Source organism: Convolutriloba macropyga, chromosome 6, assembly GCF_964194025.1.
Source record: "Convolutriloba macropyga chromosome 6, txConMacr16.3, whole genome shotgun sequence".
Lineage (NCBI taxonomy): Eukaryota > Metazoa > Xenacoelomorpha > Acoela > Convolutidae > Convolutriloba > Convolutriloba macropyga.
In genome coordinates, this window is record NC_134473.1 from 61,810,066 (window position 1) to 61,954,244 (window position 144,179).

Consider the following 144,179-nt stretch of genomic DNA (forward strand, 5'->3'; position numbering starts at 1 on the left):
TAGGGTCCAGGAACACGAGTTGACCACTGAGTATCAATTTTTGGAAAAAATTCCACGAATTTTTTGAATAGAAACGTTTATCAGAGTCCTTTAGTTGAATATTTGTGCATTTACTAATTATATCTAATACTTTGTTGGATCTCCCTCACAAAATCTCATTGGTTTTTTCCGTGCGGGATCTATCGATTGCTATGAGCTCATTTTGACATGTATTAATTGCATCTTCATTTAATTTAATTGACAATTCGATGTTGTAGTTGCCCTGGAATAAGATTATAAGCGTTAGTAGGTCGTGGATTCGGAAATAGTACAACAACGGCAGTAGCTTGGGTTCTGATAGCTTCTTTCACCTCCCAACTACTTAAAATCTATTCAGTGGCTTTCTTTTGGATACGTTCTATTTCTTTGCGATCAATTTTATTTAGAAACCAAACCTTTGAACCGTAGCTTATAAACGGTATGACATATCCCACATAAGCAACAAATTTTGATCTGAAGTTCGTTAAAACGGAAAAGTTTCATTTAAATAAATAGAAGAAAATTTTTGACAACGTTTTTGGCTATTTGTTATCCAGGAGAGTTTAGTAGACATTATCACGCCCAGATCTTTCTTCTCATTTTTGCTCTCGAGGAATTTTGAAATTAATTCAAAATGATGCTGTTTTGTTGTTTTTTTTACTGCCAAAATATAGCATTTGTTTTGATCCGGCTTCATTTTGTTTTCCTCGCACCAGCATTCTATGTCTTCAAGATGCGATTATATATCTGAGGTTGGTTTGTTACGAACATAAAGTCATCAGCATGTTGATAAGCTTAGCACACTTTCACACACTTTGGCAGATCGTTCGCATATATAATCAAGAAGAGTATCTAATAGTGATCCTAGAGGAACACCACAAGTAACTGGGACGATTTCATTTTTTCATTCATGTTATTTATACACAAGTCCGTCAGCGTTGCCACAATAAAAAGAAAAAAATAATCCTGTTCTTGCTGACTTTTGTCTATAACAATTTGTTTTACACTCGTTTCAATTTGAAGCATCGAAGCTAAAACTGAATCTATATAATTTTTTGGTATAAAAACTATGAACCGGGTGCTTTCGTTAACTTATGGCCTAGTTAACACCTATGTTGTGGCCAGCTAATGAAAGAGAGGGAGAAGGTTTAGGTTTCTTTGTTATTCACAAGAGTTTCCACCCGTCATTGTAGGGTAGAGTGGATCAATTTCAGAACTGTGTTGCAGTTGGCACAATTGAAGAGCAAGGTGCAGGAACACGAGTTGACCAATGAGTAGCAATTTTTGAAAAAATTCCACAACATGTTTGATTAGAAACGTTTGTCAGAGTCCTTTAGTCAAATATTTGTGCGTTTACTTATATTATTTAGTACTTAGTTGGATCTCCCTAACAAAATCTCATCGGTTGTTTCCGTGCGGGATCTATCGATTGCTATGAACTTAATTTGACGTGTATCCATTGCATCTTCGTTTAATTTAATTTGCAATTCGATGCTGTAGTTGCCCTGGAATAAGATTATAAGCGTTAGTAGGTCATGGAGTTGAAAGTAGTACGACAACGGCAGTAGCTTGATTTCTGAGAGCCTTTTTTGTAATTCATTCCCCAACTACTTAAAAATCCATTCAGTGTCTTTTTTTTGGATAAGTTCTATTTCTTTGGATTCAATCTTATTTACAAACCAAATTATTGAAGCTTATAACTGGTTTGACATATCCCACATATGCAAAAAATTTTGATCTGAAGTTAGTTAAAACGGAAACGTTTCGTTTAAGAATATAGAACGCCTTTGAAATTTTTTGATAACGCTTTTGGCTATTATTCGCTTTCCAGGGGAGTTCAGTAGACATTATCACGCCCAGATCTTTTTTTTCGTATTTGCACTCAAGGAATTTTGAAATTAATTCAAAATGATGCTGTTTTGTTGTTTTTTTACTGCCAAAATATAGCATTTGTTTTGATTCGGCTTCATTTTGTTTTCCTCTCACCAGCATTCTATGTCTTCAAGATGCAATTATATATCTGAGGTTGGTTTGTTAGTAACATAAAGTCATCTGCATGTCCATAGGCTGCGCACTCTTTCACCCATTTTGGTAGATCGTTCGCATATATAATAAAAAACGCAGGACTTATTAGTGACCCTAGCGGAACATCACTGATAACTGGGACATTTTCTTGTTTTTCATCCATGTTATTTATACACCAGTCCGTCAGCGTTTCCACATTAAAAATATCAAAATAATCCTGTTTGCGTTGACTTTTGGCTATTAAAATTGGTTTTACGCTCGTTTCCCTTTGAGGTAAAACTGGTTCTAGATGATAATTTTAGTATAAGCCCTATAAACCGAGCGCTTTCATTAATTTATGGCGTAATTAGTACCCATGTTGTGGCCAGCTAATGACAGAGAGGGTGACAATTTAGGCTTCTGTTTCATTCACAAGGGTTTCACCCATCATTCTAGGGTAGATTGGATCATTTTCTGAACCGTGCTGCAGTTGCCACAGTTGCAGAGTAGGGTCCAGGAACACGAGTTGACCACTGAGTATCAATTTTTGGAAAAAATTCCACGAATTTTTTGAATAGAAACGTTTATCAGAGTCCTTTAGTTGAATATTTGTGCATTTACTAATTATATCTAATACTTTGTTGGATCTCCCTCACAAAATCTCATTGGTTTTTTCCGTGCGGGATCTATCGATTGCTATGAGCTCATTTTGACATGTATTAATTGCATCTTTATTTAATTTAATTGACAATTCGATGTTGTAGTTGCCCTGGAATAAGATTATAAGCGTTAGTAGGTCGTGGATTCGGAAATAGTACAACAACGGCAGTAGCTTGGGTTCTGATAGCTTCTTTCACCTCCCAACTACTTAAAATCTATTCAGTGGCTTTCTTTTGGATACGTTCTATTTCTTTGCGATCAATTTTATTTAGAAACCAAACCTTTGAACCATAGCTTATAAACGGTATGACATATCCCACATAAGCAACAAATTTTGATCTGAAGTTCGTTAAAACGGAAAAGTTTCATTTAAATAAATAGAAGAAAATTTTTGACAACGTTTTTGGCTATTTGTTATCCAGGAAAGTTTAGTAGACATTATCACGCCCAGATCTTTCTTCTCATTTTTGCTCTCGAGGAATTTTGAAATTAATTCAAAATGATGCTGTTTTGTTGTTTTTTTTACTGCCAAAATTTAGCATTTGTTTTGATCCGGCTTCATTTTGTTTTCCTCGCACCAGCATTCTATGTCTTCAAGATGCGATTATATATCTGAGGTTGGTTTGTTACGAACATAAAGTCATCAGCATGTTGATAAGCTTAGCACACTTTCACACACTTTGGCAGATCGTTCGCATATATAATCAAGAAGAGTATCTAATAGTGATCCTAGAGGAACACCACAAGTAACTGGGACGATTTCATTTTTTCATTCATGTTATTTATACACAAGTCCGTCAGCGTTGCCACAATAAAAAGAAAACAATAATCCTGTTCTTGCTGACTTTTGTCTATAACAATTTGTTTTACACTCGTTTCAATTTGAAGCATCGAAGCTAAAACTGAATCTATATATTTTTTTGGTATAAAAACTATGAACCGGGTGCTTTCATTAACTTATGGCCTAGTTAACACCTATGTTGTGGCCAGCTAATGAAAGAGAGGGAGAAGGTTTAGGTTTCTTTGTTATTCACAAGAGTTTCCACCCGTCATTGTAGGGTAGAGTGGATCAATTTCAGAACTGTGTTGCAGTTGGCACAATTGAAGAGCAAGGTGCAGGAACACGAGTTGACCACTGAGTAGCAGTTTTTGAAAAAATTCCACAACATGTTTGATTAGAAACGTTTGTCAGAGTCCTTTAGTCAAATATTTGTGCGTTTACTTATATTATTTAGTACTTAGTTGGATCTCCCTAACAAAATCTCATCGGTTGTTTCCGTGCGGGATCTATCGATTGCTATGAACTTAATTTGACGTGTATCCATTGCATCTTCGTTTAATTTAATTTGCAATTCGATGCTGTAGTTGCCCTGGAATAAGATTATAAGCGTTAGTAGGTCATGGAGTTGAAAGTAGTGCGACAACGGCAGTAGCTTGATTTCTGAGAGCCTTTTTTGTAATTCATTCCCCAACTACTTAAAATCCATTCAGTGGCTTTTTTTTGGATAAGTTCTATTTCTTTGGATTCAATCTTATTTACAAACCAAATTATTGAAGCTTATAACTGGTTTGACATATCCCACATATGCAAAAAATTTTGATCTGAAGTTAGTTAAAACGGAAACGTTTCGTTTAAGAATATAGAACGCCTTTGAAATTTTTTGATAACGCTTTTGGCTATTATTCGCTTTCCAGGGGAGTTCAGTAGACATTATTACGCCCAGATCTTTTTTTTCGTATTTGCACTCAAGGAATTTTGAAATTAATTCAAAATGATGCTGTTTTATTGTTTTTTACTGCCAAAATATAGCATTTGTTTTGATTCGGCTTCATTTTGTTTTCCTCGCACCAGCAATCTATGTCGTCAAGATGCAATTAAATATCTGAGGTTGGTTTGTTACTAACATAAAGTCATCCGCATGTCCATAGGCTTCGCACTCTTTCACCCACTTTGGTAGATCGTTCGCATATATAATAAAAAACACAGGACTTATTAGTGACCCTAGCGGAACATCACTGGTAACTGGGACAATTTCTTGTTTTTCATCCATGTTATTTATACACCAGTCCGTCAGCGTTTCCACATTAAAAATATCAAAATAATTCTGTTTGCGTTGACTTTTGGCTATTAAAATTGGTTTTACGCTCGTTTCCCTTTGAGGTAAAACTGGTTCTAGATGATAATTTTAGTATAAGCCCTATAAACCGAGCGCTTTCATTAATTTATGGCGTAATTAGTACCCATGTTGTGGCCAGCTACTGACAGAGAGGGAAACGATTTAGGCTTCTGTTTCATTCACAAGGGTTTCACTCATCATTCTAGGGTAGATTGGATCACTTTCTGAACCGTGCTGCAGTTGCCACAGTTGCAGAGTAGGGTCCAGGAACACGAGTTGACCACTGAGTATCAATTTTTGGAAAAAATTCCACTAATTTTTTGAATAGAAACGTTTATCAGAGTCCTTTAGTTGAATATTTGTGCATTTACTAATTGTATCTATTACTTTGTTGGATCTCCCTCACAAAATCTCATTGGTTTTTTCCGTGCGGGATCTATCGATTGCTATGAGCTCATTTTGACATGTATTAATTGCATCTTCTTTTAATTTAATTGACAATTCGATGTTGTAGTTGCCCTGGAATAAGATTATAAGCGTTAGTAGGTCATGGAGTTGAAAGTAGTACGACAACGGCAGTGGCTTGATTTCTGAGAGCCTTTTTTGTAATTCATTCCCCAACTACTTAAAATCCATTCAGTGGCTTTTTTTTGGATAAGTTCTATTTCTTTGGATTCAATCTTATTTACAAACCAAATTATTGATGCTTATAACACGTTTGACATATCCCACATATGCAATAAATTTTGATCTGAAGTTAGTTAAAACGGAAACGTTTCGTTTAAGAATATAGAACGCCTTTGAAATTTTTTGATAACGCTTTTGGCTATTATTCGCTTTCCAGGGGAGTTCAGTAGACATTATCACGCCCAGATCTTTTTTTTTCGTATTTGCACTCAAGGAATTTTGAAATTAATTCAAAATGATGCTGTTTTGTTGTTTTTTTACTGCCAAAATATAGCATTTGTTTTGATTCGGCTTCATTTTGTTTTCCTCTCACCAGCATTCTATGTCTTCATGATGCAATGATATATCTGAGGTTGGTTTGTTAGTAACATAAAGTCATCTGCATGTCCATAGGCTTCGCACTCTTTCACCCACTTTGTTAGATCGTTCGCATATATAATAAAAAACGCAGGACTTATTAGTGACCCTAGCGGAACATCACTGATAACTGGGACAATTTCTTGTTTTTCATCCATGTTGTTTATACACCAGTCCGTCAGCGTTTCCACATTAAAAATATCAAAATAATTCTGTTTGCGCTGACTTTTGGCTATTAAAATTGGTTTTACGCTCGTTTCCCTTTGAGGTAAAACTGATTCTATATGATAATTTTAGTATAAGCCCTATAAACCGAGCGCTTTCATTAATTTATGGCGTAATTAGTACCCATGTTGTGGCCAGCTAATGACAGAGAGGGTGACAATTTAGGCTTCTGTTTCATTCACAAGGGTTTCACCCATCATTCTAGGGTAGATTGGATCATTTTCTGAACCGTGCTGCAGTTGCCACAGTTGCAGAGTAGGGTCCAGGAACACGAGTTGACCACTGAGTAGCAATTTTCGGAAAAAATTCCACTATTTTTTTTGAATAGAAACGTTTATCAGAGTCCTTTAGTTGAATATTTGTGCATTTACTAATTATATCTATTACTTTGTTGGATCTCCCTCACAAAATCTCATTGGTTTTTTCCGTGCGGGATCTATCGATTGCTATGAGCTCCTTTTGACATGTATTAATTGCATCTTCATTTAATTTAATTGACAATTCGATGTTGTAGTTGCCCTGGAATAAGATTATTAGCGTTAGTAGGTCGTGGAGTCGGAAATAGTACAACAACGGCAGTAGCTTGGGTTCTGATAGCTTCTTTCACCTCCCAACTACTTAAAATCCATTCAGTGGCTTTCTTTTGGATACGTTCTATTTCTTTGCGATCAATTTTATTTACAAACCAAACCTTTGAAGAATAGCATATAAATGGTATTACATATCCCACATAAGCAATAAATTTTGGTCTGAAGTTCGTTAAAACGGAAACGTTTCATTTAAGAAAATAGAAGAAAATTTTTGACAACGCTTTTGGCTATTTGTTTTCCAGGAGAGTTTAGTAGACATTATCACTCCCAGATCTTTCTTCTCATTTTTGCTCTCGGGGGTTTTTGAATTTAATTTAAATTAAGCTGCTCTGTTGTTGTTTTACTGGCAAAATATAGCCTTTGTTTTGTTTCGGCTTCATTTTGTTTTCCTCGCACCAGCATTCTATGTCTTCAAGATCCGATTATATATCTGAGGCTGGGTTGTGGCTAACATAAAGTCATCAGCATATCCAAAAGCTGCGCACATTTTCACCCGCTTTGGTAGATCATTCACATATATAATAAAAAACATAGGACCTAATAGTGATCCTTGCGAAACACCACTATTAACTAGGACAATTTCCGATTTACGTTTAATTTTTTAATATATTGTTTTCTTTCAGCGAGGTAGCTTGACCTTATCTGTGTGTGTTTCTAATTTTGTTTTGGGTGCTTTGCTTGGTGGAATACTTAGAGACAAAGCCAAGATCATTTGACATTCTGGAATTTTTTGTCAACTTACCAAAGAGGAAAGAGCATGAGAACCAGCAAAAATTATTTCTTTTCCCTTAATGAGAGGGCAAACGCACATTGCCGAGACTCCTTGTTTCCATTTAATGCTTACTATGGCAGCAAAATGAATCTTTTTTTTAGTTTAGTCTGAGTAATTTTTCGAATCCCTGGCGACCATTTAGTTAGGGATCCCGTGTCAAAAAGACGCATGCCAGGAGCGGTACACTCAGTCTCAGATAAAATGGGTCCCTAGACAAAATTTAAAATTTGGTGTTATGAGTTAGGAGTTAGAAATGTTAACAGCATTAATATTATCTCCAAAGTTTGACATATTTATACCAGTCGTCGCGCCTTGTTTATCCCCTCCATATGAATTAAAATTACCTTTCCAAATATTTCAAATAACTCAAGTCAGCTTGATTATGTTTAAGCCGTCTCCACCACTTGCGCCTACTTTACATGTAAAGTCATTATACTACATTTTCAAAAACAGTTGCGTGCATTTACGACACGTGGTCACCTGATTTTTGATTTGAGCGAATAAAGTGGGCGGTCAAAATATCTTCGACAGACTACAGACTGAGAAGAACAGAATAAATTCGAGAAGCGCAGCCATAACACTTCGAATGCTACACGATCGTCTCTGACCTCTCAGACAAAAGACGCAAAGTTGACATTTCTCATTCTTTATCGTCTGCATGTAGTTTTCGTTCAGTTTTGGTCATAATTTTCAGCGTGTAGATAATCAGTGGTTAAAAATTGCTCTTCGTAGAGGACCATATTGCGTTTTACGTATTTACGTTATCTCATTTTTGTGTTACAATTATCTTTGATCAAAAGTTTTCGCTGTTATCAATTTTGCCGTAGGTGCATATATAAACTTTATGCATAATTTTGGAAAGCTTTGCCAAATAGACAGTTAATGGTGCGTTAAACCAGATTAGCAAATAATGCTTTCAATTTGATTAAAAAAGACTAAAGTTGTTACTGAAGTATTACCAATATACTAACAATAATTGACAAAAATATTCTTTTATTCAGAATTGTATTCAGAACGCAGCTGACAAGCTTCGAGCCAATTTTGAGCCACTTGTTATTCGGGGGTGTTTTGTGACTTAAAATTAATTAAAATTTACAATCTGAGGTCCTTTCAAAATGGGTAATATTGAGTTTGAACCAATGGAGGTGGCCTGCGCGATCCTCGGTGGTCTCCTGGTAGGACTGGGCTCCATTTTGAATCTGTTCTTTTTCGGACATCTCACCGGGTCAGCTGGATACCTCTCCACATCCCTCATGTTTCGTATAAATTCTGGACTGGTCTGGAAGTTGACCTTCATCTGTGGTCTCATTTCGTCCATTATTATACCATACATTATTTTTGATGGCCGAAAAGCAGAAGTCCAGGACGAAGACTTCGAGGTAATTTTTCCTATCACCGAAAACGTTCTGCAAATCTTTGCTTCTGCAGCCCACCACTCCTGTCCTCTAGCATGTAGAAAAAGGACATGAAAGGAAGCTTGATGGAAAAAGCACTGACATTCAAATGATCAAGTTGATGCTCAGTTGTATGCTTTTGAGGTTTTCAAACGTTCAATTATTTCAAACTTTATGGGGGCAGACTATATATTTATAGTCAGTCCCATAAAGTTGCAACGCTTTCGAAAATTGCAAAGGTCAAATTTCAATTATAAACCGCTCAGATATCAGCCTTTCGTTGTTCATTTGCACTTCGGGAGTTTTTCGAACGTTCGCGTGCGTTGCAACTTTATGAGGCTGACTATATTCCAATAAAGTTGCAATGCTATAGAAATTTTCAAAAGTCAAAGTTCAAGTTTCAAACATGCAGATATCACCATATCGTTGTTTATTTGCATGTTCGCTTACGTTGCTCATTTTTATAGAACTAATATAGCAGACAAACAATGATTTCTGAACTTTAAGAACCGCCAATAAACATGACAGCACTGGGACTCAGAAATTTAGACAGTAATATCTGCATTGGGTGTATACTGAACTGGAGTTTTCTGAATGAATCCAGCAAGAACGGACAAATGAACAACAGTGAAAGTGAAACTTGATATATCCTATCTACGAAACTAAAAAAATGGTGCAAAAAATGTTTGCAGTAAATTACTGTAGTAAATGGTTACATCAAAGATGCAGGAATTTAGCAGCAGCTTCAAACGTTTTCAACACGCGTTTTCGACATCTGAACAGTTAGCAAAACAAATTCCATTATCTCGCTGACATTTTTTTAAATGCGTATTTAGTCTGAAAAAAAACGGTATTTATGGAAACGTTGTCAAAATTGTAGTTTCTTTTCAACCTCAACCTCTAGAAAACATGATCAATGTTTGAACAAAGAACACCTAAGATCACCAAACGCAGATACAAGGTAACAAATGTATATTTTCAAATGCATAACTGTCAAAACCTACAATACAACTTCATTTCTGGCCTATTTGTTCTCAAAACTAGCAGAGATAAGAAATCTCAAAAAACAAAGAGTAATTAATTGTCATTAATTAATATTAATTAAACGAGGCCCTTATCATCTTCTCAGCAGGCTATTACAGCGCTCATATTACTTTTAGTTTTTACAATTCAAAGAAGTTAAATTATACCGGGCGCTCTCCTTTTTAAGTGCACTGTCCCTTTTCTGTTCACATATTTTCATTTTAATTTTGGCGACACGTGTGTTTACTGAAACTATCAAGGAACGAAAACAACAACAAACACGGGCGAATCTCAAAAATCACTTATACCTTTTGAAAACGAATGTTATCACAGTTGTTCAAATTGAAAACGAATGTTGTCAGTGTAAATATATGTAAAACACTATAAAAATCATTTTTGTTATTAGAGGGCGTTGCAAAATTGTTATTAATGAGACCGAGTAACCGGACAACAAAATTAATTCAGAAAACCTGCGCCAGTAGAGTTATCGTCAAACTCTCATGAACACAATTATTACCAATTGGATAAGGAACGAATCATTTGATTAGGTTCGAATAGATGATTTCAGTAGAAAACAACTTCAGCAGGTTGAAGAAATTATGTGGTACCACACAGAAAGATCTACAAAATTATTATATTTCAAGGAGCCATAGGTATAAAATAATTACATCCGAACACAAACAACTGTAAACATTGAAGAGTTTTGTGTATGTATCAAGGGAAAGCTATTGGGAACTGTCATTTTTCAGACTGAGCTAAAAGGAAAACAAATACAACAACAAATAGAGGAAATATGCGAACAATCACCACCATTTTATAAGACCGAATAGTGATAAAATCATTAAAACTAAGAGCAGTAGTATAATAAGCTGACTAGAACCTCAACGGAGGGGGGGGGGAAATATGTATTAAGATATGGAATACAGAAAAAGCCCCCTAGGGGGGACACCTAGGGAGGCATTGACTGGAAATTGCATTAAATGTCCCCCTAAGTGTCCCCCCAGGGGGATATTTTCTGCATTCCCTATCTTAATACACAATGCTTGACCCCCGTTGAGGTTTTCGTCAGCCTTCTTATTTTTTAAAAATTGGTGGTTTGTTTTCTCGGTTAGGTAAGTTCTGATGAACTGTGGAACATTTCTGTGAATTATAAAAAGGTGCTGGAATTAAGTTTTTGAAAATCGAAATTTTTCCCAATAGGGGGATAATAACTTGTAAAACTTTCTGAAATGGGGCTCAAAAACCTTTTTGTCATTTTTTTGTCTCGATTAAATGTGAAGAGGTGTGAATCAAGTTTTGTGATTGATGAAAGACGAAAACTTTTTTCGAAAGCCAAATTTTTTTATAGGTTGACAATAACTTGTAAAATCTTTTGAAAAATGGGGTTTAAAAAATTGTTGTCAATTTTTGTGTCTAATGGATGCAAAAAGAAATGAAACAAGTTTGTGAGTTATGAAACTATTCGGAACCAATTTTTGAAAATCAAATTTTTGGCTTCATAGGAGAGTCGGATAAGTAGCGGAAATGAAAAAAAAAGTAGTATTTATCTTCTAGAATGACAACTTGAACCTGTTTTTTCAAAATTTGGGCTGAGCAATTGTTTGCTGTGACCTCATTCATTGCATGTACAAAAATTACAATGGAGATTGGGATTGATATCTCGTAGTGAAACAAAAACAATAAACTTTACAATGTTTATATTCTAACTTTACAATTTTATTTTTCTATTTTCCTATTTTCCACTCATTAGAATTTTACTTTATTATGCTGAAAAAACAAAAAAGCAGTTTTATACAAGTTGATCCTCAATTAGGTATCTTGATACATTAATATTAGTATCGAGAACTCCTTGAGAACCAGAAAAATGGCAAGCTTTAATCAATCTTACTGCATAAGAGATCTATTTTTATACGTTTTTACCATAATTCAAATTTCAATACACGTAACATCTATTACATATCTTTCTACCTTGCTACCTCAATTCAACTGTTAAAACATGAAAGTTCTATGACCTATCTTTATACGTTACAATCAAAATTCAAATCTTATTACTTGAAAGATCTATCACCTATCTTTATACGTTGCGGTCATAATTCAAATTTTAATACATGTAAGAATTATCACCTATCTTTGAACGTTGCTTCCATAACCAAATCTTAATAAATTTAAGATCTATAAATCTTGAAACATGTGGGTTAACAGCCCGGGCAGCTCCGTGCAGCTATCTACTACTAAGAGCTGCCTACTGGAAATATTAACTAAGTTTGTTAATATGTTACTAAAAACAATGGAATTTTTCGTTTATGAGCTTAATATTGATGACATTGAATCCGTTTCTTTTTGCACTTTTAAATAAATCCCCGCAAAAGGAAATATTGTAGCAGGTAAAAAACGCAAAATGAAACAAACAAACACTTAAATTGGTGGGAAACAAAAGTTTCTGCGTCAATAACGTCAGATAAAAAGGTAACTCAACCAAAAAAGCTTCAAATTGATGCATGAGCGGTTTGACGGGATACTTTTACGAGACAAAAAACATGTTTAAACTTATTTTTTAAATGATATCTTAAATTTTATTTTTCTATTTTTTCAATGAAAATGTCTAACAATTAGAATCAAAATGAAAAACACCGTTCATTTAAAACACTACAAAAACAATTGAGTTCAAAAATCAATGAAAATGTATAAGAGCTGTGATTAAAGCGACTAAGGTACAAGTCAACAAAAAAATCATCAAATAGTCTAAATAAAAAAAATAACACAATTAATATGGCAGATAAAAAAATCATTTGCAAGTTGCAGTCTTTGCAGCTAAAAACCTACTATTTCTAAGAAAGTCAATAAGCTAAAGAGTCTTGGTGATAAAACTACAAAATAGTTAAGAAAATTGGGCTTATTTCAAAAAATTCCTGAAATATAACCAAAAAAAAATGTGAAAACCATTGAAACCATGAGTTATTAATTGACATCTCTTATTGGTTAACTTAGGACTATTTAGAACTTCAATAAACACTAGAAAAATTTCGGAGAAAACTATTCAAAACATTTTTGCCTCCACTTCTCAGAAAAGTGAATCTACCTAATCGTCGGGGGTTATACTTGCAGAATTTGACAGTTTTTATTTCTTTCGTTTTTGCCAAAAAAAACATAATTTGTGCCCGAAAAAGTTTTAATGCATTTCCTGAAACAATGAATTCAGGACAGCCTGGTAAATCTATAGTATAAAACGCTGCAAAATTTTTTCGCTGACTTTGTGAAAGATCTATTGTGAAAAATTCGGTTCTAAGTAGTGTACGAGTGTTGTCATTGTCTCACATTTTATAGGGGATGGAATTGTTTAGTTAGTTTTAACAGGAGAACCGGTGAAAAAAATTCGAATGATGGCAACTTGCATTAGTAGCACCTGTTAATGGGTAGTTGGCGCAATAGTAATAGTATTAGCTGACGGAAAATTGAAGTACAAGAGAGACAGACCTATGATTTGTCTGGTTAACTAAGTTTTACAGACAATACTGACTATGTAAATGTCTAAAGGCAATTTTTGTTCTTCAAAACACTAAAGATGTGTGAAACGAATTGATTGAACGACACCAATATGAAATATTTGAAAAACGTGAGGTGCAACACACCACTGTGGGAGAATGCTTGATATTCATTAAACTTGGTTTCTGTGTTGTCTTGACAGTATTATTTATACATACATTTCCTTTGTCATCTCTCTCGTGCATCTATAACTGAAGATTCGTTTCATTAGCCTGCAAACCACACACTTTGATCCAGTCATTTTACTAAAACTGTTCAACTTTTTCCACAATGAGACCGAAACGAACCAAAACATAATTTTTAAATTATTGATCAATGCGAATGAAGAAGACAAATTGCAAAGTAGCGTATATTGACAGGTATGTCAGCAAAAAATACCCAATGAGAATGTACCCAATGGGACAAAGGCCAAAATGTATTCAAAAAGTTTTATCGTTATGTTGAAACAACCAAAACGATTATTTAGCAGAAATTTTACTTTGTGCATTTGGCCAAGTCTCACTGGCTATAGCTATGCCTAAGCGACCCATGGGACTTGATCTGAAACTGTGACATCCAAACATGAGATTAAATTGTCCGCCGAGAAAAATTACGAGGAAATATGCTTGTAATACCGAGTGCTAATTTGTAATCGGATTAATGAATGAACAGATCAAAGTTAATAAATTGGGTATTTTTCGGAAGTGATTGTGTTGAATGTCATGTAACCATCGATGAGATGGCTCTTGATAAAACTCGGTTTCGAAATTGGATCATGAGTTATTAATTGATTAAGAAATTCTTGCAGTTGGTTCTACTTCTTTTCATTCCGATTTGTTTAATCCCCTGTTATTCAAACCCGTATATAATGACACCTCAGTTATTTAACCCCGCAAATTATTCACCGTGATCTCGGATATACGCAAAATTTTTTCAAATCTTATTCGGCGTCCAAAAGAATAATTAGCAAAGGTAAATCGCGGAGGACTTAATTAACACAAAACTACTGTCCTTCAAGAGTACGGCATTGAACAGCTTGCATTTGATTGAAGGCGACAATTAATGACAAAATGGTTTTTTTAGCGCAGTGCATTTAATAAAAAACACTTAACATTTCTGAGTTCTTTGATGTTCCTTTTTGATTTGAATAAAAAAATCAAAAACTGTCAAATTATAGACGACGGAAGAAATGTTACCTTTCAAATATAATGATGTGAGCTAAGTCATGAAACCTACTTGAAGGCCGGCTTTCTAATAGAAGCCTTATGATTGCACTCGCAATTTAAGCAAACAATTTGGCGATCCTGTGTTAATGCGGAAACGCGTCACTTTTAGCTCTTCGAGCAGTCCCAAGCAGTGGTAAAATTTATTACTCTTTCAACATAAGGTCATGGCCTTCCACAGCCATTTTTTTTTGTTTTTGGAATTCTATCGTAAACCAAAATTCGGTAGTTATCATACTGATTTCAAACTGCAATGAAACAAGAAATGTTCTAGAGTTCTATGCTCTTTTCAATTGCTTTCAATTGCGCCATTGTGGACTAGATGAGATAACTAATTCACTAATTGTTATAACTTTGCTTTTAACTATTGAGTCGTGAGTTTTTTTTCCTGATAATTATGTGCCATTAATTTACAGATTAAAATGGAGTTGAAATGACTGAGTTATCAAAAGTATATTTACACCTCATTCATTTCATCACGATTTTAAACTCTATTAGTTAGACTAACTAGAATTGATTGTGACATAATTATCCTCAATTATAGGAAGCTTAAAGTCAGGGTGAAACAATACAGGGGTGAAATTATTGAGGGTTTAAATGATATCGGAGTTAAAAAACCGTAGTTAAAATCAAGGGGTGAAAAGAATAGGGTTGAAAAAACAGGAGACCTTAGAAATCAATTTTAGGCTAATTGAAGCTGCTGCCAACGTTGTTCACAAAAGTCGGAAACTTTACATTTTGTGGCGTGATGTTTTAGCTATACGACTCTGACTCGGATGCTCCTAATGCGCTGCGACTACTCTTGGGGGGACTTCTGGTGGGGTTCGGAACCCGACTGGGTGGAGGGTGCACTAGTGGGCATGGGCTGTCTGGATTGGGAAGATTGTCTAAGCGATCACTGGTTGCGGTTGGATGTTTCTCTGGATTGGCTCTCGCAACTGCAAATATACTGAGACATACTGGTAAAATCAATACTCTTGTTAAAAATTTGCCCATAAATGTAGCCAATACAGTGCTATGAGGGATTATGAGAGAAGCTGCATCCTATGGCGAAAATAATGAAGGAAAACTGAAACTTGATAAGAAGAACATTTAACAGGTTATCCGTACTTTTTTCGAAGTGCATCTGGAAAAAGAAACAGTACCAGGATTTGATAAACAGTTTGATCAAATTGCAATATCGTTTTTTTTCGGTGCATTTCCTGGCTCGGTCATTTTTTTGAGCCAGGAAACGTCAAGATATGGGATCCAGTTACTTAATCTGTGTGCAAAATTGGTGTCTTCATCAGCCTAGGTGAATAAAATAAATAAAGCTTTCGCTAATGTATTTCATGTTTAGATGATAAAAGGGCAATTATTGTTATGAAATCAATTGAATTGCGGATATGCCATTTCAAACTATAGTAGGGATGTGGGTAAAGATATCAATCAATTTCCATTCTTGGCCCGGGGGTATAAGGTTAATGCGAAAATTATGGATAAATAATCAATAAATTTAACCAGTCAATTAAGTGCTCATATATCTGATGATAAGGAACATCAAGACCCTTTGTCTTTTAGCAAATGATCAAATTTAAACAAAGATAAAATAGAGAAAAATTTACAGATTTGCATAGATAAGAGGCGATGAAACTCATAGAATTAATGTTAATGCCTGGGCCAGAACTTCTCAGAGCAGCTTGCATAACTCTAATCTGATAATGTTCCTCATATGCAAAATGAAAGGAAAATCCGGTAGATTTTGAGATTTGTACAAACAAGAGTTAATTAACAGCCCTTTTGGTAACTATAAACAATATCCTTAAAAAGCCAATTCGTTCATAGCAAGGGTCCTGTGCAATCTAATAAGACTGACCCGTAATGAATTGAAATGAAACTTTGAACAACTAATCAACAGTGTATACCTGCAATCAATTAGTGCAGGTTTTGAAAGTTTGTGACTGGTATACGACACTATTTTGACTGGGAAAATATATGAACACACGAATGGTCTGCCCATGAACACAAATCTTTTCAAGAAGCACAAAAATCACGTAAAATTGAAAATTTATTCGTGGTTATTGCGGGGGGGGGCATTAATCTATAGCGGGCGCTGTTTCTTCAGAGAATGGGAATTTGACCTCGTGCTTTTGTTGCCCTTATAATTCCTAGCTTTTATGTCTATTACTATATCAAACTAGGCTCAAAATGAGGATTCGTTTGTGTGGGTCCATTTACAGCTATTTTCAAGTCGTAATTAATTGAATCCTTTTGCGAGTTCAACTGCTGCAGAGTGACTCCATAAAGTGAATAAATTAGCAAAAAAGACCACGAGTTTCATAACCAAGTAATATGTCATTTCATATGAAAAAAATTATCATTTCATAAATCAAATAATTTGATATTGGCAAATGTTAGACAGTTTTTCTATTTCGACTAATATTTCAGGATTTCTTGAGCTGGATTTCCTCGAAGACGCTATGGAAAAGTTGGAGCGCAGTGTCTCACAAAGGACAGCTGGAATAATGCTCCTTGTCGTCGCCATCGTCATGATTGTCGTATGGGTCGTCAACTTCGTCAAACGAGGTCGCAAATACATCACCTCCGACCTTAAACACTTTGTGATCGAATACCTTCTGGGTGGTATTTTCGGCGTGGGTCTTACGATTGCAGGCATAACCCGACCGAGCAAAGTCGAAAACTTTATGGTTTTTGACAAAAACTGGGATTTCAATCTTCTGATTTTCCTGATAACAGCTGTGGCCTTCAACTTCGTGATGTTCCAGATCATTTTGAAAAGACGAAAGGACAGACCTTTGATGGGGGAGTCATACCAGGTTCCCACGGACGAGTCCCTGGATTGGAGACTGATTTCAGGGTCGATTACGTTTGGAATTGGATGGGGATTCTGCTTTTTGAGTCCAGGACCGGCTATTATAGCCTGCGTGTTCTCGGGTGCTGGATCGTTCTGTTTCGTATTCATTGTAATCGGAATGTATGTATACGAACTTTTCAATCTCATCCTGACGAGAAATGATAAGAAGTCAGTCAAAGAATCGGATATATGAGAGAAAACATTCATCAGTCCTTTATTGTAAATGAATGAACTGTAAAATAGCCAAAAATATTATCAAGAACTTTACGAAAATTTAAACCGCAACCGAAGCATGTGAAAACGAAGAAACAGATTTGCATATAATAAGAACAATTCTTTATTGCTATTCAGGATGCAAAAACTGAAAAATTGATGAATATATAAACATCATTAAGATTTAAGCAACAGAAATTCACAATTGTTTTATACATTTTTCAACCTCTAATTTAAAAACATAAACAAAATTATGAAGAAGTGCTAGGTTTCAAACTTTGACTTTACGATTTCGACAATGATGTTAATCAGAATCAAAAGTGCCATCAGCAACAAAAACCCATTTTTTTCATTCATTTTTCGAAAAAAAGGTGAGGTTTATATGCTAGCCCACTTTTTCTTTTCATTACAGAAGTTTTTGACTTAAATAGGGTTTCCTAGATAATATAAGGGAATTCGCTTTTAAGTTGTATGACACTAGAATTCAACTACAAACAGTTTTATTTCAAATTGCAATTTTTCAAGAAAAAATTAGGAACATATTTTCTTATCTAAACTTTAACTTTTTCCTCACCTTTTTTTGCTGGCACATACATTGGCGCTCTTTCGGCTATTTTCGCAAAAATTTTCTCTTTTTCTAAAGATTGTTGCTGAAAATTTATCGGTTGTCGCAGACTGTTTGATGGCTTATCCCTTTTTCAGATTGAAGAAAAAAAATTGAACCAAGTCGATATCATTTTCGTTACTTGCTCATGTGCTTTGAGACAAACGGCTTGCAATAATTGCACAAAAACTTTGTTGCATCGATTTTCATAGCACATAGGTGAAGTTATTTGAGCACCGACAAAGATTTGTTTTGAATCAGTCGTCTACTCTCAAAATCTTTAGATTTTCGTTAAAAAACAGAAAGTTCTCAAGAAGTTTTTTTTGTAACTTTTAATGTCAATAAGGCCTTTTTATGAAAATAAAAGTAAGGAAAAGTCTTAATATCTTTATCAACCGAAAATAATCAGGGAGTCTTCTCATCAATATATTTTTTTCGTTTTTTTGGGGAAATTTGAAGCAAAAAAATTCCGTCCAATAAAATGATAGGTAAATTATATGGTTTGGTACTTCACCAATCTTAAAAAAACACAGAACGCTTCTCGCCCGCAGTGCTATTCTTTCCTGACTGAGTGCTTTATGGGAATGTTTTCTGAATGTTTACTACGCAAGCGATTGAAATGTGTTGTATGACTAGCACAAGATTATTTTTTTGCTTTCAGTTTTAATAAACTCTAAAAATATTTAAAACCAAATAACAAAAACGTAGTTGTCTTTTAGTCGCGGTGAAATTTGCTTGAGTGAATATTAGTTTGATTAAAAGAGTTCATAACCCATTATTGATCTTCCAGCAAATTTTCCGCTTAAGTCTGCCAAATACAGGTCATGCGGCAGCATTCTTTTTTTAGGCCATAATTTTCAAACTTGGTGAAATTGTCGATTAATCACCTATCATGCACTGGCCACAGCAACAAAAAAGTTTTTTAAAGAAAACAATCAATTTTGCACTTCGCGAACAGTTGCTCAATTTAACTTATTCTCCATTAACTGTCTTACTAATCAAGTAAAGTAGACAAGTAATTAATAAGCGATTCGCTAAGCGGATTCATTTAGAAATTGTGTAAAGCGCACTCGCTGCGCAAGTTAGGATATAAAACATAATCGTCACTCGCGACTCAAGATTAAGTACGCAATCTCATTTGCGTACGACATGGCGCAGTCAGCAACTCAGAAGCGGACCCCACTCGGCGTTGAGCCATTTTGGGATAAACCTAGTGCAGACCCTCCGTTGAACTGGAATGGGAAAAGTGGCAGATGCAGGCCAAGTTAGCTCTTCTTGCGAAGAAAAATATTACACTAGACACTTTGTTGGAACCAAAACCCGAAACAGTACCACTACCACTTGAACCTATCTATGAGGATACGATAACAGGATCATCGGCACAATCGGAGAGGGAAAGATTGGCGAGGAACGCTCAATCAAAAATGAACTGGGAGAATCGGTGTCAGAGACAACTGGAGATAGGAGTAATGTGTGGAGATAAACCGTGGGCACAGGCTGATCGAAAGACTGTGTCAATGCTATATCTCAGTTTGAGCACCGAAGGTTGTCCCTGGCTTACCAAAATACTCCTAAATTGGCTTCAATAATTCATTCTCACTTGTCAATCAAAAATCAGTCTCAAATTCCTACCTTATTTAGTAATCCAAACTCAAATACTTAAAAAAACTCACGTGCTCAATTAACAAACAACAAACAAGTGCTTTTTACCCAAACTCAACCTGAAATTCAGTTGTCTTCCTCTTTGTCAATCAATTTAATTGAAAAAACTCAATTCTCATCAACAATGAGTCAACAAGCTTCATCTCTAAAGGGAAATTCCATCTCATCCCGCACAACAAGAGCTTCGCCCCGCGTATCATTTACGGATAATGCAACAACAAGCACGCCACGCAGATCATCATCCCATTCTAATCTAAGCACCCCACTCACGGATAGCCCTCAAGTGGTGTCTTTTGAGAAATTGGTGGGCAAGGTGTTCAACAAAGGGCTAATTGCATCCCTAACAAGCAAGGATGCAGTTCTGAAGGAGGTTCGGGATTGCATAATCAGGGGAGATGAAGAACGATTAAAGGCCCTCAACCCGTATCTCTATAGCTATTGGCGGGACTTTCATGTGACCGGCGGATGTTTTTGTATGGACGAGAAGGTAGCCATACCGAACGCGCTCAAAGATGCACTCATTGAAGATTTGCATGCGAGTCACCCAGGTAGCTGGGGAATGATATGTATTGCTCAGCACTGCTGGTGGCCATACATGAATCGTGATTTGCTCGTCAAAGCAATAGAGTGCAAATCTTGCACTGCTATTGGTAAAAATTTAAAATCTGTTATTCCCGCAAAACAATTTAAAGCTCATAAACCATGTATAGTTCCGAACCAAGAAATACAAATAGATTTTGCAGGACCTATAAATAACGAAAAAGAACATGAAATATACATTTTAACATGTATTGATAGTTTTTCAAAATATCCTTCTGCAGAATTAGTTGATAATGCAAATGCATCGAATGTAATAAAATTTTTAGATAATTATATACAAATTCATGGCGTTCCTCGTTCCTTAAGGATAGACCAAGCCCGTTGTCTTATAGGTAACCAAGTAAAAAATTTTTGTATGAAAAATAATATCACATTAATAACAGCTCCGGCGAATGACCATCGTGCAATAGGACGAGTTGAAAGACTTATTGGTACTATTAAACAACGCTTAGCATGTATAAAAGAAGCAAATAAAGAATTAAATTCGTTCACCATTAAAGCAGCATTAAAATCAATTATATACCAGCTTCGCATATGTAAACATAAAACAACTAAGCTTTCGCCATTCGAATCTCACTTTGGGCGCAAAGCCAATACACCGCTTAGTAATACAAGTACTCAACCAATGTCATCTGATCTAAGTTATGAAAAAATTTTGAATCAATATTTAGATGAAGAAACAGTAACTCCTAATGAATTGTTGCCGGAGGCCCACTGGGGTAACAGCCGTAGCGACGATGAAATCGAGCGCAACATGTGCAAAGCAACAAAGGAAGCTAACACACGTGAACGTCTAGCAACAGACAATGAATCCCGTTTCCTTCGCACCACAAAAGCGCATCGTCCACTACCTCTGAAAGAACACGCCGTACAGTTGAACATTGCTCGGAAGAAACATCTCCATAAAAGATCCAAGAAAAATCTTGATGGTTTTTATGAGGTGTTGGCTCCAGGATCTGTGGTACAAAAGACCAATCAAAATACTTCTGTCATTCGCGAACCGGGGAAAATGGAAGTAACAGTTCGCAATAGTGATATTGCCAAACTTGGTACTCGGGAAGAACGGAAAACGAAATTAACAGAATATATTAACCGTCGAGGACCCCGCACGCATGAGAAGACAACTGAGGCTAAGGTACTTAGCCACATAAAAGAGTCCACGCGCATACAAAAGGGAGATCGAAAGATGAAGCATCGCAAGCGAGAAACTGGAAGCGGCGTCTCATCAAATAAATCAAACATTGCTCGCGCAATGCGGGTACGTATGCCCAAAATTCCGGAAAATTTCGCTACCCAAGTATTACTCGAAATTCCTGAGGCTGCTCCCGAACAGCACATCATAACTGGAGAAGTATTAATCGCACCCCCTCCTACAAATAACCAACCAGAATTAATCTTGTCATCTACATCGGCTCCAGCGATAGCATTACAACAAATACCGATAAGAGCAACAAAATGGACTAGAAAAAGTCCTAAATACTATGGATACGATAAAGAAGACTCGTCTGGTGAATCTACTAATTCGTGTCCTCCGAACTTTGCTCCACCCCCGCAGGAAACGAAGCGTAGGAGATATTGAATCGATACAACCTTCAGTTGTACAAACAATTGTAGACACAGCATCGCGAGTTGAACCCATAGAAAATGACTTCCCATCGCCTATCATAGGACAGGTATCACCAACAGATCCTCGTATACGACCAGCGGATCACAGTACATCAAATGAGCTCATAATTGATGAAGAAGACTTGTGAAAACTTTGAATAATTAAAACTTGATACATTATTATTTTTGACTAGCTATGATAACCAGTACATATATTGTTGATACTATTTAACCGGTGAATAAGTTTTATTATAATTCATATTGTTATTAAAGTTTTAATTTACTTAATTTTATTTTCAATGAAGCGGGAGAAATGTCACACATCATGAATTAATTCAGTGCAGTAAATTTATTAAACGATGTACTTAATTTAATTTAGTGTAATTATTCCTGAAGGGCATGTGTATAAGTCAATATTATTTCACATGCTAGTCTGTTATTCCCATCTCCCGTAGCGGGAAATTATTGTTCATATTTGTTGTGACTTCTGTAATACCAGTTGCCTTAATACTCACTCTTTTAGTATTGCTTTCGCGAACAGTTGCTCAATTTAACTTATCCATTAACTGTCTTACTAATCAAGTAAAGTAGACAAGTAATTACCAAGCGATTCGCTAAGCGGATTCATTTAGAAATTTTGTAAAGCGCACTCGCCGCGCAAGTTAGGATATAAAACATAATCGTCACTCGCGACTCAAGAATAAGTACGCAATCTCATTTGAGTACGACAAACACAAAACAAAGTCAAAAACGGATTTTGATTACTCTATTTCATTAACTATGGTTGTCTTTGAATTTCTTAAAACGTCATACACACCAATTTGCTCGAAAAACACGTGGACAGAATAGTGGGTTCTAATGAAGAAATGAGTAAGTGTTTCTATGCTGTGATTATGTCTGAAGAACATTGGAAAAAATTTGTTGCTTTCAGGCATCTATCACACATCTGCACAATGAAATAAAATGAATTTGCAAAATCTTAACAGTTGAGAGTTTTTTATTTTAATCTTGTTTATATTTTTTAGTGAGGAGAGGTTGTCGAGTATCATATATATGGTATGAAAATATTTGCTCCGCAAATTTTTGTTTTTGAGAAACACATTAGATTTAACTTCATGTATTGCCGCTATGTCACCTATGCACATGTTGATCTTTTTTGCCGTTGTCATTAGGTAATTGTTTGTGATAGACCTCTCTAATTTCGTCAAGATGCATTATCGATGCTATCGTTTCCACCGTTGACGTTTAAAACTTTGCATCGATCTTTCTCTCGATGTTTTTGTATACCATATTTACGATGAACTCTTGGCTGTCAGTGATGGTTTTAATTCCTTCAATATTTTTTATTCCATCAATGACAAATTCGCTTTTGTTCAGAGAAATTGGAGCATTTAGATGACAAGTGCATAGTTTTTCACAATCTGTGCACCTGAAGACGGCTTGGTTCTTTTTCATAATGAAAACTGAAGTTTAAATTTTTATTGTGAGCATTTCTGACTGCTCGTAAAATCATTATTTACAGTTCGATTTTATCCTTGAATATAGACAAAAAAATGGTTAACCAGAGTATTCAAGGGGAACTCTCAGACAAAAACCAAATAACAGGATTGGTTATTTTCTTGCGATTGTCAGACAGGTCACCGCTTGAACTCAAGTAGGAAATCATGGATCATTGCTTCCAGTTTTCGCCTTTGCACAATACTGTACACGTTACGTGCTCTGGGTGTCCAGGGCAGTCTGTTGTGATGTAGCAAATTTCGTAAAAGGTTTTGTGCAAAATTTTGTTCAAACCGCGGAGGACGTGCTCATTTAAGTGTTACCGGTTGTCGTCTATATTGTGTACGTTGCTCTAGAGTTTGTGTGATGCTCTCAGGTATCACCATTTTGCGTTTCAACTCAACTGTTAGATCCAATTATTCGTAGCAAATAAGCGTTTGATAGATTTGCCGTTTGGTGTTTTCTTCAATATAAAGACTTCTTCTGCTGCAAATGCTGAATTGGTTGCAAATTTTTCACGTTATTTAGCAAAGATGGCTCTTGTGTGGGGAAAATGATCACATAAAAAATCTATACCACGGTTGAATATTTTTATTTTGTGGCATTTACTTTTTTTTGAAGTATATAAAGAGACGCGTTTTTTTCACGTTTGTGCCCGGCGCAGCTTAATGAGTCGTTATATTTGCAACCCCAGAGTGACAGAAAAAGCAGAAAAGAAGCAAAAGGTGCTTTAATATGACTAAATGTATAAAATATACAAGCAATTTCATGTTTAGTCAAACGGCGTAAAAAAATAATCGCACAAAAACAAGTAAGTATTCAAAGGGGAACTCTCAGACAATAATCCAGATAACAGGATTGCCTTTTTTTGCGATTGTCAGACAGGTTACTGCTTGAATTCAAGTAGGAAATCTTGGATCCTTGCTTCCAGTTTTCGCAATTGCACAATAGTGGACATTTTACGTGCTCTGGGTGTCCACTGCAGTCTGTTGTGATGTTGCAACTTTCGTAAAAGGTTTTAAAAGAGAAAGTATAGCATTACACATGTATAGCATTAAAAAGAGAGTAAGGTTTACTGGGATGAGTCCACTGTTCTACAAAAAGCTTTTGCTAAGCTGAAAGGTTTGGTTACAGTAAAGCTTGAATGAAAAAAAAAAACAGTCACGAAAATGTCTTTTTAATCTATCTTTCAGCTTTGTTGTTTTGCAGCTTAGTATTTGCAGGGATGTGGGTAGACTGTTTCATTTTCTATATAGGTTAAAAAAATTGTTGATATAAATTATACACCTGTGATCTTGGAAAATGAGTATTTTGTTCGGCTATGTATGTGACAATTTGCACTTGGATGCTTCAAGTTACTGTTGAATTCTGATTGCTAGCTTTTGATTGGTGACGTAGTCGTAAAAATACAAAAATTAATCGTAAATCAATTCGTTGTTGAACCTTCGAAGCATTTTTGTGGATTCTCATAGCTCTCGGTTTTTAGATCTGAGCAAAGATCTCTTTAATCCCCAGTTTAGTTACCGTTCAAGCAAAGAAATTAATTATTTTTTAACATTGATAAATAACAGAGCCCAGTAATTTAAATGCCATAGGACAATCGAAATGAAAAGGTTTTGAATCCTTGTCAGTTTTATGGTTTTGTTTCCTACGTCCTTGTTCTGTTTTTTTTACTTGAGATTTAAACTTGAATTTATCCTCAATTATTTTTCCAGGGTTTTTGCATTCGCTTTTTTCAGGAACAGTTTTTTTTGCCAATCATTAAAATTTGCATATCTTTGTTTTTAAAACTATCGCTTGCCTGCAATTTGATACATTGTGTTTTCCCTGCTTTCAAATATAGTTCTTGATTTTTAAAGAATGAACTAAATTTGCTAAGTGATTCCAATAAAAACTTTTTAGCTAATTGGTTGATATGAAGAAAATGGATTTATTGAGTTAGGTATGGAGCTTTTAACGTCGACAAATTATCAATTATAGAGTAGTGACCAAGCACAGTTCCCTGGGGTACGCCTTGTTTCACTTAGTACGAACTAGAGTAAAAGTCATTGACGCGTACTCGTTGATGCCAATTGGTTAGATAAATTTCAATAAGATTTTTTGCCGAAAAATAAAATCAGACTTCCTTCAGTTTTTGTTATAGTTTTATTGAGAAATGATGGCTTTTTATGAAAATTGCTGTAGTGACTGATATAGATCTGTACTTAATAACAATTATTAAATCACCTTTTTTCAATGGAGGCAAAACAATAACTACTTTCAACTGTTTGGGTAAAATTTGGTGTTTACTTTGGTTGAATATGTAAATCAAATTTGCATCAATTACAAACATAGCATCTTAAGTTGCCCATGAAGGAACTGTACATGGTCCTAAAGGCTTACTTGAATTCAATTCCCATATTGCAGTTCTTATTTTTACATAAAGATTTACTATGTAATCGAACAAATGTAAAAAGGATTGCATTAGTGGTAGATAATAACCTCTTTTAAATTCGAAAATGTTTCTTAAAACAAGAATTAGTTTACTACACCTTTTATTTTATTAAATTTTTGGATCTTTACTTTGTGCCCCCCCCCCCGCTTAGTTTACAAATTATATTTGAACCCTCCAGGCAAAAATCTCATATCTCGGTTTTTTTTACATAATGATTTACTATGTAACCGCTCTTGATATGTAACTTGGTTTTGCACAACGTGCTCTCCCAAACGGAAAAGATCCAAATTTCATTAGTGGTATAAAATAACCTCATGATGTTATTTGAAGCAGTTGTTATGTAATGGTTTTGACTTGAGATTCAACTCGCATTTATCTCCAATTATTATGCCAAGTTACTTGCGTTCTATTTTTCAACAACAGTTCTTTTGTCAACTATTAAAGTTTTCAAATCTTTGGTTTTAAAACTACCACTTGGCTGCAATTTGATGTTTTGTGTTTTCCCTGCGTTCAGATTTGCTTCTTGATTTTTAAAGTATGAACTAAATTTTTAGCTAATTGGTTGATTTGAAGAAAACAAATGCAATCATCTGCATATGTTGTTTTAGGATTTATTGAGTTATTTTTTGAGCTTTTGAGATCAAAGTATCAATTAGAGAGTAATGACCAAGCACAGTTCCCTGCGGTACGCCTTGTTTCACTTAGTACGAACTAGAGTAAATATCATTGGCTCGTACTCGTTGATGCCAATTGGTTAGATAAATTTCAATAAGATTTTTGCCGAAAGACAAAATCAGATTTCCTTCAGTTTTTGTAATAGCTTCTATTGAGAAATGATTGCTGTTTTTTATGGAAAATGCTTTATTGGCTGATATAGATCTGTACTTAATAACATTTAGCGGATCACCTTTTTTAAATGGAGGCATAACATTAGCTTCTTTCAACTTTTTGGGAAAAATTTGGTGTTTTTTTCCTTGACTTTGTAAATCAAATTTGCAGCAATTACGCACATAGCATCTTAAGTTGCCCATGAGGGAACTGTACATGGTCCTAAAGGCTTACTTGGATTCAACTCTCGTATTGCAGTTCTTATTTTTACAATGATTTGCTATGTAATCGAACAAATGTAAAGAGGGTTGCATTATTGGTAGATAATAACTTCTTTTAACAAGACGACGAAGTTCGAAAACGTTTTTTAAAACCAGAATTAGTTTAGTACATCATTTACTTTATTAAATTTTAGGATCTTTACTTTTGTGCTCCCCCGCCCCCAGCTTAGGGTGTGCATTATATTTGCACCCTCCAGGCAAACATCTCACACCTCGGTTTTTTTTACATAATGATTTACTATGTAATCGCACTTGATATGTAACTTGGGTTTGCATAACGTGCTCTCCCAAACGGAAAAGATCCAAATTTCTTTAGTGGTATAAAATAACCTCTTATGATGTCATTTGAAGCACCTTAGTGTATTTAGTTACTACCCCACAATAGTAGTTCGAGAGCAATTCTTCCCACGTTAGTCGGTTATGTTGATCCTAGTTACAATTTAAAAAAATAATGTGCTATCTTTTTACTGGGATTTAAGGTTAAATGATTTGAGATGTGGACTCGAAGATCCTTCTATATTCTGTCTGGGTGTGCGTTAAGTGCCAGTGCGCCATTCATTAGTGTTGAAGACAAGAGGAAGGAGAGTTCTGTTGCTAGCAAGTTGTCTTCTGCAGTAAATAAGAACAACCCTGTAAAAAAAATTGCTGGGAGAGAATGATTTTCTTGGTGTTAATTTGCTAGTAGTAAAAGAAAAGCTTTGAGAAGTTCATGTACAAGGAAATATGCCCCACGGTTTGAGTCTATTTTGAATTAGTTAAGCGTTACCTTTGTGGCTCAGCACAATTTTTTCGTCCGTTACTGCTGTAGACGCAATTTTCTCGTTTAATGACAAAAAATTGTAAGCTCAGATTCAATTTTTAATGGCCGCAAAGCGATAGCTATTATTGGCCTTTTTGTTTTTTTACTATTCAAAAATTTTGAATTAGGGCACTCCTTTTCCTAAGATCTGTTCACACATTTTCATTTTTGCAGTCAAATTGGAGAAGTGATTTTGGTCACGTCGAAACAGGAAGTGGACCTAAATAACGAGTGGTTTTTGGCGTAATTTTTTTTACTCTAATTTTAAAGTTACAACCATATGACGTCACAATCACTTCAAATATGCTTTTTCTTCATTCGTTTATGCAATTTGAGCTGAATTGCGTTCGTGACGTCATTTTCACTCTAAGTGGAAAGTTTTTTTGTTTATTCGCGTGATAGGTTGCATGACTTCAAATTGATTATCCTTGAACCAATATAAAGTTGAAATCGTTTTTTACTAATGCCGACCGTTTTCAGAAGGATTTTTATTCCAGTTGGTTTTTTGTTTTAAAATTGTAGTAAAGTGGAAAATTTTGTTCTGATTGCTTTCAGCTTTGTTGTTTTCAGTTCTTGAGTTCAATACTTCCTTAATCATAGCTTTTTGCGGGTATCCAGTTTATTTTCTAAATACTTTTTAGTCTTTGCTCTTCTGGTCTTCACCCTAAACATACTCGCGAAATACTTCAGCTGAAACTAAATGCCTGAAAAACAATAAATTTGTATTAGCAAACCAAATGATCCAAGAAGCAGTTCGAAGGATACTGTTTTGGTAGATACTAAGGGATTAGGAAATCTCCAGACTCTAAATATTTGGGATTAATTTTATAGTAATCTAACTTCCCAGTCAATTAAAAAAAAGTAAGATAGCTCAGGGAATAAATTGTAATGACGCAATTGAAATTAGGCAAAAATTGCAAACACATACTCCACTCTTGTTTTGTCTCAATTGAAATATTCAGTCTGGTTTATCCTACATATAAAACTTCATAGTGATGTTTCTCGAAATAGTGATGTTTCTTGATGTTCCAAAGACCATTCTAGGGAATTGCGAATTAAATGGATCATTGGAATTGAATCAAGATTGAACCAATTGTATATCTGATTTAAAAAGCAGCTTTGGGCTTCTTGGAACTCCTTCTTCGGAAGGAGTGGTTGTCGAATAGTTTTGATCCATATACATGTGTATAATAATACTTTTTTAAGCTTCGACGTCCAGTCTTTGCCTTTATTTTTAATTGCTCTGAAACGAAGTTTGTTGCAATTATATAAGTCTTGTCGGTCTTTTTTATGCAATTTTTCGCTTGACCAATCTTTCGTCTGACGCATTTGACTTTTCGTGCTCAAAAATCGGATAACAGGTAGCGCCCAGCAGGCATTAAGAGCTCTTAGAGCCTTTCAGCTCACTAGTCGTCAATTCTGCGATTCACAGAATCTGTTTTGGAGACTCGCGCCCCTTCAATTAAGCTAAAACTAGCCTCAGTAAAACGTGCTACTGACGAAGCCAGGTCGTTTGAGAGCAATTCGCCCGACATTAGCCGGTTATGTTCTTCATTTCTCTGCACATTTATTTATTTATCTTCATTTTATCAATAAATTGGGAAATACAAAATTATTGGGGAGGGTGTTTTTAATTCATTTTGCTTTTACCAAACAAAGTATGTAAGACGGAGAACATACTTTCTGCTCATAACCAAGAGCTCAACCCTAAAATTACTTAACCCAAGAGCTAAGGCTATATCCCTGGAACGCCCCAGCCACTTTGCTTGGTTATAATCGGTCATTTGCATAAAGTAGAATTGTTTGTAGGGGAAGACAACTCGCTGTATTATTTATGAGAAAGGCCGAAGAAAAGCAGATTTTTTAATTGTTGGCGGAGGTACTACTGCATTTGCTGCTGCTAAGTATTTGAAAGATGAGGCAGATCGAAGAACCATTGGCAGTATTCTGATGGTCACAGAGGAGAATCACACACCTTATATGAAACCACCTCTTTCCAAACAACTTTGGGCTTCAACCGATGACAGTGACTTCTCTTTCACAAATTTTAGTGGATCTAAACAGTCCATATTCTACAAAAATCGAGACTTCTTCAACGATCATTTGGATCTTAAATTGGATTGTGGGAAAAGAGTGATAAAGATCGATCCGTACTCGAAAGAGGCACATTTGAGTTCGGGTGAGGTCGTCATATACGATAAATGTCTGTTGGCAACGGGTGGTGTTCCGAAAGACTTGCCTGTGTTCTCCGAGAATCCTAGTCCTGTTGTACAACGCAACCATAGTTTATTCAGAACAGTTGATGACTTTAAAGCTCTGAAAGAAAAACTGAAATCGTGCTCGAAAGTTGCTGTGGTTGGTGGAGGTTATCTTGGTTGTGAATTATCAATTGCGTTGGCTTCTGGTTACGATAAACAAAGCTGCAATGTTGTTCAAATTATACCAGAATCTGGTTATATGGGATTGGTCTTACCTAACCTTTTGAGCTCTTGGATCGGAAATAAAGTGAAAAAGATGGGAGTTGCGTTCAGAGAAAATAGCAGAGTGAAATCGGTGAAACCAGTTGATGGCGAATCAGAACAGTTAGAGCTAGAGCTCTTTGATGGGAGCAAATTGATTGTTGACCATGTAATTGTAGCAGTGGGCATTGAGCCTAATGTCGAACTAGCCGAATCTGCATGTCTGGAGCTGGACCAGAAACTGGGTGGCTATTTTGTAAATAGCGAACTTCAGTCATCGAGTCCCGATATTTGGGTGGGTGGAGATGCTTGCTCATTTTATGACACTAAGATGAATTGCAGAAGAAGGGTGGAACATCATGACCATGCAGTGGTAAGTGGAAGATTAGCCGCTAAGAACATGCTTAGATCTAAAGAGACCGACCTCACAAGAACTGCAATTGACGCCCCGGAACCATTCTATCACCAGTCCATGTTTTGGGGTGATCTCGGCGATGATTACGGTTACGAAGCGATTGGTTTGGTTGACTCAAAGCTTCATGTCAAGGCATATTTCAAGTCTAAGAGGGGACTACGCCTCATTGAGTCAAACACGAATGTAGACCCGAAAATGGATTTGAGCCAAGGTGTTCTTTTCTACATGGAACCCAGTGAATCTGATAAACCTGATTCAGAATCAAAGATTGTTGGAATTCTCTGTTGGAACATATTTGGAAAAATGCCGTATGCCAGAAATATTATCGGAGAGAACTTTTCTTGTAGTGATACTGATAAACTGATTAAAAATTTCATCTAAATGTGTGCTACGCGGAAGAAATTTTACAATTTAGATTTTTATTTGTTTCTGTTGGCAATACTTGAGCGTGGTTAAGAAAGTAAATAAAAGTTTATGCATAATTTTAATTGGAAACTGGGAGACAAAATATAGCTCGGCTCTAAAAATTGCTAGGAAAATAGATTCTAAAAAGGATTATTCGTTTTTTTTAAGAAAATTCTGATAACCTTTGAATCTTAGACGATCACTTTCAATGATACTGCAATCGTGCAGATTTATTTGAGCGGTGTCCCACTTTTCACCCCTATTTAATTAACCCTCTATCATTTAACCCCGATTTATTCACCCCTGTATCATTTCATCCCGATTTTAATCTTTTATATGATAAGGACTATTAAATTAGTTTAAAACACACGTGCATATTTTATTATGCCGAAAGTCTGCAGTGCCAGAAGTCAAAATGCCAGAAGTTTTGCTACTTAGCCAGAAATTGAATTTCGTTGACTTTCGTCCTTTTAAAACGTGCGCGTTTCGTGTTCTAGCACGGTTAAGTGACTCTGCAGAAGTCACTTCGAAATTCTGACTTAATATCTCGAACCGCTTCGTGGTTCTCGATAAACGCCAGAAGTTCTCAGTGACTTCAAGCAGAGCCACTTAACCATTACAAAATAATCACTGGGCCATGCCTCAGGGGCCGGGGGACTTGATATGAAACTATCACAACCAAAAATGGGATTGAATTGTCCACTTACTTATGACAAAACATGCCTGCAATGTCAACTGCTAATTGGCGGTGTGAAATGATAGAGGGGTTGAATGATATTGGGTTAATATATGCGGGGTTAAATAAAATAAATCGGGCTGAAAAGAAGTAGAACCGTAGGATAGGAACTTATAAGTTGAGCCTGGCTTTTTATTTTGATCAATTGTGACCAACGCATAGCTCATAACGAAGACATGAAAAAGTAGCTGAAATCACAAATTATTCTGAAGAACGAAGAAATTGAACCGATTATAAAAGATTTGTTTGCAAAGATTTAGACCCAATGTTACACATTGACATTATTTGCAAAAAATTGGTTTCGAGAAATGATCGAAGCTGACTTTATACTTCGATTCACTGAGTAAACCATGTTTTAAAAGAAAGATCAACAAAAGTGGAGAAATTTGGAAAAGAATTAAAAAAATAACAAGTTTTCTTGATCGCAAATTTGGATTATTAACCGTTGCATGCTAAACAACCTGTGGAATGCGAAATTGCAAATAAATTGACTACGCAATTTCCAAGGTACATAAAAATTTTTTGTCCAGGCAATAAGGATAAAGCTTTTGATTCTTCGCTTGATACTGAGAAGATTTAGCTTGAACTCTTGGAGGAAAAAGAAAAGATCACACTCCTCGAGTAGCTTTTTCTAATGGGCCTGAAAATCTTGCCTTTTTAGTTGTTTTTATTTCTGAGAACATGTTGGCGAAAATTGTAGCAATAAAAATGTCGAGTTTGGGAAAGATGTGATTTTAAATGAGCATTGGTGGTACAAACAAAGGCAGCTTTGAGTTTTAATTTTCAGACTTTTTAATTGCTCTTGAACGAAGTTCATAGCAATTATTGTAACGTTTTCGTCCTTAAGTTTTGAGTAATCTTAATTGTTCTCGTTCCGAAGTAAAGCTTGTTGCTAAAATAAAAACGATTGCAGCATAGCAACAAACAGGAACTGATAGCCGAGTGGGCAGTGCTTCTGGTTAGGAATTGGGGGTCCATAGTTCGAATCCCGGTGTGGTCAACTGTTTTTTCCACCCGACTGTCGTTCGGAAGCAGTTCCTCCTACATTAGTCGGTTTGTTTTTTCATCTTGCAATACCGTCTTAACATAAATGAGCCTTGCCTTGTTTGCGCTTGAGGACTCGTATTGCGAGTAATGCTGACACATTTTTGTGTCGAATTTTTGCTGGACCGTTTTGATTTTTCGATTGCATTTTTCCATTGACATCTTCTCTTTTGCCTGGTCTAAATTGCTCTTTCACAGTTTGAAGCAAAGTGCCCTACGTTGTATTATTTGTTTGCACATTGGAGTCTGATATTCGAGAACTCTTAAGGAACAAAAATTTCTTCAATCTTTTTCTGTAGAAAGTTGTCATAATTTCTAATATTATACTCTAGTTGATTTATAGTTTGCTAGATACCAGAATTATCTTACTAGTTATCTAGATATATTTTTAAAAATCTGTTAGAATATTTTTGAGAGTTGTGAGAATTAATTAGGAGAGTGATTTCTCGAAAAAGTTGATATCTTGTTGAGAACTGCAGCACAGCATAACATCAATCCAACTTGTTAACTGTAGTACTGGGAAATGATTTCACGCGGTGACGTTATCAATTTGACGTAAGCAACATCACTATCTTTTTCACAAAAAACATCAAGATAGCGCTTCAATTTGTAATAATTTAGCCTTTTCTGAAGACTTAGGGGAATTTTGGCAACTCTTATCTAGGTTTATTCAAAAAGAACTGTAAAAAATTTTGTTTCAGGATGAAAGAAACGTTTACATTTTTTTTGTTTTAAAACAGCGTTTACAACACAGCTACGTGTGATTGAATGAGAGTAATGTTCTCAGAAGTCGAGCTTTGGGCTGATTTACTAAATTGTTTAATTTTCTTGGCATTTTCACAATGGAAGTGAATGCTATTGTTCGAAATGGCAATTTCTAACAATTGCTAGCCGACCTATGTTGCCCAGCTCTGCATAAAATGCTTGTTACTTCTCAAGTCTCTCGCAAGTAAATATTTTGGTAGGTCAAAATGAGGGGATCTAATCTAGTATTGTAGATGCTTCCCTTATGGAAACAAAACTTTGTTGCATTGATTGCCGCTTCCAATGGAAAGCTTGACTTGGCATAGGATTAATTTTTAACCTTCATTCGTTTCTCTTAATTAATGTTTCATTGGATATAGACCCTCCAGTGCGTACTTAATAATAGGCGTGTGTCGCTTTTTGTTCGTAAACCTGGAAGAGACCCTAAAATAGCAGAATGGCTCTTTGCAATTGTACAGGAACTTTTTGCGCCCAGATCCAGATCTACTTTGAAGCCGCTTCAATGCAATTTACAGTCGTGACTTAAAACGGTATGTCAAATTTATTACCAATTGTTGAAGCAGTTTTAATTGTAGTCTCCAAAAACTTGCGATACTCTAAAGCAGTCAATTGATAAGGAATAACTCGTTAAAGCATGTGAGTTTTTAATTTGATCCAACGATGACCTTGTTTGCCTCTTTCTTGTTGTTTTTTCCTGTACTTGGTACATGCATCAATTTTAACTTACCTAAGACGTGCTGAAAACGGTTTTCTTTTTGAGAAAGAGAAAATGAGATGCCTGAGAAAACGTAGAGACTTGACAAGTGCGTATCTCATTGCGAAACATAGCCCGGTAAATTTTTTTTCGGTGGGAGTTTATAACAATTCAGATGACTTGAACTGTGTTGAGGCGCTGTCTTGTTCACCCGAAGAAGCGTATTTGTGGCGAGTTTTTCAATTTTGTTGGAGTGTATTTGAAATAGAAAAATACGTTTTTAGATCAAATTGCTGAACATATTTCATTTTTTTTCTTTCCGAAATGGTTCCATTAAATCGCATTGCAAGTTTTCAAAAGCTTTTTGATTCATCTTGACCCCTCTGGGTAGATAGTAGACATTTATGATACCTTTTCTCATTTTTTTTTCTGGTACAGTGATTTTGACGCGTTTTTTAAATCAATCTTGGCCAAATATTTTGTGTATATGGATGGGATTGAGTGGCTAAGCATTTTCCTTCCTCTGGAATTTTTGTCAGTGTTTGCACCTTTAACTTAAGGAAAAAACCGAAGAGGGACAAATCGACGGATTTTTATAGATTTGATGTTTACAATTTTTGAGATGTTTTTATTTGTTGGTTTAGTATGATGACTTACTTTTCTGCTGTCAATCAAAACCATTTAACGTAATTTTTGTTATGTTCAATGTTGAGTGCTTGTTTGCTGATGCGAATTTTGTGGCAAAGCGTTCGTTTTTCCTTAATTCTCTTAAGCGTGTGGGTTTGTTTTTTCTGCGGGTATTGTAGTATGCAGGAAAATTGTGAACAAAATTAATTGATAATATTTGAGATGGAACAGCTCCAAACATCAGCAAATCTGACTTGCATTTAACATATTGTGCGATCGGAATCTTGTTAGCAAAATTTGTTGATGCAATTAAGCTTTTGAAATGATTTGTTTTTTGGATTTTTTTTTGTTTTTAGTTTGTGCTGTTACAAAAATCCGGAACTTTGATTGGCAGATTACAAATCAATATAGTTTATTTTCTTTTGGCATCTTTCCATTTTCTATTAAACATGAAGATTACGATTACTTCTAAATTGTAGAATAATTTAAATAGGTAAAATTAGTGCCAATATTTAAAATTTCATCATTCCTGTATATAAATTTTCTTTAGTTTAATCGCCAAAATCTTTTTCAGTTCCCACCTATAAAAAAATTCGAATGCGTATAGTAGCAGTGATGCTATTAAAACGCCCTTTAAACCCATGACTCTCTTAAAATGGTGAACTGTATTCGAAATTGTTGAGCAAGATTTTGATTAGACTAAAGATTTCCAACCAAATATGTTCAAAAATCTTATAAATCATTAGCTGATCAGAAAATTATTCTTGATAAATTTACTAAAAAGTCATTATGAAACTAATGGCACCTGTCTTTTGGAAGCTCTAGGAACGGACTAAAGAGGCAGAAAAACTCAAAAAATTACAAACAATTTGCGAAAACAAATTATTGAGACCATTAAACTCATTATCTGATATCTGAATATTTTAAATTTTTATTCAATTTTTATTTATACTAATTCAGCAAAATTTATAATGAAAGAATAACTCAGTACAATGATGCCATATTTGAAATACCTTGGCATCTGTTATTACGCGAATGTGCTAAAAGAAGAGAAAAAAAACACAAATACACCACTCACAAAACTTTTATGAAAACACATATTGTTCAACTCAATACATCAGTTACGATTTACTGTCAGTAGAGATGTTAACTTTTGATGTACAACGAATTGGTTGCGATCTCACAGTGATGATAGCAAGTTATAAGTTGACGAAAAGAACAAAAAGGGAAAAAATTGAGAAATCAGTAAAATTGTGTAATATCATAAATTTTAGACTGTTCGCTATAAACTGACTGTTTTGGGTAACATCATTCATTAAATCGTCAATTACAAGCTTATGAGAGCGGTCAGCATTTTACAGCTACCTTAAGAGTTAAAAAAACATGCGAAAACAGCAACTTCAAAAAAAAATTGAGCGAGATAAGTACCGAAGCCATTCAAAAGAGTACTTTTCAGTAAAAACTTTCCTATATTCAATTAATTGTTTAACATTAATGGAAGTCTTCTTTTTTGAACATGATGACTTCAAAAAATCAAATATGAACAAATAAACTAAAACCACGAAATTTTTGATAAAACCCGTAGTATCAACACCATTCAATTCAATAGCTTTCAACAGAAGCCAATAAATACGCTAACTGATGCGTCGATGGGACAGCAAGGATGTTTGTAGTTCATAAGTCATCAATAAGATTTTACATTGAGTCATTAACTATGAAAACAACAACAAATACAGGCAAAATCCAAAAATTCTGTAGAAAAGTGCGAGGAGACAATGTCGAAGCCGTTTAAACAATAAGCTTTTCTCTGAAAACTTTATCTGTCAACCATTGAACATCTTCTCCAAGTCAATGGCAGGTATCAATTTATGGGATAATGTGATAAGATACAAAAGGAACCAATAATTCGAAAATAGCCAAAAATTCAAATTTTTAGAAATCTTGAAATTGAAGCCGTATAACCAAAAGTTAGAAGGTAAAACAGCTAACCATATTAGTTTCGGTTGCAGTAGAAAGGAAGGAGGTCCTGTCACTACTGAGACTGACATAAAACTCACGAAAATTTGTTTATGATTGGCTGATGTTGAAAAAAAAATTTCGAATTTTTTTAAGTCTTAACAGCCATTAGCTCTCCAATCAAAACACAAAATAGGTTCATTTAATGCTCATTACGAAACCTATTGCTCTGATATATAAATTCGACAAGTATACGCCATAGGACTCCAAAAATTTAGTAAAACCTCGAAAAGGAAATCAAAATTTCATTTAAAATTACAAAAACTCAAGAGTCGAAGCCAAAAAAAAACATAAATCGATTCCTTGAAAACGAATTTTCTAATTGAGGTTTGTCATTAACGGAACTTCGATATGAAAAGTGACTAGTTTCTAGGTGAATTAAAAAACAAAAAAATTATGAAAAGTTTTCTAAAAAAGAGCTCTCGAATTTTTTTGATAGTAGACTTTCCTATGAGACCAGAACTAGTCTTTCTTCTATCGCCTTTTGTCTATTAGGAACACAAAATTGATTCATTTTGTGGCGTGAAATGCAATTTTGTATTAAAATTATAGAATGATCCTAATTTAAGGAAAAATTACACTAAAAGAACAAAATTATGTCGTGTTCACACAAAACTTCAATCCTCGATAACTCTTCGATAAGCAAAATTCAAAAAATTTTTTAATTTCATATTCTACGCTGGACAAGCTTTGTAATGATACCAGTCTCAACTCTCCACGATGAATATATTGATCGGCCAAAATTGTCTGAACAAAAAAAACCCATTTGAGTATATAGTTCCTCCCCCCACAAGTGGGGTCGGAACAATAAGGTCAAAACCTTGCAGATGGGTAGATGAATTATTGGTGTCGCCCAATAAGAGGGGGCTTTTATTCAATAATTAGTTCTGTTTCACTAACCCAATGAAAGGGGAAGAGAAGAAATTGTCCAAAACGTCACGGAGGCGATGTCGAAGAAGGTAACCCTGAAATAATTTGAGTGAAAGGACTTTCAAAATATAGTTGATTGATCATGAAATTGAACCAGAATCATGATAGCGATTAACCAGTTAATATATTTGTTGACAAAAAAAGTTTTAATGCTATCAGGCTGAAGTTTTAAAATAATTAGAACGAGAGGTGAAATTTGAATTGATTTGTATCTTGGGCACTGCTGAAACTGTCAATTGTCATCTAAATGATCTACAAAAAGCTAAACTTTTTCAGAGTAGTCATTAGATGGTGTATTGTTGCAGTAGTTGTCAAGATAACTTCACCAGTCGAAGAATTTATGCCAAGCATGTCGCCTCTTGCAACCCAGATACCGTCTCCACACGTTATTCTTCTCAGACTTTTGTTTGTTGTTTATGCAGTCAAAGTTTTGCCATCAAATTTGACTTTGTTCATCATTTGGTAAACCACTTGTCAGAGATTGAGGTAAGTTTCTATGATAACTCCTCTGGTTTCTATTAAATTATGTTAGTATATTCTGATATGTCTAATTTAGATTCTTTTTCGAGTTTGAGTTCTCGGGTTAGTGTTGTTTTAAATTTTGAGGTATTTAAATTTTGTTGTTTTGATATTTTGTGGTGCTGTGGTAGAAGCGTTCCGTTTTTGCTCCAAGATTGAATTCAAATAACCAGCTGTTTTCATGTAGTTAATAAGACTGCTAGCTCGAGGCTGTGCGTCGCATAGAATGTTCCACATACGTCTCAGCTTTGTCAAATTTTTGTGCTGAGATGAAAAGCTCTTGTGACTTTTAATTTTTCGAAGGTCAAATTGAAGCATTTTTTCCGTTGCAAACTTGGACTTTTATTTTGAAAAATGAACAGTTAAGAACTCTCCTGCTGAATTAATTTTACCAGGTGCAAAAAGAATTGTGTTGTCAATTGTTTTGCAATATAAAACAGATTTTCACAGAAAAGAAAGTTCAAAATTATCACAGTTTAAAGACTAGTTAACGAATAAAATGAAATAAAAAATAAGTTGTTTTATGTCAAGTTTTGTCGTTTTGGCAAGAAGTTAATATCAAGTTATTTTAATTCATGTGCGCTATAATCGCACAAGTTTGGCTTTTATTCAATTTTAAACAATCCAAACAGATTTTTTCTGTCTTTCATTGTTAACGTTCTAAATCGAAGAAAGTCTGAATTATATAACGGAAAATATGACGTTTTTGTTTATCATAAAGCACACGCTGGTTGTTTCTGGTGTATGCTGATATCATGCTTCAAACCATTTTGGATCAGTTGGAGAAAGTGAACTAATTTAAATTTGCACTAAAAACTGTTTGTTCAAGCCAGAGATACCAGCGAAAAGATCAACGAAGTGTTTGTTTTTCCTCATTCTCAAGAAAATTTGGTTCCTAAAGCTTTCGTATACATCAGGAATATCACAGTTGTTGAATTGGATTAGGTTTTTGGGCGAGTGAAAACAAAGAAAACAACTACAAGTTGCGGTTTTATAATGAAAATATTATTTTTAGTGTTTAAAGAAAGAAGAAACTAAAAATTGCTTTTCTCTATTTTTTTAATGAATTGTTTACGTCGGTTTAAAATAGTGCGATTTCTATGATTTTACGTTTATACGCTTTGGGTATAACGGAAACCTGATGAACTACAAAGATTATAAACGATCTCAAAACTTATAGTAACTAAAAGAATGAGAAAAATCCCGTAAAAAGTTTTAAAAATGTTTTTTTTTCTGTTTATTTTGTCTTTTGAATGATTTTTTTAACGTTATAATGAAATTTTCTCTTTGTTATGTTTTTAATCAAATTTGTGTAATACAATATAATTTTTTGAGTACAATGTATTGACAATTTTATCTCAAATAAGTTTTGAATTTATAAATTTTTATAACAGCGCCCCTTTTTCAACCTGCGATAAATTTTGTAATTTTTTTCATAAAATTGAAAAGTAGCCTCTAAGGGGTACAAAATGATGTCTTTTGCCGCTGTGAAAATGAAAATTTCACTTCAGAAGAAAAATGCCGGCTCCACCATTTTTTAAAAAATGTTAGAACAATAATTTACTTGTACTTGGGAAAGTACTTGATATATTTATACATTCATAATGCAATTTTCAACGAACCAGATTTTCGCACGAACAGATTTATGATGGTTTACAAAAGAAAAATTGGACCAGAGAAATAATCTTGACACAAGTTGCGGGTATAACGAGAACAGTGTTGCCGCAACCAAAGCGAGATCGAAGAAAGAAACAGAAAGCGTGGACAGTTTTTTGCAATGTTTGTCAACTTAAGTTTGACAGTCCGCAATTGCTTAACTTGCATTGCAAATTGAGTCACTCTGTCAAGAATGGGGATCTATCGACGGGATCCCTGCAGTTTCTAGTAACTGTGTTTGATTGCGACCTTTGTCGGAAGAAGTTCGGATCTCTCGACGATCTTGAAACTCACTGCTGCGATTCCAGCCTGTCGGTCACTGATGCAAAAACAGATCTTGTTCTGCAGTATTTACCAAAAGAGTTCACGCCTTTGCACAGTTAGTCTGTCTTCAAAATAAAATAAGGAAAATAAAGAAAGTGAATCTGAATATCGTTTAGAATGAGTTTGTTTCAGTCCAACTGCCAATGTCTGGGCTTCTACTTAAGGTGCGTTGAGATCCTGTGTTGTGATATCCTCTCAACCGAATTATGATGCTCTTTATATTCAGCTAAATGAGTTTTTTTGCGTCTTGTGCTTTGCTTTTAAGAGTTTGCTGACAAATTTGAACTGATCGTATCGAAAATAGTTTTTTTATTGTTTAGAGATACTTGTGTTCTATTTGCGAAATGCTGGTACTCAGTCCAAGGGTGGCAAACTTCCACCTATTACGTCACAATTCTTACCATCTGGTGCCTGGTGCAACCAACGTCTGTCCAAAATGTGAAGAGGTATATCCATACACCACTGACCTTGCCGCTCATTTGGTAACGCATTCCGTTCAAACACCAGGACCAAAAGTTGCCAAAGAGATAATGAGAAATGGTCGAGCGGGCGATTTTGTGTGCGAGTTGTGCGGGAACTGGTTTTGTCGATACGTGTACTACGAGAACCACATTATGCGTCACAGGTCAGGTGAGATCACGATAATCATTGAAAATTACTGCGTCTAATTGCTGTCGAACGCAGTCTTCATTTTTGAGTGATCTCAATTGCTCTCACTCCGAAATAAAGTTTGTTGCTAAAATAAAAGCTTTATAAGGGCCTGATAGCTGAGTGGTTAATGGCTGAGTGGAGTGGCTAATGGCAAATAGATTATGACCCCTTGTAGATATTGACCCTCTAAACTTCGGTTTTTATGCCTTTACAATGATATACATAAATTGTATTGGTAGCCACATTAGGCTAAACAACAAACCATTTTCTGTACTAAAACAAAAAACCATTTTCTGTACTAAAACAACAATAGTTTGCTCACTTATGATAATCAAAGCAAAATTTTGTTCATGGGGGAGAGGGAGACAGTTCGATACTTGTTTTGAATTGATCGCTCTTAATTAATCAGACGTTTCACAATGATATCACGATAGAGATTCAACCTTTTGTGTACAAAAAAAAATCAATTTAACTTCAGAACAAATTTATTGCTGTCTTTAATCACTGCCGCCTCATTGACCTTAGAGAATTCTTGTTGAAAACACTTGATTCTGAACATTATTAATGCATCTCTAAATTCATAACAGCTCTCACATCACACAGTAAATCAATATTATTATAGCTGCGAAGCTGTAAGCTGAGCGTAGCTATATTGCGGTGCTCTTGGTTTTTTTTTGTTTCGTCGTCTGACGCTTTATTTTCGTTTTACATTTGTTCTAGAACATTCTGTCTCGTCACTGCTTAAATGGCTTTTTCGCGCTTGATTTCACGCTTTCTGCGTGACCTAAATTGCGGTTATTCAGAAACAGAATCTGTTCCTAAAACAAAGTTGATTGTAAGAAAAGATTGTATGGTCCGACAGCCGAGTGGTTAAGGCGACTGGCTGTTAATCCGGAGATCGCCGGTTCGAGACGCGACAGGGAAACTTTTTTTGCACCCAAAAACAACCTCCTTTGAAATAAACTTGTAAGTTTTATAGGCGGCGGCGATAACTATTATCAACTCACTTCTGTATCTTTTTCCATCTGTATTTTACGGCACGCAAGTCTATTTCGCAGCTATTCCGGCAATCTGCCGGCTATGTTTGTTTAGTAGATTGATGATAAATAATATTACTTATCTATCATCAATCATTTTTATAGTGGAGGACAAAAATTATAGTGTAGAGGATACAATTACAAAGTTTACCATGATGATAGAATCTGGTTTGTATATGGCTAATCCCCAACTTGTAGGGAATGAGATGGTAAAGGGTTGGGTTACAATTCAAAAAGAATAGGAACCTAGACAGGCAAATGAATTAGTTCGTGAATTCCCAAATAAGAACTGTGACCAGAATGCGATAATCTTGTGATTGACAATAGCATTATAGGCAACCTTGAAATTGACAAATCCATTCCTATCGACTGCGCACACCATGCGTATCGAGGGTCCAGCAACAACAAGACGATTAGCTTTCTGAATTTGTATGACCCAAAAAATCCAAACGAACCAACAACGTGCTCAAGCGTAGTAGTAAATCTTCCTTTGGAAATTTCTAGGAACAAATAATAAATAGTTAACGAGAAAATCAAGACAATTGACGATTAACTGTGATAGGTTTTTGAATAAAGATTATGAAAGATTTTTTGATCTTAATATCTTCAATATTTCCAATGACAACGTTGTCAACAGATTTCAAAGAAATCTTAAGGAAGCAGCAGAAAATAACAGGAACCATTAGATGCTTATAAATGAAGTAAGAAACTCTGAGAAAATGAAGCCCAAAATTTTTTCTTTGAGAGTTATTGTTGATTACGTAACCGCAACAAAAAAAATTGTTGCCTGTTGATCTATCGTTTCTCTACACTTGGGCAATTCCAAGGTCCCCAGTTTCCAATGCAGATGTCCGGTGCATTCAATTCTGAACCAACAAGTTTTTTATATCACTATGCAACAAAAAAAGGACTGTCATGATGCTATTAGCGCACTGGGGAGAAATTAATTAATCGTCAATCGATCATTCCTGCACGGTCTGTTAAAGAATCAAGCTCTTTCATTGTTCTTGGTTTAAATTTTCGTGTAAACTGTTGCATCAAAATATGTTAACAAATTACAAAAAAAATCAAAATGTTTGTTTGAAAAAATATTCAACCATTGATTCCCTATTATTTTGCACACAATTCACTAGAAACAAATTCAGGACAAGTTGCAGCAGTGGCCATTCTTGGCTTATCAACAAGTTTTGATTCCATCAAATAGAAAATTTGGGAATCAAGTTTGAAAACTAAGTTTTAATGGAAGCTCAAAAAATTAACTAAAATCTTCCCTACGAGCCGCCGACAATCTGTTATCCTCCGAGACTGCATATCACACGAACTTACGCTTCATTGAGTGGTACCACAAAGAAGAGTACTTATCACGATCGTTTTTAATCTATACATTAAAGATATGTCAACAGTTGACAATGAAACTGGACTTTTATAATATGCTGAAGATACGGTTATTTTAGACAAAAAGTTAAATCTATGCAAGATATTAAGACAGTCGGAATATACTCCCGGTTTTTTGCAAACAAAGGATTACAATGCTTCTTGAAAATATAAAAAAATCAATTACGACCTGCTTTTTCAGCGTCATCTGGACGTCCATTGATCATTTGGAGTTTTCAAAATTTTCCTGGAACCTAATTTTTCTTTACAAAAACTCGAAACTCATTTGTGAGATTGGCGCTAATCCATCCGATTAGAATGAATTAACAAGTGCAATTAAAATCAAACCAGACAAAATATTTCCGAGCAACATAGAATTTCTTCTGCGTTTTTAACTTGAACCCTTTTTTGTGTTCAACTTTCTGGTTCAAAATGGCGTGACTTTAAATTTAGGAAAATGTTTTAGACTTACTTTTTGCTGGGTTGATGTATAAAAACGTGTAAAGGCAATGCTTTTTCTTAGAAATTTACGACAAATATTAAATTTAGCTAACTTTTTTTTGTTGAATATTAGTCATAAGTATTTTTTTTATTATTTACACTGTCGGATTAATATCAGTTATATACTCGTTGATATTTAGCTCGGAACTGTGTTGCTTTTTTCAAGTTTTTTTAAAAGAAAATAGCACAAAGCTAAATTGAAAAGTCCTGCTTTTTGTCTGGCCATTTGACTCTGTCCTAGAAAACGATATAAAGAGGCAAGGATCGAAATGCAATCAGTTCCTGAGCAATCTTTTGCAGCCTTAGTATTCTCTAAGTGTGCGGTTCACGGAAACTGTTGCGAAGACATAAATTTATGGTGTGAAGAGTGGTTCGTAAGAGTTTGACCCCACCCACTCTTCCACCCTCCTCCACCTTATTTCACCCGTAACCCTGAACACTCGACCCTACCCCTTCAATTAATATCAATTAAGCTTAAGCTATCCTCACTTAGCCTGCGCTATATACTCTCCCAGCCAACCGCTTGCCAGTCTTTTGAGAGACATTCGCCCAACGTTAGTCGGTTATTTTTATAGTATAATAAAGTCAATCAATTTTTTTCATATAAGGTAATTTTCTTAAATAATTTGAGCTTTTGGTTTGCAGACAGAGGAAGCTGGACTGCCCTGGATGCGAAAAGAGTTTTCTCAATCGACAGCATCTAAAATATCACAAGAGCAAGTGTGAATCAATAAAAGGGATGGTAGAGAAGCAGCCGACTCGAAGCAAGAACGAAGTCAAATGTATATACTGCAGTGAGATGTTTTCTGGTGCGAAGACATTAGGGCTGCACGCAAAGAAGAAGCATAAATGCTACATTTCGGTGATTTTTTTCTGAGTTTAGGCTATCATTTGTTGCACTGGTAAACAAAAGTAACCGTTCAATTAGCAAAGTTACATAGTAAACTGCCCGTGTTTGAAGAGCATTTTCAGTGACAGTTTTATCTCAAATTTTTTATGAATCAACTGTAAATCAATAGAATTTTAGTTTTTATAAATTCTGGAAAAAGGCGATTTGCTTGCGGAGCAAATCCAGAAAGAAATCTGCCCACTTCTCCGTAAAAAGGATCTAGTTGAGTTCCACAAGAAATCTACTGTATTCATCTTTAGATCCACACATTTGAAGCAACGTTATGACTTCAAGAATTTAATCATTTCGTTAGACAGATTTCATATGCCATTTTCCAGAATTTGGCACATAAAGTTCTTTTGATTAATATAAAATCTAGGGAGAACTGAAATAGGAATTTTACTGAAAATGATTTTCAACAACAGGAGCTTGACTTTTGCTATTTTATCGTTTTCTTTTAAAAATGTTTTTACACTAACAGCAGGGATGAAAATGTTATTCTTGTTACTTGAACAGAAGTAAAGAAATTATGTCCGAAACTGAGAATTAAAATCTTTGAAATCGTTTTTAATTTTCTTAAATGCTGCTTATATGAACAATGGAATGTTTGCTCAATAAAGTAAGAAATTTCTAAAGAAGTCAGTGACAGTGGAAATTTAAAATCAGGATTATAATTCTTGTTTGATTTTAATAGCCCCCTCCCCCTCATACGAGCCGGATATTATAGCGATCCTATTTCCAGGACTCATAGACGAGGACTCATAAAACTCTCAATTTAGCAATATCGTAGAAAATTTTCAATAACTTATGGTTTGAATGTCTGCGACACTATCTTCCGACTCTTTTCATTTGAGTTCTTTTTGATTTAGAAATGATCGTTCATGCTCATTGCTGACAAGTAATGATTCTAATGGCTTTGACACAACGAGTTTTCATAATGTTACTCTATTGGTATTTCTTCATGGTTTCGATTCTTTTTGAAGTCTTGTCATATTACCACATCAGTGACGTATCCAGTTGGTGTTGAAAAGAGGCTCAATTGAACATATGCAGATTTTTTGAATGATTTGTTTTTTAATGGCATCGATGGTTTCATCGAATTTTTAATTGAATTTCTGGTTTTTGCCGGTACATGTAGCTCTTGTTTTGTTCATAAGATATATTCCTATTAATGACAGGTTTCATTAGCATTAGCTTCGTTTTGACGTATAATTGAAATTTTTTATGCCGTCAAATGACAGCTAATGGTTTTTAATTGTTTGAATTTTGTTCCTTTTCAGTAAATTCAAATTTTTTGTGAACTATACACCTTTCTGTTCGTTTTGCCTACCTGAGTATTAACCCCATCAATGGAAGGTCCCATTCAGTATTCAGGGATCAAAGCTTCAACTTCTCTGTGACTTTCATTTTATAACCGATGTTTGATTACTTTGACACCCGGGGGTTTTCTTAAAAGTTGTAGATGGTCAAAATGCTTTCAATTCTTTTAACGTATACCCTTTAAGAAAAGGTTCGATTGAATCCTAAGTTTTTTACTAACCAAAATTAAATACATCAAACAATAAACTGAATCATTTAAAAATTCAGTTGATATCTAAGATTTTAACAGCTTCAATACTTAGAGTTTTCTTAAGTTGCTTGTAATTTTTTAAGTGTTTCTGTTTCTGCAGTTATTGTGCAGTCCTGTCCCATTATTTCTTTTCCAGCAAGGATGGGTGCAATTGTTTTCCCAAGGAAATATATGCAAATCCGTCAAGAATTTGTTAGTGTAAAAATGATTTGTATGACTTATATTTTTTTTTAATTCAGAAATTTATGGTTTTTTGAGGTTGGCCCCTTTTTTTCTTATTTTTGTCAACTTGTTGTCCAATCAGGGACCAGTGACATCTGCGTTGCTGTTAGGAACGAGTGATTTTGTTTTCTTGGAGGTTTTATCTGATGGCATTTTGACTTCGTTACTAAGCGATCTTAAAATTAGATTTTGAGTTTCCGGCTTAAAAATGTTTTTTTTTAATTTTTGTTCTCTTGTAGTCTTCCTATTGGCAGGTTTCGGACTGTTCAAACCTTTTTTCAATAGGTAGATAGTTAAGTAGAAATATTGATGAGTGGAGTGGGAACATTTTGTGCAAACGCACATTACCGAGCCTCCTTGTTATATCTGTATTCCAAGCTGAAAAGCGTAATGGTAGTTCTGTCTGGCAGTTTTTTTTTGAAATTTTGTTGAATAATTGGTTTTAATTTTAAGTGGTTTTTGCGAAACAAAATAATTGAATTAGGACAAAATCTGGCACGTTTTTGTCCATTTTTTGAAGTTTGACCTTTCTGTTCCTATGGTTTCAGGACAATTTTTTCGTTTAATCTTTATTTTAGACTTTTTTATGGGTGATTTTTTTAAGATCATACTTAAGTGGTAAGAAGACCAAATTTTACAGAATAAAGGATACATTTTTTGTATTCTTTGGTCAGGTTTTTCATTCTTTGTTCCAATCGGCTTCAAACCATTAGTGAACGTTTAAGGAAACAGTATTCCAAGAAGCAAAATTTTTTTCGGACAAACATCTTTAAGTGCCTTGGTTGATCTCTACCTGTCCTCGGAGGAAAATTGCTGTCAATCGCGTTTTTCTACTGTCTTGTTTTGTCATGGAGTCTATTTTTTTTTCAAATTAAAGGGATATAAGGTTTTTGAAAAGATCTGCTTGAAATATTTATCTTCCAACCTCTATACAATTTTGCAGCTCAATTCCATCTCTGGAATCAGTTTGCCGTTGAAAATTTAAACCGGTTTTGCTAATAGTGAATTTTCATCATGGCGTAACAATTATTCGTTTTGACGTTTTACTTTTTGCTGTTGTTTTACTTTCAATATTATAATATAATGTTTATCCTGGCTTCTTTGTCATTTTAACTTCTCAAGTACCACAGCAAAGCTGATCACTATCGGATACAATTGCAAGCCTTATTCAATTAAATTTGTTTACTATCGACATACTGCTAATTGAACGTTGGCCTCCCCCATCTGTGGTGTCTTTTTAATACCTTTGAAGTTTCTTTAAAACGACCATTTTTTTCTGAAACAAAGTGACTGAAGTGACTTATTTAATCTGAATAAGCGTACTTAAAGAAACAATATCATAGCTTTTGCCCTTAACTGGAGGCAGTTTAAAGGGACCAGTTGACCTAATAGAGTCCTCGCTTGTGCTATATATGATATTTGAAAAAACAAACATTTTTATTTTTTGTACTCTACTGTAACAATAAACCAGCAATCGTCATTTTTTTTTATTAGTTTGCATTTTTAGAGCAAGTAGTGGCGCTGCCCTGGAGAGGGTTTTAGTTTGATGTACAAAATTTACTCAAATGTAGCGCGTCATTGATGTCTTACTTTTTAATTGATTTTAATTTGAGCTGTTTTTACGAAGGAAGATAATTGAATTGAGTCAAACTTTGGCACGTCTTTGTCCTTTTTTGAAGTTTGACTTTTCTGTTCCTTTGGTTTCAGGACAATTTTTTTGTTTAATCTTTAATTTAGACTGTTTTTTGGGTGATTGTTCTAAGATCATAATTAAGTGGTAAGAAGACCAACTTTCACAGAATGAATGATACAATTCTTTTAATCAGGTTTTTCATTTTTTGTTCCAATCGGCTTTAAACCATTAGTGAACGTTTGATGAAACAGTATTTCAAGAAGCAATTTTTTTTAGGACAAACATCTTCAATAAGTGCCTTGGTTGATCTCTACCTGTCCTCGGAGGAATATTGCTGTCAATCGCGTTTTTCTAATGTCTTGTATTGTCTTGGAGTCTATTGTTTTTTTTTCAAATTAAAGGGATATAAGGTTTTTGAAATGATCTGCTTGAGATATTTATCTGGCAACCTCTATAAAATTTTGCAACTCGATACCATCTCTGGAAACAATTTGCCGTTGAATTTTAAACCGGTTTTGGTAATGGTGAATCTTCATCATGGCGTAACAATTATTCGTTTTGACGTTTTACTTTTTTGCTGTTGTTTTACTTTCAATATTATAAAATAATGTGTATCCTGGCTTCTTTGTCATTTTAACTTCTCAAGTACGACAGCAAAGCTGATCACTATCGGGTACAATTGCATGCCCTATTCCATTGAATTCGTTTACCATCGACATACTGCTAATTGAACTTTGGCCTCCCCCCATCTGTGGTGTCTTTTCAATACCTTTGAAGTTTCCCTAATACGACCATGTTCTTTTTTTCTGAAACAAAGTGACTGAAGCGACTTATTTAATCTGAGTATGCGTACTTAAAGAAACAATATCATAGCTTTTGCCCTTAACTGGAGGCAGTTTAAAGGGACCAGTTGACCTAATAGAGTCCTCGCTTGTGCTATATATATGTGAAAAAACAAACATTTTTACATTTTGTACTCGACTGTAACAATAAACCAGCAATCGTCATTTTTTATTAGTTTGCATGTTTAGAGCAAGTAGTGGCGCTGCCCTGGAGAGGGTTTTAATTTGATGTACAAAATTTACTCAAATGTAGCGCGTCATTGATGTCTTACTTTTTAATTGATTTTAATTTGAGCTGTTTTTACGAAGGAAGATAATTGAATTGAGTCAAACTTTGGCTCGTCTTTGTCCTTTTTTGAAGTTTGACTTTTCTGTTCCTTTGGTTTCAGGACAATTTTTTTGTTTAATCTTTAATTTAGACTTTTTAGTCGTGATTGCTTTAAGATCATAATTGAGTGGTAGGAAGACCAACTTTCACAGAATAAATGATAAAATTTTTTTAATCAGGTTTTTCATTTTTTGTTCCAATCGGCTTTAAACCATTAGTGAACGTTTGATGAAACAGTATTTCAAGAAGCAAGAGTTTTTGCACAAACATCTTTAATAAGTGCCATGGTTGATCTCTACCTGTCCTGGGAGGAATATTGCTTTCAAGCGCTTTTTCCTACTGCCTTGTGTTGTCTTAGAGTCTAATGTGTTTTTGCAAAATGAAAGTCATTGAAGATTTTTGAAATGATCTGTTTCAATTTTTTATATGGCAACCTCTATAAAATTTTGCAACTCAATTCTATCGCTGGAAACATTTTGTTAAAATTTTAACCCGTTTTGGTAACGGTGAATCTTCATCAAGGCGCAACAACTATCCGTTTTTAAATTCTAATTTTTGCTGTTGTTTTACTTTCAATAATATCATAAAATGTGTATCCTGGCTTCTTTGTCATTTAAACTTCTCAAGTACGACAGCAAAGCTGATCACTATCGGGTACAATTGCATGCCTATTTCCATTGAATTCGTTTACTCTCGACATACTGCTAATTGAACTTTGGCCTCCCCCATCTGTGGTGTCTTTTTAATACCTTTGAAGTTTCTTTAATACGACCAAGTTCTTTATTTTTCTGCAACAAAGTGACTGAAGTGACTTATTTAATCTGAATAAGCGTATTTAAAGAAACAATATCATAGCTTTTGCCCTTAACTGGAGGCAGTTTAAAGGGACCAGTTGACCTAATAGAGTCCTCGCTTGTGCTATATATGATATGTGAAAAACAAACATTTTAACATTTTGTACTCAACTGTAACAATTAACTAGCAATCGTCGTTTTTTATTAGTTTGCATGTTTAAAGCATGTAGTGGCGCTGCCCCGGAAAGGGTTTTAATTTGATGTACAAAATTTACTCAAATTTAGCGCGTCATTGATGTCTTACTTTTTAATTGATTTTAGTTTGAGCTGTTTTTACGAAGGAAGATAATTGAATTAAGTCAATTTTTGTCCTTTTTTGAAGTTTGACCTTTCTGTTCCTATGGTTTCAGGACAAATTTTTTGTTTAATTTTTAATTTTGACTTTTTAGTCGTGATTGCTCTAAGATCATAATTAAGTGGTAAGAAGACCAACTTTCACAGAATAAATGATATATTTTTTTAATCAGGTTTTTCATTGTTTGTTCCAATCGGCTTTAAACCATTAGTGAACGTTTGATGAAACAGTATTTCAAGAAGCAAAAGTTTTTGCACAAACATCTTTAATAAGTGCCATGGTTGATCTCTACCTGTCCTGGGAGGAATATTGCTGTCCAGTGCTTTTTTCTACTGTCTTGTGTTGTCTTAGAGTCTAATGTGTTTTTGCAAAATTAAAGTCATTGAAGATTTTTGAAATGATCTGTCTCAATTTTTTATATGGCAACCTCTATAAAATTTTGCAACTCATTTCTATCGCTGGAAACATTTTGTTGAAATTTTAACCCGTTTTGGTAATGGTGAATCTTCATCAAGGCGCAACAACTATCCGTTTTTAAGTTCAAATTTTTGCTGTTGTTTTACTTTCAATAATATCATAAAATGTGTATCCTGGCTTTTTTGTCATTTAAACTTCTCCAGTACGACAGCAAAGCTGATCACTATCGGGTACAATTGCATGCCCTATTCCATCGTTTACTATCGACATACTGCTAATTGAACTTTGGCCTCCCCCATCTGTGGTGGCTTTTTAATACCTTTGAAGTTTCTTTAATACGATCATGTTATTTATTTTTCTGCAACAAAGTGACTGAAGTGACTTATTTAATCTGAATAAGCGTACTTAAAGAAACAATGTCATAGCTTTTGCCCTTCACTGGAGGCAGTTTAAAGGGACCAGTTGACCTAATAGAGTCCTCGCTTGTGCTATATATGATATGTGAAAAATTAAACATTTTAACATTTTGTACTCAACAGTAGCAATAAACTAGCAATCGTCATTTTTTTTTAGTTTGCATGTTTAGAGCAATTAGTGGCGCTGCCCTTGAGAGGGTTTTAGTTTGGTGTACAAAATTTACTCAAATGTAGCGCGTCATTGATGTCTTACTTTTTAATTGATTTCAATTTGAGCTGTTTTTACGACGGAAGATAATTGAATTAAGTCAAACTTTGTCCTTTTTTGAAGTTTGACATTACTGTTCCGATGGGTTCTGGACAATTTTTTTGTTTAATTTTTAATTTAGACTTTTTAGGGGTGATTGCTCTAAGATCATAATTAAGTGGTAAGAAGACCAACTTTCACAGAATAATTGATACAGTTTTTTTAATCCGATTTTTCATTTTTTGTTCCAATCGGCTTGAAACCATTATCGAACGTTTGATGAAACAGTATTTCAAGAAGCAAAAGTTTTTGCACAAACATCTTTAATAAGTGCCATGGTTGATCTCTACCTGTCCTGGGAGGAATATTGCTGTCAAGAGATTTTTTCTACTGTCTTCTGTTGTCTTAGAGTCTGATGTGTTTCTGCAAAATTAAAGTCATTGAAGATTTTTGAAATGATCTGTCTGAAGTTTTTATACGGCAACCTCTATAAATTTTTGCAACTCAATTCTATCGCTGGAAACAATTTGTGTTGTTGAAATTTTAGCCCGTTTTGGTAATGGTGAATCTTCATCCAGGCGCAACAACTATCCGTTTTTAAGTTCTAATTTTTGCTGTTGTTTTACTTTCAATAATATCATAAAATGTGTATCCTGGCTGTTTTGTCATTTAAACGTCTCAAGTACGACAGCAAAGCTGATCCTTATCTGGTACAATTGCATGCCCTATTCCATTGAATTCGTTTACTATCGACATACTGCTGATTGAACTTTGGCCTCCCCCATCTGTCGTGTCTTTTTAATACCTTTGAAGTTTCTTTAATACGACAGTGTTCTTTTATTTTTCTGCAACAAAGTGACTGGAGTGACTTATTTTATCTGAATAAGCGTACTTAAGGAAACAATATCATAGCTTTTCACCTTAACTGGAGGCAGTTTAAAGGGACCAGTTGACCTAATGGAGTCCTCGCTTGTGCTATATATGATATGTGAAAAAACAAACATTTTAACATTTTGTACTCAACAGTAACAATAAACTAGCAATCGTCATTTTTTCTTAGTTTGCATATTTAGAGCAAGTAGTGGCGCTGCCCTGGAGAGGGTTTTAGTTTGGTGTACAAAATTTACTCAAATGTAGCGCGTCATTGATGTCTTACTTTTTATTTGATTTTAATTTGAGCTGTTTTTACGAAGGAAGATAATTGAATTAAGTCAAACTTTGTCCTTTTTTGAAGTTTGACTTTTCTGTTCCTATGGTTTCAGGACAATTTTTTTGTTTAATTTTTAATTTAGACTTTTTAGGGGTGATTGCTCTAAGATCATAATTAAGTGGTAAGAAGACCAACTTTCACAGAATAAATGATGTATTTTTTTAATCAGGTTTTTCATTGTTTGTTCCAATCGGCTTTAAACCATTAGTGAACGTTTGATGAAACAGTATTTCAAGAAGCAAAAGTTTTTGCACAAACATCTTTAATAAGTGCCATGGTTGATCTCTACCTGTCCTGGGAGGAATATTGCTGTCCAGTGCTTTTTTCTACTGTCTTGTGTTGTCTTAGAGTCTAATGTGTTTTTGCAAAATTAAAGTCATTGAAGATTTTTGAAATGATCTGTCTCAATTTTTTATATGGCAACCTCTATAAAATTTTGCAACTCATTTCTATCGCTGGAAACATTTTGTTGAAATTTTAACCCGTTTTGGTAATGGTGAATCTTCATCAAGGCGCAACAACTATCCGTTTTTAAGTTCAAATTTTTGCTGTTGTTTTACTTTCAATAATATCATAAAATGTGTATCCTGGCTTCTTTGTCATTTAAACTTCTCCAGTACGACAGCAAAGCTGATCACTATCGGGTACAATTGCATGCCCTATTCCATCGTTTACTATCGACATACTGCTAATTGAACTTTGGCCTCCCCCATCTGTGGTGGCTTTTTAATACCTTTGAAGTTTCTTTAATACGATCATGTTATTTATTTTTCTGCAACAACGTGACTGAAGTGACTTATTTAATCTGAATAAGCGTACTTAAAGAAACAATGTCATAGCTTTTGCCCTTAACTGGAGGCAGTTTAAAGGGACCAGTTGACCTAATAGAGTCCTCGCTTGTGCTATATATGATATGTGAAAAATTAAACATTTTAACATTTTGTACTCAACAGTAGCAATAAACTAGCAATCGTCATTTTTTTTTAGTTTGCATGTTTAGAGCAATTAGTGGCGCTGCCCTTGAGAGGGTTTTAGTTTGGTGTACAAAATTTACTCAAATGTAGCGCGTCATTGATGTCTTACTTTTTAATTGATTTCAATTTGAGCTGTTTTTACGACGGAAGATAATTGAATTAAGTCAAACTTTGTCCTTTTTTGAAGTTTGACATTACTGTTCCGATGGGTTCTGGACAATTTTTTTGTTTAATTTTTAATTTAGACTTTTTAGGGGTGATTGCTCTAAGATCATAATTAAGTGGTAAGAAGACCAACTTTCACAGAATAATTGATACAGTTTTTTTAATCCGATTTTTCATTTTTTGTTCCAATCGGCTTGAAACCATTATCGAACGTTTGATGAAACAGTATTTCAAGAAGCAAAAGTTTTTGCACAAACATCTTTAATAAGTGCCATGGTTGATCTCTACCTGTCCTGGGAGGAATATTGCTGTCAAGAGATTTTTTCTACTGTCTTCTGTTGTCTTAGAGTCTGATGTGTTTCTGCAAAATTAAAGTCATTGAAGATTTTTGAAATGATCTGTCTGAAGTTTTTATACGGCATCCTCTATAAAATTTTGCAACTCAATTCTATTGCTGGAAACAATTTGTTGAAATTTTAACCCGTTTTGGTAATGGTGAATATTCATCAAGGCGCAACAATTATCCGTTTTTAAGTTCTAATTTTTGCTGTTGTTTTTTTTCCATAATATCATATAATGTGTATCCTGGCTTCTTTGTCATTTAAACTTCTCAAGTACGACAGCAAAGCTGATCACTATCGGGTAAAATTGCATGTCCTATTCCATTGAATTCGATTACTATCGACATACTGCTAATTGAACTTTGGCCTCCCCCATCTGTGGTGTCTTTTTAATACCTTTAAAGTTCCTTTAATACGACCATGTTCTTTATTTTTCTGCAACAAAGTGACTGAACTGACTTATTTTTATCTAAATAAGCGTGCTCAAAGAAACAATATCATAACTTTTGCCCTTAACTGGAGGCAGTTTAAAAGGGAACTGTTGACCTTATAGAGTCCTCGCTTGTGCTGTATTTGATATTTGAAAAAACAAACATTTTAACATTTTGTACTCAACTGAAACAGTAAACCAGCAATCGTCATTTTTTATTAGTTTGTATGTTTAGAGCAAGTAATTGCGCTGCACTGGAGAGGGTTTTAGTTAGGTGTACAAGATTTACTCAATGTAGCGCGTCATTAATGTCTTACTTTTTAATTGATTTTAGTTTGAGCTGTTTTTACGAAAGAAGATAATTGAATTCAGTCAAACTTTGGCACGTCTTTGTCCTTTTTTGATGTTGGACCTTTCTGTTCCTATGGCTTCAGGAAATTTTTTTCATTTAATCTTTAATTAAGACTTTTTATGGGTGATTGTTCTAAGATCATAATTAAGTGGTAAGAAGACCAACTTTCACAGAATAAATGATACAATTTTTTTAAATCAGGTTTTTCATTTCTTGTTCCAATCGGCTTTAAACCATTAGTGAACGTTTGATGAAACAGTTTTTCAAGAAGCAAAATTTTTTTGGGATAAACATCTTTAATAAGTGCCTTGGTTGATCTCTACCTGTCCTCGGAGGAATTTAGCTGTCAATCGCGTTTTTCTAATATCATGTTTTGTCTTGGAGTCTATTGTTTTTGCCAAAATAAAGTGATATAAGGTTTTTGAAATGATCTGCTTGAAATTTTTATCTTCCAACCTCCATACAATTTTGCAACTCAATTGCATCTCTGGAATCAGTTTGCCGTTGAATTTTCAACCGGTTTTGGTAATAGTGAATCTTCATCATGGCGCAACAATTATTCGTTTTGAAAGTTTAACTATTGCTGATATTTTACTTTCAATAATATCGTATAATGTGTATCCTGGCTTCTTTGTCATTCGAACTTCTCAAGTACGTCAACAAAGCTGATCACTATCGGGTACAATTGCATACCATATTCCATTGAATGTGGTAACTATCAACATACTGCTAATTGAACTTTGGCCTACTTCATCTGTGGTGTCTTTTTAATACCTTTGAAGTTCCTTTAATACGGCCATGTTCTATATTTTTCTGCAACAAAGTGACTGAACTGACTGATTTAATCTAAATAAGCGTACTTAAGGAAACAATATCATGACTTTTGCCCTTAACTGGAGGCAGTTTCAAAGGGAACAGTTGACCTTATAGAGTCCTCGCTTGTGCTATATATGATATGTGAAAAAACAAACATTTTGTACTCAACTGTAAAAATAAACCAGCAATCGTCATTTTTTATTAGTTTGCATGTTTAGAGCAAGTAGTGGCGCTGCCCTGGAGAGGGTTTTAGTTGGGTGTACAATATTTACTCAATGTAGCGCGTCATTAATGTCTTACTTTTTAATTGATTTTGTTTGAGCTGTTTTTACGAAAGAAGATAATTGAATTCAGTCAAATTTAGGCACGTCTTTGTCCATTTTTTGAAGTTGGACCTTTCTGTTCCTATGGTTTCAGGACATTTTTTTCATTTAATCTTTAATTAGACTTTTTTATGGGTGATTGTTCTAAGATCATAATTAAGTGGTAAGAAGACCAACTTTCACAGAATAAATGATACAATTTGTTTAAATCAGGTTTTTCATTTTTTGTTCCAATCGGTTTTAAACCATTAGTGAACGTTTGATGAAACAGTATTTCAAGAAGCAACATTTTTTTGGGACAAATATCTTTAATAAGTGCCTTGGTTGATCTCTACCTGTCCTCGGAGGAATTTTGCTGTCAATCGCGTTCTAATGTCATGTTTTGTCTTGGAGTCTATTGTATATGAGGTTTTTGAAATGATCTGCTCGAAATTTTTATCTTCCAACCTCTATAAAGTTTTGCAACTCAATTGCATCTCTGGAATCAGTTTGCCGTTGAATTTTTAACCGGTTTTGGTAATAGTGAATCTTCATCATGGCGCAACAATTATTCGTTTTGAAAGTTTAGCTATTGCTGTTATTTTTCAATAATATCGTATAATGTGTATCCTGGCTTCTTTGTCATTCGAACTTCTCAAGTACGTCAACAAAGCTGATCACTATCGGGTAGAATTGCATACCATATTCCATTGAATATGGTAACTATCGACATACTGCTAATTGAACTTTGGCCTACTTCATCTGTGGTGTCTTTTTAATACCTTTGAAGTTCCTTTAATACGGCCATGTTCTATATTTTTCTGCAACAAAGTGACTGAACTGACTTATTTAATCTAAATAAGCGTACTTAAGGAAACAATATCATAACTTTTGCCCTTAACTGGAGGCAGTTTAAAAGGGAACAGTTGACCTTATAGAGTCCTCGCTTGTGCTATATATGATATGTGAAAAAACAAACATTTTGTACTCATCTGTAACAATAAACCAGCAATCGTAATTTTTTATTAGTTTGCATGTTTAGAGCAAGCAGTTGCGCTGCCCTGGAGAGGGTTTTAGTTTGGTGTACAAAGTTTACTCAAGTGTAGCGCGTCATTGATGTCTTACTTTTTAATTGATTTTAAATTGAGCTGTTTTTACGAAAGAAGATAATTGAATTAAGTCAAACTTTGGCACGTCTTTGTCCTTTTTTGAAGTTTGACTTTTCTGTTCCTTTGGTTTCAGGACAATTTTTTTCATTTAATCTTTAATTAAGACTTTTTTTTGGGTGATTGTTCTAAGATCATAATTAAGTGGTAAGAAGACCAACTTTCACAGAATAAATGATACAATTTTTTTAAATCAGGGTTTTCATTTTTTGTTCCAATCGGCTTTAAACCATTAGTGAACGTTTGATGAAACAGTATTTCAAGCAAATTTTTTTGGGACGAACATCTTTAATAAGTGCCTTGGTTGATCTCTACCTGTCCTCGGAGGAAAATTGCTGTCAATCGCGTTTTTCTACTGTCTTGTTTTGTCATGGAGTCTATTGTTTTTTTTTCAAATTAAAGGGTTATAAGTTTTTTGAAATGATCTGCTTGAAATATTTATCTTCCAACCTCTATAAAATTTTGCAACTCAATTCCATCTCTGGAATCAATTTGCCGTTGAATTTTAAACTGGTTTTGGTAATAATGAATCTTCATCATGGCGCAACAATTATTCGTTTTGAAAGTTTAATTATTGCTGTTATTTTACTTTCAATAATATCATATAATCTCTCTCTCTGTCGGGTAGCGAGTCATTGATGTCTTACTTTTTAATTGATTTTAAATTGAGCTGTTTTTACGAAAGAAGATAATTGAATTAAGTCAAACTTTGGCACGTCTTTGTCTTTTTTTGAAGTTTGACCTTTCTGTTCCTATGGTCTCAGGACAATTTTTTCGTTTAATCTTTAATTTAGACTTTTTATGGATGATTGTTCTAAGATCATACTTAAGTGGTAAGAAGACCAACTTTCACAGAATAAATGATACATTTTTTTTAAATCAGGCTTTTCATTTTTTGTTCCAATCGGTTTTAAACCATTAGTGAACGTTTGATGAAATAGTATTTCAAGAAGCAAAATTTAGAACAAATATCTTTAATAAGTGCTACGGTTGATCTCTATTTTTCCTCGGAGGAATATTGCTGTCAAGCGCGTTTTTCTACTGTCTGGATCTGTCTTGGAGTCTGTTGTGTTCTTACTAAATTAAAGTCATTCAAGATTTTTGAATTCATCTGCCTGAATTTTTTATATGGCAACCTCTATAAAATTTTGCAACTCAATTCTATCGCTGGAAACAATTTGTTGTTGAAATTTAAACCGGTTTTGGTATTGGTGAATCTTCATCATGGCGTAACAATTATTCGTTTTGAAGTTCTAATTTTTTCTGTTGTTTTACTTTCAATTATATCATATAATGTGTATCCTGGCTTCTTTGTCATTTAAACTTTTCAAGTACGACAACAAAGCTGATCACTATCGGGTACAATTGCATGCCCTATTCCATTGAATGTGGTAACTATCGACACACTGCTAATTGAACTTTGGCCTCCTCCACCTGTGGTGTCTTTTTAATACCTCTGAAGTTCCTTTAATACGGCCATGTTCTATATTTTTCTGCAACAAAGTGACTGAAGTGACTTATTTAATCTGAATAACCGTTCTTAAAGAAACAATATCATAGCTTTTGCCCTTAACTGGAGGCAGTTTAAAGGGACCAGTTGACCTAATCGAGTCCTCGCTTGTGCTATAAATGATATGTGAAAAACAAACATTTTTAAATTTTGTACTTAAATGTAACAATAAACCAGCAATCGTCATTTTTTATAAGTTTGCATTCTTGAAGCAATTATTGGCGCTGCCATGGAGAGGGTTTTAGTTTGGTGTACCAAGTTTACTCAAATGTAGCGCGTCATGAATTTCTTACTTTTAAATTGATTTTAATTTGAGCTGTTTATACGAAAGAAGATAATTGAAATTAGTTAAACTTTGGCACGTCTGAGTCCGTTTTTTGAAGCTAGACTTTTCTGTTCCTATGGTCTCCGGACAATTTTTTCGTTTAATCTTTTATTTAGACTTTTTATAGGTGATTGTTCTAAGATCATACTTAAGTGGTAAGAAGCCCAACTTTCACAGAATAAATGATAATTTTTTCAAATCAGGTTTTTCTTTTTTTGTTCCAATCGGTTTCAAACCATTAGTGAACGTTTGATGAAACAGTATTTCAAGAAGCAAAATTTTTTTGGGACTTAAAGAAACAATATCATAACTTTTCCCCTTAACTGGAGGCAGTTTAAAGGGACCAGTTGACCTAATAGAGTCTTCGTTTGTGCTATATATGATATGTGAAAATTTAAACATTTTAACATTTTGTACTCAACAGTAACAATAAACTAGCAATCGTCTTTTTTTTTTAGTTTGCATGTTTAGAGCAATTAGTGGCGCTGCCCTTGAGAGGGTTTTAGTTTGGTGTACAAAATTTACTCAAATGTAGCGCGTCATTAATGTCTTACTTTTTAATTGATTTTAATTTGAGATGTTTTTACGAAAGAATATAATTGTATTAAGTCAAGCTTTGGTACGTCTTTGTCCATTTTTGAAGTTTGACCTTTCTGTTCCTGTGGTTTCAGGACAATTTTTTTGTTTAATCTTCAATTTAGACTTTTAATTGTGTGATTATTCTAGGATCATACTTAAGTGGTAAGAAGACCAACTTTCACAGAATAAATGATACAATTTTTTTTCAATCAGGTTTTCCATTTTTCGTTCCCATTTTTTAAACCATTAGTGAACGTTTAATGAAACAGTAGTTCAAGAAGCAGACTTTTTTGGGACAAACATCTCTAATAAGTGCCATGGTTGATCTCTACATGTCCTCGGAGGAATATTGCTGTCAAGCGCGTTTTTCTACTGTCTTCTTTTGTCTTGGAGTCTGTTGTGTTTTTGCTAAATTAAAGTTATTTAAGATTTTTAAATTGATCTGCCTGAATTTTTATATCGCAACCTCTATAAAATTTTGCAACTCAATTCTATCGCTGGAATCAATTTGTTGTTGAAATTTAAACCATTTTGGTAATGGTGAATTTTCATCATGGCGCAACAATTATTCGTTTTGAATTTTTAATTTTTGCTGTTTTTGCTGTTGTTATACTTTCAATAATATCATAAGGTGTATCCTGTCTTCTTTGTCATTTAAACTTCTCAAGTACGACAACAAAGTTGATCACTATGGGGTACAATTGCATGCCCTATTCCATTGAATTTGGTTACTATCGACATACTGCTAATTGAATTTTGGCCTCCCCATATGTGGTGTTTTTTTAATACCTTTGAAGTTCCTTTAATACGGCCATGTGCTATATTTTTCTGCAACAAAGTGACTGAACTGACTTATTTAATCTGAATAAGCGTACTTTAAGAATCAATATCATAACTTTTGCCCTTAACTGGAGGCAGTTTAAAGGGACCAGTTGACCTAATGGAATCTTCGCTTGTGCTATATATGATATGTGAAAAAAAACAAACATCTCTACATTTTGTACTCAACTGAAACAAAAAAAACCGGCAATCGTCATTTTTTATTAGGTTGCATGTTTAGAGAAAGTAGTGGCGCTGGCCTGGAGAGGTTTTAGTTTGGTGTTCAAAATTTACTCAAAATTAGCGCGTCATTAATGTCTTACTTTTAATTGAATTTAATTTGAGCTGTTTTTACGAAAGCAGATAATTGAATTAAGTCAAACTTTGGCACGTCTTTGTCCCTTTTTTGAGGTTTGACCTTTCTGTTCCTGTGGTTTCAGGACAATTTTTTCGTTTAATCTTTAATTTAGACTTTTTTATGGGTGGTTGTTCTCAAATTATACTGAGGTGATAAGAAGACCAACTTTCACAGAATAAATGATACATTTTCTTTAAATCAGGTTTTTCATTTTTTCCAATCGTCTTTAAACTATTATTGAACGTTTGATGAAACAGTATTTCAAGAAGCAAAATTTTTTGTGGGACAAACATCTTTAATAAGTGCCATGGTTGATCTCTACTTGTCCTCGGAGGAATATTGCTGTCAATCGCGTTTTTCTAATGTCTTGTTTTGTCTTGGAGTCTATTGTTTTTGCCATAATAAAGTGATATAAGGTTTTTGAAATGATCTGCTTGAAATATTTATCTTCCAACCTCTATAAAATTTTGCAACTCAATTCCATCGGGAACAATTTGCCGTTGAATTTTAAACCGGTTTTGTTAATAGTGAATCTTCATCATGGCGCAACAATTATTCGTTTTGAAAGTTTAATTATTGCTGTTGTTTTACTTTCAATAATATCATATAATCTCTATCTCTCTGTCGGGTACAATTGCATGCCGTATTGCATTGAAGTTGGTTACTATTGACATACTGCTAATTGAACTTTGGCCTCCCCATCTGTAATGTCTTTTTAACCCCTTAAAAGTTTCTTTAATACGACCAGGTTCTTTATTTTTCTGCAACAAAGTGACTGATGTGACTCATTTAATCTGAATAAGCGTACTTAAAGAAACAATATCATAGCTTTTGCCCTTAACTGGAGGCAGTTTAAACGGGACCAGTTGACCTAATAAAGTCCTCGCTTGTGCTATATATGATATGTGAAAAAACAAACATTTTTACATTTTGTACTCAACTGTAACAATAAACCAGCAATTGTCATTTTTTAGTATTATTTGCTTGTTTAGAGCAAGAAGTGGCGCTGCCCTGGAGAGAGTTGCCCTTTGGTGTACAAGAGTTACTCAAATGTAGCCCGACATTATCGTCTTCATCACTGGGCACAGAAGTGTCCCATTTGCAAGAAGAGTGTTCGTCATCTAAGTGAGAGGCTATCCCAACTTCACAGAATTAGGTTTGCATCTCTGTTTGGACTTCTTTCTAAACGTATTTGCACCTGTAGTTGAGTTATAAATTATGTATGTTTTATAGACCAATTATCCGTCCTCACAGTTACTATTTTTGCTGACGACCTTTACTTGTTAATGGCTTTTACGTCATCAATCATTTTTGCCGCCATAATTTTGAGATGAACTTTTGCATTTTCTCTTCTTCAGTTACGGAATCGTGATTAGTTTTATAATTTGCTGCTGGCAATTATGAATTTGTGATCTATTTTATTAATCTCTTCAATTCTCAACAACTTTATTCTTTTTTAATGAAAGACAAGAATATTCTTGGCAATAGATAGTAAGTATGGCCGCCGTGATAGTATTTAAATTTGTGATGCTCCAGCCAATGACAGACAGTACTGTTCTCACTGAATTCTAAAGGCTGCTCAATTAACTTAATTTCGTAAATGTTGCCATCTACCAATGCTTCAATGCTGCACTTTATCAGCCATGAAACGATAGCTAATAATGAAAGCCAACTGCTCTTATTGCAGTAATTGATACCTGTGGGGCACGTAATGTCCAAAGTAAATAGCATTTGGCAATGTAGAAAGAAGCATAATTGTAATCACATTGACAACACGGTGACCTGTTTTTAACCCCTTATATTTTAACCCCTGTATCATTTAACCCCTCAATAATTTAACCCCTATATTGTTTCAGCCCGATTTTAAACGTCCTATAATTGAGGATAATTAGATCTCAAATCAATTCTATCTAGTTTAATATATACTTTTCACACCTCAGTCATTTCACCCACATTTTAATCTGTAAACTTATGGCTCATAATTGTCAGGGAAATAAAGCTAACGACTCCAGAGTTAAAAACAAAACTATTACAGTTAGCGATTTAATTATCTCATCTAGTCTCTAATGGGTCAATTAAAAGTAATTGAAAAGTGGATGGAACTCAAGAACATTTCTTGTTTCATTGCATCGTGAAATCAGCATAATGACTGCCAACTTTGAGTTTACCCTTTCTGCCAAAAGAGATATTGGTTGTAGAAGGCCATGAGTTTTACGGTAAAGGATGGTAAAGTGGATGGAACTCTAGAACAATTCTTGTTTCATTGCATCGTGAAATCAGCATAATGACTGCCGACTTTGAGTTTACCCTTTCTGCCAAAAACGATTTTGGTTGTTTATCACTGCCGGCATTGGTTGTATGTAAGTTTATCACTGCCGGGAATTGCTCAAAATATCAAAGCTACAAGTGCCGCGTTTCCGCATTTACACCATGTGACCAACTTTTTCGCGTTAATGGTGAGCACAATCATAATGCTTCTATTGGAAAGCCGGCCACACGAAAAGTTATGAAAGAGATCAGAGCCCTAAGGGAAAACCTAACGACCGAAGCACCCGTAGCTTCCACAATTCTACCATTAACCGGCGCTCTCTCGACAGTATTAACCGGAGCTCTCTCGTCAAAACCCAATTTAATTCAAACATCGCAGCGTTTAAAATGTATCAAAGTTTGAAAGGAAATGTGCGGAACTTAATGGAGATACACAGGGAAGGAACTCATTCATTTTTTTGGGGATTTTTTCAGTTTGGCTTAGTTGTGTATTCGAACTATCTTTGTGTTTAATTGTTTTCGTGTCAAATAAATTTGAAATCAATCTGAATATATTTGAGTTGGCGCCCTCCTTGTGTCCTCACGGAGTTACATCGAAGCTTCATATCGGGACTTATTGGGGATTTTGCTTCCTGGCGTTAATCCTATGATGGGACCCCTGTTTGGGAACACAGTTTTGCAACATTTAGATATAAAACTTGCATAGCATAGCTGCTAGCAAAAATATCAATCTGGGTTTCCTTGAAAATTCTATTGAACACACGGTTAAATTTTGTTTTCATTTGCTAATTTATGCCTGCTCAGAAAAGAGGTTTTAAAGTTTATCTTACATTCTTTCCCTTGAAAAGTACCGTTTCTTCCGTCTTCTAGACTAGGAAAATCTTTGTACTTTTTTGATTCAAACCAAAGTGCAACAAAAAGAAGGCGGAATTGTCAAGTACTCTAAAAAGCCGCTTCGTCATTATTCTTCGATTTAAAACGAGCGCAAATTGTACAATGCCGCAATCTTGAAGGACAGTAGTTTTGTGTTGTTTAAGTCCTTTGAATTTTAGCTTTACTTGTTGTTCTTTTGGACGCCGAATTAGATGAAAGATTTCGGTGTTAAACCGATTTCGGGGTGAATAAATTGCGGGCTTAAATGACTGAGGGGGGATTGTATACGGGCTTTAATTATAGGGGTGAAAATAGGTGGAACCATCTAAATGAATAAGTTAGAAATGAAACAAGAAATAAATGATGCAACAAAATGATTCATGGCTTCATTGAAGTACCCATAACCCGCCGGTTATGGGTTGTAGCCCCCCATTCCCCATAACCCCGCTTTCAAGTACCCATATAACACAATAGGTTTGTCGGGTGCAATTTGTTGACTGAGTTGTGCAGGGGTCAGTTTTATTCTTATTGGAATTTTACTCTTCGTTCATTCGAGTAAGTTTTGGTCACACATGTCATGTGGCCTCAGTCTCAATATGGCTTTCACTTACTTTAATGGGAGTTGTTTAGGTCAGCTGAGGATAGCTCACTTTAATGGACAGTTATTTGAGGACAGTTCAGACTAATTCTTTTAAATGGAGTTAAGATATCAGCACAACTTACCAAAAGACTAATTTTATGTTTTTTGTTTACAGATATTTTTGTAAGCAATTTGCCCTCAATTTTATTCGGCACAACAATTTCTGATGACCCGAGGAACATAGGGGGGTATACGTTACAAGTCCACTCAGATTGGACTCTAATGGGAAAGACCCCAGAGTCCATCTATTTTGTTCAGAATTTTTCCGAGTCTGTTCGTGTTCCATTGTCTTTCGAATTATATACATCGTGTTGTTGAGCAGTTTTGCCGACGTTTGGGTTTACTTGTTTTTTTTCAAGCAAGTGTTTTTGCAAAATTACATCCAGGATTTCCAAATCATGTATTTCCATGATTTGCGACTAGTTTTAATTGCCTTTTTACCTAAAGTTTTCACTCACGCTTTTTTTCACTTTTCTTTTTACTGTAAGTTAGTTTTTAATTGGTCATGTTGATAAAACATGAGAAGCACAATAGATGTCGAAAGACTTGAACGCAAATTTAATCTGCATTTGTACTGGAAAATTTTTTGTTCCTGTGATATTTAATTTTGCGATTTTTAAGCAGTTAGTAAAAAAAGACTGTTCATATTCAAAAACTTTTAAGTTTGTGATACAACTTTGTTTAGTTTCTCTAAACAATATGGCGACGATCATTATAGCTCATATGATAGCTGTATTCGACCGCTAAGTATAAAAAATACGTAATTGTTTCAAATTTAAGTTTGAGTTTCACGCCAAAAGATTTCACGCGTATGCAGCTATTTTGTCCCTGAGATGACGACCCTTTCTGATACACAAATTTTGAATGAGCTGTCCAGGAAACAGGATCTGATTACTAGGTTGTTAGAACTGTTTCCTTACCCCCTCAAAAAAATTGGCAGTTAATTGCTCACAAACGAAGTTTATAGCAGTTATATTAGTCCTGTTGTCTTTTTTATGCAATTTTTCGCTTTTGGAGACGTGAATTCATGGTGTGAAGGGCGGTTCTTAGAAATTGACACCGCACGCATGCCCACTATAGCTTTTTTTCGCACTATTTTTGTATAGTCTATAAAGATGTACGTTGTGAAGTTTGAATTAAATTTTTTGATCCCATTATAAAGGAGAAGTATCAATTGTGGATGACCATTGTCAACTGGGGGAAAGGAAGCAGCTCCAGAGTCTTTGCAGATGATTTGAGGTGAGGATAAATTGCGTAGGATACGAGATAAATCAAATCCGAATGGAAAAGTTGAGTCTATCTGAACAATGAAGTAAAGTGGGTCTGTTGCTTGTAAGTTGACATATCCCGATGTCTGTCGTCTTCCCACCTGTCGAAATAAAACAAGATGGATCGTGTGCGTCTGTGCGTAGCACATTATGTTTCAGCATGAGTCTCAGTGTTGCAAACACAATCATTAATTTCTGTCAGAGAAACAGTTGGAATTATCCGAAAGCAACTTTCTTGAACCAAAAATATGCCGTGTTTTTCCGACAGACAATAACGAAAACTTTTTAACACATTCTAGAAAGAAAAGTTGTACATTTTGAAAGACGCAGACACAGACAAAACTCACAAAAGCTTACATCACACACACACACACACACTACACACACACAAATACAAACCTTAACACCAAGAGACAATTTGAAAATTTTCTTTTTGGCAACTGATCTTTACTCAAGGCTCGTCACCGTCCAATTTAAGTCTTCTTAGTTTTTTTTCCAAATAATTAGGTGTGGTCTATTTCAAGCAATTGCATCAGTAATCGTAGTTCTGACACTAAACCTTGAAATGAAGTTTTTCGGAAACTTTTGTCGTTTTCGGTGTCCATGAGATGAGCATAACGAAACAATTTTTTTAAATTTTTTTTTGTGGAAATGTGTAACCAGCGAGATCTAAAAAACATAATTTTGGATTTTGGTCGTGGACGGACTTAAAGCCAAAATTCGTAATTTTCAGAATTTTTATGGTTTCTGATAGTTTTTGCACTCTGCTTCTACTTGTGAAAGAAAAACGCTAGTCTTGCATTGTTCCTCCATTTCGCAGAAATGTTAGATCAATTAGTTAGCACAATTGACTGTGTAGTGGTTGCATTTGTTCATTGGTCAGTTTGAGCTTGATTTTTAAACAAGATTAATCCTGCCCTCTCCAGTTTAGTATTCCACATTTTTCTTCAGATTATTTCTTTCCCCAACCGACTTTGGATCGCGGAAAAAAACCCCACGGAAAAAAACCAGTTAACTTTAGATAGGAAATAAACCGCCACGGAAAATAACCCCCACGGAAATAACCCACCATTTTAAAACTGAATTTCGGTCGTGATCATTTGTTCGGTTGTGATAGTTTCGTATCAAGTCCCACGGGCCGCTGAGGCATGGCCATAGCCCGCGAGGCATAGCTAGATGCGCAGCTCTTTAATAGTAAAGTGGAGGTTTATTTCCGAGGGGGTTTATTTTTTTTTGTTTGGGGTCCATTAGTTATTTTGCTTTTTTGGGGGTTTATTGGGTTTATTTTGAGGTATATTGTGGTTTATTTTTTAGGGATGAGTTTTTTTTTGGTTTGAAAATGAGAGTTGTTATTACTGTGTTGTTATTCGAGACTAAAATACTCATTTTTTAGGGAAAATTTGGTAATGTGTTCCGCTACTTTCGTGTAAAAAACAGAAGCTGAGCGCAATGTTTTAAACAATTTAAAAAAGTAATTATTTAAACAATTTAAAAAAGCCGCGTTTAAAAAATAAGTAATTATTAGCCGCCCTCAGCCTCTCAAACGGTTACATTTAGGCGCACACCATTTTTTACAATTCAAATATTTTTAATTGCTTTGGGGTGCTGTCTTTTTTAAGATCTGTGCACACATGATTTTTGAAGTCAAATTGGAGTAGTGATTTTGGTCACGCCGAAACAGGAAGTGGGGTGAAAAAGCGATTGGTTTTGAGGCGTGAAATTTTTCGCTCTAATTTTAAAGTAAAGTAGTGAGAAAATGGTGTTTGAACAAAAATTCGCTTTCTCGCTAGTGGTTTTTTGTTCACATTCGGCAATTTCACTTTGATGTTTACTGGTTTTTTTCGATTTTTTGATCGGATTTTTTTCTAATTGGTTTTCTCAGTCAATTCATTGTCCATTCTAGGCCTATTTTTTGTTTGAGCCATGTTTTCTTTTCTAGCTAGGGTGTTTTGTTCACATGTGGCATTTTGAGGTTGATTTTCTGTTCTTTTTTGTTATTAATTGCTCTTGAACGCAGTTCATAGCAATTATAGTAAACGTGTGTGTCTTTTTTTTATGCAAATTTTTCGCTTGACAGTTTTGCGTTTTTCTTCTAGAACATTCTTTGACTTCTCAAGTGACTTTTTCACGCTTTCGTTCTTCATTTTTGAGTGATCTCTATTGCTCTGAAGTAAAGCTAATATAAATTCGGTTGCAGAATAAGTGAGGTATGTGCTCTGTAGCGCAGTGGTTAGTAGTTGTGGCTGTGGATCGGGAGGGCAGTGGTTCGAATCCCGGCGGAGGAAAATTTTTTTGCACCCATAATTTGATTTAGGCTACAGCCCCTGAATTAAATTGCCTCGCCTGTCGTTCAAGAGCAATTCTTCCGACATTTGTCGGTTTATGTTTAAAAATGGTTTCACAATTCACTCATAGTCTGTTCTAGGTCTGGTTATTTGTTTAGTCACTGAAAATTCTTTAGGTTGTTTGTCAGGACTTGTCCTGTTTTTTTTTTAAATTCGCTTTACGTTTTTATCACATTTTTCGTTTTACATTGGTCACGACTTTTACGTTTGACTTCTGACTTACCTAACTCACTGTTTCAACTGAATGGTTTTTAAATCCGCACACTCAATGACTTGCGCAAGATAGTGATTACAGTCAAGGTCAAAAGAGCAAAATCAAAAGAGAAGGGATAAACCGATAAAGCCCGGTCATTAAGTCATTGAGAATTAGGTTATCAAAGTTCATTAGAATGTTTGCTAGCTGACATTGGTATTATGCTTTTCTGCTTTCAGTTTAGAAGCTGAATTAAGTATATATTGGTCAATTCTTTTTCTGTTTGAATCCTGATGTGCATCAAGCGCGTCAACGGCGGCTATTTTACCGGCAATCTGCCGTCTATGTTCTTACCTGTAGAATATCTTGGCGCCATCTACGCACATAGTATGTCCTGAGTCCTTGGTGAGTTCATACAGCTCATTTACGTACTTGGTCTGGAAATCTATGTCGTCGTAGCAGTCCTTCAAACCCTCCTCCTCTTTATCCAATTCCTCGATTTCACCTCTCATTTCTTCAATAGGGGGTACTTTGATTCCACCTATAAACAAAAATCAGTTAGAATTTCAAACCATATACAACGATTTTCTGAGAAATTTCTGGTTTCTACAGGAAATAAAACCTTTGGACAATTATGCCTTAAAAGTATTGAAAACTGTTTAAATCGAGAGGACTCAGGACTTTCTCAACTCTCATACTAAATTGATATTCGTAATGCAAGTTTTTCTTTTGTTTATTTTCATTTTTCAGTTAGAATTTCAAACCATATGCAACTGCAATTTTCCGGAATTCTGGTTTCTGTATGAATTAACATCTGGGCTATTTTGCCTGAAAATAAGTAGTACCGAAAACTCTGTTTTAAACAGTGCTGTATAAATCGAGAGGACTCAGTACTTTCCCAGCTCTCTTTCTAAATTGATCTCAATATTCTAGATGCTCTTTTTCTCATTGTATTTTTTCATCATGTTACCTAAAATACGGATCCAAAAGAGCAAATAACGTATTAGTTGGATTTTTTCGAGTCGAGAGTTCAGTCTAAAAAAGTTGAGACACACAGAAAAAATTTTCAATAGCTAGAAGAAGACCCCTATGTTGCCTTTGGGATCTATCAGTCCTTTCGATTACAGTAAGAGATCCCAGAGAAACCAGCTACTGAATCATGAAACGATTCTTCTATCCAAGTTTTCAGAATTTCAACTACAACAGATCATCTGAGTAGAAAGGCAAGGTAACGTACATTGCTCTGCTGTTCGATAGCTGCTAGTAAAAAAAAGTTATGATAAAAAAATGACTTCGTTTACCTGTGATGAATTTGGCACACATATGTCCTTGTAGCCAGAACATAGTGAACGTGTAGTACTGGTCCTGCATTCCAATGTACATTGTTTGAGGGTTGTCTGGAAAAAGGACTCCTTTGTAGAGGGGCACTGATAGTGTGTTCCTGCACTTGAGGTGCAAACTGTCCTCTAGGAAGGGGAACTTGTGTAGGTAGCCGGTGCAGTAGATTATGACGTCAAAGTCGCGCTGTGAACCGTCTTTGAAACTACAAATATTAATTGCTGTCTTTTCAGTTTACCTTTTTCAAAAATAACTATTAAAAGTCAAATCGAGTATTTAATTAGTGGGCAAAATACGAAAACGAATTTTCCGAATCGAAAATTTAAATATCTTTTTAAGATGTTAACAAGGTTCTTGGCGACCGAATGACAGTAATGATTTTTCAGATTAATGTTTATTTTTTTCCAAAAAAAAATTTATATGCCTAACTTTATTTTGTGCTTTTTAGGGGAGGTTTATGGAACACACTTTTAGACAGATCAAACTCCTCTTCTGTATGGTTTTCTCACAGTATATTAGACAGAACTTTAATTTAGAACTTGTTCAATCCCAACGCAAATTTTCATGAAATGGCCTATCAGGGGATCATTTCTTTACAGTGACCTCAATAATAGCATTGGTTATTAACTAACTTCTGTGAACTGAACGGCGTGGTCACACATTTGACGCTATTTAAATTAAACTCCGGTCAGTGAAACTATTCTTTGAACTTCAAAAATTGTTTGAGGCGCCGCCCCCTTTGGGTCGAATATTAGATATGACAATCTATAAATGATTAAAAATGTTTTTAGCCGTATATAACATTTAGAATGGTTATACAATTTATATTAGGTTTTGCAAACCACAATAAGAGCAGAAATGCTCATCAATTTGTCCACACAATCTTATTCAATAAATTTTGTTCACTTGTGAAAGTGAACATTTCTTAAATTTCCTAGAGCCTAGCATGTTGCTGTAACTTTAAAATACAATGTATTTTTGCCGTAAATATATACCCTGCTGTGATCTTTAATTGCTCTTGAACGAAGTTCATAGCAATTATTGTAAACGTGTATGTCTTTTTTATGCAAAATTTTCGCTTTTCAGTTTTGACTTTTTGAGTGACTTTTACGCCCTTGAATTTTTGCGTTTAGCATGATCTAAAATTCTCGCTCAATCACAATTTCAAGCAGCTGAACTCAATTGGCGGCAATTAAATACTAAAAGTCAAATAAAAAGTGCGCCGAACTGGTGTCATTTTTTTACTGTAAATCTTAATAGTGGTATATGTTAACCTCAATGTGGTTATTTGAAGCCCACTATAGAACTTCTTAGTCCCATTTTGCCCCCCCCCCCCCCCCCCCCCGACTGAAGCAGGCTGCAATTGATCAGAGCTCCCACTAGTCGTTCGAGAGCAATTCTTCCGACGTTTAGTCCGTTATGTTTCATATGGGGGGCTCACTGTTCTGTCCATTGGGTAAATCATACCCCTTTTTTTCTTAAAAACGTCTTATAATAACAGCAAAGTGGGTTGGATATGATGAGAGTTGGATATGTGCATATGGGTTTCACCTGACAGTGTTCCCCTCTATTTTCTGCAACAGTGGTCTCTGGTCTATTCCTATTGGCCAGTTGCTCTCAAGTGGACTACTTCTGTATGTTATTGTCACATACTCTGCTCCCGCTCTCATACACTGGATCGCTATGTCCTCAGCAGAGTAGGAGGCCCCAACTACTAGTAGACGCTTTCCTGAAATATTAAGTATTGTACGTACTCCTTGTTTTATGGTCTTGCTCTTATTGGTTTTATTGGCGAGTATTCGGTATACTAGGTTGAGTTTGTTCAGGTGTTAGACTTTTTTCACCTTCCACGTTGACCAACTTCAGGCCACAAGGCTAGTGATATTCAAGGTAGAAAACGTTTTTAGTCCTTTCCATTATAGCCACCATTAAATTATAGCACCCATTATGGTATATTTACGATAACTGGGGGATAACTGTATAATTGGAGGATTATTTGTTTTTAATAGCCGCTCAGCGACAGCTGGGGGCTCTTATTAGCCTTCTCTTGGCTTTTTTACAATCCAAAGAATTTGTATTGTATTCGTCTGTATTTTTACAATTCAAAGCATTTCAGCAAGAATTTGAATTGTGTTGGGGCGCTGGCTTTTTTCAGACTCGAAGAGGCTGATGGTTTTCTGTTTTTATTTTTTTGGTAAGTGGGCGAGCAAGAAAACCGGAAGCAAGGGAGTGAATAAAGTTTTTTCAATGAACAATTTCGAAGAGCAGAGAAAAGAGAATATTTCTTTTGTTAATACTTCCGTTTAAAACAGAGCGAGAAATGTAGGTGTGAAAAAATTTTAGCTAAGCGAGCAAAATGTTTTGTTCACGTGCTGCTTATTCAAGCTATTTTTTGTTTTTGAAATTTCTATGTCTAAAGAGGTATCTTAGACTAAAGTTTTTTTTCAGGTTGTTTTGATAGCTTGCCGAAGGTTTTCGGTAATTAAAGGTATATGATAATTTTATTTTTCAACTAATTCTCCGGTAGTAAGGCTATTTTGGCGATACTCCTTTGATATTTATACTTGTACAAATCCAAAACGTAGTCAACTTTTGTTTTTTTTTTGTTTAAATTTCTTTTTATTTAAATTTTATTTCATTTCAATTAGGATAGTCTTTTCTGTTTTTTGAAGCTCTTTGTTATCAGAAACTATTTATCGGCTGCTTTTTGGGGAGGTATGTTAAAGTCGTTTCGGAATTCTTCCGGCTATGTTTTTTTCAGATGTGTTCACACGTTTTCATGATTTTTGAAATCAAATTCGAGTAGTGATTCTGGTTACGCCGGAACAGGAAATGGAGCGAAGAAGCAATTGGTTTTGTGGCGTGAATTCCTTCTAATTTAAAAGTAAAGTGAGAGAACTGTTTTTGAAGAAAAATTCGCTTTCTCGGTTGTGATTTTTTGTTCACATGAGGAATTTTGTCTTTGGTTTTCACTGTTTTCTCAAATTTTTACTGCATTTTTCTCTAAATGGTTTACCTAATCAGTTCATTCTCCATTCTAGGTCTAGTTTTTTGTTTAGTCAATGTGAAGTCGTGAGTTGTAGGTCAGGACTTGTTCTGCTTTTTTGAAAGAGGTGTTCAATTTTTTCTATGATTTTGAGCTTTCAAAATGGGATCAACAGGAGACGATTAGAGGGCATTAAATTTCGGTAGAAGCCCTAACCTGGCTCCAGTAGTCTTTCGAGTGCTTATTGTGTTGAATCTACTCGGAAGGCCTAAATTCGAGATAAGTGTTTTTTGTAATATTTGCGCCCCAAATGGTTCAATTTTTCACGTTCACGGTTTTTTCGGCATTTTTATGAATTATTTGTTAGCATGGTACTGAAATAATGCTTTTCAAAGCTCATAAAGTTTACGTAAAAGCCACAAGTCTTTTTTTTTCTTTTTTGCGATACGTTTTGGTAATAGAAATTTAAACACCCAGCTCATGGCTTGAGTGGTTATTGAATATTTTTTAAAGACCTTAAAATGGTTTTGAGGATACTTGTATCAGCAAATTATAACTTGACAATTTTTGATTTTTTTTTGAAAATCGGTGTTTTTGAGTTTTTGATCTCTAGGGGTCCCTTAAACTTTTTATTACATTGAAATAGGTAATTCAGCAGTCTGTGGAGAGGACTATTCGGTTATGAATATAGTGTATCACGATTTTTTGCAACTTTTGAATAACATTTTTAGTTTTTTACTTTTTTTAAAATGTTTGCTTTTTAAAAATGTTTGAAACTTAATGGACAATTAAGTTTTTTACAGCATAAAAATGGTTGACTGGATAATGTGCAGAGGCAACTAATTGGCTATTAAGATGATATTTTTACGATTTTAAGTAATTTTAATAAAATCTGCGGTTTTTCCGTTTTTTATGAATCTCATTTCTTGCATATTTTGTCCTATAGGGAGCAATGAAACTCTTTAGAGCTTTGAAATGGGTAATTTGGTAGTTCCCTGAGGCTTTGTGATGCTTTGTTTGGTTGGCGTTGTTCAATTGGTCTGCCGGTCAGATAAAGAAATTTTTTACTCTGTAAATCAATTCTTTGGACTTTATTTCAGGACTTGTCCTGTTTTTCTTTTCTTTTCGTTCAAAACATTTTATTACGATCATATGACTTTACAACCACTTCGAATCTGCTATTTGTTCATTCCAGTAGTCTTTCAAGTGCTTATTGTGTTGAATCTACTCGGAAGGCCTAAATTCGAGATAAGTGTTTTTTGTAATTTTTGCGCCCCAAATGGTTCTATTTTTCACGTTCACGTTTTTTCCGGCATTTTAATGAATTGTTTGTTAGCATGGTACAGAAATAATGCTTTTCAAAGTTCATAAAGTTTACGTAAAAGCCACAAGTCTTTTTTTGCCTTTTTTGCGATACGTTTTGGTAATAGAAATTTTACCACCCAAAGTGATTGTTGTTTTTGCAATTTTTTTCCTGTTTTTAGTTCTTCTTTTTTGGGGGGACAATAAAGTATTTTTATTGCTTAAGTGGTTATTGAATATTTTTAAAGACCTTAAAGTGGTTTTGAGGATACTTGTATCAGCAAATTATAACTTGACAATTTTTGATTTTTTTTGAAATTCGTTGTTTTTGAGTTTTTGATCTCTAGGGGTCCCTTGAACTTTTTATTACCTTGAAATAGGTAATTCAACAATTTGTGGAGAGAACTATTTGGTTATGAATATAGTGCATCACAATTTTTTGCTACTTTTGAATAAAACTTTCAGTTTTTTACTTTTTTAAAATGTTTGCTTCTTAAAAATGTTTGAAACTTAATTGACAATTAAGTTTTTTACATCAGAAAAATGGGCGACTGGATAGTGTGCAGAGGCAACTAATTGGCTATTAAGATAATGTTTTTACGATTTTAAGTAATTTAGATAAAATCTGCGGTTTTTCCGTTTTTTATGAATCTCATTTCTTGCATATTTTGTCCTATAGGGAGCAATGAAACTCTTTAGAGCTTTAAAATGGGTAATTTGGTAGTTCCCTGAGTTTTTGTGATGCTTTGTTTGGTTGGCGTTGTTCACTTGGTCTGCCGGTCAGATGTAGTAATTTTTTACTTTGGAAGTCAATTCTTTGGACTTTGTTTCAGGACTTGTCCTGTTTTTCTTTTCTTTTCGTCCAAAAGATTTTATTACGATCATATGACTTCACAACCACTTCGAATCTGCTATTTGTTCATTCCAGTAGTCTTTCAAGTGCTTATTGTGTTGAATCTACTCGGAAGGCCTAAATTCGAGATGAGTGTTTTTTGTTATTTTTGCGCCCCAAATGGTTCTATTTTTCACGTTTACGTTTTTTCCGGCTTTTTTATGAATTGTTTGTTAGCATGGTACAGAAATAATGCTTTTAAAAGTTCATAAAGTTTACGTAAAAGCCACAAGTCTTTTTTTCTTTTTTGCGATACGTTTTAGTAATAGAAATTTAAACACCCAAAGTGATTGTGATTTTTGCAATTTTTTTCGTGTTTTTTCAGTTTTTCTATATTTGGGGGTCAATAAAGTCTTTTTATGGCTTGAGTGGCTATTGAAATTTTGTTTGAAAGTTCTTAAATTTGTTTTGAGGATACTTGTATCAGCAAATTATAACTTGACAATTTTTGATTTTTTTTATGAAAATCGTTGTTTTTGAGTTTTTGATCTCTAGGGTTCACTTGAACTTTTTATTACCTTGAAATAGGTAATTCAGCAGTTTGTGGAGAGAACTATTTGGTTATGAATATAGTGTATCACATTTTTTTGCAACTTTTGAATAAAATTTTCAGTTTTTTACTTTTTTAAAATGTTTGCTTTTTAAAAATGTTTGAAACTTAATTGACAATTAAGTTTTTTACAGCATAAAAATGGTTTTCTGGATATTTTGCAGAGGCAACTAATTGGCTATTAGGATAATGTTTTTACGATTTTAAGTAATTTTAATAAAATCTGCGGTTTTTCCGTTTTTTTTGAATCTCATTTCTTGCATATTTTGTCCTATAGGGAGCAATGAAACTCTTTAGAGCTTTAAAATGGGTAATTTGGTAGTTCCCTGAGGCTTTGTGATGCTTTGTTTGGTTGGCGTTGTTCACTTGGTCTGCCGGTCAGATGTAGTAATTTTTTACTTTGTAAATCAATTCTTTGGACTTTATTTCAGGACTTGTCCTGTTTTTCTTGTCTTTTCGTCCAAAACATTTTATTACGATCATATGACTTCACAACCACATCGAGTCTGCTTTTTGTTCATTCCTTCATACAACTGAATTGCCTACGTGATATCATTTTTCACTCTGTGTGGAGCGACTTTTTTGTTCATAAGCGAGATGAAGTTTTTGGTCACACGACCTATCTCACTCTCAAAAAAGATTTCCTGACTCTGAAACTGACTTTTCTTAACTTTATTCGAAATTAATGAGGTCAAGGGAATATTTGTCACTCTAAATAAAGGTTTTTTGCGAGCACCTAATAGAAGCAGCAATATAGATTCTTGATGAAAATATAACATCTGCAATTAATAAATTTTTTGGTCTGTTTGTTTTACCATCTTTTTGAGACTGCAGATGTACGAAGCTATTACTGCTGTTTTCTGGCAATCTGCCAGCTATTTTATAGCTTTGGCGATCATTGTGTAAGTCGTTCATGTATATAATTAACAGTAAGGGCCCAAGGTTTGATCCTTGTGGAACTCCCCAATTCACTTTCTGCCAATCAGGAGAGTTCTGTCAACCCTGTGTTGTCTCTTACTAAGATATGATCTGAACAAGTTTAAAATCAGACCTCGTACATTGTTGAGCTCTAATGTCTACGGCCAAATCTGATCATTGATTGTCGAAAGCTTTCTTATGATGTAGGGACAAACTGTTGATAGCAGTGGACAGGAAAAACTGGGATATAGAAGTAGTTTGTTTATCCGAAGGGGTGTTCAGTTAATTGTACGAATGCATCGATAGTACTGTTTATTTCTAAAACCAAATTGGTTATGGTATGGAAGTTCAAAGTGCTGAAAAGAAACACACAACCGGTTATACATTACTCTTTCAAAAATCTTGCTCGGATGAAGCGAGCATAAAATTTTTTGCGCTATATCCAATTAATTTGTAGAATGATTTGAATCTTCGAATTTACTTATCGTTAGGAATTTAAAGCGTTAACTTAGTAGGCGACAGTTGAGTTTTAATTCGCCCTGATCGCAGACTAACTGAGAGCAATTGTTTTCACGTTTTTCGGCTATGTTGACTTTTCTTCTATTTTATGCCTTTGAAGTGAGTTTACGGAAATCTGTACTAAAAAAACGGTAAATTGGGCTTATAAAACGTAACGCGGTTTAATTCTCTCGAGCTTTACCACTTTTATCTCACCAAAACATCTCCTCGTCAAAAAACATTGAAACAAACCAAAGTCGCTTATTGTAGCTGATATGGATGATGTTGATTCAGTGCGAACACAAGAGTCGCTCGTTTTATTTTCAAGTGGAACAGGAACAGAAACCGGACCCAGTCTTTATTCACCGACGAAATCATTTCTGCTCAATTCTGCACAGGGAATTAAGTAACAAATTGATACAGTAAACAGCTTTACAGTAAACAGAAGACCACTAACCAGTCCAAAGGACAATTTTATTTAAAGAAAAGTTAAAAACCAGTCTAACGAAAAACTATTTAAAGGCCATCATTGATCAACTCTCTAGAAAGCCGCATATAATTGCTGTAACTGAGATTCGGTTAAACAAATTTGGCAATGATTTCATTCTGCTCAGAGAAAATTCATAGATTTTTTTCATTCTGTGCAGAATTAATGCAGAATGTTGTTCTGAATTTACCATGATCAGTCCGAAAAGTGACATGATCAGAATACTTGGCAGAAAAAAATTCAGAATGAAAAGATTCTGAATCATTGCTGAAGTTGTCTGCTACGAACGTCCGGGATGTTTCTGATTTCCGAATAACAATTCTTCTCGAGGGCGCTGGAGCGGAGGCATTTATACGAGTTCGAAGTTTCAAGACACATTCAGAAGCGGAAGCTTTAATTGCTAAAACGGCAACAATTTACGTTTGCAGTTATATTTCGATTGCCATCCGGTTCATTATTTAGTCTCTTGTAATTGACGTTAAAAATTTCCAAATGAACAAAAGTTTTCAAAAATCATGTTATCATGCGGATTTTAATATAAATCTTTGAAAAAGTCACAGATTTTTCGAGTTATCTCAAGTTTCTAGTTGTCGTTGGGCTTCCTGTTACTAAAAAATTTATTGTGAAAGTAGAGAAACTTTATATTCAGCAAGTTGCCTAGTCATAAATCGGACCATGTCTGGAGCAATTTCTCTGTACATCACATCTTGTTACCAGCTGATCCGTATACTTGAATGTGACTGAATGCTCCCGAAAATGCAGGAGAAAACTTCACTAAAAGAGTTGTTATTTTGGGGTTTCAATGTGTTAATAATCAACTGAGTGAAAATGATTTAGAGTGTTAACCCTGAAACTGCGAAAAAAAAACGTTCAAGTTATAGAATTGTCTATCGCTTTTTGCTGTATTTAGCCTTCCAAGAAAAATAAACAAGGGTAGCAAAAATTGCATGACCCATCAAAATTATTCCTGCAGCAAGACAAAAAAATGAATTGTGTAAGGTATACGTTTCAGATCCAACAATTTCGAAGAAATGAAGATCTCGAATAATAATGGCAACGTTCTAACGCGTAAAACTTTTATGTTTATGGAAGAATAATTTAGGTAAAACCGATTTGAAGCATTACTGCAGTTAGGACTTTTGGTCTCCAAATCAAAGGCATATTTGGCTGAAATTTATGAATATAATTCCTCAAAATGTGTCCTCATGTCGCAAATATAGGTGCACGTTTTAGTGCTAGAACAGTGAAAACCGACATTTTTCTTAGGGGACAAAAAAAATTTTCTAAATTCAGCGATTAGATTTTAAAAGCATAATTTGCAACTTGCAAATTTAAAGTACTGCTGTTCATTATACTTGGAATCTGCTGTTCGGGAATTAGTAGTACACTAGGTATGATCATTAATAGTTTTTATCAAATACCGGGTTTATCCAGCGCTGTTTAAGATTGCAAGTGTAACTCCAATACAAAAAGATGGTGAGAAATGAATTTTGAACTTTTAGACCAACAAGAATCCAAATTGCAGTAACGATGAGTTGCAGAAAATTTTGATCGAGTTGATCAATGAATGAGATACAATATGGTTGCAGCAAAATCTTCGTTTTTGAGATTAAGCACTAAAATTTACAATGCTTTCCAGATTTTGTCTTAAGAAAACCTAAAAACTCGACTCCTGAGGATGAGAGTACTCACAAGTTTTTTTGATTCAATTATATTAATTGTGTACGAAACTTAGAAAGCGGGTTTTCTGAATAGTTTTCCAAAAACGATATGGCGACAAAATGTCTGAGAATTTTGGAATAATTGAAGGTTTCATCAATATATGAGTGTCATTGTATTTACTTGTTAAATCGAATTGTTTATTCAAAGCTAGACTTGTACCATAGAAGGCTATTATCAAACAAGAGGAAAGGTATGCAGAGTGATTTCCTTGACCATGTTGAAATGTAAAGCTAAAATACTCTCGGTTGAAATTAGGACCATCTGGCCAGTGCTCTCTGGAAAGCCTGATTGTCAATCTCAAAATTTTTACAAATAAAAGTTTGAAAGTTTCATTTTCGCTGGACTTCAAGGGCATTTTCTTAATTGGAAACCTATAGCTGGTAATGTTGTTTTCAAATAATGCTTAAAAATGAGATTTGGTATGCCTCCTCATTCTTTTGTATTGTACCTTTGGACAGCTTCTGGCTTGTGCGGGATGGGCTGTCTTTCAGAGATCAAGGTGCGGAGCTATTTGCTGCCTTTAATTCGTTCTCGATTTCGTTCGCAATCGAAATCCGTTCTGATCAGTAAAGAACTGTACTGAAGCTACTGGTCCTACTGGTGCAACTGAGAAATGACTCTCTTGGGCTTAGGGCTGCTTTCTGTTGCAGATCACAATGACATGCATGCCTTTTTATGCATTATATATGACGTTTTTACTGCATATCCTTAATTGTTGTCGTTTTTATGCTTATTTGTGCTGAATAGTGATTTTTCTAATTCAATTGCGTTATCATGACTTGCCCTCAATAAGAATATTGCCCTGCTGGCTTTCTGGTTGGTCCAGTTTTGTATAAGTTTATACACTTTCTGATTTTGTATTTTAGTTTTTTTCTTCCTGAGTTCGTGGTTTTTAGTTGTTTATTCGTCGCTGCTACGAGAAATTTGATCCAAAAGCTGACGCAATATTCTGGATAAATCTGACTTCATTTTCATCTCTTGCTTTTTTGAGAGATCGAACACTGTATTGTAATAAATAGCAATATTGTAATAACTCAATAATTGTAGTATTGTAATAACTCATTGACTTATACAAGCGAACGAAAGGTAATAAACAAAAATTTGTCAATTATCACATGCATTATTGATGGTCCGTAGCTTCCTTCGTTGAGTTATTAGATGTGTTTATGCCTTTCTAATAATTTCAGTTTGTCTAATGAAAAGTGCTTCAAATTTAAATTCATATTCATTTTTAAGTTTGGTAATTGATACTCGCAGCTAAATTTTGTCAGCTTTTGATTTCTGAAGAATACAATCAACCACCCTGTCTTTCGACAGCTATTCTTTATTAATAGTTTTGCTTACCTTTGTAACGCGACGCATCCATGAACTGCTTTGAGTGAATAACCAGACCTGGAAATGTCTCTTGGCCAGGGTAGGAGACATAGTTGGGGAAGTTGAAATGCCCAGTGGCTACTATCAAGTAGTCAAACAATTCTTCTGTTTCTTCTCCTGTGGGTAAACTCCTACTTCTGACCGAAAACTTCTTGGAGTCCTTGTCATACGTCACGTGTTCAACCCATATTGAGAATTTGATGTATTTCTTGAGATCGAATTTATCTGCAAATGTTTGCAGATAATTTACTATGTATGGTCTGTCAGGGAAACAAGGGTACCCAGTGAGGTCTGGGTCTTTAAGGGGAAAGAGGTGCTCTGGTAGTTCCAGCAGCTCTTTGGGTCCATTGCTGATGAGATTGTAGTACATTCCAGAATGGACCTCTATTCCGTCCTCCTCCAAACCCTCTTTGCCCCTAAATGTTGCATCGTGCTTATAAAGACCCATTTGCATTTTAGAGCTAATTAAAATTTTTTAGCTACTTATGACGATGCTGATTTTGATGATTGGTTGAAAAAGACTTTTGTAAATTTATACAGCACACATTTATTATCCTGAAAATCACTCAGACGATTCTACTCACTACAGTTCAGTTGCTTACTAGAATGCTTGATTAAAAAACTTGTAGCAGAAAAAAGCGTTTTTACCGAACCCCCGCTCCGAATAGCACTTAGCAAAAACCCGCAATTAAAAGCCAAGTGCCAAGTGCTATATTGTATGAAGATAGAGTTATCGTTACAATTTCCTTTTTATCTTCATACAATATAGCACTTGGCACTAGCACTTACATAGCCGCTTCTAAAAGATAGAAAAAGGTATGAGCAAACTAAGAAGAGAGTTATCATATGGCGACAGAGATGTTGAACGCTTACTTCTGTTAAAAAAGAGGAAAAATTTGCAACTCATGGAATTAGCCATTAACGGAAAAACTTGCAATCTTCGAACCATTAGAAAAACAGACACTGGAATTAGCCTTTTTATCGCACAAGAAGACAACAAAACTGACATCAAACGGATCCGTAGTACAAAAAACTCAGGAAGTTTACAATATCTTTCAAAATTATCGAATTCGAGAAATTAACCACACTACAAGCACAAACCGACTCAACCCATTCAAAATTATATGAGCAATCAAACCATTTGCTTTGCTAGTAAAGAACAAATACAAAGCTAGCCACAACAATACTTCTTTGACGCTGTTGGAAGGCTATCAACCTAGAAACCCATTCGTATTCTTCAACGACAAAACAATTGACAGAAAAGTAAGTCAAAAACTCGAAGAGAAGAACCAGAAAAGACCAAAAAAACAGCCTTAACTGGAAGTTCTTTGACATAGCTAAATTGGGGAAGCGCACGAATTGCTCGTTCCACAAAAAACACTTCATTAAGAAACTGATTAAAACAAAATGGCAGATCCAAATCCTCCTCACATACAACTGAAAAGATTCTCAGGACTACCAAACAAAAACTAGCCTGAATTTGAAGGACTATTGAGAACAAGCACTGCCTTATCTAGAATTCCTAAAGCGAATCACCAACGTGCACGACATCGTCCCCTACACATAGCCGGTAATGCACTCAACTATTACCTTCGACTCGCCGAAAACACAAGAAACTATTTAGATGATTCGCTTCACAACTATGCAACCGATATGCTGGAGCAGACCAAAGAAGAAATTTTGTGCTTAATCTGCAATCGAGAAAGTTTTATCCGGTGAAAGAACAACCAGATGACTTCCTCACAGATCTTCAACGCCTCGCCAACCTCACAATTGTGGAGGACCCTGCAGCTCACATAGACCGCACTGACGAAAGAACAAGACGAATAAGAGAATAAGTCATTCAAGGCATGCCCTTCAAGTACAAGAAAGTGTTGCTGAAAGAAAATGACAACATCACAGTAAACGAACTATGCGCTATCATCAAAAGACGAGTCCGAATTTATCAGATAAAACCCGAACCACAATACCCCACGGAATTCTTTACATTTAACCCATCAGGAAACCCTGCAGTGGCCCGAGCCATAGAAAGCATAATGGCGGCAGGAATAGCATCAATGCAAGCAGCACAGCCACCGCATCAACGCGTGGAGAGTACTCAGTACCCTAGATACAGACGAGGAAATAACTACAGAGGCTACAACTACAACAGACAAACGTGCCAGTATAATGGAAACAAAAATGGCCGAGGATACAGTTACAACTACAACAGCAGAGGATGTAACCGTGGAAGCTTTCAGAGAGGTCGAGGAAATCATGAGCACACTGCCCGAGATTCTCCAGAACATCAACTAGCATACCGCGATGGACATATATCATCTAATCAGCCATCAACAAAACTAAATACCTGCATTTTTTTCTACAACATAAATCAGATAGCATGACAAACTATAGCGAAAATATGTTTATAATACCTCTGCAGTTCGAAACATTAATATTGAAAGCATAGCAGACACTGGAGCATTCAGCAGCGCCAGGTCAAAGAAACATTTTGATAAAATAAGCAGAAACGTCTACCAAAAAGTTTCATTGATTTTTTAAAAAACCGTCCATATTTTAGAAAAATTTTTGAAAAATAAAAACGAGTCCTTTTATTTAAGTGAAATTTCAAATAACTTGTTTCCTGTTTTGCTTCATCTGATTACATTATGAGATAATAGTTGGAGAAACCGAGTTCTGACTTTGCGACGGAATCTTAAATCTTTTTTAAGAGTTGAATTCTTCTCGAAATTGTGTAAACGATAACTATGCGTATCAATATGTACTAAATCACAAAAAGGCATTCCGCTGAAGTAACCATTTGTTCACGACTGCAAAAGAATTATCAAATGCTATGTCAATTGCCTAGTTAACACTCTATTTATTATCTACATATTTAAATAAATATAGTATGCCAGCTCCAGGTCAACATTACTAAATTTTTTAAACCGAGGAGATGTGCCTTGTCAAACTGAGAACTGTTTTGTTTTGTATTTCATTAACTGAAACTTTATAACGCATAATTTTTCTCTCGTTCGTTAGCTTTTGTTATAAGTGTTTTTTTCGTGCGTTTTTAGGCCACCCAAATAAATACAACTCATAATTAGGTTGATCAAAATTATGTGATATCATGCCCCGATTTTGTACACGAGAGGGAATTCTGCCATAGTTGGGTTTGATTATTGTAAAAAGAAAGAAAGAATTGAATTCTCCTGATTTATATAAATAAGCATCAAATCAAAATAATAATTTCATAATAACTTAATCGAGATACCTAGAGAGGACAGCCCTCGGGACTATATAGCCAACAAGATTCTGCCCTTCTAATTAACCACTTTACAAACTTCCAACAAAAAATGAAAAAAAAATTGTATTCTATTTTTGACACAAAAAAGGGTGCTTAAAGGTCTTTCCCTTGTAGCTATCACCTCCTCAACCTCTTGGTGTATTTGGTGAAACAGTTACTGATTAAAACTTTAAAAAGTTTTGAAAATTTTTTAAAAGTTTTTTTCGGTCTTTTTTAAATTTTTTCAGAAAAGTTTTGCGTTCTATTGATGCTACCGAGGTCATTGGTACAGAAAAGCCGACCCTATTCGGGTACTCTTTTGGCATGTAGGCAAGGGGTATGCAAAAAGGTCCAGCTCTTAGTCGGAAAACATGTTTTACCAATTCTTGGTTAAATAAGTTGCTGTATATCCCTTCATTGTATCAACGAGAGTTTGTCTAGCTAGAATGTTGTTTAGTTTAACAGCTCCATATTTCGCAGAACATCTTTCAAATCTAGTCTTACAGAATGGTTCATTTAAAAGGCGGAAAGAAGGGCTTCTGGTGTTTTTTGGCTTTTGAAAGCTAAAAAAAATTTCAAAAAATTCTGAATGCAAATTGTTCATTGATATCAGAACGATTTTCAAGGGCTCCTAAATATGTAGTTCAAAAACAGTGAGTATTTGATTCTTCACGACTATGTCTTCTTAGTGATCAAAACTCTTACTATTGAATTTTAATTTTTTAAGGATATTTATTTTTTTTGTAAAATAGCAAATGATGTACAGCCGTGTACTAATACTCCATATTGTATGGTGGGATTACCATTGCTCTTATAATATTGTATTTATTGTTGTCTGTGAACAAAATGCTTTAACTTAGAAATTATTCCGCACTGTTTTCCGAGTCTCTTTTAACATATTCAACATGAGAAATAATGGATTGTTTTGAGTCCAATAGAAACTGGACAGTTTTTTTGAGAAATTTTTGTTAGAAGTTTTAGTACAGTTGAACAGTTTTCTCCAGATTTAGAGACAACTTGTTGGCTACCAGACGACTGCTTATAGCTGATAAATTACATTCATTTTTACTTTTTTTCAGGCCCAAAGATGATATATTGGTGTCATCCGCAAATGGAAGGATTTCAGAGGTTTGCAGAAGTTCGGTAATTCCTTGATCTAAATTATGAACAGAAGAGGACCTATTATGGACCATTGTGGAACAACTCATTCGACTTTACATTAATTCGAACATTTACCATTTACTTCAGTTTTTGATATCTATTGGCTAAATATGACTAGAGGCAGCTGTAACATTTGTCAACCACGTAATAAAGTTTACGTTTTTGTTGTAAAATTTTGTTAATTATCGTATCAAATGTTTTATGAAGGTCGAGGAAAAAGCTTAAAAGGTCAACAATTCAACAATTCTATTGTTCTGATTTTTTTCATTGAACACTACCATTGCATCAATGGTGCTATGTTTTGTCTGAAACCAAACTGCTGACTTGTAAATAACGAGAGCTCTTTGAAAAAACAGAGAGCGTGTTAAAAATACGTTCAAATACTTTTACTCCATATTGATAGTAATGAAATGGGCCTATAATTATTTTCATCACTTTTATCTCCTTTGTGCAATGGAGTAACCTTTGCTCTAGCCAACAGTTTGGGAAACACACCATGATCGAGAGAGAGAGAGAGAGAGATTGATCAATTTTGTTAGGAAGCTGTTTCATCAGAAGTTATCTTCACTAGGCTTTTACATATACTGTCAAGTCCTGATGATGATTTTTTATCCATATCTTTTTTAATTTCTTGACTTGTTCATCACTGGCTTTTTTTTGCGATATTTTTGCCAATGTTTGCAAAGTAATTACTGAGAGCGAGTGATATTTTCAGTACTATTTTTTCAGTACTATTTTTTCAGGGTTCTGACCTAGAGAGGATAAAAGAGTACTTTTCTGCTGGATAAATTTTATTACAGGGAGATCATTTAAGAGCTTTTATTTTTGTCCTGAGTCTCGTATGCATGCTTTGAAGTTATTGGCGTAAAAATATTTTTTAGAGCGCCTTACCAGATTTTCAATTTCTTTCTTTAACTTTGAAAATTTTTTAGATGTACCTCTTGCCGAAATTGTTTGAACTAATACTGAGCTGCATCTTTTTTATACCGAAGGTTTTTGATCTTTTTAAAATACAGTTCTTGAGCTATAGGTTCTCATTGGGCAAATTTATCAGTTATCTCAATAAACGGATAATTGAAATTATTAAGGGCTGGATCTGCATCATCGTACTCTAATATATTTGGTTTGTTTTTGCTCGGATAATCTCATAGATTGGATTTGTTGATCATTATTTGAGAGGGGGATTTGAGAAGAGAAGTATCACGATAAGTATCGTTTATTTCTTTGCCATTTCTACCAAACCTACGATTTGTATCACGATAGTGATCAGCAAAGTTTTGATGTTCCAAGAGTGATAAATATGGCTCGGATATGTTCTGCAAAAATCTCTGGTCAATACATGTTGCTGAATTATTAGTGAACCTTGTTGGAGGCGAATTAAAAATTTGGAAACAATTTGAATCAATTATTTTCAGATAGGTGCAGGCTAATAGATTCTCAGAGGAGATATTAATGTTAAAATCACCGCAAATTATAGTAAATAAGCTGGGAGAACTTCCTGTCACCAAATAACATTCAAGCTTTTCAATGAACTTGATTTGATTAGTTCTGGGGGGTTGTAGATAACAATGATTTTAGAGATATCATCATTTTTGCCAATTTCAACAGAGAATGCTTCACCGAATGTTTTATGAAAAATTTTATAAGGTTGAAGTCATTGCAAATTTGTATAGTTACAACGCCGCCTCTGGTGGTACGACTTATTGTTATTTCTTGATTATAACCGTGTATTTAGAAATTTTCGGGTCGTCCTTTTCGTTTAACCATGTTTTTTTAGACAAATAATAGCTGGAAGAGATTCAAGACCTAATACAGGTGCTTCTAAGCTGTCCAGGTTCGTTTTAGATCAAAAAATGTTATTTATCAGTTTTTGATCTCTATGACAAGAGCTTTTACTAGGTTTCATTACTCCGAACATTCTGATCTTTACCATCAGCATAATTTATAACCTCATTGGGTTTATCATTAGCCTGATTATGGTCTTTTAAGGCCTTAACAAACGCACGAACCAAAGCACTTATAAGATTTTAACTAGTGGGGCCGAATAGTCATTTTCATCTAGAGCAGACAATTGTAGTCGCTTCCGTTCAACAATTTGCGATACGTCAGTTGTCGGTTTTCGGAAGAGCAGTGGAATTTTTATTGGTGGTTCAATGGGCGTCACCTTTATAGATTCGTCAATAACTGGTCTTCGCTTGAGACTGTGTGGATGTTGGTTCTGTACGGAAAGCTTCTTAAGCTCATACTAAATGTCAGTTTATAGCATCATTATTAGGCATATTTTGATTCCATCCGTAAACATCTTGTCTTCGCGTGATAGTAGACCTAATTGTTTAGCTTTACTTCGCAGTTCTCGATCTCGTGGCGCCAAACCTTCTTCAACGGTGAACGGTTTGTTAAGCGAATTTGCGACTCCTTTAAGCCAAGATCTTCTCCAAATTATGTCTCGATCAGCATGGTAGATGAACTCTACAATGACCGGAGCGCCAGGATTTTGACTGAAAGGATGACATGCTGCAAATTGCGAGGAGTTGAAATTGATTTGAAAGATCTCGTTGAATAGGTAGATTATGCTTTCAAGGTATCTCCTTAATCAGGCTAGAGAAGTTAAGGCAAAGTTTTCTGGAGTATTTTTTTCTAGCTCAACCACCCGTTCTTCATCTATTTTGTGAAGGACGTTTGTGTTTTTGTGATAATTGTTGTGATAAACTTATTAAATAGTTTCAGAGATGTCAAATGAGACAGAGGCAAATGATCTTCCCAACTTGAGATTTCTAGATCAAACCCCTATTCTGAACAAACAGGACGCGAAGCGGGCCAAACCTGATTCAAGTCCAAGTTCAGATACCTTCGATGAAGATTTATTTTTATCTAAAATTGACAAAATGCTCGAAAGCCGTATCAGCAGCATCATTCCTGCTTGTATTAGTCAAATTATCACTCAAGTTCGAACGGAAATTCAAGTAGCTATTCCAAGTGCAGTGAAGCAAGCAGTAGAACAGGTCAAAGAGGAAATGAAAGCCGAAATTATCAAGCATATTGAGGACGACCTTTACTATCAAGAAGAACGCTGCAATGTAACAGCAATGTCCCAAGCCGAAACTGTTGAAAATTATACAAGAAGGGACAACATCCGTATTAGTAGCGTTCAGGAAGACTTAGATCATACTGGTAATCGAAAGGTACCAGAGAAAGATTCCGTGACCATCAAAAAAGTTATTGAAGTTGCAACATCAATAGGAGTGGAAGTCGACGAAAGGGACATCTCAACGGCACATAGACTCCCAGGCAGGAAAGCGGGTGAACGCTTTATTATTGCCCGTTTTGCTAGACGGTTGGTGAAAACGCAGATACTCCGAAACAAAAAGAAGTTGTCGGAAGTTGGAAGTAATGTAAAAATCTTCGAAGACATATCACCTGCTAGAGCAAAGTTTCTGGCAATGATGAAAAGAGATCCTAGGGTTGAATCAGCCTGGACAAGGGAGGGCACGATTTTTTACCTATGGAAAGAAAACAAAAGAGTGTACAGAGTGTTTGATCTGCTTGAAGCAGCCAGGAACCTGAATTATAATTTTCCAGACTTTGTTAAATGTTTCCAACCATCCAATAGCAATATTTTTCCCACCTCCTCGTGCAGTGACTTCACCTAAATCTAAAACTTCAAATTCTTGTTCACTTACTATTCTAAATTTAAACGTTCGCTCCTTAAAAAAACATATAGAGGACCTGGAAGCACTTGTACATAGTCTTGAGTCTCCACCTGATATTCTTTGCTTGACTGAAACTTGGCTATCTAAAAACGACGACCCAAAATCACTACTGGTAACTGGTTACCAAAATGTAGCTTCAAAAGTTCGTGACTCAAAAGGCGGTGGCATTATGATTCAACTAACAGCTAACTGCTCTATTCAAAAAGAACTGGATTGCGTGATCGAGGAGTCTTTATTTGCGACCATAGAAAAACAAGGATACGAGTTCCGGCTAGTGGTAATATACAACAAACCAAGAGCAAATAAACTTGATTTTGTGGACTTAGTAGAAGAAGTTTTGGGAAATTTAAATTCCAAATTCTTGCCAACTGTAATATGTGGGGATATTAACATTGATACGATGAAACAAAATTTGCTCACGAAAAAATATAAAAACGCCATTCATTCAAATGGTTTTTTTATAACACCCAATAAACCCACCCGTGTTACAGAAAAAGCAGCAACTTGCTTAGACCACTTCATTTTTCAAAATTTGATAGGGGATGTTCACATACTTGAAAATCAAAGCTTTTCAGACCATTTTCCTGTTACGTTGAAGTGGACAGTGAAAGCAAATGACCTGGAAAGCAAAATTGTAAGGGATACATCATTTCTTCGTAACTGCAGTATTGTTGAAAAATACTTATCTGCCTTGAGTCACGAACTTTGTAATGTTTTTTCAGCACACAGTGGTTGTGCAAATTCATGCTTTAGTGCCTTTCATCACATTTTTCTAACCGTTACTGAGCAGTACGCTCCACTAAAACGTATCACCCCGCACAATCGAAATTCTACACCTAAATGGTTCGACAACAAAATAAAAAATATACGTACGCAGCGGAATCTTATTCACAGGAAATGGAAAGCAGACAAGTCAAATGGCTCTCTGCGCAACAAGTTTACAGATATTAGACTTCAATTGGAAAAAAGTATTAAAACGGCGAAAAAGGTTTATTATCGAAACATGTTCGAAAAATGTATCGGAGACTCAAGACAAACATTTAAACTTTTAAATGAGCTGTCAGGAAAACATTTGGTAAATAATGCAGTTCCAAAGCTTTCCTCGTGCATGTCGGATACTGCACCTAACTCATCTAATCTTCAAGTAGCTGAGAAATTTAATGAGTTTTTTGCTAGTATTGGCAAAAATATTCAGCGCAGTATTCCTTCCGAGGCAGTCACACCCCTGACTGATGTTAATATGACATTGAGAGTATATCCAGTTTCTGATACTGAGATAAGTGCAATTATTGATTCACTTCCGGAGAAATCTTCATCCGGTGAAGATGAGATTAGTAATATTGTAGTGAAGACAACAAAATCTGTTGTCACGAAATACCTCACATCGTTAATTAATCAATCATTTCGTGAAGGAGTTTTTCCCACTGAGCTCAAAAAAGCAAAAGTCATTCCATTGCATAAAGAGGGATCAAGACTAGAAGAGAACAGTTATAGGCCAATTTCTCTGTTAAATGTTTGGAGTAAAATATACGAGCGGGCAATGTTCTCTAGAATTTACGAATACCTGGAACATTTTAATCTTCTCTATCGCAAGCAATTTGGTTTTCGCAAAAAGCATTCCGCCATAGATGCATTGGCAGAGTTAACTGAAAGAATAAGAGTAAGCCAATTCAAAGTTGTCAACTTTTTTCTGGATCTACAGAAGGCATTTGATACACTAGATCATCAAATATTGCTCCGTAAGCTCGAAAGTTATGGTATTCGTCATAAGTGCCTAGAATGGTGTAAAAGCTATTTATCTAATAGAACTCAGAGAGTGTTCATGGCCGGTGTGACATCAACTTCGTTAAATATAACTTGTGGTGTCCCTCAGGGCTCCATACTCGGACCACTGTTGTTTTTAATTTATATATACGATTTACCAAGAGTGTGTAATCAACTTAGGGTCCATCTTTTTGCTGACGACACCAACCTTTGCAGTTTAGGTTGCTCAAGAATAGCTATCCAAGATGACTTAGATAGTGTAGCCGCTTGGTTAAATGCAAATAAACTTAAGCTCAATATGCTAAAAACGGTTCAATTAAATTTAAAAACAAGTGCTTCCAGTGAGCGATTCCACATCGCATCAGAAGAAATTAAATTGGAACCATCATGTAAATATTTAGGCATAATAGTTGATTCAAAGTTGTTGTTTAGCTCTCATATAGATCTTGTCATAGGAAAACTTAGTAGGCAATGTGGTATAATATCAAAATTACGACACTTCGCTCCAAGGTACCAGTTAATAGAATATTACAAGAGTATCATATGTCCTATCATACAATATGGAATTTTGGTGTATGGATGCTCTAGCTCCACGTCTTTAGCTCCAATCCATCTGCTACAGAAGAAAATTCTTAAATTAATTTACTTTAAGAGTCGGTTCGATCAAAGCGAAGATCTATTCTGTGCAAACAAAATTCTAACAGTTTTTGAATTACATGTATATGAGCTGCTTAAGTTTGTTTTAAAATCGATTAACAGTTTCCATGCCGAAGACTATCTAAACAGTATGTTTCAGTTTGAAAGACATTTTTTAACGACAAGACGAGCAAAACACATGTTACTAAAAGTGCCGTTATGCAGATCTAAATTGGAGCAAAATTCGATAAGTCGTCGGGCTTCAACATTATTCAATGTTTTGAAAATTCAAGGACTCTTGCATGACTCTATCGGGAGCTCAACCTATAGCCAAATATCAATGACCTATCATAATTTAAAAGAATCTTATATTCTTAGAAATGAGGAACTCATTCGAAAAGTGTTTTTCTGCTAAATTTCCAGAACCCTGTAATTCTAGATGCTTTCTTTACAAAATAACCAAAAATCTACGCAAAAATTGTGGCGGTGCCTTCGTAGAAGGCACCGGGATTCGTTTTTTGCTGTCAAAATTTGATTTTTCTAAATTCTAAAGATAGTTCTTAACAATGTTTCTTCAATTCGAGTCTTTTTTATTTAAAGAACTTATTTTTCTCTTCTTTTTTTCAAAGTCGGCGAAGTCTGGATGTTCGCTTGTGCATGCAAAAATATGCCATAGAAGAGGGCATCCAGTAGTGAATTGTTCAAAGTTACCTTTTAAGTTCTGTGTTACGTTTTTGAATCATTGTTAAGAAATGAAAAAGAAAAAAAATTTTTTTGAAAAATGTTAATAAGTTTATCATCTATGTTGTATACATCTGGGCACGCTGTGAAGTAAGTCAAACGACCTCGTTGCGTGTCCTTTCCTTGCTTGAAGATAAATAATACTATGCTGATCGTTCTGCTGTACTTTGCTATTCTATTGTAAACTTCGTTGTTTTTTTTTCTACTAAATCTATGCTGTTCTGTATTTATACTATACAAGCAAGGATAAATTAACTCTCTCTCTTTTGCTATTTTGTTAACGGTTATAGTGCTGACCATTGCGCAATTTCTTTAACTCTTCGTGTTTTCTCTGATTTAGTCCCTTTTAATCCTTCATTGTTTTCCGCATAAGTGGTTTGATATGAGTGCGATTGTCTACTGCTTTCACTTTCTCCGTTAGTGATTCAACATCAATACATTCCATGTCGGAGTCTTCGTTATATGAATCAAACTTCATTTGTCTTCTCTGAAACTGTTTATTCGGTTTACCACAACAATTAGGCTTTTGCGATTTTGTTTTCCTTTTTTAATTACTATTACCCAATAAACTTCGGGGCTAAGAAGATGTTTTTATTTTCATTTCCTGTACAAATTGTTTGCTTCACAAGTGTCGCTTGTAATTCTGGAATCATCCTTGTTGAATTTGAGCCATATGGTAAGTTAAACCACCCCATTTGCCACTTAGCTACATTCTCAGCAATTTAAGGACGTTGTCAGCAATTTAAGGTCTTCAATTCTAGACGAAACTAGTGGATTCCGTTATAGGTTTTGTGCTTTTGAGCTCTGTTGTGTATGCATTTCAGATTTCTGATTGTTTTGCGTGGCTTTTCTTAATTAAATTGGTTTTGCGGCTTGACTTTTTGATACTCTCATTGTAGCATAAATTGTTCAAGAACCGGTTTATTATTTATTGCTTTTGTTTCCCGCGGAAGCTTAACTCTTTTTTTGTTTGTTTGTTTCATGTTGCATTTCTTTTTTGTTGCATTCCTAGTCCATCTAACGTATCGATTTTTGTTTGAAATGAAAATTTTTGGAATGTAAATCGTTAATTCTATGTTTTTCTCACTTCATCAAACACATTTATCTCGCCGTGCCTATTCCAATATTTTGAGTGCCTTCTCACGCTGATGTGTACTGCTCAAAGAGTCTCAAGTTAATGGAGTCGATCTCGGAGGAGGAAATCGCATCGATCAATTCCTTCATGGAAACTTTTAGAAGAGGTAAAGTCGAAAATGCGAAAAAAAGCTTGCGATCAACAATAACTTCTTGGATAAATTCTCAGTTAAGTTACGCGGCCGCGTTTTTTCAACGTAGTGCCTGTATTCCCTGTATTCTTTTTGATGCACTTGTGAATGAGCGTCATCGTTATGAGATTTTGCTGACAACAGAAAATAATTTTATGGTTAGTATTCAAAGAGTAACGGGACAAACCCATAAAGCCCAGTTTTAGATAACCGTTCTGCAAATTTTGTTTTAATTAGTCTTAGATACCAGTTCTCATTGACACAATCTCATTAAAAAGCAAGAGTAAACCCAACTGCCAAATCAATCAAAACAACACGCAATCGATGTCCTGTTATAAGAATGCAATCAATTTAAATTCATTTTTATTTTTTGTTTCGACCCCAAAAGTGGTAATGATAATCAATCACGGCGTTTTTTCATCCATGTGCTGGGTATGTTTGTAACGGCAAGTCCCGCGACTTTGCAAGCCATGGTTTGTGCAATAAGAGATCAGTTTTGCAAGTATGACTAACATGAAATTCCAGATTCCTCCAATAGAGTCGTATCTCTCGTAACATACCACCTCATACGTATGTTCGTCCAAATTACTCTGCAGGGCTCTCAAAGTAGTCAGACCTGATGGCCCAGCCCCAATCACGCACACGCGCACACGTTTCCTCATCCTACGCAATCGCAGCTTATTTCTGCTGAAAAATGGTGCTTAAGTATAGTAAAGTGGTGCTGTCAATGTTTAGCCTAGTTACCTTTGGTGTAAAATATGGGTGCAAACATTTTTTATCCAACGATTTATTTTCACGGTTCTACTTCTTTTCAACCCGATTCATTGACCTCCGTACCCTCCATATTTAGCATCATATCTTTTCACCCTGCAAATTTAACCCCAAAACTCTTTCTCAAAACCCCGAAATCAAATCCTAATACCAATCTAATCAAATACCAAACGAAGTACTTATCAAAACCCTACGCATCCCTTAGTTTGAATGTAATTGCACTTATGTATATGAAGAATCGAAATAGGGATCGGTGGAACCTTCCGAGTCAAATGATAGGGGATGAAACTAATAGCAGTGAAAAACAAGACAGTTTTGAACTTCGCTCAATGCTTCCCTTTAATTTATTTCGGATAAAAATAACGTCCAACGGGTTAACAGTTTATTTAGCATCCAAATTGTTAATGATCCGATCATGGGCGAGGAATGGATTTCCTCCTGGTAAATCAGATTTTCTAAATTGTGATAACCAGTACTGGCAATTACAAGCATCCGTTTCACTTTGAGTTTCTTTTCTGAATTCTGAACAAATGTAAATTAAATATTGAATATTCAAAATTTTGTACTCAAATGGAAATAGTCGGTTTAAGGGTATGCTCTCGTGATAATTCAGCGAAAATGTAATAGCTTTTTAATAGCCTCCGTCAGCATCTCAACGGCTATTATTTTGGCGCTCTCCTTTTTTTTACAATTCTCGCGAAAAAGCGAGTGGTTTTGTGGCGTGAAATTTTTCCGCTCTAATTTTAAAGTAGTGTTAGAAAACGGTGTTTGAACAAAAATTCGTTTTCTCGCCAGTGGTTTTTTGTTCACATGCGGTAATTTCACATTGATTTTAACTGTTTTTTCGGTTTTTGGGATCGGTTTTTTTCTCCTGACTCTTGCCAATCCATTCAGAGTTCATTTTAGGCCTAGTTTCTTTGTTTGAACCAATGTCTATTTCTCGCTAGTGGCTTTTTGTTCACATGCGGCACTTCGACATAGATCTTTTATCTGATTTTGTAGAAATGGTTTTCCCAATTCACTCATAGTTTGTTCTAGGACAAGTTATTTGTTTAGCCAATGAAAATTCTTTGAATTGTACGTCAAGACTGTTTTGATTTGATTTTTTTATGTGTTCAATCAGCAGTGAACTGCTAATAGCGATTTCTCAGGTGGCAATTTACTCTACCGTTCAAAGCGCGCTTTGATTTTGGGTTGCATTTGGTTTTCGCATTTTCGTTGGTTTCTAATGGTTTATATTGAATTCTTGTCCGGAGGATGGAGGCAGTGAGATTGGTTTGGTTGGGATTTTTGGTGGAGGAGTTTTAGTTTGAGATGTTTTTGTATTTGGCGAATGAGCGAAAGAGAGATATAGGGAAAGAAAGGAGAAAAAAGAAAGAGGCACCCTCAGTCCACCTTCGGCAGCCAGACCTCCTTTCAGAGGAAAAGCAATCGGCTTTTGCACTGAGAGTACCTTGACCTGTCGTTGGTTTTGATGCTTATAGCGAATGAAAGATTATAAGTCTTTAGAAAAAGGGAGGCACCCTCAGTGCACAACTGGCAGCCAGTCCCCATTTCAGAGAACAAGCGGTCGGCACTGAGAGCTCGAAGGCTTTGTGTGCGGTTTGGTTATAGTTTGCGCCTTATTTAGGCGGGTATGTTCGCCCTTGCGGGGTTGAGTGATTGTTCCCAAGCGGTAACAGAGTTTTGAGCCAGTATAAAGGCCTCATCATGTTTCCCACGATCATGCTGCCCTCGTTTACTGGTACGCTAGAGTTAGATCAGCTTCAATACGTAGACTGATTCTCATGATCAGTCTAGTCTCCCTTACTGATCATTCTGATGTGGTGTCCATCGCTTCTTTGGTTTGTCGGGTTCTAAAAAGGCATTTACATTCACACATGTTAACACATACACACATCAGGCATCCAAGCATAGATACACACATGCAAACACATATACAATCATACATACGTGCTTAAAAAATGTTTAGCCCGAGCAGTGTATTTTTGGATGGCTTCAGCTAACATCTTGAGTCATACCCCAAGATGTCCGCAGCCACCTTTGCTTTGCTTTAGTTTAGAATTTTTTGGAAAGTTTGCTACTATTTTTTGATGGATTCAGCTAAATTTTCGAGTGATATCCTAAGACGTCCACATCCACATGTTTTAAAATTTTGGCTTAGTGTTTGTGTTTTGTCCTTTCTTCGCTTTTCATTTTCTTTTTCTTTTCGAATGGCTTCAGCTAACATCTCGAGTCATACCTCAAGACGTCCACATCTGCCGTTGTTTGAGTTTTTATAAGATGTTTTGCAAAGGAGTTTGATGCATCTTGATCTGGCTCCATGCTAAATGTTTTACTATGTTTTTTATTTCTTTATTTCCTTTTATAGATCTTGCAAGGTATTCCAATCTTAATTTTTGGATCGTTTTGTATACTGTTTTCAAGTTATTGATTTGATGTAGCTCATCTACGCTTGTCCACATCCGTAGGTTATATGCAAGTCTTATAGCTTTATTTTGTTCTTGTTTGTATCTTGTTTAGATCACTTTTTGGTCCATAGCCCAAACTGCTTTTACATGCATGTATAGTGGTCTTTCCATTGTTTTATATGGGTACATAATATTACAGTTTATGTTTTTTGATTTTAGATGTCTTGGCATGTTGATCCTTTGTTGCATTTTGTGACTATTTTGTTGATATGATTTGTCCAGGTCAATTTGCTAATTTATTGTCTTCTTACTGTAGCCTTAACCTCCTGATTTGTGGTCAGTATTTGTCTAGTGAAGATACTGCATATGGCTGTTCCGTGATAAGGAGCATTTTCAATTCGCGACACCATTTTTCTAGGTGTTTGATTCCGTTTTGTAGATGTATAGTAGCTATTTCTTGTTTTGCATGTTTGTAGTATATAGCGATGTCATCTGCACATTGGGAAATTGATGTATTTTACATTTTGGTTTGCTTACTTACATATTGAACAAGATTGGGCTTAATGCTCCTTTGTGGGACCCCTGCTTTGGGTGCAAAGCTTTTAGAAACTGCTTGGTTGTATTTTATTTTGACTTTTCTGTAACTTAGAAAGCTGCTAGTCCAATTTGTGATCAACCATTTTGTGCTAATTTGATTTTGATTGTTTAAGATACCGTCGTGGCATACAGCGTCAACTGCTTCTTCTGCATCTTAGAAGGCAGCAGTTGTGGCATCTTTCCATTTGAAGCTTGTTGTTGCCTTTTCTGTTAGCATTAGAAGATTGTCTGTTGTGCATCTAACAGATCTGTAGGCGCTTTGTTGATCTCTGAACCGGTTTAGTTGTTCACAGTGATTTACCAAGTGTTCGTTTACAATGCTCTCGAATACTTTTCCAAGTCAGGATGTTAATGATAATGGTCTGTATGCTTTCAGCGTTTTGTGATCTTTTCCTACTTTTGGTATCTTTGTTACAGTTGTAGTTTTCCATTGGGCTGGTACATGTCCTAATTGTATTGATGCTTAAATTGTTTGTGCTAGGTTTTTCTATTGTTTCCAATGGTAATTGTTTTATTATCTGGTAGTCTTTTCCGTCATATCCTGGTGAAGTTTTTACGATTTCTTTATATACTTCTAAGAGTTGCAGGATTTACTATTGTGTGTTTTCTTTCTTCACTTAGCGTGGCTCCCTTGACGTTTGTTTTTCGTATTTTTAGTGAGACGATTCTCTCTTTCTCTTTTGCCTTATCTGTTTTTGTTTCGTTTGTTTTCGTTTGTTTTTTACTTTTTCGGCAAAGACATCTGCAGCTTATTGATTATTCATTGGTAATTTTTCCTTGTTTTTCTGATTTTGATTTTGTAATATTTTTGCAGCTTTCTAAAAGTTATTATCTTTTCTTGCCTGGTTTAGTTTGTAAGTTTTTTTTCGTTTGTTGTCTTGTTGGGTTGTTTTTCGTCGTTTCTTCTCAATTTGTTTCTTTTTCTCTCTAACTTTTGCTTTTCTCTTGTCAGTTTTTTGATTTGGTGGTTTGTAGTTATGTGTTCATTCACATATATGCCTTCTTTGTGTGCAGGATGAAGTTTTGCGCAATTTTATCTATGTTTCTTTCTAAATCTATTTTGCCTGTTATGTTCCTTTTTAGGTCATCTGAACTATGGAAGATGTATTTTATGTTTTTGAATTGTTTGTCATGACTTGTCCTGATATTTTTTAAATTTCGCTATACCGTTTGGTCATATTTTAACGCTTGACTTCTGACTTACCTCACTCACTGTTTCAACTGAATGGATTTTAAGTTCTTTCGAGCATTGAATTACGCAATGTGATGAATACTGTCAAAGTTAAAGGAGCAAATTCAAGGAGACAGGATTAACCGATAAAGCCATGTCATTAAGACATAGTGTATGACGTTATCAAAGTTCATTAGAGCGGTTACTAGCTGACACTGGCATCAAGCTTGATACTTTTCACTTTAGAAGCTGAGTCAAGTATTTAGATTCTAACTGAAATTGCTTATCAAATTTGAGCACTTTTTGAAACCTAGGAAGAATTTCTGTCAGTTTCTATCACTTTCTTTTCTGTTTCAAAATCGATTTGCGTCAACGTCGGCTATTTTCCGGCAAAGTGCCGTCTTTGTTTTATTGTTAAACTGTTTGTCGGTTTTTGCTGATCACGGTTTTTGCTGAGTCGTCTTGCGTTTTTTTAAGTCTGAATTGACTTGAAGGTTGTTCCAAAGCCTGAATCGACTTGAACAAAATTAATCGGGAGATTTGAGGTTTTATGGGCGTTTGCTTCAAATTAAATATCTGGTCTATTAGTTTTTCTATTGCTGAAATATCAGGGCTCACTTTTGTCTAGATTGACCATGACTTTATTTTGGTGGAAATATATTTTTTTTGAATAGTGTGATCTGCATTTTCAATCATTTCAAAGTCACATTGTCTTTATAAGAAAAGTCTTTTTGCATACAAGAAAGAAATCAATGTTTAATTAAAATTTCATCTGAAAACTGTGGGTCCTCTTAGAACTGCTGGTCCTCTTAGAGCCTCGTGACTCATTAGTCTCTTAAGTATGCGATTCACTGAAACTGTTTCAGAGCAGAGACAAACTCGTGGTCTGAAAAGCAGTCGAACTCATCCCTCTGCATTTAAAATCAATTGGCAATTCATCCGACGTTAGTCTATTAAAATTCTACTTCAATCCATCGATTCGGTTTTCTATGAGCTTTTGAATGATAGCACTTTGAATTCTCTACGCAAAAGATAAAAATGTGCCTGAAGCGTCTTATGGACTGGAAGAAAAATCAGAAAATAATTTTATATAGCTTGATTTATGATGGCAGACAAAGCGTAGTTGTGCGACATATCACTTCACAATTTTCTAGGTGTTTGATTCCGTTTTGTAGATGTATAGTAGCTATTTCTTGTTTTGCATGTTTGTAGTATATAGCGATGTCATCTGCACATTGGGAAATTGATGTATTTTACATTTTGGTTTGCTTACTTACATATTGAACAAGATTGGGCTTAATGCTCCTTTGTGGGACCCCTGCTTCGGGTGCAAAGCTTTTAGAAACTGCTTGGTTGTATTTTATTTTGACTTTTCTGTAACTTAGAAAGCTGCTAGTCCAATTTGTGATCAACCATGTTGTGCTAATTTGATTTTGATTGTTTAAGATACCGTCGTGGCATACAGCGTCAACTGCTTCTTCTGCATCTTAGAAGGCAGCAGTTGTGGCATCTTTCCATTTGAAGCTTGTTGTTGCCTTTTCTGTTAGCATTAGAAGATTGTCTGTTGTGCATCTAACAGATGTGTAGTCGCTTTGTTGATCTCTGAACCGGTTTAGTTGTTCACAGTGATTTACCAACTGTTCGTTTACAATGCTCTCGAATACTTTTCCAAGTCAGGATGTTAATGATAATGGTCTGTATGCTTTCAGCGTTTTGTGATCTTTTCCTACTTTTGGTATCTTTGTTACAGTTGTAGTTTTCCATTGGGCTGGTACATGTCCTAATTGTATTGATGCTTAAATTGTTTGTGCTAGGTTTTTCTATTGTTTCCAATGGTAATTGTTTTATTATCTGGTAGTCTTTTCCGTCATATCCTGGTGAAGTTTTTACGTTTTCTTAATATACTTCTAAGAGTTGCAGGATTTTTTATTGTGTGTTTTCTTTCTTCACTTAGCGTGGCTCCCTTGACGTTTGTTTTTCGTATTTTTAGTGAGACGATTCTCTTTCTCTTTTGCCTTATCTGTTTTTGTTTCGTTTGTTTTCGTTTGTTTTTTACTTTTTCGGCAAAGACATCTGCAGCTTATTGATTATTCATTGGTAATTTTTCCTTGTTTTTCTGATTTTGATTTTGTAATATTTTTGCAGCTTTCTAAAAGTTATTATCTTTTCTTGCCTGGTTTAGTTTGTGAGTTTTTTTTCGTTTGTTGTCTTGCTGTGTTTTCTTTACTAGTTTTCTGTATTTCTTTTGTCAGTATATTTATCTTGTCGCATATTATTTGGTGTTGGGTTGTTTTTCGTCGTTTCTCCTCAATTTGTTTCTTTTTCTCTCTGACTTTTGCTTTTCTCTTGTCAGTTTTTTGATTTGGTGGTTTGTAGTTATGTGTTCATTCACATATATGCCTTCTTTGTGTGCAGGTTGAAGTTTTGCGCAATTTTATCTATGTTTCTTTCTAAATCTATTTTGCCTGTTATGTTCCTTTTTAGGTCATCTGAACTATGGAAGATGTATTTTATGTTTTTGAATTGTTTGTCATGACTTGTCCTGATATTTTTTAAATTTCGCTATACCGTTTGGTCATATTTTAACGCTTGACTTCTGACTTACCTCACTCACTGTTTCAACTGAATGGATTTTAAGTTCTTTCGAGCATTGAATTACGCAATGTGATGAATACTGTCAAAGTTAAAGGAGCAAATTCAAGGAGACAGGATTAACCGATAAAGCCATGTCATTAAGACATAGTGTATGACGTTATCAAAGTTCATTAGAGCGGTTACTAGCTGACACTGGCATCAAGCTTGATACTTTTCACTTTAGAAGCTGAGTCAAGTATTTAGATTCTAACTGAAATTGCTTATCAAATTTGAGCACTTTTTGAAACCTAGGAAGAATTTCTGTCAGTTTCTATCACTTTCTTTTCTGTTTCAAAATCGATTTGCGTCAACGTCGGCTATTTTCCGGCAAAGTGCCGTCTTTGTTTTATTGTTAAACTGTTTGTCGGTTTTTGCTGATCACGGTTTTTGCTGAGTCGTCTTGCGTTTTTTTAAGTCTGAATTGACTTGAAGGTTGTTCCAAAGCCTGAATCGACTTGAACAAAATTAATCGGGAGATTTGAGGTTTTATGGGCGTTTGCTTCAAATTAAATATCTGGTCTATTAGTTTTTCTATTGCTGAAATATCAGGGCTCACTTTTGTCTAGATTGACCATGACTTTATTTTGGTGGAAATATATTTTTTTTGAATAGTGTGATCTGCATTTTCAATCATTTCAAAGTCACATTGTCTTTATAAGAAAAGTCTTTTTGCATACAAGAAAGAAATCAATGTTTAATTAAAATTTCATCTGAAAACTGTGGGTCCTCTTAGAACTGCTGGTCCTCTTAGAGCCTCGTGACTCATTAGTCTCTTAAGTATGCGATTCACTGAAACTGTTTCAGAGCAGAGACAAACTCGTGGTCTGAAAAGCAGTCGAACTCATCCCTCTGCATTTAAAATCAATTGGCAATTCATCCGACGTTAGTCTATTAAAATTCTACTTCAATCCATCGATTCGGTTTTCTATGAGCTTTTGAATGATAGCACTTTGAATTCTCTACGCAAAAGATAAAAATGTGCCTGAAGCGTCTTATGGACTGGAAGAAAAATCAGAAAATAATTTTATATAGCTTGATTTATGATGGCAGACAAAGCGTAGTTGTGCGACATATCACTTCACAATTTTCTAGGTGTTTGATTCCGTTTTGTAGATGTATAGTAGCTATTTCTTGTTTTGCATGTTTGTAGTATATAGCGATGTCATCTGCACATTGGGAAATTGATGTATTTTACATTTTGGTTTGCTTACTTACATATTGAACAAGATTGGGCTTAATGCTCCTTTGTGGGACCCCTGCTTCGGGTGCAAAGCTTTTAGAAACTGCTTGGTTGTATTTTATTTTGACTTTTCTGTAACTTAGAAAGCTGCTAGTCCAATTTGTGATCAACCATGTTGTGCTAATTTGATTTTGATTGTTTAAGATACCGTCGTGGCATACAGCGTCAACTGCTTCTTCTGCATCTTAGAAGGCAGCAGTTGTGGCATCTTTCCATTTGAAGCTTGTTGTTGCCTTTTCTGTTAGCATTAGAAGATTGTCTGTTGTGCATCTAACAGATGTGTAGTCGCTTTGTTGATCTCTGAACCGGTTTAGTTGTTCACAGTGATTTACCAACTGTTCGTTTACAATGCTCTCGAATACTTTTCCAAGTCAGGATGTTAATGATAATGGTCTGTATGCTTTCAGCGTTTTGTGATTAAAAGATCCGTTTAATCATACTACGTACTTTTGTTCGAAGTTAATTGTATATAAATCTCAAAGTATCAGTTTTGTTAAATTTTTGGTATGCTCTTGTGACTAAGTCTTGCTGCTTATCAAGACAAGTTCTATTGAACGTTTTAATTTTCTGAAATTCCCAAATTAGAGCATCAATTGTATCTGTATATATAACTAGATGTTTCGCCATATTGAAGAATTGGGTGTGCTTCTCGGGTGTGCTTTGCACAGAAAGTGTTCAAACCTATCTATGATAACTCTCCTCTTTTGCTGATTATTCTATCTTTTGCACTGTGCTATGCCGGTGCTGTGGTTATGCTCTAAGCTCTAATAAGGCTGATTGATCGTCGAATTTGTCTTTCTCATAAAGGTTTTTCAATGCTATTTTCATTACGTACAGTTCCGAGCTCGACTCTTGTTTAAAAAAACCATTGTTTTCTGCTCAAAGATTTTTATGCGATTTTTATTGGAAGCAATTGAGCTGCAGTACAGTACGCTAACCTAACTTAAAATTCTCACCATATTAGATAACTTTTTGGCACTTGTCAATTTTTAGCTTATCGTCTTTTTCTGTTTCAATTTCGATGGGCCTCAAGGGGGTCAACGGTGGCTAGTTTCTGGCAATTTTCAAGTTACATTCAGACTGTCTGTGTAATACTTTCACTCAGGTTTTGTGCTTCAGTTTGTGATGTTAAAACTTTGTGTTTCATCCACATAGTCTACAAATTCTCTAGATCTTTTCAGTCAGGCAGAAATAACAAATCATCATTTTTTATAGGCACAAACTCCCTCTGCTGACGTGTGCTTTGTGTACGAGACATTTCTACTGCAGTAGCAACTTGAGAGCACATCGGAGAGAGAAACACAGTCCACTTCATCTTCATGCGAACAAATATCGTCTCAACTATGCCACTCTAGCCAGAGACAAATGGCAGATAGAACGAACCTTTCTACTGGGAGAGAGTCAAACACCATACCAGTGTACAAAGTGTTCTTTGCAACTGGAATCCAAAGCGGAACTAAATTGTCACCTGGTCGAAAAGCACTCTTTCAGCTCATTCGAGATCCGACGACACCAAAGGTAGTGAAGCTTTATTTTTTTTACCTTACCGGGTAAATGTTCCCCGCGATTGACTATATCACCCTCCTGGTTAATTTTTACACGCCTATTTAATGGTATGTAATAATTGTGAAGAATAGTGTCATCTCCTTTTAGGCTATACAAACCATAATTAGCAAAAACAAGCATAATTTGTTCACACAACAACAATTTTAATCACGTGCGAAAGAAACAGTTCCCCTGAGAGAATAACCAGAACTTTATGTTTCCTATCTTTTTATTGCTACTAAAATATTTCTTACGGTCATGTCAGTTGCGTCGACGGCTACATAATAAATAATGTGTCTTTTCACGACCTGATAGTGTAATTTATTGTCCCAGTTCTAATCTATTGGTATTATTGAATGACCCTCGAATAATAGTTTCTCTGGAGAGAATTTTGAAGCAATTATCGTAGTCATGTGAGTCCTTTGAGGTAAATTCTTGCTTAATCGTTTGACTTATCGAGTGACTTTTACCTCCTTGACTTTTTGAGTTTGACGTGATCCAAACCACAATCTCAAACACTGCTAGCAGTGGAATGAAAGTGCACCATTTTTCAAACTTCAATAGCGGTCTATAATAATTTTTAATCCCAACATAGTAACTTTCAGAGAAAACAATTATGAGCAATAATTGTAATTCTAAGGACGCACTCTAACTCACCTTAGCGTTTTCAAATATTATTTCATTGGGTGGAGATCTGCCTGTAATCTTGCCATAAAATGGATAGCATGTAACCAGTTGGATCTTTACCTCTCCTTACCTCCTGGAGTGGTTTACTTGTGGAATTCTTTTTTTTGGTTATAATTGTGGAATTCTTTTTTTTTCATATAATAAAGCTTGAAGTACAATTTGAGGACCAGGACTTCTTTTCAGGAACTTTCTGAAAACAATCATTCTTTGCAATATGAAACTCGTTGCGAATTGATTTTTCAAGAGTCGTTTCACACAATCCTCTGAACAGCGCTATGTATCCCGGACACTGTTTACATACTGTACAAAATCCAAGCACTTGAAAACTATCAAACTAAAACAGTTTTCAAATTTTTGACGCAGTTTCCAAATTTTCTCTATTTTCAACACATCCTCTGGTTTTACAATTGTGCTACAATGCAGCGAATCATGTGGTCAGCAAGATGATTCCGTGTTTCCTCTACTTTTTTCGTTGTTTTCATGGCCCTTGATTTACAAAACAGGAGAATCTATCCTGTATCATGCGCAACACGTTTGTTAGTTGGATGTTGATCTTATTATGGGCTCAGAAAAACATCTCACGGAGGCGCTTGATATCTCGATCAGAAAAGTCCCAGAAAGAGCCTTTTTCTCTGAAAGGATCTTTTCTGAGTTCTGAAGCCCAAAAAAGAGATGACCGCCATTGATCTTGACGTAAAAAGGGGTTTAGGCCGCTGTTTTGAAGTCTCAGGTGTTGCGGTTTGAACTTCATATATGTGTCTGCGTGCTTAAAGAGACATTCAAAAGACCGCGTTTGTGCTTGAACATTTGATGCAGCTTATCCTCTTCCGTTTTGGGTAGAGTACTTGTTGCAGTTTGAGGGAGCCAGAACTGCTTTATTCTCTCGGCATGAACAAACTGGCAGGTGATTTGTAGTAGCCAAAGAAAGCGTTGGACGAAATGACTAGAAAAGTTACCCCTTAACGATGCATGAAATCAAACCTGTCTGCCAAGAAGCATGTCTCGCTTGGGCATCAGACAATCTCGAGAGCAAGTCTGGGCTGTCTTTGTTTTCTTGGCACTGGCTTTAAATGGTCTCATTTTGAATCTCTTATCAACATCTTTCCGAAAGTCTGGCTTTCACTTTTCTTTTCCTATGTCTTCAGCCCTCCAGCAGATGCAAAGAAAGCATTCAAGGTACTTTGGATCGCAAGAGCTTGTTAGCTGCAACGCTAATTTCTGTCTTGGCACTGAATCTATCTTCAAACGGTTTTCAACTCAGTCTCAATTGCTGACTCTCGTCCTGAAAATTACACTGGCTCGTTGCACTTTATATTACAATGAGTTTTCCTCTGCAACCAACTCTTTATATAATAGCGTTCCGCTGAGAAGTCAGAATACGCCATTGAAGCAGCCGTGGAGTGCAATTTTGCTTTTTGCTTGCGATTTGTTATCACGAGTCATTTTTTGAGCCCATCGCAGCCGAAGAGTTGAGTGTTTTTTTTTACAGATTTTGAAATGCATAGCAGAACTGTACTCTGCCTGTGTAAAACAAACATTAATTACCATTATCAGACATTCACGCATTTATACACGTTATCTCAGTCAGATTCTGCGGTCATAATTGTCCGTGGCTAAGCTACAACGCTTCTTGCGAGAGGATCTCACAGAGCAACTGATTTTGTTGATGAAAATTACAAAGTAGATACCAACATCCAGGGTACAGAGGAGAATGCTAGGAAAACTAAAGTTTCTTCTCTACAGATTCAAAGTTGACGAGCGGTCAATGCTGTAGCCTTTGTTTGAATTGCTCTGGATAATAAAACTGCCGCAAATACATTGAATATTTTACATCTAAATGATCCAATAGCAACATTGTCGCTAGAACTGATTTTCATCAACTGCTTTTTTGAGAAACTATTTGCGCAGCTTTGTTTGATCAGTAGGACCTTCTAAAGTGTATCTCAAACGCCTTACACTCTGTTTATTGTTTTGCTAAAGATTAAACTGAATTTGCACTTAAAGTCAATTTTATGAATTGGTGCCTGTAGGAGAGCTTTAACGAATTTTATCTAACAACTTCTCGGTAGAGGTGTGAGGCCAGTAGCGGTCAGTGAATTAGTGAGGCTACTCATTGTAAATTCCTTCATCAAAAATCGTAAAATGGTGAAACAGAGCTGTTTGACACTATTCGAGTGTGTTGGAGTCAGTGCAAGTGCAGAGACAATTTCTTCACTCTGCAATCATAACGTATCTAAATTTCTTTATAATTGGATCACACCATGTGGTACTTCAAATTGAGTTACGGAATGTGTTCAATTCTGTGAAACATTTGCACCAGCTGGCAGGTGCTAGTCATTTTTTTCGGAAGACGCAGATTCAAATTTTGTTTTTAAACACATCTCTTAGTTTTACAATTCTGCTATAATGCATCGAATCAGGCGTTAAACAAACGCACCTGAAAACTATCAAACGAAAACCAGTTTTCAAATTTTTGACGCAGTTTACAAATTTTTGCTACTTTCAACACGTCCCCTGGTTTTCCAATGGTGCTACAATGCAGCGAATCAGCCGGTCAACAAGATGATTTGGTGTTTCTTTTATTTTTTCTTTGTTTTCATAGCCCTTGATACATAAAACATGAGAATTTATGCTGCATCATGCGCGACACGTTTTTAAGTTGGATGTTGATCTTTTTATGTGCTAGAAAAACATATCACAGAAGCGCTCGATATCTCGATCAGAAAAGTCCCAGAAAGAGCCTTTTTCTCTGAAAGGATCTTTTTTAGTTCTGGGGCCCAAAAGAGAAGACCGCCATTCATGTTGACGTAAAAAGGTTTTAGGCCGCTGTTTTGAAGTCTCGAGTATTGCTGTTTGAACTTCAAATATGTGTCTGCGTGCTTAAAAAGACATTCAAAAGACCCAGTTTGTGCTTTAACGTTTGATGCAGCTTATCCTCTTCCGTTTTGAGCAGTGTGCTTGTTGCAGTTTGAGGGAGCCAGAACTGCTTTATTCTCTCGGCATGAACAAACCGACAGGTGATTTGATAGCAGCCAAAGAAAGCGTTGGACGAAATGTCCAGAAAAGTTACCCCGTAACGATGCATGAAATCAGCCTGTCTGTCAGGAAGCGTGTCTTGCTAGGGCATCAGACAATCTTGCTTTCACTGATCTCTTTCTAAGTCTTGCGCCCTCCAGCAGATGCAAAGAAAGCATTCTAGTTGCTTTGGATCGCAAGAACTTGTTAGCTGCAACGCTAATTTCTCTCTTGGCACTGAATCTATCTCGAAACGGTTTTCAACTCAGTCTCAAATCCTGACTCTCGTCCTGAAAATTACACTGGCTCGTTGCACTTTATATTACAATGAGTTTTCCTCTGCAACCAACTCTTTATATAATACCGTTCCGCTGAGAAGTCTGAAAACGCCATTGAAGCAGCCGTGGAGCACAAATTTGTTCTTTGCGAGCCGAGTTTTTCTTATTACGAGTCATTTTTTGAGCCCCTTGTAGCCGAAGAGTTGAGTGTTTTTTTACAGATTTTGAAACGGCATAGCACTACTTTACCCTGCCTGTGTAAAACAAACATTAATTACCATTATCAGACATTCACGCATTTATACACGTTATCTCAGTCAGATTCTGCGGTCATAATCGTCCGTGGCTAAGCTACAACGCTTCTTGCGAGAATATCTTACAGAGCAACTGATTTTGTTGATGAAGATTACAAAGTAGATACCAACATCCAGGGTACAGAGGAGAATGCTAGGAAAACTAAAGTTTCTTCTCTACAGATTCAAAGTTGACGAGCGGTCAATGCTGTAGCCTTTGTTTGAATTGCTCTGGATAATAAAACTGCCGCAAATACATTGAATATTTTACATCTAAATGATCCAATAGCAACATTGTCGCTAGAATTGATTTTCATCAACTGCTTTTTTGAGAACCTATTTGCGCAACTTTGTATGATCAGTAGGACCCTCTAAAATGTATCCCAAACACCTTACACTCTGTATATGGTTTTGCTAAAAATTAAACTGAATTGGCACTTAATATCATCTTTTGTGAATTGGTGCCTGTAGGAGAACTTTAACTACTGTTGTCTAACAACTTCTCTGTAGTGATGTGAGGCCAATAGCGATCATGGAAGTAGCAAGGCTACTCGTTGTAAATTCCTTCTTCAAAAATCGTAAAATGGTGAAACAGAGCTGTTTGACACTATTCGAGTGTGTTGGAGTCAGTGCAAGTGCAGAGACAATTTCTTCACTCTGCAATCATAACGTATCTAAATTTCTTTATAACTGGATCACACCATGTGGTACTTCAAATTGAGTTACGGAATGTGTTCAATTCTGTGAAACATTTGCACCAGCTGCCAGGTGCTAATCATTTTTTTCGGAAGACGCAGATTCAAATTTTGTTTTTTTAACACATCTCTTAGTTTTGCAATTCTTCTACAATGCACCGAATCAGGCGTTAAACAAACGCACCTGAAATCTATCAAACGAAAACCAGTTTTCAAATTTTTGACGCAGTTTACAAATTTTTGCTACTTTCAACACGTCCCCTGGTTTTACAATGGTGCTACAATGCAGCGAATCAGGCGGTCAACAAGATGATTTGGTGTTTCTTGTACTTTTTTCTTTGTTTTCATGGCCCTTGATACATAAAACATGAGAATTTATGCTGCATCATGCGCGGCACGTTTTTTAGTTGGATGTTGATCTTTTCATGTGCTAGAAAAACATATCACAGAAGCGCTTGATATCTCGATCAGAAAAGTCCCAGAAAGAGCCTTTTTCTCTGAAAGGATCTTTTTTAGTTCTGGGGCCCAAAAGAGAAGACCGCCATTCATGTTGACGTAAAAAGATTTTAGGCCGCTGTTTTGAAGTCTCGAGTATTGCTGTTTGAACTTCAAATATGTGTCTGCGTGCTTAAAAAGACATTCAAAAGACCCAGTTTGTGCTTTAACGTTTGATGCAGCTTATCCTCTTCCGTTTTGAGCAGTGTGCTTGTTGCAGTTTGAGGGAGCCAGAACTGCTTTATTCTCTCGGCATGAACAAACCGACAGGTGATTTGATAGCAGCCAAAGAAAGCGTTGGACGAAATGTCCAGAAAAGTTACCCCGTATCGATGCATGAAATCAGCCTGTCTGTCAGGAAGCGTGTCTTGCTAGGGCATCAGACAATCTTGCTTTCACTGATCTCTTTCTAAGTCTTGCGCCCTCCAGCAGATGCAAAGAAAGCATTCTAGTTGCTTTGGATCGCAAGAACTTGTTAGCTGCAACGCTAATTTCTGTCTTGGCACTGAATCTATCTCGAAACGGTTTTCAACTCAGTCTCAAATCCTGAGTCTCGTCCTGAAAATTACACTGGCTCGTTGCACTTTATATTACAATGAGTTTTCCTCTGCAACCAACTCTTTATATAATACCGTTCCGCTGAGACGTCTGAAAACGCCATTGAAGCAGCCGTGGAGCACAAATTTGTTCTTTACGATTCGAGTTTTTCTTATTACGAGTCATTTTTTGAGCCCCTTGTAGCCGAAGAGTTGAGTGCTTTTTACAGATTTTGAAACGGCATAGCAGTACTTTACTCTGCCTGTGTAAAACAAACATTAGTTACCATTATCAGACATTCACGCATTTATACACGTTATCTCAGTCAGATTCTGCGGTCATAATCTTCCGTGGCTAAGCTACAACGCTTCTTGCGAGAATATCTTACAGAGCAACTGATTTTGTTGATGAAGATTACAAAGTAGATACCAACATCCAGGGTACAGAGGAGAATGCTAGGAAAACTAAAGTTTCTTCTCTACAGATTCAAAGTTGACGAGCGGTTAATGCTGTAGCCTTTGTTTGAGTTGCTCTGGATAATAAAACTGCCGCAAATACATTGAATATTTTACATCTAAATGATCCAATAGCAACATTGTCGCTAAAATTGATTTTCATCAACTGCTTTTTTGAGAAACTATTTGCGCAACTTTGTATGATCAGTAGGACCCTCTAAAATGTATCCCAAACACCTTACACTCTGTATATGGTTTTGCTAAAAATTAAACTGAATTGGCACTTAATATCATCTTTTGTGAATTCGTGCCTGTAGGAGAACTTTAACTACTGTTGTCTAACAACTTCTCTGTAGTGATGTGAGGCCAATAGCGATCATGGAAGTAGCGAGGCTACTCGTTGTAAATTCCTTCTTCAAAAATCGTAAAATGGTGAAACAGAGCTGTTTGACACTATTCGAGTGTGTTGGAGTCAGTGCAAGTGCAGAGACAATTTCTTCACTCTGCAATCATAACGTATCTAAATTTCTTTATAACTGGATCACACCATGTGGTACTTCAAATTGAGTTACGGAATGTGTTCAATTCTGTGAAACATTTGCACCAGCTGGCAGGTGCTAATCATTTTTTTCGGAAGACGCAGATTCAAATTTTGTTTTTTTAACACATCTCTTAGTTTTGCAATTCTTCTACAATGCACCGAATCAGGCGTTAAACAAACGCACCTGAAAACTATCAAACGAAAACCAGTTTTCAAATTTTTGACGCAGTTTACAAATTTTTGCTACTTTCAACACGTCCCTTGGTTTTACAGTGGTGCTACAATGCAGCGAATCAGGCGGTCAACAAGATGGTTTGGTGTTTCTTTTACTTTTTTCGTTGTTTTCACGGCCCTTGATACATAAAACATGAGAATTTATGCTGCATCATGCGCGGCACGTTTTTTATTTGGATGTTGATCTTATTTTGTGCTAGAAAAACATATCACGGAAGCGCTTGATATCTCGATCAGAAAAGTCCCAGAAAGAGCCTTTTTCTCGGAAAGGACCTGCTTTAGCTCTGGGGCCAAAAGAGAAGACCAGCATTGATCGTGAAATAGAACGTAGTTTAGGCCTCTGTTTTGAAGTCACGGGTGTTTTGAAGTCACCGCATGAAGAAACAGGCAGGTGATTTGTTTGATTGTAGTCAAAGAAAAGGGTTGGACGAAATGACTGGAAAAGTTGCCCCATAACGATGCATGAAATCAAAGCTGTCTGCCAAGAAGCATGTCTCGCTTGGGCATCAGACAATCTCAGAGCAAGTCTGGGCTGTCTATGTTTTCTTGACACTGGCATCAAATGGTTTCATTTTGAATCTGTTATCAACATCTTTCCGAAAGTCTGGCTTTCACTTATCTTTTCCTATGTCTTCAGCCCTCCTGCAGATGCAAATGAAGCATTCAAGGAACTTTAGATCGCAAGAAATTGTTAGCTTCACAGCTGATTACTCTCTTAGCGCTACATCTTTCTCTACTATCTCCAAACGATTTTCAATTCAGTCTGAAATGCAGACTCTCGTCCTGAAAATCACGCTGCCCCGTTGTACTTTATTTTACAATGAGTTCTCTGCAACCAACCGTATAAATAATGCGGCTGGGCTAAGAAGAAAGTAGTGAACGCCATTGAAACAGCTCTAATTTGCGTGGAGCTCAAATTTGCGATATCAAATTTGCGCTTGATATCTCGATCAGAAAAGTCCCAGAAAGAGCCTTTTTCTCGGAAAGGACCTGTTTTAGCTCTGGGGCCAAAAGAGAAGACCAGCATTGATCGTAAAATAGAACGTAGTTTAGGCCTCTGTTTTTTTAAGTCACGGGTGTTGCTATTTGAACTTCATAAATGTGTCTGAGTGCTTAAAGAAACATTACAAAATCCTGTTTGTGCTTTATCATTTGATGAAATTTATCCTCTTATGTTGGGGGCAGAGTACTTTTTGCGGTTTGATGGAGCCTGAACTGCTTTTTTTCTCCGCATGAAGAAACAGGCAGGTGATTTGTTTGATTGTAGCCAAAGAAAAGCGTTGGACGAAATGACTGGAAAAGTTGCCCCATAACGATGCATGAAATCAAACCTGTCTGCCAAGAAGCATGTCTCGCTTGGGCATCAGATAATCTCGAGAGCAAGTCTGGTCTGTCTATGTTTTCTTGGCACTGGCATCAAATGGTTTCCTTTTGAATCTCTTATCAACATCTTTCCGAAAGTCTGGCTTTCACTTATCTTTTCCTATGTCTTCAGCCCTCCTGCAGAAGCAAATGAATTATTCAAGGAACTTTAGATCGCAAGAATTTGATAGCTTCACATTTAATTACTCTCTTAGCGCTACATCTTTCTCTACTATCTCCAAACGATTTTCAATTCTTTCTCAAATGCAGACTATCGTCCTGACAATCACGCTGCCACGTTTTACTTTCTTTTACAATGAGTTCTCTGCAACCAACAGTATAAATAATGCGGCTTGGCTAAGAAGAAAGTGTACGCCATTGAAACAGCTCTAATTTGCGTGGAGCTCAAATTTGCGATATCAAATTTGCGCTTGATATCTCGATCAGAAAAGTCCCAGAAAGAGCCTTTTTCTCGGAAAGGACCTGTTTTAGCTCTGGGGCCAAAAGAGAAGACCAGCATTGATCGTGAAATAGAACGTAGTTTAGGCCTCTGTTTTTTTTAAGTCACGGGTGTTGCTATTTGAACTTCATAAATGTGTCTGAGTGCTTAAAGAAACATTCCAAAATCCTGTTTGTGCTTTATCATTTGATGAAATTTATCCTCTTATGTTGGGGGCAGAGTACTTTTTGCGGTTTGATGGAGCCTGAACTGCTTTATTTTCTCCGCATGAAGAAACAGGCAGGTGATTTGTTTGATTGTAGCCAAAGAAAAGCGTTGGACGAAATGACTGGAAAAGTTGCCCCATAACGATGCATGAAATCAAACCTGTCTGCCAAGAAGCATGTCTCGCTTGGGCATCAGACAATCTCGAGAGCAAGTCTGGTCTGTCTATGTTTTCTTGGCACTGGCATCAAATGGTTTCCTTTTGAATCTCTTATCAACATCTTTCCGAAAGTCTGGCTTTCACTTATCTTTTCCTATGTCTTCAGCCCTCCTGCAGAAGCAAATGAAGCATTCAAGGAACTTTAGATCGCAAGAATTTGATAGCTTCACATTTAATTACTCTCTTAGCGCTACATCTTTCTCTACTATCTCCAAACGATTTTCAATTCTTTCTCAAATGCAGACTATCGTCCTGAAAATCACGCTGCCACGTTGTACTTTCTTTTACAATGAGTTCTCTGCAACCAACCGTATAAATAATGCGGCTTGGCTAAGAAGAAAGTGTACGCCATTGAAACAGCTCTAATTTGCGTGGAACTCAAATTTGCGATCTCAAATTTGCGCTTGATATCTCGATCGGAAAAGTCCCAGAAAGAGCCTTTTTCTCGAAAAGGACCTGCTTTAGCTCTGGGGCCAAAAGAGAAGACCAGCATTGATCGTGAAATAGAACGTAGTTTAGGCCTCTGTTTTGAAGTCATGGGTGTTGCTATTTGAACTTCATAAATGTGTCTGAGTGCTTCAAGAAACATTCCAAAATCCTGTTTGTGCTTTATCATTTGATGAAATTTATCCTCTTATGTTGGGGGCAGAGTACTTTTTGCGGTTTGATGGAGCCAGAACTGCTTTATTTTCTCCGCATGAAGAAACAGGCAGGTGATTTGTTTGATTGTAGCCAAAGGAAAGCGTTGGACGAAATGACTGGAAAAGTTGCCCCATAACGATGCATGAAATCAAACCTGTCTGCCAAGAAGCATGTCTCGCTTGGGCATCAGACAATCTCGAGAGCAAGTCTGGTCTGTCTATGTTTTCTTGGCACTGGCATCAAATGGTTTCATTTTGAATCTCTTATCAACATCTTTCCGAAAGTCTGGCTTTCACTTTTCTTTTCCTATGTCTTCAGCCCTCCAGCAGATGCAAAGAAAGCATTCAAGGTGCGTTGGATCGCAAGAGCTTGTTAGCTTCACAGCTAATTACTCTCTTAGCGCTACATCTTTCTCTACTATCTCCAAACTATTTTCAATTCATTCTCAAATGCAGACTATCGTCCTGAAAATTACGCTGCCACGTTGTACTTTCTTTTACAATGAGTTCTCTGCAACCAACCGTATAAATAATGCGGCTTGGCTAAGAAGAAAGTGTACGCCATTGAAACAGCTCTAATTTGCGTGGAGGTCAAATTTGCGATATCAAATTTGCGCTAGATATCTCGATCAGAAAAGTCCCAGAGCCTTTTTCTCGGAAAGGACCTGTTTTAGCTCTGGGGCCAAAAGAGAAGACCAGCATTGATCGTGAAATAGAACGTAGTTTAGGCCTCTGTTTTTTTAAGTCACGGGTGTTGCTATTTGAACTTCATAAATGTGTCTGAGTGCTTAAAGAAACATTCCAAAATCCTGTTTGTGCTTTATCATTTGATGAAATTTATCCTCTTATGTTGGGGGCAGAGTACTTTTTGCGGTTTGATGGAGCCTGAACTGCTTTATTTTCTCCGCATGGAGCTCAAATTTGCGATCTCAAATTTGCGCTTGATATCTCGTTCAGAAAAGTCCCAGAAAGAGCCTTTTTCTCGGAAAGGACCTGTTTTAGCTCTGGGGCCAAAAGAGAAGACCAGAATTGATCGTGAAATAGAACGTAGTTTAGGCCTCTGTTTTGAAGTCACGGGAGTTGCTATTTGAACTTCATAAATTTGTCTGCGTGCTTAAAGAAATATTTCAAAGATCCGGTTTGTGCTTTATCATTTGATGAAATTTATCCTCTTATGTTGGGGGCAGAGTACTTTTTGCGGTTTGACGGATCCAGAACTGCTTTATTTTCTCCGCATGAAGAAACAGGCAGGTGATTTGTTTGATTGTAGCCAAGGAAAAGGGTTGGACGAAATGACTGGAAAAAATGCCCCATAACGATGCATGAAATCAAACCTGTCTGCCAAGAAGCATGTCTCACTTGGGCATCAGACAATCTCGAGAGCAAGTCTGGGCTGTCTATGTTTTCTTGGCACTGGTATCAAGTGGTTTCATTTTGAATCTCTTATCAACATCTTTCCGAAAGTCTGGCTTTCACTTATCTTTTCCTATGTCTTCAGCCCTCCTGCAGATGCAAATGAAGCATTCAAGGAACTTTAGATCGCAAGAAATTGTTAGCTTCACAGCTGATTACTCTCTTAGCGCTACATCTTTCTCTACTATCTCCAAACGATTTTCAATTCAGTCTCAAATGCAGACTCTCGTCCTGAAAATCACGCTGCCCCGTTGTACTTTATTTTACAATGAGTTCTCTGCAACCGACCGTTTAAATAATGCGGTTCGGCTAAGAAGAAAGGGTACGCCATTGAAACAGCTCGAGTATGCGTGGAGCTCAAATTTGCGAATTGCAAGCGGAGTTGTTCTTACCACGGGGCATTTTTTGAGCCCATCGCAATAGAAGAGTTGTGTTTTTATACAGTTTTTGGAACGGTATTGCAGTGCATTGCTCTGTCAGTGTAAAGCAAAAATTAATTACCGTTATCAGATATTCGCGCATTTGGACACGCAATCTCAGTTAGGTTCTGCGGTCATCATCATCCGTGGCTCAACTACAACGCTTCTTGCGAGAGTATCTTACAGAGCAACTGATTTAGTTACTTAAGAGCAAAATAGATCACTCAGTTTGATAACCAAGTAATTTGTTATAATTCGAGGGAATTTTTCGTTCATACGTTCATGAAGAATCCGATAACAACAATTGAAGAATTTTTGCAGAAACAAACAAGTCACATCAATTTTGCTAAAAGTAAGTTTAGAAAGACTGTTCTGACGTCAAATTAGTATATTTCAATTGAGTAACCGTTTACTGTATTGAAAATATTAGTTGGATGTAAGAACCGTCTTTTTTAAAATTTTTAGTGATCTCAAACAGTTTTCATCTTTTTTTTCGGACTGAAGAAATCGCGATCAGTAATTTTCCTATGGGAGTTTACCCATGACCAATGTTAGATTGTTTGCTTCTGCAATAATTATTCTATTGCTGTTATCGTACTCTTCAGGCAAATGCTATATTTCATGATCGTTTATTGTTTCCGTAGCATATTAGAAGTGTTTTGTCTAATTCTACCCAATATCAAAATACCCTGTAGTAAGATACTCAGCCATTTTAAAATACAGAGCAATAGTTAACCATTTGAGCTTAACGATGCGTATGATATTTTTTGTTTAGTAAGTTTGCGTATTTTACTGACTTATGTGGTACACCACAATTATTTCACCCGATCGCCGTTCTCTATAGATATTAATATAATTAAGATTAATGATAAATTGGGTTGGGGGAAAGTGTTTGGAATTAAAAAGTTTGCGGTGTTAAATGATGCGGGTGAAAAGATATGACGAAAGAAATAGAAAAATTTAATATACATATTGTGTTTGAGAGGCGCATGTGTATACTTGAAGCGTGCGTGTTTTTTAGATTTCCATCTAGAACTGGTGAACGTGCGAGCAACCAATTTCTTGAAGGCGGTCAGAATTTAGGCAATGTCAGTTTATCCAATACTGAAGTGATCAGTTCTGCCCTGTCATCGTCAGGTGACGTCAGAGGAAAACGTGAACCGGAAGGTCCTCCCATCTCTGAGGTCATGCAAGATCAAGACCTGAAAACGCCTTCGAGTTCAGATGGGTTAAACTTCTATGGCACTTTACAATTGGGAGATTACGAGCTACCTCTTTATCAGATGAGTGGGGATCAATTGAAACAGTTGCAAATCGATCACGCTTTTAGCTTCCAAGGAACCTCGGCCACTATCTCTAGAAGCAGCAACATTAATGCAGATCCGGATTCACCGGTGAATTGATTGACTATGGCGCTTTTTCCTTTTCTGTTCAGCCCCCCTTATGTCAAGGCATTTCTTGTCTAACTGGGGAAGCATAACGTGGGGGGGGAGGGGGGAGGGGAGGGGAGGGGAGGGGAGGGGAGGGGAGGGGAGGGGAGGGGAGGGGAGGGGGGATGTTGTAACGCAGTTGTAAAATATGAATCGGATATCGAGTCAAGAAAATAACAGAAAAGATCTTACAAAAGACAGATGTTGTTGATCAGTTGTTTTGAATTTGAATCCTTGTTCAATTTGTGGTTATAGCTATTTTAAATTATGCTATTAAAAAAAGCCTGTGTGCAAAATTAGAATTCTGTAACTGTCCGTTTTTCTCGCAACGAGAGGACCGAGCATCGAACAAGAAGAATGTTTCTGAAGTTTTCGCAGATATGTATTTTGTTTTTTTTTTACATAGTAAAACATGAATAAAACTATGTTGTGATTCTAAAATACAGAATTATCAGAGAGCAGAAAAAACATAAATACTAACTTTCGTTTTTTCAACAGCCTACTGTGCCTGAGCTATCATTATTAAACGCTGCTTAGAGGTAGCTTCAATAAATTGCTATTGCGGTCTTTTAGTTTCGTTACTATCGATTTAAATTTGTTTGGTTTGAAGAAAATAGACTGAATTTGAACAGTTTTAATTTTTCCCTTTGAAGTTTTATGCTTTGTTCTGTCTTTTTTTCTGCCTTTTGGGGTATTTTTTATGTTCAATTTGCTTAATTAGGGCTGTTGGTAGAGTTAATGTTGCTAAACTGAAACAAATGAAATTTTTGATGCCACATAATTTCATAAAGTAAATTATTAAGTTCTGCATTTTTGTAGTTTTCACTTTTTGCTCATGTTTTAAGTGTTATTCAGTGCGTTTGGGTCTCATGTGGCCAGGGTGTAAGTTAAGTTTTGCTTCGAGTCAATTCTGGAGTTTTTCAAAATTCGCCTTACCTTTTGGCCAAATTTTTTTGTTTTACATAAGTAAAAATTGACTTGACTCACCTCACTCACTGTTTGCATTGAATGGATTTCAAATTCTTTCAAGCATTGAATTACGTGAATGTAGCAATGTAATGAATGTGGTCAAAGTCAGAAGAGCAAAATCTAAAGAAACGGTATAAAGCCGGGTCATTAAGTCTTAGTGCATTAGGTCATCAAAGTTCATTAGAGTGATCGCTAGCCGACTTTAGTATTATGCTTATTAATTTCCAATTTAGAAGCGAAATTAAGTTTAGTTTTAGAATCTAACTGAAACTACACACCGATTTGTAACACTTTGAAATTTTGCGAAAAAATTCGGTCAATTTCTTTCTCTTCTTTTTTTCTGTTTTGATCACGATGTGCATCAAGAGCATCAACGGTGGCTTTTTTTCCGGCAATTTGCCGGATAAGTTTTTTATTATAGCTGCGAAGCTGTAAGCTGAGCGTAGCTATATTGCGGTGCTCTTGGTTTTTTTTTTCGTCTGACGCTCTTTTTTCGTTTTACATTTGTTCATACAGCAAAGCTGAAAAAGTCAAATTTTCTGAATGACTTCTTCCTCTCACTAACGGAATTTGTGCGCGTGACGTCATTTCTCACTCGCTTTAGCGAAAGTTTTTAGGTTATTTGCGTGATTAGATTTTGATCATACGTGACTTACCTCACTCAATAAAATGACTTTTGCACTTTAAAACTTAGGTTTAATTTGAATTCGTTTAAGGTCAAAGGAACTCATTTGTGTAGTAAAGGTCCCTAATAAGAGGCTTCTGTGGAATGAATTTCAACAACCTTTATTGATTTATCGCTGAATGTTTTTTAGCCTAGTTTTCTGAGTGGCGTCGATTTTTTTTTCAATTTAGATCTGTGTCTGTTTCTATCTCTATTATATGGCACGCAAGTCTATTCTTTCGCAGCTATTCCGGCAATCTGCCGGCTATGTTTACAATTAAAAAAAATTGAATTGTACTGGGGAGGTTCGAAGAGGAGCATAGGAGGATGGACTTTTTAAATCGATAATTTTGTTGGAGTGTTTCAAACAGGAAATGTTGCTCGTGAATACTTAGTTTTTAGGTCAAATTGATGAGCAAATTGAAGTGGCAACAAAAGAGACTACTTTTCTTTTGGTATCGGCATTTTGAAAGGGAGCAAGCAAAGTACGCGTGAAAAGTTTTCGTCAGGTGAGCATAGTTTCACGTGCAGTTTTTACTAATCAATCTTCTTTTCCGCTCATTTTTTAAACTGAAATAACTTGCCTGGTAATCACTACATTAGAGGTTTTTACTAGGTGTATTTTTCTAGCAATTTTGCGTGAATAGCGTACATTTTGTAATCAATTGCCGCATTCTTCAGTATGTTGTATCCAAATGTGTATGATTGGCTAGCATAGTTCTCTTTGTTGCACACTGGTACAGGTTTGCACTGGTTCCAACGTTAATTTTAAAAAGGCCAAATATCAGGAAAGTATCTTTTTGATAAAATTCTGTATAGTTATCTTCCACTCTGCTCATATTTAGCAGTTTTCCAAAAACTAAAAGGATAATTTTCTCCTTTCTATGATCAATCGAAGTTAAATATTTCCATTTTGTTTGGTTGATGATTGCCTGGCTGCTGTAATGAATTTTTTTTGGCGTTATCAGATGGTACTTTGCTTTTCCAGTTTTCTGTGTATGGAACTCATTTTTTAAGCTCGTGGTCTGTTCTTCCGGTATTTTATTGTAAAGGAAAACTGCAGAAATAACTAATTGGTAAATTTGTTTTTTTTCTCAAACATTTTCAAGTTTTCGGGATTTTATTTGTAAAATTTGTAAAATGCACGTCAGATTCTAAAAAAAATTGTGGTGATGTTGCAATTTTGATTTTATCTGCTCAGTATTTCGTTCAGACTTTCTCAAATCGTGAAACAATGAAAGATTGGAATTGTTATCGTTCAGAAAAGACCCATTTTCAGGTTTTATATTATTGAAAAAAATGGCTAAACCTTGTACTGTGCGGTGAACAAAAGGTCATGATCTGAATTGATGATTTCTTAATTATTTTTCAAAGTATTCAAAGAAAAGTTCAACTCCGAGTAAACTTTGATGGATTTTATTAAGTTTTTTTTGTTCTTCCTTGGCACTAGATTGTTAAGGAGCTTATCTTGTGTAAGGAACTTTGCCTGTTAAGCCATTCTGAGCTGCAAGAAATTTTTTTATAATGGATTTTTTTCCGAAAATAGGTTTCTTGATTAGTCTCTCAAAAAATCAAAAGCAAGTTTAGATGTAAAAATTTGATCAAAATTAATTTTAAATAAACGGTATTTCTATTGATGGTGTGATTCTTAAAGAAATACCTTTAATTTGTAAAAAGGTTCACGTGAGCTCACTGTATATATTTTCTCGCAAGCAGGCCAACGTTTACGATAAACGAACATTCATTAACGTCGAGCATCTCAGAATCTCATCATTCAACAAAATTTTATGCAACTAGTGTGAACGTGTGTGTATTTTTTTAATGCAAAATCTTTACTCGTCTGTTGCGTTTTTGTTCTAGAAATTTTTTTGATTTTTGAATGACTTTTTTACGCTTGAGTTCTTCAATTTTGAGTGATTTGAGTTGCTCTTTTTCTGAAAAAAGTTTGCAGCTAAAATAGAAGCAATTGTGAGCAATAAAAAGAATCAGCACCGTTGTAGCTTAGATAGAGAATATGTTAGACTGGTATCATGGTAATCACGGTTACAAACTCCTGTAAGTTCAGTGTTTTTAATAATTTTCAAAAATTTCTAATCTAAAGTTTTGGACGATCCGTTTCAGTCGAATATCTTGTGATTTTAATCAAACGTGTCTTCAAAATGATGTTTACCAACTCTTGTTGCAATAAAAAGTAGTTGCTATACTAGAATACCCCTGCCTGTATTTCGAGAGCCATTAATCCGACGTTAGTCGGTTTATGTTTAACTACCTTTCCCCAAAAATATGGTAGAGTCTAGTAATGTGCACTGAAGACCTGCTCGTCAATTTTCAAATGAAAGTTTTGGACGATCAGTTTCAGCCGCATATCTTCTGATTCTCATCAAATGTGCCTTTAAAATGAAGTTTACCAACTCTTGTTGCAATAACGATAGTTGCTATTTTGCTCGACAAAAAATCTGTTGGCCTCTTCTCAGTATTATATAGACTGACGACAGTGGTGAAATTTCGTTTTGTGATTAGACTACTTTTTCGGCCAAACTTTTCTCGCCTTACTCGGTTACTATAGGAAGCAGGGTGGTAAAAAATAGTCAACGCAGTTATCACGTTAACGTGCGCAATTATTTCAGTCGCAGAAATAATTGATTGAAAACATCTCTAACAGTTTTCAATTGGCCCTTTCGGGGGTATTCAAAACTTGTTGATAACTTTTTGATGGCAAAAGTAACATTGTGGTATTATTCATCCATTGGATGCATTCATTAATAAACTGGTTGCGATAACAGTTTTATTACTTCATGATCAAATAACATATTATCGCCCGCTGAATACCAAAATCTAAAAAGGTGGATAAACGGTGATTCGATAGTTATAGATTAGACTAGTTTACTCCGCTTCCAGAACTCAACACGTGATTGGAATAAACATTAGTTTTAGGTACGTCGATATTTAGGAAACCAGGAATGGTATCCATCTGAGTCATTTTTCTAAAAGATTGAAAAATGATACCCGCTACTTCCGGCTCTTTTCTGTTATTGCCCCCCCCCCCCCCCCCCCCCACGTCCGTTTGCACCCCCCACTTATACATGTTATAGCATATTGGTTTCATTTCATACACTAACATGTACAATTATATACAAACGGCATTTTCAATTCAATTGTGCAGCCAAGTTTTGAAATTAAGACGTATACGGTAATCAAATTTTGCTTATAATGTAAGCAGACAAAGAATAATCGTGTTTTTAATATTTTTTTGCCTTTCTTTTGCAGGAATAGCTCTATGGTACTAATTTTTTTGACAACCGGAAACAAAAATTCATCCATTCGTCTACCGGTACCGGCAATTTATTATGAATAAAATAAAGGATCTCTAAGGACCAAAAAGAACATATTTGGGGGGTGCAAATAGACTGGCTATATAAGGCTGGGGGGGCAATAACAGAAAAGAGCCCTACTTCCATTTTTAAACAGATGTTTCTTAGTTGAGAAGTAGAGTGCAGCAGTTTCGTTTTTCATAGTTTTTCCTGACTTTCGATGGAGAAGATCTGAGCGGAGACTTTCCAAGACATTGTAATTAGCGTCGGGGCAGAAAAAAGACAACACAACCGCTCATCTCTATCAAATTTATTTTTCTCGACCAGCCGCCAATGTCATAGCATGTATTATTTAATTCACAATTAACTTGGTTAACATAACGATGGTTATCAATAAACAGATCAACAGTTTATGAATCTCATTTCATCAGCATTTTTTATTTTTCCGCATGTAAAATTTTTGTTTTCTTTTCTCCCCACTTTGGTCAGTTAAGAATAGAAATAGTAGAACTGCACATTAATAAGGCTCCCGTTTGCTGCAATCGTTTTGGCGGCTCATCATAAAAGGATCAATCTGGACTCTTCATATTCTGAATTGGTTAATAAATATGGCCAAAAAGAGCGAGTCAAAATGATTGAGGCAGACCCCATGATCATATCTATATAAAATGATTACAACAGTAATGGATCAATTATCTCCCCTCCGATCGGTGGAGCACTCAAAAAGCAAAATAGTCAACTAGGGAGCCCGTGCCAACAACATTGCTGCTGATCACCAAATAGCGGTGATTGACATGGATTGCATTAGTCTACAGAAAGCTACAGACAACCCCTGCGCTTGGAACGAACGATTGTCACTTAACACAGCCAACCGCTTGAGTGTTTTCTTGAAGGTTGCCGATATCCCGCCAAGGACTTCAATTGCAAGGGGAACAAATGTGATTCCCATTTTTGCGCAGTTATTGTCGTGGAGGCAACATCTTCTTTCATCTGCCGCATCAAGCGCGTATACTGCCTTTGTAGCCGCATTAGTGAGAGTTGGATTGCAGCGACGAAGTAACAGTTACATCAAATGCAGCAGGTTTCCCCGCTTTCCAAGTCGGGACAAAGATGTCTACGGGGCGCGATTGGTTTTTTGGAATGAGGTTCCTTTTTCCAATACTGGTGAGAGATTCGCAGATGAGCAAGCAAACACTATTTTATCTCGAATCCGGTCATCTCTTGCGATTGCGACTCCCGGACCGTGACACGCAATAGCTTGATCCCCATAGATTTCAAGAACTCCTGCTTTACAAAACGGGCACTTCCTTTCGGCGTAGTAGACAGGGACACCCAACCTGTACTTTGCACTAATTCTAATTCTCATTTGGTGCGTTATGAAGCCCAAGAGCTGGAATGGGGATGCAGACAACTAAGTTCCAGCATGTCGAACAGACAATGAGAGAAATCGGGCGGATTCTCTCTCACACGCTAGATTCTCTTTGAGACCATGAAATTTTTCATTATCAAGAGAATGTTGGATCGTCTTTTAGGAAAGTTTTGAAAATTCTAGTTCTGCTGTACTGGAATAAAGATTCTGAAAAAACTTGGCATATTAAAATAGTGTCTGCTTGCTCATCTACGAATTTTTGGGCTTTCACGGGTTAATTTTGAAACAAGATCTTCAGAGGAGAGAACTGTATCAACGTATGATGCTTTATACTGGTCTTGACATTGGCGAACACCCAACCCTGAAAAGGTTATGGGCAGGGTTGCTTGAGTCCAGGATTCTTCTGGAAGAACAGTTCCAAGGTTATTCTCAAGTTTTTCGCGCCGCTGGGCATCAAATTCTTTTTAGGAATTTAATAACTGGACTTTTGAGCGTTTGACAACGCAAGAAATACACCATTTTGGGGGCCAATGCAGTGGCGAAGGATACCTAGGGCGCACTGAGGGCCGTCAAGGTAGTCCAATTTTTCAAAAAGTACCCTCATTTTCCTTATCCTTTCGTTAAGTTTCATGCAGACAAACTCTGGGGTTCCTAATGCAGCTCCAGGAACCTCAAGGCCCGAATTATCATTTTGTTGTATTCATATATCCAGTCTGTCTATATCTACCGTGGACCACAGTTCGCACTTATCGACACTGACGTGGAGGCCACGATCAGGTGCCAGCTGGCATAGAAGATCCCAAGATCTAATGAGATCGTCCTCTGAGCCCACCAAGACACCATCATCTAGATACCACGAATGTTGTTGAAGCTCTGACAAAGATTCCTGAATTTTCTCTATAATGGGCCAGAGCGTCAGAGAGAAAAGCAGAGGGCCCATTGTTTCGCCTTGTTGTATTCGTTTTCACTGCTAACAACAAATTTGTCATAGAATAATTGGCTGTGTTGTGAATAACAGAAAATGGTAAAAGCGGCAATACCAGGCATTGAACTGGAAACGGTTTTCAGCATTTCACTGCGGTTTACCGAACTGAAGGCCTTGGAAGAAGTCAATTTGCAAAATACCCGAGGAACTGGACGAGGTGAGTATTTTTCATACGAAAGCTTAGTCCGATGTATAATGGCTTCCTCTCTACCCTTCACGCCGACAACAATTGCAGGCTCTGGAAAAGTTCTTCTGCTCCTAAATTTGCTTCTTTGGCTAAACATTTAGCTATTAGCCTCCTCAAGACTTCTCCGTCTGCAATAGGGAGAATACCACTTTTCTTTTTCAACAAGGCTGACAACGATGCACTACAGAGAGCTTGTGAAACAAATTCGGGAAGTTCCCCACGGCAGCTTATGTTTACCAGCTTAGTCAGTACTCTCGAATCAATTTGTGACTGATCTGAAGCGTTACACTGCACACCATGCAAAAGATGTTCGGGAAACATTTTTGAAGAACCAGCTGCTGTAAATCTAGAATTTGAGCGCAGTTGTTCCAAAACATTTTTCTCACTGAATTGATCGGCTTGTGATGAAAAATTGTGGACTACAATAGGCTTTTCTTCAGTGGGACGCGATTTTTTCAAACTATCGAGAGTTGCCTTGTGGATTGGTGCAAAACCATCAGAAGCCAAAACTTTTGCTGCTCTGCCATATTGGCCCTGGAAACACACATTTTTTGCAAGTTTGATAATCCCTTCAGAGTTTGTATCGTTTGATCGTTTTGATTGATTCAAAGAGCAAGCTTCATTCCAAAGCCTTCCAAAGTCTCCGTGGTTCCAGCGATTAGTTCTTTCCAGAATTAACTGATTGTCGTTCCGCCTGTATTTTTGCCCTCCTCTGTTACTGGCAGGTAAAATGCATTTAGATAAGCCAAAGATTTTTCTCCAGTTTAGTTCTGTATTGCGATCTTCAAAACAATCAGTAATGACGTCAGAAAAAAGCTCTGACCATTTGTACCGTAACTTGATAGGGACATAGTGGATAGTCGGGACTTTAGTGTGCAGCAACGTTTTTATATCTGGAAGGTTACTGTCTGTTCTCATTCTTTCGGAGTTCAAACCAGCTAATGCATCGTCTACATAGAGTGCGCACTCGGTATTAATTAGCAGATCGTCGACTTGGTCTGATAGTTCCTTGGATATTCTTTTCAATTTGTTTAAAGGTTTTTTTCAAACACCAGTAGGACCGTATTGATTTTGAGTTGAACCAAGAGTCGTAATCAGGGCCCCATCTTATGTATCTAACTTTTGTTTCTTCCGAAATATGCTCTAATACCTGCATCTTATATAATTTGTCGGCTGTGTCAGGAATAAATAAAAAAGAGCCAGGTGAAATTTAAATTTTGTTTTCTATTGTAGGTTTGGACAAATGTTGAATTAGACCACTGCTTTAGCTGGGATTTACCTCTGTTTAGGAACAAATGTCTGTCTGAGGTGAATTTTCAATTGTCAAAGCTTCTTTTGTTCTTAAATTGTTTTTCTTTTTTGAGCGTTCGAAAAACTGTTTATAAGAAAACAATATATATACCACTTCTCCTCTTTATAGTCTGCCACAGTACTAAAAACTGGAATTATCTCACCGGGGAATCTGCAACTTGAGACTGATAGAGTTGTTCCCCCGGTGGGATTTCGGCCCCCCACAGCAACACACTGCTGAGTCGACTTCTTGTAGAAGACCCCAGTTATAGGATAACAGCCACTGATTTAAAAAAAGTGGGGGTTCATTTTTGGTGCTAAAGATTCAAATTTCAAATGTAAATTTCTTAGTTCTTGTTTTGCTCGTTGATTTTGAGAGATCAACCGGACGCACGTGTAATTTATTATTGGGATTATTTCCGTGTTTGCCCGCCTTACGTCATATACTCGTCACTCAAAACGCACAAGCTATTTCAGCGAACTATGGGGGCTGCAAAATAATATCCACCTGCGAAGTTGTCGGCACAAAATCGTAGAATAGTCAAATGAAACCACGCCTTCAGAAGACAAATTGTTGTCGTGCAGGTTGTATGTATTTTTTATGGTTTGTCTGTGTCTGTGTCTTTCAAATTTTTACACTTATCTTTCTAAAAAGTCATAAATAAGAATTTTCATTTTTCAGATTCATATCCTAGGCTTGACAAGCTTTCTGATGATACCACTCACAACCCTCTACGATGAATGCATCGATAGGCTGAAATTGATTGAACAATATAAACCCTTTTGAGTATATAGTTTCTCCCTACTAAATAGGGTCGGAGCAAATTTGGTTGGAATGTATATGCAAAATTATTTTGACACTTCACAGGTGTCGAATATAAGCATGCAAATAGTGGATAATTATACGCTTGGTTAGAATTAATAAGTTTCAATGGCTAATCCCACTTTTTTACAGGCACAACTGGAGCAAAAACGTGCTTTAGCTTGTTCACATAGATTTAGAAACAAAACAAATTTTTTGTTCACGAGAGACTGAGAAGTATGAAATTCTCGAACGAGAAATTTGCAAACGATGCCAGCTCAAGCGAAACCGCAAAAAAAACAGGCAAATAGCCAAAACCAAGCACGGATTCTTGCCCGCACGAATGAAAAACGCACGTGCTTGTTTTGAGATGTTTAAACGATTAAACTCCGCTGAAAAATTCTCTACAAATAAGTACGTTGATAACATTACAATTCTTCATTTATTCAATTGTATATACCATAGATAAAAGTGCGCTGCCGTGCTTTGCTGGTTATATAATAGTTGTGCTATATAGTATATGTTTGATTGTATAAAGAGAATTTGAGAAAGAGAGATTTTGAAATGACGAAGATAGTGATAGCTGGCAAGAGCGACTGTCCCTATTTTGCCAAAGCAGAGCTTCTAGCTGATGACTTGCAGACCAACTTGCCCAATTTCACTGCCCACAAAATAAGTGTCCACCCAGATCAATGGCAGGTCAGTTAGCTTACTAAACCAATGTAAATAAATAAGTTAACATAAATACTTTACCATTTTTCTACAATCCTAGAGGGACTAGCTTTAGCGTGGTATGTGGGTTTTATTCAAATTAACGACGCTACCGAGTTGAGCACCATAAAAGAAAATTAGTAAAAGTCATATATGATTCTAGGTAATCATACTAAGTCATACGTTTTGGTTTGATGGAATAATAGCAAAAATGCTGAGATCGTACATGATTCTTAGTAAACATAAAAAGATCATGAAAAATTAAGCAGGAACATAAAAATTGTCATGAACTTAAAAAAACAAGAACTTTTTCCTGGGCTTCAATAAAATAGATTAAAATTGATTTCACTTCTGAGTAGTCATTTATATAAAAATGTACACAAACTTTCATCATGTTCTGTAAATTGTATTCGGGTAGTTCAGAAATTTTTTCTGCTCAGAAAACCGCGTAGTTTTTTTTGAAAAATAATTAAGAAAAACTCATTTTCTTTGTTCTACTGTGGATCAATCCCAAGCACATTAATGCGTCTGCACAGCTTAGTTTTTCTACTTTTTGTGAAAAATGACGGTGTAGTGGTATCACCCAACAGCAAAAAAACTAAAATTAAAGACAAAAGTTTTTGCACTTTATACCAAATCAAAGAGATTTTTTCATACCCTTTTCTTCCATGAAGAGTGCTTCTTGACATAGATACGTAGCTCTCTGCATTGGTGATAAAATTGAATAACCTACTATAAAGATTTTTTTTAATTGAAGAAAATTTGTATTTATGAGTCATATAAAAACATCTTATATGGTTCTTACTAATCATAAAAAGATCATGCACAATTCTTTCTTTTTTATTTTATTACTAAGCTTAGAATTATAAGTTTAAATCCGAAACTTTGTATCTTCTCTGCTGCTCTGACATCTCAACTGAAAATTATTGCTTAACTCCTACGTGAAACTATTTTTTGCTGAATCTGAGAAGAGAAATCATAATTTGCATCAACTCAAATTTAAATATAATATCAGTGTTGGAGTGTCATTGAGTGTTAGAGGTAAATTAAACTGCTTTTGAATTTCCGAAAAAAAATTGTTCAAAAGCAAATTGTTTTGGGAATCGTTTTTGCTGCTAAAGTGGTCAGACGAAGAAACATTGGTCGTGAAGTAAGTCCGTAAATATTACACTTTGAAAAACTTTGGTTTCAAGTCAAACAAAATTGCAACAAATTATATGAGAAGGGATTACATATTTGTCCTGCTTCAACTAAATTAGTCAGAGAATTTCGTGTTTTCTCAATTCTCTAAAATTTGAGTGACAATTCTGATGCTTCCGCTCCGTCCAGATGCACACAGTAATCTTGTCTGATTGGCACATTCGATTTGAATCGTTTTTGCAGTCAGTAAGCATCAACAGGATTGCTTTCTAATGGTTTCCACTTTTACAAAAATTACGGCTATTTATTTTGAACTGAAGACTTCTTTTGTTACCTTATTTAGTGGAAAACTTCAGATTGTTTTTTGACAAGACTTTTGTAGCGTTTTTTGGTTAACATTTATGCGTTGCAACATTTGAGCCGACTTGAGAATTAGCCCTGATAAAACAACCAGATAACCTGCAAAATGAATTCGATTTGTTTGCGCATTCTTCGTCAGTGAAAAAAAACATTTATAGATGACATTATAAGGAATATAACTCGGCTGTACATACTGTATTTTGTTGTATTTTTCAATCTTATATAATTTAAGCTCGGAATGTTCCATATACCTGATTTTTTTAGCTTATATGTGCACACCTCTTTCAATGTATTTAAAATTTGTAAAGGAGGGGGCTGCTTTTCATTACGCCAGGCGAATCAATGTCAGTTCAAAACTACATTGATTTGTTTAAGGAAGCAGCTGAACAAAATTTTTTTTGCTGTAAGAAAAAAAGCAATTCCACCTCTGTGGTTTGGTATTTTGGTTGCATGCGTTTATTGAATAATTTTTTGAACAACTTTTTTTTTCGACCAAACCGGATTTTTCAGTAAAAATTTTTCCTTTATTGTTGCAGATGTTTGGTTTATGAATTAAATTTTCTCATAGTTTTTGGTTTTGATTGGTTCCTTTCGTTGTTTTTTTCTAATATTTTTGAGAATTTCTTTGTTATTTTTTTGGTTTAACTTTTACCTATTATCACGAACGATTAATTTCTCTCTATTGTGTTTTTTACACCAATTAGGTGCGGTTCAGATGTCAGTCTTGCAACCTCTTTCCAGAGTTTTGTAAGGTTTTGATGCAGATTTTGATCTTTCCCTATAAGTGTTCGTTGTACAAGATACTTGCTATAATATTATGCGACCATTTTGCGTGATAAGCTTCCAAAGAAGCCGAAAAGAAAAAAGGCCTCAAAAAATTTACTTGAACTAAAAAGGCAAACAATAGCATGATCATCATATGACGCAAATGGTATTAATCATCATTTTTCATATGAACTCTTGTTTTTCCAAAATGAGACTACATAAGTGAAAAAAAAAACGAGGAAAAGTGGAATGAAATCTCATAGGCGTAGATATTACAAATAGTCTCAGTAATGTGCGTTACACAGAATGCTCCGGCCCCAATTACCCACTTAAAAATATTTGGTGCTGAATCTGAGCAGAGATTTTTTCATACTCCTTTCTTCTAGGAAGAGTGCTTCTTGACATAGCTTAGTAGCTCTCTGTATTGGTGATAAAATTGACTAACCTACTATAAAGATTTTTTTTAATTGAAGAAAATTTGTATTTATGAGTCATATAAAAACATCTTATATGGTTCTTACTAATCATAAAAAGATCATGCACAATTCTTTCTTTTTTATTTTATTACTAAGCTTAGAATTATAAGTTTAAATCCGAAACTTTGTATCTTCTCTGCTGCTCCGACATCTCAACTGAAAATTATTGCTTAACTCCTACGTGAAACTATTTTTTGCTGAATCTGAGAAGAGAAATCATAATTTGCATCAACTCAAATTTAAATATAATATCAGTGTTGGAGTGTCATTGAGTGTTAGAGGTAAATTAAACTGCTTCTGAATTTCCGAAAAAAAATTGTTCAATAGCAAATTGTTTTGGGAATCGTTTTTGCTGCTTTAGTGGTCAGACGAAGAAACATTGGTCGTGAAGTAAGTCCGTAAATATTACACTTTGAAAAACTTTGGTTTCAAGTCAAACAAAATTGCAACAAATTATATGAGAAGGGATTTCATGTTTGTCCTGCTTCAACTGAATAAGTCGGAGAATTTCGTATTTTTTTTCTCAATTCTCAAAAATTTGAGTGACAATTCTGATGCTTGCGCTCCGTCCAGATGCACACAGTAATTTTGTCTGATTGGCACATTCGATTTGAATTGTTTTTGAATTTTTGATTTCGTTACAGTAGAACAGTCAGTAAGCATCAACAGGATTGCTTTCTAATGGTTTCCAGTTTTACAAAAATTACGGCTGTTTATTTTGAACTGAAGACTTCTATTGTTACCTTATTTAGTGGGAAACTTCAGATTGTTTTTTGACAAGACTTTTGTAGCGTTTTCTGGTTAAAATTTATGCGTTGCAACATTTGAGCCGACTTGAGAATTAGCCCTGATAAAACAACCAGATAACCTGCAAAATGAATTCGATTTGTTTGCGCATTCTTCGTCAGTGAAAAAAAATATTTATAGATGACATTATAAGGAATATAACTCGGCTGTACATACTGTATTTTGTTGTATTTTTCAATCTTATATAATTTAAGCTCGGAATGTTCCATATAGCTGATTTTTTTAGCTTATATGTGCACACCTCTTTCAATGTATTTAAAATTTGTAAAGGAGGGGGCTGCTTTTCATTACGCCAGGCGAATCAATGTCAGTTCAAAACTACATTGATTTGTTTAAGGAAGCAGCTGAACAAAATTTTTTTTGCTGTAAGAAAAAAAGCAATTCCACCTCTGTGGTTTGGTATTTTGGTTGCATGCGTTTATTGAATAATTTTTTGAACAACTTTATTTTTCGACCAAACCATATTTTTCAGTAAAAATTTTTCCTTTATTGTTGCAGATGTTTGGTTTATGAATTAAATTTTCTCATAGTTCTTGGTTTTGATTGGTTCCTTTCGTTGTTTTTTTCTAATATTTCTGAGGATTTCTTTGTTATTTTTTTGGTTTAACTTTTGCCTATTTAATTTGTATCAACTCAAATTTGAAAAAAATGTCAATCTTCGATTGTCACTGAGTGTTAGAGGTAAATTAAACCACTTTCCAATTTCCGAAAAAAATCTGTTCAATAGTAAATCGTTTTGGGAATCGTTTTTGCTGCTTTAGTGGTCAGACGAAGAAACATTGCTCGTGAAGTAAGTCCGTAAATGTTACACATTTTTTGGTTTCAAGTAGAAAAAAATTTTAAAAAAATTATATGAGAAGGGATTACATAATTGTCCTGCTTCAACTGAATTAGTCAGAGAATTTCGTGTTTTTTTCTCAATTCTCACAAATTTGAGTTGCAATTCTGATGCTTGCGCTCCGGCCAGCTGCACACAGTAATTTTTGTCTGATGGCCAAAATCGATTTGAATTGCTGTTGCAACTTTGATTTCGTTACAGCAGAACAGTCAGTAAGCATCAATAGGATTGATTTCTAATGGCTTCCAGTTTTACAACAGTTACGGCTATTGCTTTTGAACAGAAGACTTTTATTGTTACCTTATTTTAGAGGTGAGTTTCAGATTGTTTTCCGACAAGACTTTTTGTAGTGCTTTCTGGTTAACATTTATGCGTTGCAACATTTGAGCCGACTTGAAAACTAGCAATGTTAAAACAACCAGATAACTTTCAATATGAATTCGGTTTGTTTGCGAATTCTTCCTCAAGGAATAAAAATGATAAAAGACATTATAAGGAATACAACTGGGTTGTACATACAATATTTTTGTTGTCTTTTTCAATCTTATATGATTTCAGTTCAGAGTGTTTCATATGCCTGATTTCTTTAGCTGATATGTGCACACCTCTTTCATTGTGTACAAAATTTCTAATGGTGAGGGCTGCTTTCCATTAAGCCAGGCGAATCGATGTCAGTTCAAAACTGCATTAATTTGTTTATAAAAACAGCTTAACAATTTTTTTTTTAATTTTTTTGCTGTGAGAAAGAAAACAGTTCCACTTCTGTGATTTGGTATTTTGATTGCATGCGTTTAATTGATATTTTCTTTTGAACAACTTTGGTTTTCAACCAAACCGGATGCCTCAGTAAAATTTTTCTTTTATAGTTGCACACGTTTGGTTTAATGAATTAAATTTTCCATAATCTTTGGTTTTGATTGGTTCTTCTCGTTGTTGTTTTTTCGAATTTTTTGAGGATTTTTTTTTGTTATTTTTACGGTTTCACTTTTGCCTATAATCACGAACGATTAACTTCCCTGTATTGTGTTGTTACATCAAGTTAAGTCCGGTTCAGATGTCAGACTTGCAACATTTTTCCAGAATTTGGTAAGGTTTTGATGCAGACTTTGATTTTTCCATATTAGTGTTCGTTTTGCAAGATTCTTGCCATAATATTATGCAAACATTTTGCATGATAGGCTTCCAAAAAGCATCTGAAGAAGCCAAAAAGACGAAAAAAGGCCTAAAAAATTTGATTTGAACTAAAAAGGCAAACAATAGTATGATCATCATATGACTCAAATGATATTAATCATCATTATTTTTATATGAACTCTTCTTTTCCCAAAATGAGACTACATAAGTGGAAAGAGACGATGAGAAGTGCAATGAAATCTAATAGGCATAGATGATACAAATAGGCTCGCTAATATGCGTTGCACATAATGCCCCGACGCCGCTTATCCACTTTTTGATTTGACTGTCTACCAAACGAGGAAGAGATAAAAAACTTTTAAAACTTCACATATCACTCAATAAACAACTAAGTCACAATTAATTGCTGGATGAGAGGGTTGATGAGACTTGCCTTAATGCGAGTACTGGACAAGACAAATATAAAAATCAAATATAAGCAAACTTTTACGAACAAAACTCGATTTCTATTATTTAAAGGAAGACTTATTAACAAAAGAAAAAAATCGGATAAAATGAAGAGAATGCAATCAACAATGTGAAACAAATGCTTGATTAGAGGGCAAGTAAGACTCACCAGTAACGAGTGTTCTAGACAAGACCAACATAAAAATCAATTAAAAACAAACATTAATTACAACCAAAATATGATGTTTATAATTAAAAAAAGTTGCATAACAAAATGAAAATGGAGTAAGATAAAAACTGAAATAAACCAACTAACGTGTACTTTATTAGAGAATAAACGAGTCTTGTCATTAATGAGTCTCGGTAACTGGTTGAAAAAGAAGAGCAGAAAGGGACAACGTTCAAAACTACGTTTCTATTTCTAAGAACAGCCAGTTTCAAACTTATTAAAACAAATACATATCAACACTGCCTAATCCAAAAATGTAACTTATTCCAGATACGAAACAATTGCAAATTGCCGTCATCCATAATATGTCAGACGACTACAAAAAGAACGGCAGAAGCAAAACAATCAATTAAGTTTAGCAAAAAACTTCAGAACCGTGAAATCATAGGCTTTTCTTGGAGAATATTAAATAGCTTCAAGTGAGCATTTTTTTTAACCTGTTGGGCCACCCTATTAGTGTGATTATGTGGCCAGGAAACGGAAAAACAGCAATGAAAATTAACCACAAATCACAATTTTCTTTTGAAAATGCGCAATTTTTTAATTATCTTCCATTGCTCATGTTTTCAACGCCAAATGGGCTAAACCATTGTGTGATAAGGTGACAAGGAAACGAAAAACTCATAAACCTGAAGTATCCGAAAAGAACACTGTTGATAATGCGTTGTACCAAATCACAGAAAAAGAAACAAATAGTTCGAAACAACAGCATTATAAAGATTGGATCAGGGTTCTCTAGAAGGAGCATTCGACCTGCCGTTACAAAGACCATGCTACAAAATTGACGAAAAAGAACACAAAGAATGACCAAGGTCAAAAATGCACTGATTTTTTTAAAACACTTGTTTTCAAAAATTCAACTTAATCAAAAAATTTCAATTAAAAACAGATTTACCAGAAGTTGCCTAGGGAGCCACTTGTTTTTGTTTCTAGTGTGACCAAAGGATAAAACAACAAAGCAACAAATATTGAAAGAACTCAAAATTTCATGAACAAAATTACGAAACCACAGCTGAAAACAACATCTTAAAATTAATGACAAAAAACGCAGTAAAAAGTTAAAATTGATAAAAAATGGTTTCAATTTTTTGTTTGCAACTCTTCATTTTAGTTGGGTCTTCTTTGTAACCAATTTTTTTTGAAAAAGAAAACAAAATAACCAGAATTTTTTATCAGTATCAAAAACTCACAAACTTGTTGTGTAAACAAAATAGCCGACACCAAAAAAACTGGTTGCAGCAACGGAATTTTGATAAAATCTTTCATTAATGAGTCTGGTTTAATTGTTGACGTGAACGAGAACAATAATTGTCAAGTACAAAAATGTCTTTCATGAAATTAATTGAAAGTAATTAACAGCATTGGCAATAAATTGAAATCAGCAATCAGATTCATTTTAACATCCTATCAACAAAACCTAGTTAGAGATGATTGTCAGGAAAATACCGTACGAAAACAAAAAGAACGACAGTTAGAGTAAAAACCAAAAAACATTATAATTTTTAGAGAGGACGGTTCAGCAGCCGTAAAAAAATGAGACTTTCTCTGAAATCATTAAAATTAAATCTTCAAAATGTTAAAATGAAAAAATGAAAAAATAACAACCTCAAATATAGGCAACTGTCCAAAAATCATAACACTTTTATGAAAATTCCTATTAAGAAAGCACAGAAATCATTAGATAAATTTAAAAAATTCAAAAAATATCAGTTATATCTTATATTTATTTTTTTCTATTTCTCACTCCATTTTGATTTAATGCTGCTGTGTATACCTTGACACTAAGCTAAATGTGGACAAAAATACGATATAAAAAGCAAACTTTAAAATTTCACTGTTTTTTTAAAACAAATATTTTCGAAGTCAAGAGAGACCTTAGATAACAAATGAAAGCAATTTTTGCTCCTACAGAACCCAGTAAGATCTTCGTTTGATAAGGCGAAGTCATGACGCTGCAAAAAATATCCAAATAATGATGAAAGAAAAGACCCAGTAATGTTCGAAATAAATATCAAAGCCATGCATGAAAACTATGAGCTTTTCGCTAAGACTTAATATATACTCATTTGGCTTCATTTTGTTTTTGGTTATGCCCAATAGTATATGTCAAAAAAGGTGTAATATTAATTAAGGCTTGATTTGAAATCACTTTGTTCAATACTCAACATTAAAAACAAAAAATCAAAAAAACTTATTAAAAAACCGCGGCCCATTATAATTCGAATCGTTATCGATTGTAAGAATTCAATATGAGCCCAAATATGGCCAACTTTTGCTGCGATTCCAAGGAACACGCTTACTGTTTGCTTAAATTTGCAAGATAGGTCAATTAGCAATTGATTGATTTCACTAAACCAAAAATAAATGACGCATTTTTGAATAAGTATTGAGTTAGTTTTTCGAAAAACCGAAAAATTTAATTCCGGAAGAATTCCATGGGAAGCAAATAAACAATTTGCAATTTTGGGGTTTTCAAAGATTGTGACAGCAGATGTTAGTTCTCTATTTCCGGCATCGTTAAACAAATTGGGGTAGAAAAGCGGATTTGGAGCCTTTATTTTATTTAAAAAACTGAAACGCAAAAAATGTAGCAAAAATATTAAACAAAAGAGTTGGATAAAACTAATTGAACTGCCTCTTCTATCATTAAAGTCAACCATTAACAATGTTGCTAATAACTTTATCAAATTTTAGCAAAATTGGCAAAAATTTAGTCAAGAAGACAGAGAATGTTTAATAAAAACAACGGAATTCCGTCTACTGTTCACAAAATTGCATAACTTGATACCTCCCATTAAAAGATCAAAATATAAAAATCTTTTCAATTCAATATTTTTTAGCTCGATGGGCTTTCTAATGATGCCACTCGCAACTCTTCATGTTGAATATATCGATGGTCAAAAATTTACTGATAAAAAACCCGTTTGAGTATATATCCCCCCCACAAGTGGGTCAGAACATTTATCAAATAATATAAAAATTTTCAATAATCGTAATCCAAAGGTTTTATTATGTAAATCCCAAAAAGAATAGAAGAATTTGTTTTAGTTTTGTTCAATGGAAGAGTAACCATTTATCCTTGGGTAACTGAAATTAGGTATTTGTTTTCGTATTGTTATGTCAATCTCTCTCATAAAATGCACGCACACATAACTCGGATATGTTCTGCGCAAAAGGAAAGATTATGGGTGAATAGCAGAGCTCAACCGGAATTAACTTCAAGAATCTTAGAGTATGAACATCGCCAAGAATCTTAGAGTATGAACATCGTCCTATAAGATTTTGTAAGGTTAGCATCCTTTTGGTTCCTTTAACATTCGGGTTAGCAACTTTAACATTCGGTTCCAGCTTTCGGAAACTTTGCATGAAATTTGAAAATTTGTGAGAGGCACAATTTTCAAGTTTTTGAAAATTGCGTCTCTCACTGAATACAGAAAATTTATGATGCTTACACTTTTCAACAGACTTGATAAAAACGGAAATTTGATGAGTTTTCCGACGATATCGATTATTGTATGCAATGAGACCAAAAGTAATGCTTGAGACCGAAAATAAAGTTCCCAAAAATTTAATATTCATTACGCTAATTTAGCCTCCTGTGTTATTTTACTTGATCAGACCTCAAATTTTGTCGTAGCCTTCGCAAATGTCCTTCTTTTTAAATCACTTGTACTAGCGCAAACGGTCTTCCGCTGATGTTTTTCCGAATTTTTTGTGAAGAATACAACGACATAATTTTTTGAATAATGTCAGCTTCTTTTTGTTAGCAGTATGTTTAGCCATGATTGAATTTGAATTTTTAATTAGAATAGATCAAGAAAGGACGATAGTGGTCTAGAAAGTATTGAATCATGGTCACATCCCGGTTCGAGGTTTGGTCAAAAAATAATGTCAGATTAGCGGTGAATAGCGGTGAAAAAAACTTTTTTCACAGCAAAGCACCCGCATCTTTTAGCGTTGAATGCGGTGAATTTTTCTAAGATTTGCGGTTTTTGGCAGTGAACAATTAATTTTTTTTCACCGCATTCTGCTGGTAGCGGTGAAAAATTTTCCTTCACCGCTTAAGTGGTGTATTTTTTTTCACCGCATAAAGAGTTAATAAAAATATTTCACCGCTTAAAAGTTTTTTTCACCGCATTAATTGCATTGAGCGCAAACCTTACACTTTTTACTCAAATTCACCGCAATTCTTACATCTTTTAGTAATTTTTAGCGGTGACACCTCGACCCGGGATTGATTAGACATACCGCCAAATCATTAAAGAATTTCATCAGTCATAAAATCAGTAAAAATTCAAAAAATCAACATGTGGCGTTGTTTACTTTTTGCTTGTTTGAGAAGGATTAATTTTTGTGTTATGTGTATTAATTTTAGACGTGGGCTCATGAGACGAGAGGGAGACATGGGTGGGAGAGAAGACACGATGGCTCCTCCCCGATTGTGTGGAGAGAACTCATCGACAGAGGGGGAAAGGGGCTCCTACTCGGGGGGTCCAACGACTTCGAGGTTCGTAATAATCATAAAAATAATTGTAATAGTAATAATAATTAAGTTGCTGCTTCATCACATCGGAATGAGGCAGGTCCGAATTGGGCTCTCTCTATTGCCTTAAGTTTTATACATATAGAGCTACCTATTTCTGCGCGCGAAGTAGACTTACCTAACTCTATGAGACTAACCGACTCACGGAAATACTGAAGAAAAACATAAATTATAACGACAACAAATTTGTATATTTCCAGAGTCAATGAAATATGCATGGTATTGACTAAAAGAACGACTCACTAAAATATAGTAGCATTCTCTATGTAAAAGAGAATGGAGTCTTCACAGTCTGATTGGTGGAGAATTTACAGAAAATGTTTCTGTCTGCTACAGTAGCACAGTACCCCGGATGTCAGTGGGTGTAAGTAGAAAATTTTGTAAATTTTGTTAGAAATGTACCACTGAAAAAAAAATTTCTGACGGAAACATTCTTGCATAATCATCCGTTTAATGTGTTAATAAGTAGTGAATTTATGTGCGAAATGCTTTGAAAATTCAGCATATTCTGCGGATAAGTATGTAAGATTTATCAGCTAAAAGATTTTTTTCTCAGCTGCTGTCAGCGCATTTACACAAATTTTAGCAAAAACATGGACGCGCGACTTTTTCGACTTATTGTGAAAAGATAATCATAGATAAATTTGAAGAGGTCGAATTGAAATGATGTATGTGTGTATATCTAGGAGTACGTGTACCAGACATATGGGCTGAAGTTGAACCTGAAAACGAGTGAGATAGTGGAGGCAGCGAAAGAGAATGCAGCTTATAAGGAGACAGAGATGGAGGAAGAGAGACAGAGGATAGCACATATACAGCCACTCATATGCTGTGTACGTACACATTTCTTATAACATAGCTGGCAGATTGCCAGAAAATAGCCGCAATAGCTTCGTAGATCTGCAGTCTCAAAAAACAGTAACAAAGACAGACCAAAAAATTCGTCTTTTCATTAAAGGCTGATATGATATTTTTTGAATAAAAACTTGTATACGTTTTTGCTGCCTCTATTAGCTACTCTCAAATAACCTTCATTTAGAGTGACACACACCCATTTGACCTTATATCTTTGATTTAAAGTTAAAAAAAATCAATTTCAAAGTGAGGAAGTCATTTTTGTGGGTGAAGTAAGTCAATGTGACCAAAAATTTAATCACGCGAATGAACACAAAAATTCGCTCCACTAAGAGCGAAAAATGACGTCACACACGCACTTCAGTTGATTTTGCATGAACGAATGAACAAAAGGCAGATTTGAAGTGGTTGTGACGTCATATGGTCGTAACAAAAATTGCGAGCGACGAAGTAAAAAACATAGCCGGAAGCATTCCGGAAGCGACTCCAACCTTCAAAATTTCAGGAAGAAGCTGAAGCCATTTTCTTTTGTATTATACCTTTCACTCATTAACTCCCCAGTTCTGATCTGAAAATTGGTTAAACCACTGTCACCAAGAGAAACAAAGTGCAGCAAAATTTTATATCAATGAAAAAATTTCGTAACGTCGAAAAATCCCGAATATATGATGGTCATAAACTGATAGGCTCAAAAAATTGGTAGGCTGAAAAAACTGACAGGGCTATCAATTGTCCTCAGAGAATTTATGATTCTAATCTCAAAAAGATCGTGAAAGCAAGCGGCAGATAAAAATATTAGAGTCCAAGTTAAATTTTGCAAAAGTTCAAATTTAATAATGAGAGATCCACAACAATTAGATTTGTAATCACTGCAATTTATACAAAACAACACACACTTCTTCCTTTTATATATGCTAGACAACATGATTTCACACTAATTCAAAAAATAAATTAAAGGAAAGACATAAGCAACAGAATAATATTCAAAGGCAAAAAATCGATTAAAAACAATACCAAGCCTGGAATAAAAATGCAATGAACGGTAATAAATAAAAATGCTGGGAAATCTTTTCTAGCAAAGTCCCAGTTTTGCCTTATGTTGAATTAAATCAATTGCAAATCAGAGAAAGGACGAACATCTAAGAAAAACCTAAAAATCATTCAATTTTTTTTGCAACTGAGAAAATGAATATAGTGAATATAAAAGCGGGTGCCAGAACTAAATTAAAATGATACAACCTTGAATGTGAAGAATACGGAGACAAGGTAAAGAAAGCAGTAACAAAAATACTAATTCTTTTTTAAGTTAAAAATCAAATTTAAAAAATCAAGAAAAACCAGTACATTTCATTGTTCAGCATTTAAGGCATAGAAAAAACAACAAGTCATCCGAGACAAAAGTCCATCCTCCTGAACAGAACGACAAAAAAGAAAAGCAGAATTCAGACATACGAAACAATGAAAAATTTTGTTAAAAAAAATTATCAAAAAACTTTTAAGACTATAATTATGAAAAAAATGAGACTGTTTTTCAAAATCTTAGCGCCAAAAAATGATTGAATTTTTATTGAAACAAAATTAAAGCCCCTCATGTTGGATAAAAAGTCTTTCTTGTAATTAATAGCAAAATACAAACAAAACACTGAGAAAAATTCTCAAAACACTACTAAAATCGGATTAGCATTTGTATAATTTGATAAAACAAAATTACATCGAGGTAGAAAGAAGCATTGAGTATGTGAATTATAAAAGTAAAGTTAACATTTTAACTGATTTTTGACAAAAAGACAGCTAAACGATCCAAAAATGTAGAAATAGTAGACAAAAAGCCAAAAATTACCTAATGAATCAAGAAATATGAGCCAATTTTGAACTTGAAACGCAATTTCAGGCTATTCAGAAAACTGTGGTATCAATTCTCGAGTTTCACATTTCAAAATGGCATCGAATAAAAATTTTTTCTTCTGAAAACCAAATAACAAGCAAAAAACTGGGCCACTTAGACGAAAAAACCTCTAAAAACGGTTATCTATTTGTGGCATTCAATCAAAAACTACTGTTCAAAGTCAACAAGTCAATCGCAAAACACAGCGCATGATTTAAAAAAAACTTCTCTTGTTCTGAAAGAATTTGTTCACACTACAATTTTACTCACTTTTGCTTTTAGGTCAAAACATCGTCTGAACGAATAGTACTTCCGGTAAAAAAAACTTTAAGAAAACAATACTCCTCTTCGAGTCGTAAAAACCAAGAGAAGGCCAATAATGGCCTCAGCTATTGCTGTGTGGCTATTAGTAAACATAGCTGGCGGATTGTCAGAAAAGAGCCGCAAAAGCTTCGTAGATCTGCAGTCTAAAAAAATCACTAAATAAAGAGAGACCAATAAAATTCATTTTTTCATTGAATGCTGATTTGTTATATTTTGACTAAAAATCTGTACAATTTTTTGCTGCCTCTATTAGCTACTCTCAAATAACCTTCATTTAGAGTGACACACACCCATTTGACCTTATATCTTTGATTTAAAGTTAAAAAAAATCAATTTCAAAGTGAGGAAGTCATTTTTGTGGGTGAAGTAAGTCAATGTGACCAAAAATTTAATCACGCGAATGAACACAAAAATTCGCTCCACTAAGAGCGAAAAATGACGTCACACACGCACTTTAGTTGATTTTGCATGAACGAATGAACAAAAGGCAGATTTGAAGTGGTTGTGACGTCATATGGTCGTAACAAAAATTGCGAGCGACGAAGTAAAAAACATAGCCGGAAGAATTCCGGAAGCAACTCGGAGCGCCAGAATTTCACTAACAAAACCCTAATTCCAACCCTAAAAGCCACTTAATTTTATATTAAACCATTAATTCACTACCTTTCCAGGTCTGCTCTAAAAATTGGTTACGTTAAAAAATCCAAACTAATTAAGGTGGTCAAAAACCTGATATTCTGAAAAAGCTGACAAGGTTATCAATAGCCCTCAATTAATTCTTGATTCTAATCTGGAAAAGATCGCGAAAAGAAACGGCAGATAATAATCTTAGAAACTAAGTTAAATCTTTTCAAAAAAGAAAGCTCAAATTTAAGAATCAGAAAACAGATAATAATTACATTTCTAATCACTGCAATTAAGACAAAAAACAACAGACACCTGTTCCTTGTTGTATATAAACTAGACAAATTGATTTCATACTAAATCAAAAATAAAATTGATCATAGAAAAGACATAGGCAGCAGAAGAATATTCAAAAGCAAAAAATCGTTTAAATTAATACCAAGGCCGGAAGAAAGCTGTAAAAATTAGTCAGTCGTGGACATTTTGGAAAAGCTTGCTATCAAACTCTCAGTACTGCCATAAGTTGACTGAAATCAATTGCAAATCAAAGAATTGGCGAAAATCTGAGAAAAAGCTGAAATCATTCATTTTTTACTACTAAAAAATCAGTATACCGAAAATAAATGTAGGTGCCAGGACAAAACTAGAATGATGCTAACTATAATGTAAATATTGGCACAATGTAAGGAGCACCGTAACAAAAAGACATTCTTGGTTTTTGAAAGTTAAAAATCAATTTAAAAAATTCAAGAAAAACGAATTCATTTCATTGTTCAGCAGTCAAGACATAGAAAAGATAACTATTCATCCGATACAAAGATCTATCTTCCTAAAGAACAAAAAATAGGAAAAAGCAGAATTCACAAATACGAAACTTTGAAACATTTTGCAAAAAAAAAATGATCAAAGAACTTTTAAGTTAAGACTACATTTATGAAAAAGTTTTAACTGTTTTTTCAAAACCTAACGCCAAAAAATGATTGAATTTTTATTGAAACGAAATTAAAGTCCCTCATGTTGCACAAAAAAAATATTTCGAGCAATTACAACCAAAATACAAACGAAGAACTGACGAAAATCGGACAAAAAATACCAAAACCGAATTAGCAAACGTACAATTTTATTAAACAAAATTACATCGAGGTAGAAAGAGGCGTTGAGTATAGGAATAATCAGAGAGAAGTTGCCATTTAAACTGATTTTTGACAAAAAGGCGGTTAAAAGATCCAAAAATGAAGAATTGAATATAAAAAAATAGCCAAAAATTAACTAAAAATTAAGAATTATGTGCCAATTTTCAACTTGAAACGCATTTTCAGGCTCTGCAAAACACTGTGGTATCAATTTCCGAGGTTGAAATTTCACTATAATATCGAATAAAATTTGTTTCTACAATCAACCAAATTAAAAGCAAAAAAATTGGGCCACTTAGACGAGAAAACGGCTAAAAACGGTCAAAAACTACTTTTCAAAGTCAAAAAGTCATTCACTGAACCCAGCGCATGATCAAAAAACTTCTCTCGCTTGGCCAAATTTTGTTCACCGAGACAACTTTTCTCACTTTCGCTTTTAGCTCAAGATGCCGCGTGAACAAATCTATTTCCTGTAAAAAAGACCGAGAGAAAACCAATACTCCTCTTCGAGTCGTAAAAAACCAGCTATCGCTGTGCGGCTATTAATAAAGGTTAAATAGTCAATTAATCAAAATTAAATGGTTGCCAAGGACACAGCCCAAGAGTGTTTAGTTCGAAATAATCGAAAATTTCAGCCGACAGCTGAATTTTCATTGGTCGACACATCTGGCTGGTCGAAAAGGTCACTAGTTCCAATCATTGTTTTCGGTGTCAAGTGGGGTTCGTCAGTAGACTCCGATTATCTATGATCCCCTCCTCTATCACATCCTCCTCCTCCTGATTATCTTTTGGAAGAGATGGAGAGACTAATGACAGAAAAATGCTAATCTCTGGTCGATAAAAGCAACCGATATGGTTTTTGCTCAAAGTATAGAAATTTCTACTTAATTCCGCGCGTTGTTAACTGATTGGATCATGGTTGAGTAAAAAGAGCTAGGAGTTAGAGTGAAATAGACCTAAAACCCAATGGAGAAAATGAGAGTTGAAAGAAAATACTTAATTTGATTAGTAAAAATTACGTCATTGTTCAAAAAGCAACTGCTTAAAGTTACAGTACTTATGTAACGACAATTAAAGGTTAATAATCATTGCTTAAAATGTGCGGCAGACACAAGAAATGGCCTAGATTGGGAAACCATTGGGCCATAGCGACATAAATTATGGTGTGATTTCGATTTGCGCTCTATAACGAATATACATAATCC

General features: G+C 35.3%; 5 protein-coding genes across 11 annotated transcripts in view; 4 read left to right on the forward strand and 1 right to left on the reverse strand.

Moving 5' to 3' along the window:
• The first annotated feature begins 8,039 nt into the window (after positions 1-8,039).
• LOC142341824 (uncharacterized) lies at positions 8,040-17,879 on the forward strand. Its single transcript, XM_075393068.1, has 3 exons — positions 8,040-8,809; positions 15,350-15,554; positions 17,020-17,879. The coding sequence occupies exons 1-3, from the start codon at positions 8,546-8,548 to the stop codon at positions 17,637-17,639; spliced, it is 1,089 nt and encodes a 362-aa protein (XP_075249183.1). The 5' UTR covers positions 8,040-8,545; the 3' UTR covers positions 17,640-17,879.
• A 9,742-nt stretch (positions 17,880-27,621) lies between these two features.
• LOC142341825 (apoptosis-inducing factor 1, mitochondrial-like) lies at positions 27,622-31,270 on the forward strand. Of its 7 annotated transcripts, none has more exons than XM_075393069.1 (2): positions 27,622-27,802; positions 29,779-31,270. In XM_075393069.1, the coding sequence occupies exons 1-2, from the start codon at positions 27,665-27,667 to the stop codon at positions 31,222-31,224; spliced, it is 1,584 nt and encodes a 527-aa protein (XP_075249184.1). In that variant the 5' UTR covers positions 27,622-27,664; the 3' UTR covers positions 31,225-31,270. The 7 variants fall into 7 exon arrangements, with proteins under 7 accessions (XP_075249184.1, XP_075249185.1, XP_075249187.1 ...); XM_075393070.1 differs by having other exon boundaries at positions 27,622-27,784; XM_075393072.1 differs by having other exon boundaries at positions 27,623-27,784; positions 29,809-31,270.
• Positions 31,271-38,268: 6,998 nt separating this feature from the next.
• Positions 38,269-117,152, forward strand: LOC142341826 (uncharacterized). Its single transcript, XM_075393077.1, has 8 exons — positions 38,269-38,546; positions 40,221-40,614; positions 40,692-40,723; positions 40,880-41,184; positions 44,768-44,984; positions 62,175-62,338; positions 103,418-103,720; positions 116,718-117,152. Exons 1-8 carry the CDS (start codon positions 38,349-38,351, stop codon positions 117,097-117,099), a joined length of 1,995 nt encoding a protein of 664 aa, XP_075249192.1. The 5' UTR covers positions 38,269-38,348; the 3' UTR covers positions 117,100-117,152.
• LOC142341827 (trimethylamine monooxygenase-like) lies at positions 66,084-94,332 on the reverse strand. The gene is made up of 6 exons (XM_075393078.1): positions 93,892-94,332; positions 80,807-81,252; positions 71,659-71,836; positions 70,071-70,312; positions 69,124-69,310; positions 66,084-66,332 (listed from the first exon to the last, which is right to left on the reverse strand). Exons 1-6 carry the CDS (start codon positions 94,038-94,040, stop codon positions 66,260-66,262), a joined length of 1,275 nt encoding a protein of 424 aa, XP_075249193.1. The 5' UTR covers positions 94,041-94,332; the 3' UTR covers positions 66,084-66,259.
• A 9,974-nt stretch (positions 117,153-127,126) lies between the features above and the next one.
• The window catches only part of LOC142341116 (putative malate dehydrogenase 1B), a 61,292-nt gene continuing 44,239 nt past the window's right edge, over positions 127,127-144,179 (forward strand). Inside the window, exons 1-3 of the mRNA XM_075392003.1 lie at positions 127,127-127,402; positions 137,986-138,117; positions 138,840-138,986. Of these exons, the coding sequence (XP_075248118.1) occupies positions 127,268-127,402; positions 137,986-138,117; positions 138,840-138,986 (414 nt within the window). The 5' untranslated portion in view covers positions 127,127-127,267. The remainder of the gene's footprint in view (positions 127,403-137,985; positions 138,118-138,839; positions 138,987-144,179) is intronic.

Coding starts and splice junctions, on each gene's coding strand:
- LOC142341824 (XM_075393068.1), top strand. CDS start 8,546: ATGGGTAATATTGAGTTTGAACCAATGGAGGTGGCCTGCGCGATCCTC. Junction 8,810..15,349: donor TCCAGGACGAAGACTTCGAG/GTAATTTTTCCT, acceptor GTGATGTTTTAG/CTATACGACTCTGACTCGGA. Junction 15,555..17,019: donor AAATATACTGAGACATACTG/GTAAAATCAATA, acceptor CTAATATTTCAG/GATTTCTTGAGCTGGATTTC.
- LOC142341825 (XM_075393069.1), top strand. CDS start 27,665: ATGTGGACTCGAAGATCCTTCTATATTCTGTCTGGGTGTGCGTTAAGT. Junction 27,803..29,778: donor CAGTAAATAAGAACAACCCT/GTAAAAAAAATT, acceptor AATTGTTTGTAG/GGGAAGACAACTCGCTGTAT.
- LOC142341826 (XM_075393077.1), top strand. CDS start 38,349: ATGGTGTATTGTTGCAGTAGTTGTCAAGATAACTTCACCAGTCGAAGA. Junction 41,185..44,767: donor AACCACATTATGCGTCACAG/GTCAGGTGAGAT, acceptor TTTGGTTTGCAG/ACAGAGGAAGCTGGACTGCC. Junction 62,339..103,417: donor TCCCAACTTCACAGAATTAG/GTTTGCATCTCT, acceptor CATTTTTTATAG/GCACAAACTCCCTCTGCTGA.
- LOC142341827 (XM_075393078.1), bottom strand. CDS start 94,040: ATGAGGAAACGTGTGCGCGTGTGCGTGATTGGGGCTGGGCCATCAGGT. Junction 70,313..71,658: donor ATAGAGGGGAACACTGTCAG/GTGAAACCCATA, acceptor TAATATTTGTAG/TTTCAAAGACGGTTCACAGC. Junction 69,311..70,070: donor GTGTGCCAAATTCATCACAG/GTAAACGAAGTC, acceptor TTTTGTTTATAG/GTGGAATCAAAGTACCCCCT.